This window comes from Zingiber officinale, chromosome 9B, assembly GCF_018446385.1.
Source record: "Zingiber officinale cultivar Zhangliang chromosome 9B, Zo_v1.1, whole genome shotgun sequence".
In the NCBI taxonomy this organism is placed as follows: domain Eukaryota; kingdom Viridiplantae; phylum Streptophyta; class Magnoliopsida; order Zingiberales; family Zingiberaceae; genus Zingiber; species Zingiber officinale.
In genome coordinates this window covers 113,538,361-113,682,539 of record NC_056003.1, presented here as the reverse complement: position 1 = coordinate 113,682,539, position 144,179 = coordinate 113,538,361, and the positions used below count along the sequence as shown (strand labels likewise).

The 144,179-nt window shown below is 38.6% G+C and overlaps 5 protein-coding genes across 5 annotated transcripts; 4 read left to right on the top strand and 1 right to left on the bottom strand.

The window, feature by feature from the left end:
• Positions 1 to 1,499: 1,499 nt before the first annotated feature.
• On the top strand, positions 1,500 to 4,417 carry LOC122023626 (GTP cyclohydrolase 1-like). Its single transcript, XM_042581850.1, has 2 exons — positions 1,500 to 2,011; positions 2,922 to 4,417. The coding sequence occupies exons 1-2, from the start codon at positions 1,747 to 1,749 to the stop codon at positions 4,166 to 4,168; spliced, it is 1,512 nt and encodes a 503-aa protein (XP_042437784.1). The 5' UTR covers positions 1,500 to 1,746; the 3' UTR covers positions 4,169 to 4,417.
• A 4,790-nt stretch (positions 4,418 to 9,207) lies between these two features.
• On the top strand, positions 9,208 to 10,959 carry LOC122023627 (UDP-glucuronate 4-epimerase 6-like). Its single transcript, XM_042581851.1, has one exon. The coding sequence runs from the start codon at positions 9,302 to 9,304 to the stop codon at positions 10,688 to 10,690; it is 1,389 nt and encodes a 462-aa protein (XP_042437785.1). The 5' UTR covers positions 9,208 to 9,301; the 3' UTR covers positions 10,691 to 10,959.
• A 12,493-nt stretch (positions 10,960 to 23,452) lies between these two features.
• On the top strand, positions 23,453 to 120,766 carry LOC122023300 (probable acyl-activating enzyme 16, chloroplastic). The gene is made up of 16 exons (XM_042581358.1): positions 23,453 to 23,869; positions 58,398 to 58,589; positions 68,717 to 68,831; positions 72,651 to 72,738; positions 72,979 to 73,190; positions 82,034 to 82,152; positions 82,469 to 82,618; positions 83,536 to 83,692; positions 85,582 to 85,774; positions 92,001 to 92,151; positions 94,836 to 94,973; positions 117,446 to 117,605; positions 117,760 to 117,839; positions 118,452 to 118,594; positions 120,261 to 120,318; positions 120,409 to 120,766. Exons 1-16 carry the CDS (start codon positions 23,708 to 23,710, stop codon positions 120,499 to 120,501), a joined length of 2,211 nt encoding a protein of 736 aa, XP_042437292.1. The 5' UTR covers positions 23,453 to 23,707; the 3' UTR covers positions 120,502 to 120,766.
• Positions 120,767 to 126,136: 5,370 nt separating this feature from the next.
• Positions 126,137 to 128,196, bottom strand: LOC122025714 (40S ribosomal protein S5-like). Its single transcript, XM_042584565.1, has 4 exons — positions 128,047 to 128,196; positions 127,116 to 127,387; positions 126,477 to 126,680; positions 126,137 to 126,391 (listed from the first exon to the last, which is right to left on the bottom strand). The coding sequence occupies exons 1-4, from the start codon at positions 128,104 to 128,106 to the stop codon at positions 126,337 to 126,339; spliced, it is 591 nt and encodes a 196-aa protein (XP_042440499.1). The 5' UTR covers positions 128,107 to 128,196; the 3' UTR covers positions 126,137 to 126,336.
• A 5,080-nt stretch (positions 128,197 to 133,276) lies between these two features.
• LOC122025337 lies at positions 133,277 to 134,212 on the top strand. The gene is made up of 4 exons (XM_042584134.1): positions 133,277 to 133,406; positions 133,505 to 133,660; positions 133,737 to 133,859; positions 133,960 to 134,212. The coding sequence occupies exons 1-4, from the start codon at positions 133,401 to 133,403 to the stop codon at positions 134,011 to 134,013; spliced, it is 339 nt and encodes a 112-aa protein (XP_042440068.1). The 5' UTR covers positions 133,277 to 133,400; the 3' UTR covers positions 134,014 to 134,212.
• Positions 134,213 to 144,179: the final 9,967 nt, after the last annotated feature.

The following is a 144,179-nucleotide window of genomic DNA, read 5'->3' as shown; positions in this document are numbered from 1 at the left end:
CTTGTGGCTCTAATACCACTTGATAGATTGTTTTCTAAACATGAATTTTAAACCGTATGAACTTAACAAAGAAAACATGTACAAGATCTAGTAACATAGAAATTACAACAATAACAACAACAACCAAACCTTTTCCCACTAGGTGGGGTCGGCATAAATTAAGACGATGCTCTAACATAGAAATTACAGCATAAATTAAATTGCATAAATTAAGACGATGAACCTAAATGCAACGAAATTGTCATTATCTTTGTCATCATTGAAATCCTGTGATCCTACGAAGAAGCAATAAGCGTGGATCTTCCTTAGAGATTTGGGCGATGGCACCGTACTCTCATCACCAATGGGTAGTAGAAAAATCTAGAATTACTCAATCCTATGGAAATCACGTTTTATATATAGCCATGGATTCGATTCTATTACCAATCTATCATTGATAATAGAACAGATTAACGGGTTCAATACATGTAAACTCACATACGATAACATAACCCCACAATTAACATTAATTAGATCATGTATAGGTTTGTTCTGTAATGATATAAATCTGATGTTATAAATAACTTGCAAACCCATCAAATAGTGAGATAAAATCCAACACATCACATTGATCCCCATCAGTAATTTTCATATGAAAACCCATGGAATGAAATGTAGAACCGGAAAAGGTAGTAGGGCTAGGGGTGACAATTTTTGACCCGATATGAAAACATGACCCGAATCAAACACGAAAAAATCAGGTTAGGGTTGGGTAGTTTCGGGTTCGGGTCGAAATTGGGTCGACCCAATTGACACAATTAATAAACAGATCGGGTTCGGGTCAACCTGAAATGACCCAATTATAACCCGCGAGCCCGTTTATAATTATAAATTTAAACTAAAACTACAAATTTAAAAAAGTTAAAAATCCTAAACATAGAAATGTGCTATTGATAGTAATGTTGCTATGATTTATCATTTATGATATGAATTTTCAATTTACGTAGATAAATGTTATTTTTAATTTTTTATTTAATATATAAAATTTTTTTATTGAATTTAGGTCATGTTCGGGTCAAACGGGTTAAACGGGTCAACGGGTTAAACGGGTCAAACGGGTTAAACGGGTCAAATGGGTCGGGTTCGGGTCAAGTGAAAATAAACATATCAGGTTCAGGTTGAATAGTTTGACCCGAATTCATAATCAGGTCGGGTTCAGATTATCATTTTCCAACCCGTTAATCTACCAACCTGAACCCGTCAATCCGAATCCAAATTGAATTATCACCCTTAAGTAGGGCTATGGAGGGAGCGCACAAAAGTTGTATGAGAGACTTTACTTTCTCACCACCCTTTTTCCTTACAAATAATATCAAAGAGAACCTTAAGGTTGGTTTTTGCTGATGACTAGTAGGAGATATCGTCACCTTGAATTCATCTTCTTATTTAATTTTTTTAAGTGAGAAAAAAAAAGTATTGTTTGTGATATTGTTTTATTATTGATAGTTGGATTCGACCCATGGAACCTAGACAAGGCGCACTCTACCGCCCATTAGACTTTGGATTTGGATCGAATCTAATGGCGACGCGATAAGGAGGAGGCGGCGCACCGCAGCAGCGGAGGCAGCGTGGGGGCGTCGATCGACACATCTCGAGGTGCAAGCTCTCCTCCCTCCGTTTCCTTGGCTCTCCTTTCTCTTACCCACTCCTCCCAAGGGCAAAGCTTTGCTCCTCCCTCCCGCTCAGCCACCGCTGGCGTCTCCATCCATGGGCGCACTCGATGCCGGATGCTTCGAGGACGGGCTTCAAAACAGGATCGGATTGGAGGAGGAGGTGGAGGATATGGCGACGGCGGAGGCGGCGAAAGTAGTGGGAGGGTCGGAGATGGATTCCGAGTCCGATGCCGAGTCTACGCGATCGATTGAGGATGCTGTGAGGGTGCTGCTGCAGGGCTTGGGAGAGGACCACGAAAGAGAGGGCCTTCGGAGGACGCCTCATCGCGTCGCGAAGGCGTTCCGCGATGGGACTCGAGGTTCGTGTTCGCCCTTGGTGTTATATCGATTCCTCGCGTTGATCTGCTGCCTAGCCGTTGGTTCTAGGTCCATTAGGATTGCAAAGACGGAACTTTTAGTTTCCGCTTCGTGCTTCTATCATCGTTTCTTAACTTGTTCTGCCTGATCGGCCATTTTTGCTTGTTTTAGTTCAAGAGACGTTGCGCCTTGCTTCAAATGTCTGGCGGCGCTTGAGTCTCGCGTTTTTATTACTTTAAGCGGCTTAAAGGGATTGATGTAAACATTTATGACTTTGGAGATGTTTATTGTTTGGTGGTTAGCAACCAACGTTGTCTATACAGGTTATACAACGTCGACTTCGTAAAATTTAAAGCTTAGCAGTTATTTCATTCTTTTTTTAGTTCTTCGATTTACTTACATTTTTGCTCACGTCATTAAGTTCAATACTCATCTAAACGTCTCATGTTTTGTTGAAATGGTATAGGTTAAGCTGGTTTATGATTTTCCTCTTTGAATTGTCTCTTCCATTGTGAATTATATACCTTTACAATATTAAACTTGCTGACATGAAATATACTTTGTTTGTGAATTGTTTGTATAACCAATCTTTCACTATGGTTCACATCTTGCCTATATTTGACTTTATGGTGCAAGGCTCTATCTTTCATACTTGATTATTAAGTCCTACGATTGTCTAGTTGAAGCTTCCTTTCCATTTGAATGCCATAAGAAACAGGCTCACCTACTCAACCCACTATTTCCAATAATGTTTATCGGCATTCTTGTCCTGCGCTCTTCTTGGTTACTTCAATTACAAATTAATGGCTTACTACGTAATAAGCTTTGGGAGGAATTAGTCATCAATGTATGCATATATGTTTGGAATAATCAGTCAAGTTCTTACTTTGATCTGATTTGTTCTTGTACTAGGCTACAAAGAAAAGGTAAAGGACATTGTGGAAGGTGCCTTATTTCCTGAAGCTGGTTTTGAGACTGGAATTGATCATGCAGATGGAGCCAGTGGACTAGTAGTTGTTCGTGACATCAACCTATTCTCCCACTGCGAGTCTTGCTTGCTTCCATTTAGCATCAAGTGCCATATAGGTTATGTACCATCTCAAGGGCGGATTGTGGGTCTAAGTAAGCTGTCACGAGTTGCAGATGTATTTGCAAAGAGGCTTCAGGATCCACAAAGACTTGCAAATGAAATTTGTGTGGCATTGCATGACAGTGTCAAACCAGCTGGTGTTTCTGTTGCTCTTCAATGTTGGCACATTCAATTTCCTGAAGAGCGTAAGTGTAATTTCAATACTAATTCACTCATATCAGACAAGCAAGGTTGGGTTAAAGTGTTAGTTTCCTCAAGCTCAGGCATTTTTAAGGAAGAGAAAAGCTCTTTCTTGGATGACTTCTTTTCACTTCTGAGGTTAAGAGGTGTAGTCATTGAAAAAGGAGATGCAACTCATTCTCATGTGTCTCATTGGTGCCCATCAAGGTCACTGGAGGTACATTTGTCCAATGGGCATTGTTTGCAAATTTCCGAAAATGATAAGGCTTCTTCTAAGACAACAGTTCCACAGACTTCTATGGTAGCAGCAGTAGCTTCAATTCTCTGCTGTGTTGGGGAAGATCCTTCGAGGAAAGAACTCTTGGGAACCCCATCCCGTTATGTGCAATGGCTCCTGAATTTTAAGAGTTCTAACTCAGATTTTCAATTGAAGGATCACAGTGTATGTAATATGAGTTCTTATGGTGTCACAAATGGAAATGTCACCAGTACAAACGGGATACAGTTGGCATTAAACCTCCCTTTCTGCTCACAATGTGAGCACCATCTCTTACCATTTCATGGTGTTGTACACATTGGATACATGAGCAAACAAGAAGGTATAGATGTTGAGCGATCAGCTTTGCTAACAATGGTTCATTTCTTTGCTTGCAAGCTTCAAGTGCAGGAGAGATTAACTAGACAGATTGCAGAAGCAGTTTATTCCATCTTCAGCAATGGAGTAATGGTTGTTGTAGAAGCTTACCACAACTGCATGATATCAAGAGGGATTGAGAAAGTAGGGAGCAACACAGCTACTATTGCTGTTTTGGGGCAATTTTCTAGTGATCCGAAAACCAAGAGTTTATTTTTCCAGGCAATTGCAAAAAATGCTACTTCTGGGACTTGATGATGATCATGGATTTCATTTCAATCAAATAATCATTATGCTGCAAATGTTAAATTTTTACACTGAAGATAAAACATAGCAGGAATAGTTCCTCCCTGGGGCTAAAGCTGAGTTGCCCAGAAAGCCTTTAATATTCTGAAAGCCAACAAAGTCTTATTTTCTAAAGAATAATGCACATCAAACTGGAGAAAAGTTGTGTACGAGAAAAGTTGTGAACAACAGATGAAGAACATAAAAAAATTTTAAACATTTTTTCCTGGTCTATTATGTATTCGTGATTTATCCAACAGTTTTGCTTGTGGAAGCCATTTTTTACAGGCATTGGCCAACAATTTTAGCCATACTCAATTTCTGTACCCAAAAATTGTGTTATTCTGTAAATTGGTTATTATTGTATTCCAGCTGGTTAGAACTGGTTCATTATAACCTTGATCTTCTTTTCTCTCATTATTAAGAGAGAATTTTAGTTGTGGCTGACTGATTAGTTATTAGTTCCTAGCAAATTGTTAGTATTATGAAACTGGTACATCTTTCATCTTTTTCCGTCAAGTTCTTGATGTTAGTACCACCCTTTGATATATAAACAGATGTGATAGTCTACTTTTTTCTTACAAATTTCTGTTAAAATTTTGTGTTTAAGCTTAGTTTGTTTATATGCCTGTTGATCTTTGGTATTTGCAGATTGTGGAGCTGAAAGCAGTGATCTACACGTTTGAGTTTCAACAGGCCAAAGATGCATACAGAAAGGAAGCATTGTCATTCCTTATCCCTTCTATTAAAAAAACATAACTGTAAGTCTCAATGGTCATTCAATCTTACAAAACTATAGTCACAATCGATAGTACTTACATCTATATAGAACATACCTAGATATCCTACATAGCATATAGCAATCTGTTTAGGTACTTAAGCTACATAGTCTGAACCCTTTGTGATTTATGTACATAGATGCAAGTACTCAACATCTATCCAATACAACATTTACCAACATACCTGATTTCAATGAACATACTTTTATTTACAGCTTGCCAACAGGGGAATTTTGTAGAATGAAGTTTCAATAATTACAGAAAATGATCTTACAGTTGCTTTATATAAACAATTACATGTGGGTGATATACACAAATGAATCTCACTTGCAGTGTCTCATTGAGTCCATCTTGTAACCTTTTGCTCCAAAAGCAAAACTGAAAAATTGTATGCTTCAATATGAAAATTTGGGCAGTGCCCTGTAGTCTTTTACAGTTTACTGGTTTATTGTACTATGATACGCCATTCAAAATGTATGAAATTTACAAAAGTAATGCAGTACTTTGAGTATTCTTAAGTATACAGGAATCTGCTAACAAAGTCAATTACTATGGGAACTGTATACAGTCTGATATCTCTGATAAACACTAAGCAAAGAAATATAAACTGGATTCCACATTTTGCTGGTTGTAAAAGGAGAAAAATAACAAGTTCAGAGAATGAAAATGGTTATTATAAATCTGAAAATTGAACGTAAAACATATAGAACAGGAGTGAGAGTGAGAATGAGATGTTGGGAAAAATTTGGTTTTGTTGAATTGAGGAACTGCAGAGTTTGACCAAAGGTTCAAGTGAGATTCATTATTGTTTATGAAAACATCTTTAGATGCAAATGATCTATGTGGCGTGCATACTTGCCTTAAAATTCTCAAAACTAATATTGGGAGAATAAAAGATTAATGCTCAAAGATAGCTTCTTGAGCGTTGATGATAGAGCACACAATAACACAAGCTGGTTCAGTTGGAGTCAAGATGCGCATGGATAAGAGCATGAGAATGAATGGTAAAGGTGACAATTGTGTTGGGTTGGGTTGAATTGTCTATGTTCCGAACCAACCTAATTCCTGTTAGGGTCGTGCCTTGTAAGACAATTGGGTTGATTTTGTGTGCAAACCACAACATAGTGTCAATTCAGTTGGATTCAAGATGGGCACATATGAGAGTTTCAGAATGAATGGTAGATATGTCAATCTGGTCAGGTTCAATTATGTGCGGCCCTGCTCAACCTGGCATAGTTTGGTTTGGATCATGTTTGGTACGACCAAACAGGGGTTAGGCCATGTTTTGTTAGACTTAGCTTGATGGGGTGTTAAGTGGCCGTCCTCGACTCATAGATCAAGCCGAGCTGAGCAGTGACTTAGCTTCTCTCATAGATAACTCCATATTATAGTTGATAATCCTGTTCCTCTTTCTTACTATAGTTTATTCTGACAACTCACCAATTTGCTCAAGCCCCTAACATCCTTATCCCACTTCCAACAGATTCATAATGAACTTTAAAGTAGTCATATCTTCCCTGCTCTCCTGCCAAACTCCATTTTTGTAGACACTAGGATCACTGCTGCATGTGTGTGGGCACAAAACCACAGCCTACCACCAGTCCAAGTGTGTTGTTGACCTTTTTAGTTTGGCATGCATGTGTGCATGTGGGTGGACTCGTGCAGTGACAAAATTAGGGTCTCCACTCACAAAGACACAAGGCAAAAGCCATAACTATGCCCCTTATTTTAAGCTTCATCTACTTCTCATGTGTTGTGTCCCATACCAACTCAGGGTAGTTTGGCCTCACTCGAGACCACTGCCGGTTCCTATAGTCTAGTGAGCCTACGGTTTCCAAGGCATAGTTACATTTGGCCCCTCCAGCCTTCAAGTTGAACATATTTCAGACTCGACGACTTTCTTTGTTTACTTATCCAGCTAAGTGCACTATCAACCCATCTTGGCATTTCATTGATCAAAGTGTCAAGATTGCGCGAAGGACACATGCATTGTCTATGTGCATAGCTTGAAACAATTTGGTTGGGTACAAGATTGTTTAACTTGAGGGGTGAATGCATAGTGCCCTTGGATTCAAATTTTCACATACAAATAAATATAATCATTAGAGGAATAGGTGTGCTTGTATGTACTCATCGTGTCAGAGTATATGTAGAACAATTTTTTTTCCTAAGGAATGAGTGAATTTTTACAAGTTTATCATTTTAGAGCACAAGGGGGAGGGGTTGGCCTACTAGTAGAGGACTTGGAAAGTAGAAAGAAAGAAATTTAGTAATCAACATTAAGAAAATTAAAGAAGTATGCAAATTCTCTCATTTCATTTGTTAATTTAGTCAATTGAAACTCAATCACTTGTCTCATTCTTGGACCTTTTTTTTCACAATTTGTTTATTTAGTGGACCATGTAAGAGTGTCAGTTCTGAAGGAAAGGGATGTTGTGGGAGTTTGGTGCTTTACAACTATGAGAAGAAGAACATCAAGTGCGCCATGTGCCTTTAGAATCTAGCTAGTGTCTTCTCGCCTTGAAAACTCACATGGTTTTTTTTTCTTCTCATCAATAAGATAATCAAATGATTTAGGATCACAATAAAAAAAAAGTTGTTAATTTCATAACAACCAGCCTCATGTTTCTCATGCATGGTTAGTGTGCCCAAGTCAAACCACCAGGGAAGATATCTAGACCTTTCTGGTTAGTCTCCACATTCTGAACTAGAGTAATCTAAAAAAAAGTCAAAACGAAGTTGAGCTGTCCAATGATATGTTTCAAATAAAGAATGTCATACTCATGGTGGATGTGGATCCTCCATCCTGCTAGTTCGGCAGGAAAACACACACCTTATGATAATCATAATCGACTCACTGTTAATGCACCATGTTAATCATCTTCCTCCTCCGTATGATCCTGAGATGGATTGACGGGTGCCAAGGATGAATATATTCATCTTTTACCATCATCATATTCATCATCTTGATATGCAACAATATGTTTTCACCAAGACATTAAGTTATTCATAAATCTAGTTATCAAATTTTATTGTATCCTATTTATGCTTTCCCTCTCAGGAAGTTTCCACAATGAAATGCATTCCTCTTCAGAGTATATCTTACAGTACTAGTAACTAGTGACTTAACGTTCAACATTTTAAATTTATCATCCCATTAGATAAAAACATTTTATAATTAGAAATTGAATCATGAATATTTAAGAGACTATATGAATATATCACTATTGTACTATAGTCCGAGACATGGTCATCTAACCCATAGACGAAATTCGCACTAATAAATGAATAATTGGTGGAAAAATCAATTTGATTTTGATGAACATTTTTTTAAGGGTAAATTTGCATGTACTCCCCATTGATAAACACAATTTTACATGCAGTCCCCATCCATGAAAAATTTTCTTTTCACTCCCCAGTCAAATATATTTGCCTAATTACCCATGATATTTTTAGGTATAAAAAGTCCAAAAATCAGTATAAATCCTCTTAAATTCAGTATATTAAATTAGAATCTAGTATATTTTCTATTAAATTGAGTACGATTCTTTTTTCACCTCAAAATATACTCGATTTTAGTTTAATGTGCTGAATTTAATAGAAAATATACTCGATTTTTAATATAAAGTACTGATTTTAAGAAGAATTATACTTATTTTCGGACTTTTTGTACTCAATTTTTGACTTTTTGTACCTAAAAAATATGGGTTAATTTCAAAAGAAAATACACTCGATCCTAGTATAGAGTACTGGATTATAGTGTAAAGTGCTGAATTTAACAGGAATTATACTTATTTTTAGACTTTTTATACCTAAAAAATAAGAGGGATAATTTTGATAGAAAATATACTCGATTTTTAATATAAAGTACTGACTTTAAGAAGAATTATACTCGTTTTCAGACTTTTTGTACTCAATTTTGAACTTTTTGTATCTAAAAAATCTGAGGGGCAATTTAGGTATCAATATTTGCATGAGGGAGTTGAAACAAGTAATACTTTGCATGTAGGGAGTGGAAACAAAGTTTTTTAAGCATGGGGATTACATGCAAAGTTATGATTACCATAGGGGATTTTTCTCTAATTTACCGTTTTTTTTAAATGCACTTTATATAAATAAAATGATATTTTAATAATTTTTTAATTCTTTCAAAAATATTTGCATTTTTTAATATTTTAAACTTTTGCTTCCTTTATATTCCCCTCCTCCCCTTCTTCCCCCTCCAGCTCGCATCTCAAGCACAAGAGTGAGAGAGAAAGAGCAAAAGTAGTGGATCAATTTTGCTGCGAAGGATCATCGTCGCCGGCATCCGAAGTGGAGTGACATGCACGCGATGGGCTCCCCGGCCGACACCAGCAAGAGTTCCAAGCCCGACCGGTACAACGCCTACCTCTTCCGGCGTCTCAGCAGCGCCAAGGTCTTCGCCACCTCCTCCCGCCTCCTTTTCCGCGTCACACTCTTCGCCGGCCTCCTCCTCATCTTCCTCTTCCTCCTCCACTATCCTCCCTTGCTCCTCCACTCCTCACAGTCCTCCTCCCACCGCTCCGCTCACCGCAGCCTCCTCTCTTCCTTCTCATCGTACGCCGGAGCAGCCTGGGAGCGCGACATCCGTCGCTCGGCCGCCCCCCGCCGCCCTGAAGGAATCTCCGTGCTCGTCACTGGCGCCGCCGGGTTCGTGGGCTTCCACTGCTCCCTCGCCCTGAAGCAACGCGGCGACGGCGTCCTCGGCCTCGATAACTTCAACGCCTACTACGACCCCACCCTCAAGCGCGACCGCGTCGCCCTACTCGCTGCCCGCGGCGTCGTCGTCCTCGACGCCGACATCAACGACGCCGCCCTTCTCGCGCGGCTCTTCGCCGCCGTCCCCTTCTCCCACGTCCTCCATCTCGCCGCGCAGGCCGGCGTCCGCTACGCCGCGCAAAACCCCCAATCTTACATCGCCTCCAACGTCGCCGGACTCGTCTCCGTCTTCGAGGCAGCCGCCAAGCGCGCCGATCCGCCTCCCGCCGTCGTCTGGGCCTCTTCGTCCTCCGTCTACGGCCTCAACACCGACGCCCCCTTCTCCGAGCTCCACCGCACCGACCGCCCTGCCTCGCTCTACGCCGCCACCAAGAAGGCCGGCGAGGCGATCGCCCACACCTACAACCACATCTACGGCCTCTCCATCACCGGCCTCCGTTTTTTCACCGTGTACGGACCCTGGGGCCGCCCCGATATGGCCTACTTCTCCTTCACCCGCAGAATCCTCGCCGGCAAGCCCATCACGCTCTTCCGCATGCCCGACGGCGCCGCCGTGCTCCGCGACTTCACCTACATCGACGACGTCGTCAGGGGCTGCCTCGGTGCGCTCGACACCGCCGAGAAGAGCACCGGAGCGGCAGGCGGCGGCGGCAAGAAGAAAGCCCCCGCGCAGCTGAGGGTCTACAACCTCGGCAACACCTCGCCGGTGCCGGTGGCGAAGATGGTTAGCCTGCTGGAGGATCTGTTGGGCAGGAAGGCCAAGAAGAACGTGGTGACGCTGCCGCAAAACGGCGACGTGCCCTTCACCCACGCCAACGTGAGCTTGGCGGAGCGGGACTTCGGCTACCGGCCGACCACCGACCTCGCCACCGGCCTGGGCAAGTTCGTCCAGTGGTACGTCAAGTACTACGGCGTGCAGAGTGCGGCGACGGCGACGGCGAGGACGGAGGAGGAAGTGACAGCCTCCGCGTAATTAGAATATGCGGTCATCGTGTTAGAGAAAATGGCAGTTAATTTTCAGCTAATAACTGATAATTGTGTGAAACAACAACGATGGAAAGCAACCGGAGAAGCCAAGGAAGAAAGTAAATCGAAGAACAGAGCATCCTTTCCTTTCTTTTCTTTTCTTGTTTTTTCTTTTTTTTTCTCTTTCTTTTTCTTTTTATTTTGATGCCAGAGAAGGATATTGGATACTGCTGTAGGATGTAAATCCGTACAGTTCTATTATATATTTTTTTCACATATTCTCCTTGTATTTTCCTCGTAAAAACTGCATCAATTCATTATCAGTGGCACTTAAAATTAGGAAATTCTTAAAATTCCATCTAACTTTTAGATTTTTTTTTTTTTAAACGATTTCAAAAATCAACATTATAATGGTACAGATTTTAGAATTTATTCAACATTAAAATAATGATGCTGATTTTTAAATTGCAGCATCATAATTATACTATTTTTTAAAATACAATTTCACAATGGTAATGTTCCTTAAATGCAACATGTGGTTGCGAGTGTGTCTTTTGATAAATTTAAAAGTTAGGTATGTTTTTTAAAAATTTCACAACTTTAAATACGTCCTTGATAAATTAAACAATCTTAATTATCATTCAATTTGGATTATAGATCAACTCATGCGGAAATTAAGTTGTTGTATTGCTTAAGGCCTTTGGAGTCATTCTATACCTTTATTTTCTAATTTTGACTATTTTGGAATCATGCAATAATTTGGACCAAAGTTTTTACATAGTTCTACACTAAACAAGTTTCCTGAAAGGGTAGTCATTTTTATGTTCTTAGTACTGTTATTTAAATGCTAAGAAACCATTAGTAGTTTTGACAAAAATTATTACACCTAAACTATCCCAATGATTTTTCAAGACAATTCCTTTGGGTCAAAACTCGGCGTGTCTAAATATATTTTTCTTATACCTTGGCCGCTATACTAATGGTTAGTAGTCATCTATGATTTATTTCCTTTATGTTAGTCTAAGGAAGAATTTATGGGGATATTGAGGAAGAACGAATCATCTTTTAACCCCACTAGAGCCTCTCGGATTATTCTATGCTCTCATTTTTGTTGTCTGAGTTCCAAAATTTTTTGTAGTAGCTTGGGCCAAAACAGCTATTCGAACTTACGGTGGTCGAATTCTCAAATGGACTCTCTTGTGTGCTTCTTGAAATGCTTGAGCTATGTCTTTTATTTTATTTTATTTTATTTTATTTTGTAACTGTTTAGGTCAAATAATAGTTTCTAACAAAACTACTACTATATAGAATTAAAGGGACTAAATTTTAAAAATGATCACATTATTATTAGTATGACCCATGTGAGTTAGAAGGGGGATGACTAGCTCTAATCGTTTCTCGTTTTGATTTTATGTTCGTCGTTTGAATGTGTAGTAGAAATTTGAATTCAAAATAGACGCCACATGCATAACTCGAGGATTTACTTGATATTTGACTTATGCAACTAATCCAATGTCTACTCCTAATGATCTTCTTCTATTATGAACTTCTCCATTACGGATACCTTTCGGAGACGGAGAACTCTCTTATAATAAGTTTATACAAAAACAAATACAAACACTACAAAATACAAATGAAAATAAAAGCGAAAATATTTTACAATTGAGAACTTTGCTTTAGATGTTTGCTTGTCACTTTGGAATATCTCTTGATGATTAGTATTATAGTAGCACTTCACCTCTAACCTCTCAAGAATCAGCCTTCTCCTCTAAACAAAGCCCTACTTATACAGTTGTTGTATGAGCTGATTTTCATCTACCAATCGATTGGCTTTGCTTATCAATTGATTGTTACGTCAAATTCGACCGTTTAAACCTAAAGAAAAACTATTTTTACCTGGTCAATCGATCACACCAATCAATTGCTAGCCACCAATCGATTCGCCAATCAATTTTGGAGTGTTCTGTCTACCCAAAATAAACTAACAATAGGCCCTCAAGCAGCAAATCCTCTTTTTCAGGATTTAGAGTTTACCAATCGATTGATTAACCTCACCAATCGATTGGTGATGCCCACCAATCAATTACTAACCAGTGCTTAATGGGTCTTCTCTAATTCCATGTTAGAAAATCATCTGTGTAATTTACGAAAATAGGTACATATGTATAAAAACTGATTTGAGAGATAAAAACTCTCAAACTGAATGTCAAAACATACATCATAGCTAGGAGTTTATCCTCCACAGTCAAGGTAAACCCCTTGATCATCACACAATTCACTTACATGCTCATGCACTCAATGCAACTAACACCATCACAAACATAAAACAAAGTTAAACCAACCACCAATCATACACTCACACAATATTACACAACACCATGACATGGATTACATATGGTGAACAAGTGGTGTGGCAATCAAACAATGACAACAAGAAAAACCAAAATGTGGAGCAAGTGATACTCGGTCATGGCAAAGCATGGACAGAAGCAATTTCACAAACAGTGGCTTCAAAACACGGACAACAACACATCCATCCATAGATTCAAGTAAAGGTCACCCTACACACCTTGGATTGGAAGAAACGGTGAACTCCAAACAGAAAGCATCCCTCCATAGATCGTTGTCCCATTTTTAGCAAGTGGTTAGCTATCAATGAATTTATCATGTCTTTACCGCGAGCCATTTGCTGCGGACTAGATAGATCTTTATGGTTGATCTATGAACCCTCTTGGGCTTTTAGGCAAAGTCTCAGCCATCAATGGATTTGTCGTTGTCCTTACCACGAGCCGTTTGCTGCGGATTAGATAGATCATTATAGTGGATCTATTCAATCTCTTGGGCCTTTTGGCAAAGCCCTAGCCATCAACGGATTTGACGCTGTCTTTATCGCGAACCATTTGTTGCGGACTAGATAGATCAATTAAGGTGGATCTATTCACCATTATCCTCTTCCATGCCTCACATGCAAAATCAAAAGATAAATACAAAGACATGTAACAAAAATATAGCAAATCAATCATCATGTATCATCTATGTAAAATCTGGTCAATTATCCTTTGTGCCACCGATTTAAACTTTGCTCCATCCATATCATAACTTGCATGTACACACAAGCCATGAAGCTTCAAAACCACATACAGTAGATGAGGCTCCTTCAAAAACACGGACATAAGAAATAGTGAACTCTAAATTTCGGACAACAAGCACAGTGAGCTCCAAAAAATAGCAACATCAGCATTGTGGTATCCTTTTCCTTCCATGAGCAGTCAGGCAGAGGACTTCAATCCACAAGTGATGATAACTGTAAAGGTTTCATGTTCACAAACTGATGGGCATGTATTTGGACCTTCCGGAATAACAAATTCACATCTGACACAATATATTGATACCGACATCTATTCCTAGCTTCCCACACATAATAGATTTAGCTAGAGATGCCTAGATACTGGGCCTTCATCTTCCTACTACCACCCTTGTAATGCCTACCAAAAATAAGATGCAACTCCTCAAAATATTTGAAATTGTGCTTGATTTCCAACCACCGCTTCACCTTGCACCAAAGTTCACAAGCCACCGGGCATTCGAAGAAGACATGTTGATTGGATTCCTCTTGTTGCCGACACATGACACAATCCTTGCTTGGTTCATATTCCATTCGATTCTTGGCCCTCAACCTCCCATGAGCTAGCATCCATAGTGTGATGCGATGCTTCGGCATGATTTCTGACTTCCACACCATAGATTTTCATGCAACCTCCGACCCTCTTGGCATGAAGAAATTATATGCATTTGTAACCCCTTTTCCATTTCCAATAAATCAATCCATCATCCTCATATTTGCCTCCCCCACGCCACCTGAAGCAACTAGTTTCTTGCTTCGGATCTCCAATAGTCTCTTAATTAAAGGTGAGTCTGAGTTCTTCTTTTGTCATACCAAAAAATTTGCACCTTTGATATAATGTTGGCGCACCCACTTAACCTAAAGTGAATCTGTATTTGCTTGAATGTTTCATAATAATTTGCACAATAATGCTTTATTCCATGCTAGGAGGTCCCTAAGGCCATAACAACCCCCATCATGTTTAGGCAAACAAATCTTCGACTAAGAAATGGGTGGATGCTTTGAGAACCACACAAACGTTAAGCATAAAACATTTATTTTGTCAATCACACCACTAGGAGTAGGGAGCATGGAAAGTCAAAAACATTCCATACCTTGAAGAATCATTCCCACTAGTTCCAAGCATTCGGCATAGGATAAAGTTTGCTTAGGCCATGAGTTGATCTTCCTTGCAATTGCTAAAAGAAGTGCCCCATAATATTCAATCCTTAACTTCTCCGCCACCAAAGGAATTCCCAAATATCTAAAAGGAAATTTTCCTTCTTGAAAATCCAAAAGTTGCAATAACTGGTTCTTCAAGCTTGTGTCCACACCCGCCATGTAAACTTGTGTCTTTTGTGGATTTGCTCTAAGGTCCGAGATCCCTCCAAATTGATTCAAGCAATCCACTAGGTGTTGGGTAGATGTCTCATCCGCTCTACAAAATAGCATTAAGTTATCGACATATATAAGATATGTAATACCAACCTCCTTACACATAGGATGTAAATGAAATGAAGACATCATGGAGGTTTCCTTTAGCTTCCTTAAGAGAACCTCTATGTACAAGCCAAATAGAAGGGGAGAGAGTGGATCTCCTTGCCTTAGTCCTCTTTTCCCACTGAAAAATCCACGTACTCCGCGCTTTAATGATATATAATATGATACAGTGAAGATGCATAACTTGATCCAATCGTAAAATCGTTGGGGAAACCCAAAACCAATGAGACCAGCCATGAGAAAGTCCCAATCAACCATATCAAAGGTCTTCTTCAAATCAACTTGACAATGCATCTAGGGAGATCCTTTTGCGAGCATACTTCCGAAGCAATTCTTGAGTTAAGTATATATTGTCCCCTATAGAACGCCCTTGAATAAACACCACTTGAGCTGGGTCCAATAAGAAGTTCAATACTTTTGATAACCACGTAGCAAGTACCTTTGATATTACCTTATAGAAGATATTACAACAAGATATCAGCCTATAGTCCGAAACGCCAATAGCATGATCTCCTTTTGGACTAGTGATATCAAAGAGTGGTTCCATTGTTTGAGGAGCTTGCTATGTTGAAAGAATTCCTGCATTGCTGTCACAAAATTCTTACCAACAATATCTCATAAAGAAGTGAAGAATTTTGAGCCATACCCATCCGGGCCCAGGGCCTTTCCACGTCCAATATCATGTAGGGCAACTTTAATCTCTTCTTCCTCAACCAACTTGCACAAATTCTCATATTGACCCCTTGTGAGTTTTCACCCCATGAGTGAGTTGTTGTCCCATTCGATAGACACCTCCTTTTGGCCAAGTAACCCATGAAAATAATCAATAAACTCCTCTGCAACTTCACCTAAGCTTGTGGTTTGTTCCACATCCCTTTTCTTGAGCATAATGATAGCATTTCTCTTGTTTCTCTTTACCACATCATGAAAGAACTTTGTGCACTTGTTCGAACTCCTCAAGTAAACGTTTTTTGCCCTTTGTTGATAAAATTGCCTTTCTGCCTCCATAAGTAGGGTAGTTTTCTTCCTCAAATGATTGTACTATAAGGGAATTGGACCACCATCAAGAATATCCTTTTGTATCTCCGCAAGCTCATCTTTTGCTCTCCAAGCTTTCTCCGAAATGTGACCAAAATGATTTTTGTTTAACTCCCTCAGGGAGTGCTTGGTTGGAGGGAATGGAAATGAGATTGAAAGTTAGTGTTTGGTTTGGGGTATTGATGGTGGGTCTCACGGATTCAAACCCCCAAGCATGGGATTGGGCTATTACCAAGTAAAATGGAGGGAATGGGAATGGTGGGTCCCACAGATTCAAAACTCTCCATTTTCATTCTTTACTTCAATGAATCTCATTCCTATTCTCATTCCCTCCCACAAACCAAGCGCCCCCTCAAACACTTCTTCAATCGAAACAACTTTGTCTTTAGGATGAATTATGCATTACCCATCACCGGGACTGCCCATGAATCCCCCACAACCTTCAAGAAATTCTTGTGCAATGTCCACATGTTGAGGAATTTGAATGGCCTATTTGGGGCCCGGTCCTTAGCTAGAGTATGAACAATAGTGCAAGAATGATCCGAAAGACATTCGGGGGCCGTAAATTCCACATACGCATTGAAATCTACCATTAGCCAAAAAGAGTTTACAAGAGCTATACCCAACTTACAAGAAACATTACCATTTGACCATGTAAGGCGACATCCAACAGACCGAAGATCCACCAAACCACAAGCTTGAGCAAAAATTTGCATGTCTCTCATTTCATGATTTGTAATCGGAACCATCTTGCTTTTCATGAATAGATAGGAATGAGTTGAAATCACCCATGATCATCCAAGCTTCAGAAATAGTATCCCCAAGATCAGTAAAAGCTTCCTACTGTAGCCTTCTTGTGACAATAGAGTAAAGTCCATAAATAAAGGTCACCAAGAATCCCCTGCTAGAGATACGACAACGAACGTGACAATGTATATATTGCTCGGTGGTCAAGATAATATCCACAGCTACCTTGTGCAAATCTCAAAGAAGAAGTATCCTACCATGGTTAGAGAAATCAAAATTATATGCATAACTCATACCTACAAACCTTCTTTGTAATATGAGATTTAAAGAATCTTCATTGAGCTTTATCTCCATTAAAGCCATAATTTGGATATCTTTCTGTTGGAGGAGGTGTTGCACTCCCCCATGCTTTAGGGGCTTGTGAAAGCCCCTAATATTCCATGCAACTACCTTCATTGGCCACCTTGGCGGGCTACTTGCTCCCGAAGTTGTCTCCCACAACTTGGTTCCGGCATCACCTCCTTTGCAACTCCTTTTGTGTCTTCATTTGGGGTTGAGGTAGTAGCTATAGGAATGGAGGAGAAAGAAGACTCATTGGATGTAGATGATAATGTTTCACTTGATGCCATGGAGGAAGAATCGAAGCTCCCCATGCTGGATTTAGATTGTATGACCGGGGGCTCTTAGTGACAGAGGTATCCCTTTAACCGGACTTTTCACATTATCTCTTCTACTTAATAGTATTGAATGTTAATAGAGTACACACTCCGGTGTGGCCATCGCAGGGTAGCACTGGAATTTAGTTAGACTCCCTATGAAACATAAACATAGAGGATAGGAATTAGCTACTCATAGTACATATAGCATTACAATGAAACCGAAGTCCTAAAATTACCTTCCCAAATCAACCTTTCTCACTCTCTTGCTCTTCCTCTAACTTTCTCTCTCTCTAGTTTACAAACCTTTCAACAACTAGACCATCTAGATAATTCATTTTACAAAATCATTAGTGCTTGATCAGTAGTCTCTAAGGATCGATATTTTTTATTACTTGACTTTTTATGCACTTGCGGATAGACAATACAATTGGAATTAATGAACAACAAACTATGATTAGGGTGGTTCAAAACCTAAACCACATACTACAACACGTTATGAATCACATGAACTATTAGGTTTGGTTTGTGCTATTGGAAAAGATGAGCTTTTTTGTTTTCTTATGTTGTGGCTCGATAAGAAATATCAGTAAGGAACAAACTCATTCTGGCAAAAGGAAAATGCATGGGATGCGCTACAAGTTGTTTCACTTATAAGACACAAAGGGGCAACCAATAACCGATGAATACGGGAAATATTGCATTGGAAAACTTACAAATGCCCTCTTTGATGATGACGAAGGAGTATCCCTATTGTGAAGATTATTCAAGGAGTGTTCAGGCTCTTCTTAGCTACCAAAAAACACTCCTTTTGAGTCACTTTCAATTGATTTTGGATTAAAATGAGATTTAAAATATGTTGAACTACTCTTCAAGAGGTGAAGATGAAGAATACAAGGAGAGGATTAAACTAGTGGAGAATAGGAGTAAGGAAGTGGTCCAAGGAGACTTGTCAATGAAAAAAAGACCTTAAGAGGAGAGGTATGGCCAATGACAAAGATCTCCTAGGAGGAGGGAGCTTTAAGGTGGGTTGGCAATAAAGAAGGTTTCAATTAAGGAGACGACTTTTACATGATAGCAACATGGAGATGAATGTGAGAAAGAGAAGCCATAAAGGAGAGAAAAAGGAGATGATATAGATCTAATATGGTTTGGAACTAATGGATCAAAACCTTCAAGCTCTTACTATAATAATGCATTTATAGACCACTTGGTTACTATAATAATGTTTTTTTCACACACACATATATATATGATCAATTTTGTATGTTTGACCATAATTTTCACTGTATATATAATTTTATTATTAAATAAATTATATCCCTTGATAAATTATTATTGAATATATGGCCATTATAAACTCAATAAGTTAGGTTTTGAATTAATAAAAAAATAGAATAAAATCAATGAGTACTAAAAGAGCTAGAAAACTCAAGGAAATAGATTGAAAAATTAGCTTCAATTCTAGTCTCGTATTGAAAAATTTAAAACCCAAAAGAGTTGGTTTATATTGAATCAGACAATTTAAAATATTATTAAATGAGATACTGTCTTTCTTTGATTAAAAATTTAAACTAGTTAAAAAATAGCTAATGGTTTAAATAAAATTACTACTTTTAGGCTAGAACCGTAACCTATCAATTGGGTTATGAGTTTGATCTCCAATACTACTTTTAGGTTAGAACCGAAATCTACTAGTCTCATAATTAACTAAGTAATATCGAATGTGAAATCATAGGTATGATCCTATAAAAATTTCCTATTAACCATAAGGATAAGTTCAGAAGCACTTATGATGACCGTCCAGAAGTCTAACATATTGTAATTGTATATTTCATTTGGATGAAATTTTTTTACAAATATACCATAATTGAGGAATGAACTATGAATATCTGAGTAATAATTTGATATCTTTCTTTTGTACTATAGCCTCGGAGCTATAATCTACTCATCTAGAAATTAAATATGAGAGTGAGAAATTTAAAAGTTAATTTGATTTTTTCTGAGATACGTTAAAGGTAAAGTGTATAAATGAAAAATGATAAATTTAGTTAGCCTCATTAACTGACCCTATGAATGATTGATCCGATCCCATGAAATTTTTTCACCAGCAACCAGGATAAATCGGGAAGTGCTCATAGCGGACGGCCAAGAAGCCTAATATCTTTTAGTTGTGTGCTCCATTGGAGGAAAAAATTTTGTCCCTGAGGCTATGGTGCAACGGTAAGACATTCAGATTGTCACCCAAGCACCCGTGGTTTGATTTCTAGCTATGACGAATTTGTAGAAATTTTTTCTCCAAATGGGATGTGCAATCAAAGGATGTTGCGCTTCTTGGCCGCTCGTCGTTAGCGTTTCCCAATTTATCGTGGTGACCGGTAGACAAATTTCGTGGAGCTGAACAAGTCACCTAGGCTTTACCCCTGAGACTATGATATCGTGGTATGACATCTAAGTTGATACTCATATATTCATATTTCGATCTCTAGTTATTACGAATTTATAATTTTTTTTTTCAAATGATACGTGTAACTAAAAAATCAAATGAGATGTGTAACTTAAAAAATGTTGAATTTTTTGACCGCATGTATGAGCACTTCTTAGCTTAATTGACCAATGACGCCGATAGAAAAATTTTATACAACCGGCCAATCACCCCAGACAATTGGATTTATCATTTCAAAAGTGTATGAGAAGTATGTTAAGAATAATTTTGATAACCAACGTGTCCTTCATTTTGAAGGAATAAAACAGTAAAAGAAAAAACACAAATGTTTTTGACAAAATAATAATTGATTGCATAAATATTCCCTAAGCTAAAAATCAAATGTTTTGAATAAAGCAATAATTGATTTCATTAATAGTCCCTAAGGCCTAAGCTACAAACCACTCAGACTTGAAGGTCCCTCCTTACATTTATTTCCTCAGCTTATCAATCAAAGTTCATTTTGTTCATTTTGTTCATATTCAAGTTCATTAATTAGATTTTAATTATTCACATGCACATTTATTTCACGTCATTATACAACTATTCAGTCCCGTGGATTGAACTAATAAATATTTTAAATTTGTAAATAAATTTATTTTGATAAAAAAAGTTAAGTTGACTTACTTGTTCTATCCATATTATTAAAAGGCATCATTTGTTAAAAATTCATTAAAATATTGTCTCAATTTTTATTTCATATTCAAAATTACCTTTTTTTTTTTTTAAAAAAAAAATCAACTCTTGCTCCTATGTGCAATACAATTTTAAATTGATGTTATTTTATAAATTGAGAGGGTGTTTGGCTGAGCTTATAAGCTCTTATAAGCTCTCTAAAAGAGCTTATAAGCTGTTTTGGAGCTTATAAGCTCTTCAAATTTGTTTGATACATTTTTTTTTTCAAACAGCTTATAAGCTGTTAAAATAAACTGTTTTGAAGCTTATAAGTTGTTTTTAAAAAAGTATGGAAGACCCTACTTTTTTAAAAAATATCTTATTTTAATAATTTTGTTCTCTAAAATATCCTTATATAATTTCATAAATCCTCATCTTATCTTCCATAACTTTTTATAAGTCTAATATCTTTTTATCTCCGCCGACTTCTCTTCCAGCGCTGTGTCATCTTCTCCGCAAACGCCTCTTTCCAATTTTCTCTCCCCCGGTATAAAAATTCTCTCAAAACCCTCTATTAATAGTATTATACCCTTTTTGATAATTTTATTAATAAAAAGATCTTATAATACCAAACACATCAATACCTTTAAGTTGATTATAATAAGTTTACCCAAACACTTTAACAACTTATTTTTAAAATAAGACCTAACAACTTATAAGCTCCTAAAACAACTTATAAATTATACGAGCTTATAAGCTGTTTTTAATAAGTTTAGCCAAACACCTTCCGAGTTGTAAATGAGTCAAGTTGAACTTAATTTTATAATGTTCAAACTTATTTAGTAAGGTAATTGAGTCGAGTCAAGTCGAGTTTTAAAATAAATTAAGTTATTAAAATAATTGTCTGAGTTTGATTTAAGTTTGACTTGAGTTTGATTTATTTAGATGTTATCTAACTCTCAATTCAACTTTGTCTAATTGTTTTAAACTTTTTTATTTTAAACTTGTTTGTTTGGTTTCAATTTGATAATATAAACTTATTTATTCATTTTGAAAATTTCTTTGTTTTATTTAGTATGTTATAAGAGTTTTATTAATGAACATGATTATAAACTTTGTTCAATAACATAATTTATAAACATTGTCTATGAATAATTCATAATTTCTATTCATGAAAATTAATGAGTTAAACATATATGTATTTAAACTTATTCGTTTAGTTTAATGAGTTGCTCAAATTTATTCATTTAATTGATATTGCATGTAATTGAACAAATTGATGCGTTATCGGCGTGAGAGGACCTAAGCTTCAATGAGTCAACTTTTAATTCGGGTATTAGAACGAGACAGTTTTTTTGAATCGTCGCTCGTTTCGAGATCTAGATTTTTTATCGAGTGGAACCTATAACTAGCCAAGTTTTAAATCCGAAAAATATCGTTTAAGACCTTTTCGGATGCTTCAAATATTTTTGTAATTTTTGTATGTGTGATATTTAGGTATTTTTGCTATTTTCATCTTTCAAATTAGGATTCTAGAGATATAATTACTAAAAATCCTCTTTAACTTGAGCTCGGATAATCACTTTTTTACTCGGTGCCACAGATATAAATAAATTCTTATCAAATTGAATACTAAATTTGTTCGTAAATATTTAACTTATTCGTAGATTAGTTTCGAAGATAATATATGGCAAAAGAGGATTCGTTCACCCCTAACGCCCCTGCCAACCTGTCCTAGGCCAACATGGAAGAGGTAAATCACTGGTGGCTAATAAAAAAAAAAATTGATAAACTTAGTTAGCTTTATTGACTAGCCCTAGGGGTGATCGATCTGGTCCCATAGAATTTTCTCACCTGCCACTAGGGTAAATCGGGAAGCACGCGCGGTGGGCAGCCCAAGAGCACAACATCTTTTTATTGCGCGCCCCATTTGGAGAAATTTTTTTTATAAATATGCCATATCTGGAAATTAAACCGCGGGTACCTATATGACAATTTAGATATCCTACTATGATAATATAACTTCGAGGATAAATCATAGATGACTACTAATTATTAGTATATATGATCAAGATATAGAAAAAAACATGCTCAGACACGTTGAGCTTCAACTCTTTATAAATTAGCTCCAAAGTACTTTTATTTTGTATAATTAAAGTAACTTTAGCATTGAATGCTATTTTTTTTAAATATTAAATTATGAATGAAATATATTTTTAAAAATAATTTTAAAGAAAGTCTTTTGAATTTCTGCTATTTATTTTACATATAAACCCGTATATGTCTTTTAAAGAATTATTTTTAATCTATTTTCTTTTATAAATATCTTAATATATGTGTCTCATCACTTAGATGACTTATTTGTTTGTTTGATATATAATTCTTCATGGAAAACAATACTTAAATGAAAAAATTTACTCATTTGCTTATACCGCCAATCTATCTCAAATTAACACGGACGATGGAGAAAGTCAATCACTATGATTGAAAAGACAACTGAATAGAAAGATAAATTAGCTCCGAAATTCAATCCCAAAATCTCATAGGACAAACATCTATCCATTTACCATCTCAGTCCGTGGGGCACTTATAATAATGAGCGTTTAACCTTTTCATTGCTGATTTAACGTTGCAATCGAAGCTATAAGTGTCTTGCATGGTGCCTCGAATCGTTTCCATTTACTAGGGCAATTTAATTCTCAGATCGATCCTCCTGCCTTGTTTCTCTCTTTTGTCGCTTCCCCTGGAGTTCTTCGATCCCGTCGCCGATCTCTAATGAATTTCTTGTGTTCTTCTTCCTCCGCGTCCTCTCCTCTCTGCTTCACTCAGCCTCGCGGTCGATCCCTCTGAGCTGCCTCCTTGAACAATTTCCGGCGGGTAATGATGGCATCGACGATCATCTCCTCCCCGTCGATGGTTCTCCTTTCTGATCGTTCGGAGTCGTTGGAGTTTTTCTGCGTGCGACGCGAGTTCAGGGATAGGTGGATGCTTCAGGGTGGATGCAGGCGCTTCCGGGGATGTCGCATTTTCTGTAATCTGGAGGTGAGGTGAATCTCTCGCTGACAGTTTTATTTAGTTTAAGGAAATCGAAAAAATGACTTCTTTTTTTCACCGGGAAAATTTTATCGGTTAGATGGTTTAGGTGGCGGGCGACGCCTATCCGCGTTTAACTTGACATTGGAGTATCTAGGACTAATACTGCAGATAGCGAACCAGACGCCAGTGGTGTAAAACATGTTCAAAAAGAAATTATATATAGAGGCATCACTGGCACATGAAGAGGAGAAATTCTGACTCTTATCGCCATCAAATGGTTCCCTTCCAACAATAGGCAGTTGCGTTCTTCATCTGAAGAGGAGAAATTCTGAATAATCCTCATCTCACATTCACATCAAATAAGAAATTTGCATTTTTAAACTGTTGGTTTTAAGAACCATAGCTCGATTTGCCTCTTATGTTTCTTTGTTTGCTTTGACAAACTGTTGGTCCCTTGAAGGAGCACGACATTAAGAGTCCAGGCATTGTTAGTTGCCAAGGAGAAGTTTAGATAAGCCACATTAAGATAACTCATTAGGCGGGCCATAATTCCCTAATGGGTGTTTCAGACTATAAATAATTGTGATTAGTGGAAGATATTGTTTTTGCAAAAAAAAATCTTTTGTGTGGATTGTGAAGTTTTCAGCAAATTAATTCAAACTCTGCAGTTTGTACACGAGTAAGGTTGAATCCTTTCTTAGTGAATAGGTAGTTGGAACCTATGGCCGTCCTGGTTGCAGACATAATAACTAGATGAGAGCAGGTGTGATCCAGAAAATGAGTATATGTAGTCTGAGACATCTGCTGGTGATGTCTTTAGTGCTACTAGTAACAGAGAGATGGATTGGACATAAGATGTTGTGAAAGGGCATCTGCCAATTTTCAGAAAGAGAAGAGTTATAAATCAAGGGTATAAAATTATCTAGATTGTGGATATGATTGCCACACCACATTTCACTCCAAAAAGCAGGTACTTTTCCATTCATTACTCTGTGTCAAAAAGTTGGAGATCAGTCGCAAGGAGCTGGCCATTTGACGCATCTGTAACTTAGATAAAGTTGATGAGAATTATAAGGATCAAGGCTCACTAGCAATAATGGCTTCAGAGAATCTATGCTATCATCATTGTCAATGAATCACACTTTGTTATATATATATATATATAATTTTCCTTTTGAAACACGATTACCTTGGTGTATAGTTATGCATCATTATTTCTAAAACATGTAACCTTGAGGATTGTAGCCCAAGTAGCGTTATGCTTGAGATGTATTCTGAGGCATGGGGATTGCTGGTACCTTTGTGAAATATTTAGTGTATGTCTCATTCAAAGAATTCTCTTCCAACTGATCTGAACCTAATGTTTCACTTAAACACATGCTCATCCTTATGGAAGTTGGAATGTGATGAGGGTAAAGTTACCTTAACCATTGGGTTAAGGATGAAGTTTGGCTTCCAATGGAAAACTCCTACCTCCCACTTTCTAATCATGCTTTAGTCACCATCATTAGGAGTTCTCTATTAGTAGAATGCGAGAAGACATTTTTGAGGTCTCAAATGTACCTCCTTTTTAAACCCTCCGATGCCGGTCCCAAGCTAGGATGAAAACGTTAGGTTGCCAGCTAGCATTGAAGTCTAGTAAATGTTTAATGAATGAATCAATCAAATGTACCGCTTTTTTCTAATGATTGATTTAGGTTTCGATAATGTAAAGGAAAATTAGAAATTTCCAATTCATTTAGTTTTTCTAAAAGTAAATGAAATTTGAATTTTTTATTGAACTGTAGATTATTTATTGCTCATGTAGGAGTTGCTTGCAACCAAGCAAATAATTAACATGACGATATGGCTAACTAGATTATTGCCTATAGGAAGGTTCCTTATTACAAACTTCTATTATATTGGATGATGTGGTGAAGTTATATAGATAGTTGGTGGATTAGAATACCACCTACTGCACATGCAAGGTTCTTGATGGAATCATATTATTTATGGGCACATTCAAGTGAAAACTCTTCTCGTTAATTTCCTTGCATGTTTGGCGAGGAAACAAACCTGTAACATTTCCAAATTCATCCTTTGGCACCTAAAGTTTTTCTCTAAATTTTAAATGCCAGGGCTGGGCCATTATGGCCTGCATGATTGAAACATCTCATCTAAATAGTCATCGAAAATCATCATAGATCTGCATAAGAAGAGGAGAGTGGCAGTAGAATGATAAAAAGATGATTCCTTATATCCTCATCTTGTTCTTTGACACACAATATTGTTTCTTACTCTTTGTGATGTGCTAGCAACAACACCCGAAGTTGCTTTTCCATCTTTGAAATATGGAACCACCTCTTCTTCCTTCTTTCTTCAGATATGGTAATGGTGGAAAGTCTGCTTCTTTTTTTTTCCCTTCCTCCTCCGTTGCTTCTTGTTATTCTTCCTGGTCACTCCTCTTGATTTGTGTCTACAGATACCACTTTGCATTATGTATCAATATGCCAATGACACATTGATACTTTGATACCATCTCGTTTCTAATAGTGACCAAAATGGCAACACAAGGCTTTGAACTTTGATTTTCCTTTCCAAAAATAACTTCTTTGTCTTTAGTAATTAAAATCACTTTCTGTTAATCACCTTTGGCCACTCTCATCCCTTAATCCTTAGTTTGCTCCTCTTCAACATCACTTGCTGTTAATCTTTTATTGCTCTCGATTAATTTGCATCCTAGTGGCCTAAATTTAAATGGTTTTGAAAATAATTTATTTATATTTCTTTCACAAATTTTAATTCTTTGCACTAGAATTTAATTGAAGATACATAATTGATACAGTGATAAGGGTGGACCCCCAAAGGGTAGGTCAAGGTCCAGGAGGCTGGTTGATGTGGAGGTCAAAGTCAAGAGATAGTCAACATTCTGAACTAGTGTATTAGAGTCAAGATTGAGAGCTAGCCTCACCAGAACTTATGCCCGACCAGACCTGTTTCGATCGGGCCTTGAGTCCTGAGCTCACTCGACCAGACTCGAATGTTTGTTGGCCTCCGAGTCCAAATCTCCTTGCGCATGGATGAAACCTGAAGCCAAGTATTGGCTATCCTAACCTGGACGCTTTGCCTGATCGGACGTATGGTCCGATTGGACATGCGGAGCCATTGCTCCCAATAAAGAGGACAAGCGAAAATTGAGTTGCCGACTATGCGCGCAGTAAGGCTGAGCATGCGATTCCCATAAGTGATGGTCGAGTGGACTATGTTGAGTACTCGATCGCTGGGCCCATTATGGGCCTCGTGGCCCAACAACCTCGTATTCCTTTTTGGTATTTTGTGTCGCGGAAGACAGAATATCACAAATCGTGCTTATGAAGCTTCTAGCCTATCAAATCACATAGATTTGCAGGTTCATCTTAGGAAAGTTGTTAGAGTCATTTGATGGCTTGTCTTTTCTTAGGAATGCTTTGGAATTTGTGCATAAACACAACAGTGACACTATTAAAAGGGGTTTCCATCTACATTCGAAGGTATGCGATGCTCTACAGTTTTACACACTCGTTGCTATAGTTTCTTCCATTATTTTCTCCTCACAAATCGTTCACACTTGAGTGTCATAGGGCCAATGCCAAGGACCCCTTCCCTGGCCCGTAGGGATGGCAATTTTCCCCCCGGGTTCGGGGTTCAGCGGGAAAAATCTGAAACGGGGATGGGGATCCCCGATTTTTTCGGGGATGGGGTGGGTTCAGGGCGGATATGGGAATACTATCCCCATCCTCGAACCCACCTCGAATATTATTATTATTAATATTAATAAAGAATAATAAGATTTTTTAAAATATTAATAATAGTGTTAGTATTAATATTAAATTTTTTGAAAATATAATAATAATAATATTATTAATATTGATATTAATATTTATATTATCATTAATAATAATAAAATAATAATAATAATTGATCCGGTAGTAAAAATCCGGAATCCCATAAGGAGTCAACGCTGAGGGTGGGTCAAAGGATCTAGTGGTTCGCCGGAAAAGGGCAAGCCGACCGGACTCAGAAGAAAGGGAAATCTGATAGTAAAAGGCACCCTGGTAGGGACCAGGGGATGACCGAGCGGAAGGAAGTGCCGCCCGGACGGCGCAAAGAATCAAGGCCGTCCGGACGGCGTTCATCGCCCGCCCGGCGGGCCGGGCACCAGTCAGGCGGTGGGTAAAAGACGGGGATATCTGGCAGCCGTCAAGTCGTATGGCTATGCCGTACCACAATCTGACAACGGGTGGTCTGTCGCGTGAAAAACATGCTCATTGTGGCGGCGTGGTGTCGATAAGCTCTCGATGCGTACCGTGGTATGGGTGGCGACGTCTGGCGCCTCGGTGAGCGTGCGTCAGTTCCTTCTCCATCCTATATAAAGAGGCTATTACTTCGCCAAAGGTAAATTTGGCAACCACTTTCTCCACCACTTACGACTTGGCGTCGGAGGTCGTCGGGGAACCCTTCCGGCTAGACTTTTGTCTTGAGATCGCGGAGCTTCGTTCGACTAGCGGAAGTTCACTCAACGATTGGGGCGTGCGCGTGCGTGTCCCTTGGTTCGATTCGGACGGGATCAATGGCGCCGTCTGTGGGCGCTCTGCGTCCGATCGAAAGCAATGGGCGAGGCGGGCGACAACGCGGTGGCGCTTTCAGGAAGAACTCGGCGCTACGGTGAGATAAGGGCCATGAAATTGTTGAACAAAAGCGAGCGGCGAGGCAACAACATCTGCGTCGGGTGGCGGCGGGCACCTCCGACCACCGTCGCGTTCCACGGCCTTATTCGCACCCTGGCCGGACCAGCTCGGAGATAGAGACTCTTCTTGAGGCGAAATGCAGGCGAGATGACGAAAGGAAAGCTCGGCGGATTCATCTCCGGCGGACGATCGCGATTCTGGAGGCTATTCTACGAGACCCTACCCAACCTACGTGCCTCCGGCGATAAGCGGTCTGATGGAACAACGGACCGGATGACCGTCAGGTAAGTTTGACAACACTGACCACGCTCCATGATACACGATGGGTGAAATCGCGTCTTTCTTACCACTCTCTGGGATCGGCTCGGCGGTGGTTCGGAGGTTCTTGGACGGATCCATCGAGCTTGAAATTCGAGCGGCCTTCCTCCACCGCCGCGGTGGTCGGTATCGAAAGACAAGTGTCGACTTGTTCGCCGTGAGCAAGAGAATCGGCGAGCTTCGTTCGATTGACCAAGTGGCGATGGACATCAGCCGCCGGAGGCGATGATGAACGCCTTCACGAGGCCTTGCGGATGGGGACTTCTTCGGTCGCTCGTCGAAAACCGCCCGAGATTATGATCGCATACTCGTCGAGCCAGCGAATATATAAATGTGGAAGAAGCGCGAGTCGCTCGGAAAAAGCTCGGTAGGCGGGCATCTACTCGGCGGAAGCGACACGCTCGGCCCCCAGAGGGAGGGGCCGATGCGATCCGATCCCCATGCGGATCTCACGTCTGAGGTGGGCTCCGAAGAAGAGGTGGACCCTATGTTCTGCTCCATCGAGACGCATAACACACGAGGATTGCTGAAGCCTTCCCTTTGTATCGATCCTGTTCCCGGAAAGCGAGCAGCGATCCTCCATGACGGGAGACATGGACCCGTGAAGCGGACGGACCCGCAGAGGCGACATCGGCGGACACGGCGATCTCAGGCGGAGAATCGCGGGCGTCGAGAGTCACGGCCGTCGCTCGGGAAGAGGAACAATACTTCCGGGCGAAATCGGCGTTATTGTCGGCGGACCGGGGAGGAGACTCAATCGAGCGGAAAGGCGGGCGTCAAGCAGTGCGGATCCGCGGTGGTAGCCAAGAGCGGGCAAGTGGACCGAAAATCACTTTCGGACCGAGGACTTGGAAGGAGTAGAAGTGCCCGACGACGACGCTCTGCTAATTATACCATTCACCGCATATTTGTTGACACGGGGCTCGGTCGACATCATATTCGAGGCGTTCGATCGGTGCAATTGATCGGTGATTGCGACCCGCTCTACGGGTTTCTTGTTGACGGTCGGACGATCCGGCTAGCCACCTCAGGGAGAGGAGCGCTCGGGAGGACTAGGACAATAAACTTCGTGGTGGTCGACTCTCCGTCATCCTACAACGTCGTTTTGGGACGGCCGGCGATTCCGAGCGGTTGTCTCGACCTTCCACCAGAAGATAAGTTCCCGTGGGAGACAAAGTAGGAGAAGTGAGTGGAGATCAGCGGCGGTGTTATATAGAGATGATCCGAGCGAAGCTCAGCTCGGAGGCGCCCGAATCGAGGTAAATGCCATAACAGAAACCCCTGCTTTAATTTATGATGAAAAGGAGGAAGTTCAGATCCATCCGACCCAACCGGCCACGACTTTTATCGCCTCGGATGCGGAGGAAGAAGCGAAGGAGAAGGCGATCCAATGCCTCGTGAAATCATGATGTCTTTGTGCAGTCGACACATGAGTTGCGAATTTCATGGCTTGTGTGTGAGTTGCATGTCCGGGCTCGGCGATGAAGCGAAAAAGGGACTTGATCGAACAAAATGCCATCATCCGGAGTAGAAAAACTCCGAAGGCCGGCCACATCGCGAGTGCGGTTCGGTGGCTGTCAACATAGTATTGGTCTCAGGCGGAGTGGAGGTGCATCGACTTCGAGACCTAAACAAGCATGCCCCAAGGACTTTTATCCTCTGCCCGGATAGATCGTGGTGGACTCTGTTAATTGCATGCTAGGCGCCTACCAAGGATATCATCAGTGCTGGGAGGATCGAAAAAGTAAGCCGACATATTGCTAGTGATGCCGTTCGGATTGAAGAATCTGGGGCCACCTATCAACGCTTGATGAACAAGGTGTTCAGGGGAATCTGGAAGTTTATGTGGGCGACATTCTTATCAAATCCGTCCGAGCGCCGATCTTTTCAAGGATATGGAAGAAACCTTCCGAACGCTGCGAAATATGGAGTCAAGCTAAATCCCCAGTCGGAGCTAAAGGAGGCGTTTCTTGGGGTATATAGTGACGGCGGGGAATCGAAGCAAATCGGCAAGGTGAAAGCAACTGAAGACATCGCCCCAATACAAGAGAAGTCTGAGGTTGACCGGGATAATTGCTTTATCCATTCATCTCGAACCGGCGAAGAACTGCCATTCTTGAAGATCTGCTGAGGCTACTAAGTTCGATGGGATGAAGAGTGTGACCAAGCATTTGAAGAGTTGAAGACATATCTAAATTCTCTTGCTGTCTTGTGCCCGATCGTGGGTGAGTCAATGGATATATGTATGTCGTCAGAGCGTCTTTGTAAGCTCGGCACTTGTGAGGCGGCGGCGGTGTATTTTCTAAGCCACATTTTAAAAGGCCTGAATCTCGTTACTTGGGCTCGAGAAGTGGCCTTAGCTTTGGTTCAGCCGCTCGGCGCCGACCGTGTTCTTGGCTCACACCATCATTGTCCGAACGAGCAGTCCACTCGGAGTGCTGTTGAATCCGAGCGTCCGGACGGCTTATCAAGTGGACGGCGAATTAAGTGAATTTGACATCAATATCAGCCCGCTCGGCGATTAAAGCCCAATCCTTGGCTGATTTTGTGGCCAAAGTCACGGGCGGGAGGCTATGTGGAGAATATGTGGATGGATCCTCCACGGCTCGGAAGTGGGATCGAATATTACTACTCTCACCTCGGGGAGGAAAGATGCACTTATCCATAGGCTGATTACAAAGCGACTATGAAGGCCGGTCGAGGCCCTTATAGCGGATTGCGGGCCGCTCGGCGTGTGGGGCGGTCGGGTGACACTTTATTCGGATTCACATTGGCAGCTCGTGACTCTCGGCACTTTGAAATCAAGCGTGTTCGGCTTAAGCTCTGGTGAGGCCTTTGAAAACTTCAAGCTACTTTCAGAGGTGCTTATTGAAGATTCCCGAGCGGAGAACGGCGGCCGATGAGTTAGCGAACTCATGAGCTCAATAACCCGTCGCCATTCGTGACGAATTGAAAAAGCAGCTGGTGGCGCGTATCGACGGATCGAGGCCTCGCATTTCAAGAGGCGGAGGACACCTATTATAGAATTTCGGTTCGGGCACCACGTCGATGAATATGGCTCCTCGGAAGAAAGGGTCGATTTACTCATCGAGATCACTTTACAAGCTTTCTCGTCCTGCTGAAATGTGGCTCGGAGGACTCGACATCCTCCGGAAGTACATCGAGGATCGTGCGGAGGTCGTGGGAGGGCCGTTAGCGAAAAGATCCTCTTAGCGGATACTTTTGGCGACTTTCTAAACAGATGCGCTCGGATAGTATCTATTGCCTTTCATGCAGTATCACTGACTTCTCTCACCGGCCGAGAGGAGATGAAGGCGTCAACCGTCTCATGTCCGTTCGATCGATGGGGAATGGATATTGTGGGTCCATTTCCGATGGCGACCGGAGGAAATTCTTACTAGTGGCGGTGGATTACTTCTCCAAGTGGGTGGAGGCCGAGCCAAGATCACTGAACAAATGGTTAAAAATTCATCTGGCAACATCATCTTTCGGTTCGGCATCCCTCGCCGACTAGTGTCAGACAACGGGAATTCACGGGGAAGATGTTAGAGGATTGGTGCGAAAGCTACGGCATTGAGCAACATTTCACATCCGTGGCTTATCCTCGAGCAACGGTCAAGCCGAAGTCGCCAATCTTTCTGCGCGCTCGGCTCGACCGTTTGGGAGGAGTTGGCGGATGAAGTCTATGGGCCATCCGAACGACGCCGAAAGAAGGAACAGGAGTTACACCGTTCCATTTGGTATATGGCGGTGAGGTGTCATTCGGTCGAGTTGGAGTTGAGTCAACCGGATCGAGCTACGATGATGACAAGCGAGCGAAGAAACATGGAGTGGACTTGGTAGAAGAGGAGAGGCGGCGTCCGTTCGGTGATGGCATCTGTCGTGGATGAAGCAAAACTACAACCGTGGCGTCGTTCCCGATCGTTCCGGTCGGCGATCTTGTGTGGAAGAAGATCGGCCGGTCGGTGGCGTCGGCAAGCTTGAAGCTCCGTGGGCGGTCCTTTTAAAATCATCGAAAGCTCGCTCGGTGCGTATTATCGGAGGATGAAGGCGGTCGGCGATTAGATGAGACCGTGGAGTGCGAACCACCTCCGACCTTAAAGGCGGGGTGAAAGGTGTATCAGTAAATCACCGTGTGTACGTTTTTGATTCTTGAAAATGCGAAATGAAAAGTCGAAAAGAGCGAAAATAAGGCATTATCATCAAAAGCGAAGGCCCCGCCGCTCGGTAGGAGGTATATGGGTCGAGCCAAGCGCAAATCGGGGCCCCGTACCGTTCGAGCGGAGGTAAATTATCCGAGCGAAATGCTCGTGAAATGAACCGTGAGCCGTTCGGTTGGGAATCGTTCTCATGTTGGGTGATAGGTCGCTAAATATAAATGTATATACTTTTTCGTCGCTTATATGCTTGCGATGCGAGGCAAAAGATAAAACACATTGAACATTCTCAGATGAGCGGTTCACCGTTCGGTAGTAAGGTTCATATCCGAGCCGGGAGCTTGAACTCGAAGACCCAGGCCGCTCGGTAGGGCTGCGTATAGAACATAAGCATCGTTCGAACTTGAAGACCCCGAGCTATTCGGCCTACTAGGGTGGCAGGAAGAAAACCAAAACCCTATGATCGGGGTGATAGCGGGAGGTTATTGCACGGAGCGAAGGCTGGCCGTTCGGCGGTTGTGTATCTCCTTTGGGGACGTCGGCGAGCCCGTCGTTAAAATCGAGGCCGCGCCGGCTATAAAAACCGCGCCGTCGAGCTCCGGCGATAAATATCGAGGCGGCGTTCATAATTAATCCGGCGGGCGTCGGCGAGCCCGTCGTTAAAATCGAAACCCGGGCTATAAAAACCGCGCCGTCGAGCTCAGACGATAAATATCGAGAGCACGAGGCTGCTTCCGGCGGGCCGTCGGCGAACCCGTCGTTAAAAATCGAGGCCGGCTATAAAAACCCGTCGAGCTCGGCGATAAATATCGAGGCAGCGGCGTCATAAATAATCCGGCGGACGTCGTGAGCCCGTCGTTAAAATCGAAACGCGGCCATTATAAATACCGTCGAGCTCAAGCGATAAAGATCGGAAGGCAGGCGGCGTCATAAATGTCCGGCGGGAAGCGGTGAAAATCCGGTAAAAACCCCTTTGGTAGCGGTAATAGAGCAGTTAATCGAATTAAAAAGCGAACAAGTGAGCAGCGCCGTGATGTGCAGCGGAAGAGTTTTAAGAAACACTTAAAAGTTGGGACGAGGAAAAATTTCTCGCTAAAATAGTGAGAACGAAGATTATCTAATATCTGAGCCGAAAAGGTCATTACGAGATAATCGGGGCGAGCAGTGGGAATTCAAAAGTTAAATAAACGCTCCTCGCATCAAAATCAAAAAGCGTCGGGATGTTGTCCATCACGCTCTTGAGTCCTCGTCGGGGATGGTCATTTCGTGACGAGATGACCTTTGGTCTTGAGATAGCCCACCGCCGCCTTAATGGCCTCCTCGAGCGTGAGGGATATCTTGTCGGTAAACTTCTCTCAAGTCTTCGGCGGAGGAACGCCTTCCTCACTCGTCCGAGCGGGCCGACTCCCCTCTTGATATTCTTTGAGCGCGGCGTGGGCAGCGTCGCTAGCGACTGGAGATCCTTGAGTCCCATTGAATCTTTAGAGATCGGTAGGCGGCTCTCTTTTCGGTGGCAGTGAGCGTCGAGGTCCTTGATCGTTGCTCCGGCCCGGATCTCCACCTTCATGTGGTCCATATCGTTGATGGCCTGTTGCTTCCGAGTGGTCACCGTCCGGATCTCCTTGTCTCGTTGTTTAATCATTGCTTCGAGCCGAACGACCTTGCTCGCCGGATCAGCAGCTCGTTTTCGTTCGGCTTCTAGCGATTTCTTGGCCTTCTCCAGAGCGGTCGTCGACCGCCGTTTTGTTTCTTGATTCCTCCTCCAGCTCGGCCACCCGATCGCTAATGGCGATCTGCTCCACCAGTCTAGCAAACACGAGCGGGTTAAAAACTTCAAATATGAGAGAAAGGAAGGGGAGGGGCCATACCCCAGTAGCTGATTGAAGGTTGCTGTCGCCGAGCTGCCCGGGAGTCAACTTGGCTATACGACTCCGAGCATCTATCCAAGCTTGCGCGAGAGGACCCGTCAGGGTGATCATCTGCTCAGGAAACACCGGCCGATCGGCGGAAGCCATGTATGCCTCTGAAGGGAGGCGCAGAACGGTTTTAAGTAGATTCTGGCCGCTCGGCCCGCTCTGAGATGGCCCGCCAGCAGAAGAGGTGGGTAGCTCGCCTAAGCGCAGAGGCGTCGTCAGTCGTGAAGGGCGGACGGCGGAACTTCAGGCGGCCTCGGAGAATCACGAGGGTAGGGGTACTCTCGGCGAGCTATTCGGACGGCACTGCATCTACACCACCTCGGGTTGCGGCTCGTCAAGTGTAGGCGGTGCAGATTCGGTCGCGGCGTTCCAGTCTTGGGCACATCATCGGCGAGCGGCCCTCTACCCAGCTTCACTCGCGGGTTACATTGCCGTGGCCTCGTCGGGAGGCGGGCGTCGGGGACCGTTGGCGTCCCTCACCTTCTTCGCCCGATCGGATCGGTAGGAGCAAGACTCCGTTCGGCGGCCTCCTTGCTCGTCACCGCCTCAATCCGGGCGGCCTTGATTTGAGCTTCTCGGTGGCTCGGCCTTCCACATGACCTCAGGTGCAGAGCGAGAATAAATCAGTTAGAACAAAATAAAGGGGAGATAGGAAGCTTACTCATGCTCTGAGGCGGATCGGTGGTGTGAAGACAAGCGAATATATGCATTACTCACGGAGAAGCATCTTGTCGATGTGATGCGGTAGGCTTAATTGCGTGGAGATAGTCTGCGTCACCTCTAAACTTGAGAGCTCGGTTGCGGCATAGCCGTCTGCCACTTAGTGCGGAAAGTGGGCCGCTCGGGAAAGCGTATGTAGAAAAATGTTCCTTCCGGTGTTTGTTGGAGCTCGGCGTATTATCGAAAAGGACCTATCCTAGATTGGAAAACAAAGGTGCCCCACTCGGCTTTGGGAGTAGAAGTAGTGGAAGATTTTTGGGGTTAAGGGAATGCTGTTCAGTTTGAACAAAACTACCACTCCGCTCAGCGATCTAATAGAATTGGGAACTACTTGGCCGGGCGGGATGCGGAAATAGTTGCAAACTTCTAAGAAGAATTTGTGAGGAGGAAAGCGTGGTCAGGCGGAATTGATCACGAAAGAAGACAACGGTCTTGGGACGGAGGATCGTTAGGCGATCGGGCGTGGCTAACCTTATTTCGTGGTGGATCGGTGGGTCGTATGCTCGAGTAAGTCGCGTGGCGTCTTCCTCGTCGAACCGACTTTCCGTGTTCGAGTACGACCGGAACACCGCGGTTGTTGCAGTCTTGGTCGTGATCGAAGGCGAATGCGGGATGAAGAAAATGGTTGGCGATGGGAAAACCGGTAGCGAGGATGATTAACGAAAGAGAATGCGTGCGGGCGAGAAAAGGATCTTCTGACGGGAGATGATCGGAAGTTGCGGCGATCGTCGGAAAATCTGACGAAGTCGCCGAAGGGAGGTGGCGGGAATCTGGAAGCGAAGAAGGCGAAATCGGTGAAGCGGAGTCAAGGGTCTTATATCGCCGCCGGAAGCGATCTCCACCGTCCGATCCAGTCATCGATATCGAGGTTGTCATCGGATCGTCCGTTTAACGGCGGTGTCCCATCGGTAATATGAACCGCCGTACTCGACAAATGCACGGTCGCGGCGTGTCGGTAGGTTACTAGCGCATAATGAGCTCCTCTTCACGTCGCGAGCACGTGATGGGTAGTGTGGGAGAACAGCGGACATCGATTCGAAAATACAAACGCAGACAAAGTATCGCGAGCAGACGGATATCGCCGCTCGGAGGGCATCCTTATCGTGGCGGCGGCTGGCAATGATCATTGTTCGACGGATCGGCGGTCGGTCGGTCGGACATTGCCTCCTTCGACTAGACTCGATAGGAAGCGGTGATCGTAGTAAAATCCGGAATCCATGGAGTCGGCGAGGGTGGGTCGAAGGATCTAGTGGTTCGTAGGAAAAGGGCCGGGACTCGGAAGAAAAATCGATAGTAAAGGCACCTGGTAGGGACGAGGTTCGGCCTTCAAATAAAGCGATGCGTAAGGACCGGCGGAAGGAAGTGTCGCTGGGCGGTATGAAGAATCAAGCTCGTCCGGACGGCGTTCATCGCCCGCTTCGTGAGGGCACCAGTCGAACGATGGGTAAAGGCGGGGATATCTGGCGGCAATCGAGTCGTATGGCTATGCCGTACTTACAATCGACAACGGTGGTCTGCCGTCACATCGAAAGAACATGCTCATTGTGGCGTGGTGTCGGGTAAGCTCTCGTGAGTGCGTACCATGGTATGGGGCTGGCGACGCGTCTGGCGCCTCGGTGAGCGTGCGTGAGTTCCTTCTCCATCCTATATAAAGAGGCTATTACTTCGCCGAAGGTACGCATAATACAAATTTGGCAGCCACTTTCTCCACCACTTACCTGACTTGAGCGTCGGAGGGTCGTCGCCGGGAACCCTTCCCGGCTAGACTTTTGTGCAGGATCGCCGGAGCTTCGTTCGACTAACCGGAAGTTCACTCCAACGATTGGGAGCGTGCCGCGTGCCCAGTGTCCCTTGGTTCAGCGATTCGGACAGGATCAATAATAATAATATAAATTAAATTTAGGGATGAGACGGGGATGGGGATTTGATCCTCGTGGGTTCGGGTTCGAGGAATCCTCGAACCCGAAAAAATGAAAACGGGGCGGGGATAACAAACCCGCCCCTGCCCCGTCTCATTGCCATCCTTAGGCCCAACACTAACGCTCTCTGTGTTGGATAGCGCGGAGTCTTCGTTTGGTCAACAACAGAGCCACATTCCCAGTCAATCACCTTCACTGTTTTTGGACAAAATCAATAATGATTGCAACAAATATACATTGATCAAATTAAAATTTTTTAGAAAAAAACTTTATCCAGTTTAATTTAGAGGTTTTGAAAATTTCAAATTTAAATTTTGTTTATTGAAAAAATGCATCTAAAATTTCAAATTTGATTTAGTTGAGTTTGAGTTATATTCATATTTTTCATATATTTTTGTAGATTTATAATTATAAAATTAAATAGAATTTAGTTACCAATAATATTTTACATCTCCAAAATTGAAAAAAGTTGGATTTCTCTATTGTTTGTCCACTCTAAAATTGTAATTATATGGAAGAAATAAAACCAAATTAAAATTAAGATTGAAATTTTGAATTCTTTCATTGCATTAAAGAGTTTTGTTTAAATTTATTAATCAAAGTACAAGAAACAAAGGGATATTTAATTTACAAATTTTAAGCACAGTTTCATAAACCTACAAAAATCTACACTCATTTTAAAAGCTAAACAATGACAATTAATTAAGATTAATTAGTAAATAAATTAAAGGTTAACATGTCCAAATCACAAACTGAATTATTTAAAAATAAAACATAATTCAGAATGAGAAATGAATTGTTATCTTGAAATTTTTGTTATTGAATTTTTAGATATGTAACAGATATAATCTACAACGTTCTGAAGCTTGATGTCTACAAAAATTGAAATGAACAAATTTTTGCAGAAATGTTAAAAATTATTATCTAACATTTTCAATAATGAAGGAGGTTCTTCAAATATCAAATATGGAATTGCTTCAATATTACAAAATTTGAAAGCAAAGTAATGAAAGATTCTCGGTTTCTCAATATCACTACAAAAGGTTCCATTTTTTCATTGCACATTCTAATCCTCCAGTTGCAAAAGTTGAGTAAATTAGAAGCATAAGTCATTAAGCCTGAAATGGTTTTGGTTCAATTTTGGTTTGGTATTTGTTTGCCTTGTTAAACTTATTAATCAAATAGTGCTCACCCTAGATAAAGGTGACAATGGCAAATGAAGGATGCATAGTATGATGTCATGAGCAAGTTTGTGTAAGATAGTGGAAGCGCCAGAGGGGAGGGGGCTGAATTCTTAAAAATCTTTTGAAGATGGAAAAAACCTTAGACTACAAAATATAAATAATTGATACGGCGAGGATATGAAGATTGAAAGCAAAAACTTTAAGGGTGCGTTTGGTTCAAGTCATCATCTATAACCTTGGTTATGTGATTACCAGGTAATCACATAACCAAGGTTATGGGGAATACAACATAACTTATTAGGTGTTTGGTTCAACTAAAATTATGCAATTACTTAGTTTTACATTTACTAATTTACCCTTTAACTTTTTGAATTAATTTAATTGAATGAAAACCTTTTTTATCTCTTCTCTCCCGTGACTTCTCTTCTTCCTTGCCGTTGTTTCCGAACTCCAATCACGAGTCTCTTCCACGAAGAACGAACAGGTACAGAGCTTGGAGGGGAGAGAAGGCATAGTTGATCCTGTCCGAATCGCTGAACCAAGGGACACTGGGCACGCGGCACGCTCCCAATCGTTGGAGTGAACTTCCGGCTAGTCGAACGAAGCTCCGGCGATCCTGCACAAAAGTCTAGCCGGGGGGTCCTCCGACGCTCAAGTCAGGTAAGTGGTGGAGAAAGTGGTGCCAAATTTGTATTATGCGTACCTTTGGTGATAATAGCCTCTTTATATAGGATGGAGAAAGGCGATGATCGCGTCAAAGAGGCGTCGTGCGGAGACCATGGTATGCACTTGTCGGAGCTTACGACACCGTCTTGCCAGATCGAGCATGTTCTTTGATGTGGCGAGGACCACCGTTGTCGGACTAAGTATGGCGTAGCCATCGACTTGTATTGTCGTGATATCCCGTCTTTTACCTTTATTGGGGTGCGGCCCGGGCGGGCGATGAGCGTCGTCCGGACGAGCTTGATTCTTCGCGCGTCGGCGACACTTCTCGCTCGGTCCTTACGCTTTGTTTATTTGGCGTCGGAACCTGGTCCCTACCGGTGCCTTTACTATCGATTTCCCTTTCTTACGAGTCCGGTCGGCTTGCCCTTTCCACTAGATCCTTTGACCCACCCTCGGCGTTGACTCCTTATGGGATTCCGGATTTTACTACGGATCACTTGCCTTCTATCAGTCTAGTCGAAGGAGGCGATGTCGATTGGACCGCCGTCCGTCGAACAATGATCGTTGCCTTAGGCCGCTCGGCCAGGCGTAAGATGCTCCTCCGTGCGGCGTTCGGCGATACTTTGTCCGTGCCTTGTATTTTCTTGGAATCGATGTCGTTGTTCTCCCACTACCATCACGTGCTCTGCGCGCGGTAAGAGGCTTCATTAAGTGCGGTAGTAGGGTGACACGTGGCGGCCGTCGTTGTCGAGTATGGCGGTTGTGTCACTTCCGATGGGACAGCCGCCGTTTGAAACGGACGATCCGATGACAACCTCGATATCGATGACCTGGATCGGACGGTGGAGATCGTTTCCGGGCGGCGATATAAGACCCTTGACTCCGTTTCCGCCGCATTTCGTCTTCTTCGTTTCCAGATTCCTGTCACTCCTCCCTTCGCCGGCGACTTCGTGCTCAGATTTTCCGACGATCGCTCGGCAACTTCCGATCATCTCCCGCGTTTGTAAGATCCTTTTTCTCGCTCCAGACGCATTCCTCTTTCTGTTAATCATCCTTGTCAGTCGGTTTTCTCCCATCGCTTGAACCATTTTCTTCTATCCTGCATTCTGGCCTTTCGATCATGACCAGTACCTCGCAGTCAACCGGCGGTGTTTGTTTACTGAATTGGTTCGGTTTGAAACACAGAGAATTTATGTATGACTCATATGTAGTACAGAGTTCAAATAAGACTGTATATAATAAATTTATTCTGGCTTTTCAAACCTTTGTTGTCTTCTTTTTCACACCTTTATATCCTCTAAGATTTGATGCTATTGTCCGCTTGCTTGTTCCTCCAAGATTTCTGAGCGGAGTGGTAGTTTTGTTCAAATGAGCGGCGTTCCCTTAACCCCGAAAATCTTCCACTACTTCTACTATCCAAAGCAAGCCGGGTGGGGCACCTTTGTTTTCGATCTAGGATAGGCCGTCCTTTTCGATAATATCCGAGCTCAACAAACCTTTGGAAGGGCATTTTTCTCATCGCTTTCGGCGGCCCTTTCCGCACAGTGGCGGGCGGCTATACTGCTGGGAGCTCGGCAGTTTAGAGGTGGCGAGACTATCTCCTTGCATGAGACAGCTAGTCGGTCGGTATTATCACGTTGACAAGATGCTTCTCCGGGGTAATGTCGTATATTGAACATCTTACACGGCCGATCGCCTTGTAGCATGAGTAAGCTTCCTATCTCCCCTTTATTTTGTTAACTGGTTTATTCTGCTGCGGTGAGGTCGTGTGGAAGGCGAGCCAGAAGCTGTGAGCCGCTCGGTTGAGGCGGTGGCGAGGAGGCATGAGCAGTCTTGCTCGGTGATCCGGCCGTGAAGAAGGTGAGGGCATGACGGTCCCGAAGCCCGGACGCCCCGCCCCTCGATGAGGCCGTGGGCATCTGAACTGCAGTGGGCTGAAGTAGAGGCCGTTCGGCCGATGATGTCTTGCTGCGCTTCGGAAGCCGGCGATCGGAATCCTTTGCCTCTACACTTGATGAGCATGACACGGCGGGTGTAGATCGCAGGTCTTTGTCGGGCAGATTTCGTCAGTACCCCTACCCTCGGGATTCTCAGGGCCGGCTTGGAAGTTTCGCGTCGGCCCTTGATGACTCGGCGACGTCTCGGCGTTTGGCGAGCTACCCACCTCTTCTGTTGGCGGGCCATCTCGGAGCGGGCCGGCGGCCAGAATCTACTTAAAACCGTTCTGCGCCTCCCTTGAGGCGTCATGGCTTCCGCCGATCGGTAGGTGTTTCTGACGGATGATCACTGCGGGTCCTCTCGCGCATGACTTGGATAGATGCTCGGTCGTATGCCAAGTTGACTCCGGGCGGCTCGGCGGCAATGACCTTGATCATTTCTTGGGGTATGGCCTCCCTTCCTTTCTCTCATATTGAAGTTTTAACTGCTCGTGTTTGCTAGCGAGGCGGGTGGAAGCGGATCGCCATTAGCGATCGGTTGGCCATTGGAGGAGGCTGAAGAAGCAGCGGGGGATGCGAGGCGGTCGGCGCTGGAAAGGCAATCGCTGAAGCGAGCAGCAGGTGGCGATCGGCGGCAAGGTCGTTCGGCTCGAAGCGATGATTAAACAACGAGACAAGGAGATCCGGACGGTGACCACTCGGAAGCAGCAGGCCGTCAACGATATGGACCGTGAAGGTGGAGATCAGGAAATGGGCAGCGCATCGAGGACCTCGATGCTCTGCGGCCACGAAAAGAGAGCGCTCGGTGATCTCAAGATTCGATGGGGACTTGAAGGATCTCCAAGCTGCGCCGCGCTCAAAGAATATCAAGAGAGTCGGCCGCTCGGACGAAGTGAGGAAGGCGTTCCTCCGCTCGGAAGACTTGAGAGAAGTTCTGACAAGATATCCCTCGCGTTCGAGGAGGCCATTAAGGCGGCGGTGGGTTATCGAAGACCAAAGGTCATCTGCCCGCCGAGCTGGACGACCTGGCGGCGTGATGGACAACGTCCCCGGCGCTCTTTTTGATTTTGATGTGTGAGGGCGTTTTGTTTAACTTCTTTTTGAATTCCCGCCGTTCGGCCCGATTATCGTGTAATGACCTTTTGACTGCGTATTAGACGATCTTGGTTCCTTACTATTTTAGCGAGAAATTTTTCCCTCGTCCCGACTTTTAAGTGTTTCTTAAAACTCTTCGCTCGGCACCATTGATGGCGCTCGTTCACTTGTTCGCCTTTTTAATTACGATTAACCGTCTTGGCGCTTCGAAAGGGTTTTCTTTTTATTTTTGCCCGCTCGGACATTTATAGGCGTCGGCTCGTCTTCGATCTTTATCGTCGGAGCTCGGCAGGTAGCGGTATTATGGCCGTCGTGCGGCTCTCGATTTTACAGCGGGGCTCGTCGTAGCGTCCTTCGGATTATTTATAGGCGTCGGCTCGTCTCTCGATATTTATCGTCGGGCTCGGCGTGGTTTTATAGCCGGTCGGTAGCGGCTCTCGATTTTGCAGCGGGGCTCGTCGGCGCGTCACTTCGGATTAATTATAGGCGGCTCGTCTCTCGATATTTATCGTCGGAGCTCGGCGGCGGGTTTTATAGCCGGTCGGCGCGGCTCTCGATTTTTAACAGCGGGGCTCGTCGGCGTCGCTTCGGATTAATTATAGGCGGCTCGTCTCGATATTTATCGTCGGAGCTCGGCAGTAGCGGTTTTATAGCGATCGGTAGCGGCTCTCGATTTTAACAGCGGGGCTCGTCGGCGTCCTTCGGATTAATTATAGGCCGGCTCGTCACTCGATATTTATCGTCGGAGCTCGGCAGCGATCTTGATCGGTGCGGCTCTCGATTTTTAACAGCCGGGGCTCGTCGGCGCGTCCGCTCGGATTAATTATACGCCGGCTCGTCTCGATATTTATCGTCGGAGCTCGGCGGCGCGGTTATAGCCGATCGGCGCGGCTCTCGATTTTGCAGCGGGGCTCGTCGGCGTCGATGAGACTACTGTGGCGAGCAGCTCGAGGCCTTCGTTCGAGCAATAACCTCCACACCTGATCACCACGGGGGTTTTAGTTTTTCTTTACGCCACCCTAGTATACGGCCGGTAGAATAGCTCGGGGTCTTGATTGACGATGCTTATATTACATCTGCGGCCCGTAGGCGGCACAGGGTCTTGATTGACTCCGGCTCGGATATGAACCTTCTGCGAGCGGTGAACCGTTCGTCGGAGAATCTTTCGATGTGTTTTATCTTTTGCTTCTGCGTCAGCGTATAAGCGAGAAAAAGTATATACATTTATATTTAGCGCATTTGTCACGACGTACTCCGTCCGAGCGGCTCAGGGTCTGCTTCGAGCATTTTGGCTCGGATAATTTACCTCGTTCGAGATGCAGGGCCCCGATTTTCGCTTGGCTCGACCCTCGGCCCGGCGGCGGGCGGCCGTTTTGATGATAATGCCTTAGCTCTTTTGACTTTTCATTTCTGCGTTTTCGATGTCGAAAAATGTACACGTGGTGATTCTGATGATACACCTTTCACGGTAATTGGTGATTCGGTTACTCCAGTCTATCTGAGCGTCTTCTTCCTCGGATAATGTCTGGCCGTGGACTTTCGATGATTTTAAAAGGACACCGTGGAGCTTGAGCTTTGCAAGCGTCGGCCAAGCGATCTTCTTCCAAGATCGGCCGACACGGAATGATCGGGGAATGGCCCGGTTGTAGTTTGCTTCGTCCGTGGTATGCCATCAGTAGAGAGCGCCCCCTCTCCTCTTACCAGGCTCATTGTTTCTTAGTTCGGCGTTGTCATCGTAGCTCTGGATCGGGTTGACTCGACTCGACCGGCCGGAATGCGACCTCACCGCCGTATACGAATGGGCGGTGCTCTGTTCCTTCTTTCGGCGTCGTTCGGATGGCCAGGGCCTTTCGGCCAGCGACTCCCTCCCAGATGGGAAGCGCGTGATCTGAAGAATTTCGGTTGGCGACTTGACGGCCGCTGTCGAGATAGGCCACGGATGTGAAATGTTGCTCAATCTGGTAGCTCTTTTGAATCTCTAACATCTTCCACTGTGAATTGCTTGGTTGTCGGACAGTCTAGGCGTGAGGATCTTAGAACAGCCGAAGATGATGTGTTGGATGAATTTTTAACCATTTGTTCGATAATCTGCTCGGCCTCCCTCGACTTGAGTAACCGCATAGTATAAAATTTCCTCTTGTCGCCGTGGAAATGGACCCTGATATCCATTCCCGTTGATCGAGCGGACGTGAGATGGTTGTATCGTCTCCTCTGGGTCGGTGAGAAGTTGTGATACTACAGCGTGAAAGCGAATAGATACTATCAAGCGGTCATTTGTAAAGTTGGCGAAAAGTATCGGCTAAGAGGATCTTTTTGGCTAACGCGTCCTCCGGATGACCTCCGTGATCCTTGATGTACTTCACGGAGGATGTGGTGAGTCCTCGAGCTTATTCAGAGAGGGAAAGCTTTCTTGAGCTTTCTTGTATGAGATGAGTGTCGTCGTGGCTCTTCTTACGAAGGCGGGCTGTCATCGGATGGTGTGTGCCCGGCGAGAAATTCTATAATAGGTGTCCTCAGTCTCTTGGAAATGTGAGGCCTTGCATCCGGTCGGCATGCGCACCAGCGTTTTTCAATTGGTTCTTTGAATGGCGGCCGGTGTTATGTTAGCTCATGAGTTTGGCTAACTCATTGACACTGGTTCTCGTTAGAATCTTAAATAAGCACCTCTCGGAAAGTAGCTTTGAGTTTTGAAAGGCCTCGGTGAAAGCTTAAGCCGAGATTGATTTGAAGGTCTTGGGAGAGTTCTTTGGGCAGTACGGTGAATCGAATAAAGTGTCACCGGCCGGCCCCCATCTGAGGCGGCTGCAATCGGCTATAAGGGCCTCGTGCTCGGCCGTTGTTGATCGCTGTAATCTAGCCGGGATGGATAAGTGCATCTTTTCCTCCGAGGTGAGTAGTAATATTCGATCCACTTGCGGGTGGAGGATCCATCCACATATATTCTCCACATCGGCTCTGGTCTGCCTTGGTCGGTCGAAAATCAGCCCGAGTTGAGCTTTAATGTCGCCGGCTGATATTGGATGTCTTCATAGATTCACAGTCGCCCCGATAAGCGATCCGGGGCTTAATGGATTGTGACACAGCATTAATGATGGTGTGAGCGAAATGGTCGAAGGCGGGCGGCTAGAGCAGCTAAGGCCGACTTCTCGAGCCCGGTGTACAGCATATTTTAAAATGTGGCTTAGAAAATACCCGGTTGCTCCTCGCCGCTCGCCCTCACAAGTCTTGAGCCTACGGCATGCTCAGTCACATATCGGTGACTCACCCACGATCGGCTTGGCCAGCAAAGAATTTAGATATGTCTTGACTCTTGAATGACCTCTTATTAAACAGTAGCCTTGCGAGGATCTTGAAGAATGGGAGGCTCGGTCGGTGATTCCGGAGATGAATCTGGATAAAGCAATTATCCGGCGGTCGACCTTTGCACTTCTCTTGTATTTCTTGGGGGCGGCGTGTCTTGCGGTGCTTTCACCTTCTGGGATTTGCTTGATTCCCGCTCGGTCACTATATACCAAGAAACGCCCTCCTTTAGCTCCGAACAGGCACTTACGGATTTAGCTTGACTCCGTATTTGCGCAGGTTCGGAAGGTTTCTTCCGTATCCTTGAAAAGATCGGCCGCTCGGACGGATTTGATAAGAATGTACTTCTAAATTTCGTCCGATTTGCTCCTTGAACACCTTGTTCATCAAGCGTTGATAGGTGGCCGGCATTCTTGATCGAGCGGCATCACTTTATGGTAGTTCTGACTTACTTTTCTTGATCCTCGGTGGCGGCATGATGATATCCTTGGTAGGCGTCGGCATTAATTGGTCATGACCGGCCGTAGAGTCCACCGGTGATCTAAGGCGGAGGATAAAAGTCCTTGGGCGTGCTTTGTTTGGGTCTCGAAGTCGATCAGGACCCTCCACTTGCCGGCTTGGAGACGATACTACGTTGGACGGCCGGGCTCGCACCTCGCGTATGTGGCGGCCTTGAGTTCTACCTTCGCTCGGATGATGGCATTTTGTTCGACCTTTGAAGTCCTTTTCTACGCTTGTGGCGTCGGTCGGACATCTGACTCATGTCGGGCTTGGCGAAATTCGCAACGTATCGACCGAACATCATGATTTGTTGGGCGTTGGATCAGCTTCTCATACTCTTCCTCCGGATCCGAGGCGATAAAGTCGTGGCCTTGGTTGGGTCGGATGGATCTGAACTTCCTTCTTTTCATCGTAAATTAAGCGGGAGGTTTCTCGGTTATGGCATTTACCTCGATTCGGGCGCCTTAGGCGAACTGCTCGGATCATCTCTATATAACACCGCTGCTAGCTGATCTCCACTCACTTCTCTACTTTGTCCTCCGGGGAACTTTATCTTACGGTGGAAGGTTGAGACAACCACTCGGAATTCGCCGAGCGCCCAAAATGACGTTGTAGGATGATGGAGAGTCGACCACCGTGAAGTTTATTGTCTGGTCCTCTGAGCGGCTCCTCGGTGGGTGGCTAGCGGATCTGTCAAGCGGTGAACCGTTGCCGAAAGTAGGCGGGGTCGTCGTGGCGGCGGCTTCATTTCGATCAATTCGGTGATCGAGCATACGGAATATGATGCTCACTGTGTCAACAAATGTCGATGAATGGTATAATTTGCTACTACCGCTTTAATGAGCAGCGCGTCGTCGTGGGGCACTTCTACTCCTTCCAAGTCCTTGGGTCCGAAAGTGATTTTCGGTCCACTTGCCCGCTCTTGGCTACAACCAGCGTGGATCTGCAGCTGTCGGACGCCCGCCTTCGGCTCGATTAGGTCTCCTCCGGTCGGTCCGCCGTGAATAACACGATTTCGCCGGGAAGTATTGTTCGGTTTCCTCTTCCGAGCGAATGATCGTGACCGTTCTCACGGGCCGGCGATTCTCCGCCTTGGAGATCGGTGCCGCTCGGGTGTCTGCGATGTCGTCTCTCGGTGCGGGTCGGTCCGTTTCATGGGTCTATGTCTCACAGCCGATGGGAGGGATCGTCGTTCGGCTTTCTTGGGAGCAGTTGGATCTGAAGGAAGGCTTGCAATCCCTCGTGTTGTGCGTGTCCGTCGATGGAGGTGCGAGCATAGGGGTCCCTCTTCGGCTTGGGCGGCGACCACCCTCTTGTCGTGAGATCCGTGGGATCGGATTGCGTCGCCTCGGTCCTCAGGGGTTCTTGGCGGTGTCTTGTTTCGCTCGGCGTGAGTAGATGCCCTGCTGGAGCTTCCTTTTCAGCGACTTGCGCTTCTTCCACATTTATATATTCGTTGGCTCGATGTAGCATGTGATCGTAATCTCGGGGCGGATGGCGACCGGAAGAAGTCCCCATCCGCAAGGCCTTGTGTGAAGGCGTTCATCATCGTCTCGAAGTGGCCGTTGGGATGTCCATCGCCACTGGTTGAATCGGAATGTAAGCTCGAGCGATTCTCTCGGCTCTGCTTGATGGCGAACAGTGACACTTGTCTTTTGATCCGGATTCTTGCGAGTGGTGGAGGAAGGCCGTTGAATTCCTTGAAGCTCGTGATGGATCCGTCCGTGACCTCCGGAACCACCGTTGAGCCGATCCAGGAGTGGTAAGAAAAGCGGCGTTTCACTCCATGATTGTATTGATGGGCGTGGGTGTTGTCAAACTTACGGATGGTCATCGGGTCCGTTGTTCCATTGTACTACTTTATCGTGAGGCGTGGTGCTTGGGTAGAGGTCTCGTAGAATAGCCTCAGAATTGGCGATTGGTCCGCTCGGAGATGAATCCGGTGAGCTTTCCCTTTTCTGTCGTCTCGCCTTGGCATTTCGAAGAAGAGTCTCTATCTCTCCGAGCTGGTCCGGCTTGCCCGGTGGAATGCGACGGTGGCTGGAGGTGCTTCCGCTCGGCCACCCGACGCAGATGTTGCTTGTTGCTCCTGCGCTTCTCCCGCGACTGTGACCCTGCAACGGCATGGCCTCGATCTGCTCCGTCGAGTTCTTCCTAAGCGTCCGGTGTCGACTCTGACCAGACGATGGACGTCACAGCGGCGCTCCAGATTTGATCTGTCCGAATCGCTGAACCAAGGGACACTGGGCACGCGGCACGCTCCCAATCGTTGGAGTGAACTTCCGGCTGGTCGAGCGAAGCTCCGGCGATCCTGCACAAAGTCTCCGGGAAGGGTTCCGGCGGCGACCTCCGACGCTCAAGTCGTAAGTGGTGGAGAAAGTGGTTGCCAATTTGTATTATGCGTACCTTTGGTGAAGTAATAGCCTCTTTATATAGGATGGAAAGGCGTGCGTCTAGAGCGCGTCGTGTCGGCCCCGTACCGTGGTATGCACTTGTCGAGCTTACGACACCGTCCGCCACGATCGAGCATGTTCTTTGATGTGACGGCGGGACCACCCGTTGTCGGACTAAGTATGGCGTAGCCATACGACTTAATTGTCGTGAGATATCCCGTCTTTACCTTGTCGTGGGGTGCGGCCGCGGCGAGGCGATGAACGTCGTCCGGACGAGCTTGATTCTTCATTGGCCCGTCAGCGGCACTTCCTTCGCTCGGTCCTTACGCCTTTGCTTTATTTGGCGGAACCTGGTCCCTACCAGGGTGCCTTTTACTATCAGATTTCCCTTTCTTCTGAGTCCGGTCGGCTTGCCCTTTTCCGGCGAACCACTAGATCCTTTGACCCACCCTCAGCGTTGACTCCTTATGGGATTCCGGATTTTTACTACCGGATCAATAGTGATGCCGCGATCGACATCCCTGCTCATCTCCTCTCCAATCAGACTCGATCGCAATCCATCAGCTTTCAATTTAATGAACAATTTTCTATCATCCTTTACCTTGCTTTGCTTGCAAAACCCACCAATCGGACAAGTTATATGTCACGATGTTTGGCAGAATCCCCTTCTGAGACATTTCGTCGAACGGTTGGAATGCAGAGCAGAACTCTTGTTCCCTGCAGCACTCCGATATCAAAACGTTGCAAGTGTAGAGATTGGGACAGACTCCACTCTGCTTCATCTCGTTGTACATCTCAAAACCAAGAGTAGGGAATCCGTTGCTGAAGTCGCCGTTGATCATGACGGTGAGTGAATTCGTTGGGGGACACGCCCCGACCTTTCTTCTGGTCGAACAATCGCTTTGCGGCATCAAAGCTGCCTCTTTTACGGCACCCGTCGATCAAGCTGGTATAGATGACCACACTGGAAGCCTCGCAGCTGGCCTCGAACTCGTCAAGCAAAATGGAAGCTTAGTTGAAGAGTTCGGCGTCGCAGAGGCTAAACTGTGTTCATCGTGAGGCATCTGGGTCCTAGCTTTGCGGAAGAGTGAGGAGGCGGTGTGGAGGAGGTCAGCATCAAGGAGGAGGCACGCGGAGGAGGCGGTTGAAGGTGGCGGGATGAGGGGTGAGGCCGTGGCGGAGCATGTGGTGGAGGTAGAGGGCTGCCGGGCGAGGATCGTGGGATGAGTCTTTGGTAGTCGACGAGGTGACGGAGGACGAGGGCGGAGGTGGAAGGGTCGAAGATCGGATAGGTTTTGATCAGCTGTTGGAGAAGAACGAAGGGCTTACGGGTCGTAGCCATTATTTCCCACTACGAAGATGAGGAGGAGGCGCGAAGGTGCGGTTGGTGTCGGAGCTGGTTGCAAGCAAAGGCGGTGACTGCCATGCCGACCAGCGACCAAGGAGAGGATCTGAGGGTAATTTTGGAAGAAAAAGATTGATAATCCCGGAATCGTGAAAAACCTAAGCTTTCCAAGGTTTTCTGATTCCGGGTTATATTCCCTGATTGCTGACGTGGCGGGAATGTTGTATTACCGGGAATCACTGATTACTTAAACCAAACAAGGTTGTTGTTGATAACCTACCAAGGTTATCATTGATAACCCCCAACCAAACACACCCTAAGTTTATAAACAAAAACGAGAATCACAACTAGAATAACAAAAACTACAAAAACAATAACAAACTGCAACGAAGAGTTGAGAATCACAAACGTTGTTGTAGATAAAGCACTTGTTGTTACTTCTTGATGTTGTTTTCGAGTTGCCTTGGCTTGATATTTATAGAGTGAAGTTGATAATGGCCAGTCGACTTGATCCACTATTTTCAAAACTCAATCGTTGCCCAACTGTTATTACCTCTACTCGATTCATTCTCTATCAAACCAATTGATTGTTTCAACTTTAGTCAACTCAACTACTTATTAGTAGACTAAACTCGACATGGCTAAGTGACTCACACTTTGGATCACAATCTATTCTTATGCTAGTTGTGTCATTAGTTCGTTGACTATTTTGCTCCACTAGTTGACTAAAGCAAATAGATTTGTGATTGATTCCCTTGGATCACAATCGGTTCTTTTTTTGACTATCATTAGTCGACTAATCTAGATTCAAATCTATCCTTAATTCAATCTTCTGATGATCACTCCACCAATTGACCAGTCTACCATCATGAGTTGACTCTAGGTGAATTCTTCAAATAATCTTGTTTAAGGATTACAATAATTTGAATTTAAATCATTAGTTAACTGGATTAATTCAACTTGGAATAGAAACCATTCTATTGTAAGTTTTGATCAACTAGATAAATCAACTAGCTGGTTGACTTTTGTCAAGTCTTTGCTAAGAGAACTACCTTGCCTAAAATATAGGTCGCTCTCTCATAGCTCTGTTGTCAAGACATTATCTCATGGACTTCTTCCATACTAGGCATGATTTAAAATCTCGAGCCGTATCGATACGGTTTCAATATCGTATCGTGCCATCTCGATATGGTTTCAGTATTTTTTAAATATAAAATGTATTAATTAAAAATAAAAAATTAATCTAAATATTTTTTTAAAAAAATAAATTTTTTTTTTAAAAAAAGAAAAAAAACTGGATCAAAGCACTCCTATCCTATTTAGATTATCCCTACTATAACTAGGAGTTAATTTAAATTATTAATATAAGTTTAATTATTAAACCTTATAGTTTAAATTTAAGTTTAATCTCGCACTCGGGGGGTCGGGGAGACCGCGGCCACTGAAAAGGCAAATTTTGCCTATTTCGTACAAAATTTTAAACCATGATACTAGGTATCTGTTTGTCCTTGACCTTCTGAGTTCTTTGTTTGCTAAGAGGCCTCATCTTTAGATCTTCCATATTTGCTAGATAGTTGGCCTGCCTTGATCTATCAGAACTTTCTTTGCTAAGTGTCTAGTCGACTTGACCCACTTAGATTTCTGCTAATAATCATTGTACTTTTCATATCTAGTAGCAAGACTTTCTTTAGTCGAATTCAATCTGCTTAGACTGCAATGTAAGTGTCAAGAAAACCTACACATACAAGCACACAATTTGAGACAACAATATAAACCTAACTTTAAACCTTTGCCAACCATATTAAGACAATATGGTCGGACTTGACCACATGGTGCATGATTACACCAACAATTTGTTGTGGTGAAATCACAAGAGAGGAGGGGCAAAGGAATTCTTTCTTTTGGGGTAAGAAAGAGAAGAGGATATCTAAAGAGGGTTACACACGAGTAGTGGTGTTTGTGAGTGGAAAGGAGGAAACAGTGTAGGCTATTGCAGTGAAGAAAAATATGGGGAAGGTTTTTCAATAAACCCCAAGATCAACATATCCAACTAGGCCAACTCACGATGATTTAGCATCACTTCAGCCAACATTTCTTAGAATTGAGTCAATTTGAGCCAAAATTTAAACCCAAAGCAAACCCAATCAATCTCCACTCAATATTACCTTCAATGGGTCAATCTAACCCCATCTTAAATCTAAATTGGATATAAATACCAAAAAATAAACCTAAATACTTCTAGTTCAACTATATATTTCTTTTTACCTTCAATTATCTCTCTAATCTCCTAATATCCCATTATTGAACTTTAGTATATAATATCAATCTTTAGCATCTTGAATGTGAGACTTGTTAATTAATGAAGCATGATTAATCCTCATTTCCTCTCATTATTCATAAAAAAGATACTTTTCTATATTTTTCTTAATATACTCTAATTTGTGGTAAATGTTGTGTCTGCCTAAAGATTTAAGTTTGGTTTCAACTTTTTTTTTACTACAAGAGTTTGAACCTTTTCCATTTTCTCTTCTTAAATGTGAATAGTTTGAATATCTATTAAAGCTTTGTGAATTGATAATGCCATGGAATATTTTTCTAATACTTTTTTATTCTTCCTCTTTAGCTAGGTATTTTTTATCATTCTTCATGCCTTTATTAATTTCAGTTGACTAGAATGATACTTGAGGGAAAAAAATAACATATAGTTGGTGCTATTACTTCATGTGGGAATTCCTTTTAAGTTTTGGAATGCTGCTATTCTCATTGTATGTTCTTTTATGAATCATATAGTTTTTATCATTCTTTATGGTTAAATACCCTTCATGTTTCTTTTCCAGCTAATCACGGCTTCTGCCTCTTGTGTTTGGGAGTTCTTGTTTTGTTCCTCTATAATATTCAAGTGGATTTAATTTCTCACTTAGTTTTCTCTTAGCTATTCTTGCAATAGAAGGGTAAAGTTGTTACTCTCTTGAAGTGCAATGAGGCTTTACTTTTGCACTGCCTCGCTACTGCTCCATTTTCTTCTCAATCTATTGTTGTGATTCTTTTTATTCCTATACTAATTCTTCCTACTCTTACTTCATTATTTGTCTCTTTTACCATTCTTTATAACAATGATAACAACACAAGATCTATAATAGAATGCCAAATGTTGAGCTAGTCACAAGCATTCCTTGAGACTATTTGCTCTTCAGCACCATCTACTATCCAGGATCCCACCTCTAATTTTTCTCTCCCTATTTTCCGAAGTAGGGGTACTCATAGGTAAACTTCAAAATCTTTACCCACATTAGAGTTTTTTATCTTTAATTGAAACAATACTATTTTAGTATCGTGCCGATGTTTTGAGATATGGTGTCGGTAGCAAATTAGATGTGGAAGGAGGAAGAAGATGAAAAAGAAGATAAGATATCTATATATTTCAATCAATTAATTTTGACATTATATAAATAGGTTGTTTGATGCACAAAGCTCTCGAGGATCATATTGGGTGTATTGTACGTAGCCTTACTTTGTATTGCAAGAGGTCTGCGATTCGAATCCATGATTACAAGGTCACACGACAATAATTTAACTGTTGCACCAAAGTTTAATTTTGATATTATATATAAAGAAAAGGGCAGTCCGGTGAAGCTCCCACCAATACGGATCCTGGTGAAGGGTTGGACTATATTGGGTCTAGTGTACACAACCTTATCCTGCATTGTAAGAGACTACTTCTATGACTTGAACCCATAACCATAAGGTCACATGACAACAATTTTACCATTGCGCCAAGACTCCTCTTCAATTTTGGCATTATATAAGGTACAAAAATAAAATAATAATATTATCTCAATTTAAGTTGTGTAGCATGCAAGGGGTGAAGGGGTGCTCAGTGTTAGTATACTCATTGACATGATTAACACGCTGACATAAGAGACATTGCTAGTGTTGAGCAAGGTTCAAAATTTCGACCTGCCGAGGTTTCGATCCTAGACCGGAACAATACGGTTTCGGTACCGTATCATGCCGTGCCAATATAGTTTCAATATTTTTTAAATATAAAATATATTAATTAAAAAAATAAAATATTTAACATAAATATTTAAAAATAAACAAAATAAACAATATAAAAAATAATTTTTTAAAAAAGGAAAAGATATGAAAATAGATAAATAAATAAATAAAAATTTTATTATAATTTTTAAATTAAAATAAATGTAATATAAAATTAATTAGATAATTTTATTAGGGTTTAATAAAGCCTCTTTAGATTATCTCGATCGAGTTAATTAAAATAATTAACCTAAGTTTAATTAAAAAAATTCGAAATTCGACACCACTCGCGTGTTGGCTCGACTTTGGCACTGCCGTGGGGTTGTGCGACCTCTCAGCCATGGCCGTGAGGATCGCGTGACTCCTCCGGTGCGATCGCGGTGGTCGTGTGACCCCTATGCAGCGGCCGCAGGGTCGCGCAACGCCTCCACAACGACAACAGAAGGGTTATGCGACCTCTCCGTTGCTGTTGCGTGGCCGAGCAACCCCTTTGCTACGACCACGGGGTCACACAACATGTCGCAGCTGTTGTGGGTCCGATGCTGAGTCGTGCCGGTGTCGGTCGCCGGGCGGAACGAGATGTTTCGCCGGTTTCGACCGTCTCGGCTCGACACTTTAAACCATGGTGTTAAGTGTATTGAGTTTCGGTAATTTATGAAAACAATACATTTTAACCGTATCGTATGATACCGTATAACATTCCAAACCATATATCCCTTATTTCAGTATATTTGTTATGCTTCTTGATCTTCCTCTTCTATTATTATCTCTACTTTGGATTCTACTATGATACCTTGGACTATATAAAAGCAAGCTCTATCTTATGTAAGGTGGCAATATACTATGGTTGATAAGATTATAATCTTATATTCTAATGGAACTTACTCAATAAGATGATAATCTTATATTCTAATGGAACTTACTCGTTCCTTTTCCTCCCAACAAAGTTGAAGTTGGTTGTGAGTATTTATTGGCAGGAGCTCTTTTAAAGAAATTGAATCAACTTAAGATTCGATTGGTGACTAAAGAATACATTCAAATTTATAGTGTTAAATACCTTGAGATATTCTCCTATATCAAATCAACATATGATTACGTCTATTTACCTTTTTTTCCATCAAGAATTATATCTTTATGACCTCTATACTAATAAGACATCAAAAATGTTTTCCCTGATAATTTAGACGAGGAGCTGAGGAGGTACATATAGAACAATCTCTTAGGATTATTATTCAAAGAAAATTTGATTTTGTGTGTAAATTAAAGAAATCTCTATATTGGTTGAAGTAATTCCTAGGGATTACTTAGGTTAACTTAGATTAGTTGGGGATGATCAAAAACATATCAGACCACTTACTATTTTATTATATTCCTCATTTTGGGAATTGTTGTTATCGGTTATGTGGATCTTATATCATCACTAATGATTATAGGAATCAGAAAGCTTCACTAGGATTTTTTGATTGAGGATCTTGGCTACTTAAAGTGTGTGTGTATATACATTGCATAAAGGTTGCTTAGTGAGGAGGCAAGGTGTATATCTTTCGACCAAATTATGTGTTTGACATGCTAAAAGCAGTGCAAAACTACTTGATACTCCTGTGGATCATAATATCATACTAATATTAGGGCATGAATTGTTATTGAATACAAGGTACTTAAGGAGACATGTCATCACACTCAGAAAAGAGTATCGAAACCTATGTTGGGTTCGAGTCTCAGACACTTGATTTTCCCAAAATAAGGACATTAGAACTAGTTGATGTTGGGTCCAAATTTAGGATATATATATGAGGACATGACTAATTTTAAAATATAAAATATCCAATATAGCTAACATTAATCTACTATCTTAATAATATTACTTAACAATAAGTTAGACAACTCATAATAACTAATATCATAGCTTATTAACTAATATGAAGCTTAACTGTACCTTATATAAATTATAAAAGAATATATAATAATAGAAGTTATAAGACTTATAGTAAACTACTATAATCTCTAATCCTAATCTTTGACCTATTTGCCCCCTTTCTCTCAATGACAAGACAATCTCCATCTCCTACTTGAAACTGAGAGATATAATTGAACTTCAAGTGAAACCTTCCTCTCTTTTCCCAGAATTGTGAGCAGTCTGATCCTCGTGTTGCTGAATCCCATCACCAACAAAACCAATATAGGTAAGCTACCTCTGTTTCTTCTTCTTATTCTTGTGTCCTAGAAGACGAGTCTGATTGAACTCATTTTTCACATCTGTACACTTGTCTTGACATGTTGACATGGTTATGTGTGGGATAAATGTGTTGTTGGAGTAACAAAGGATGAGATTAGTTGGAAACTCGAACAATCTTGTAGTTCCCTAGCCTGATATAGCATTTGCTATAAGTATGATTAGTCAATTCCTTAAGGCTCTAGACATGACTATCATAAAGTAGTTAAGCTAAAGGATTCTATTTTCTCAAGAATGCTCCACAAAAGATTCTTTTATTGGTCCTCTATAGTTTGAAAAGTATACAAATGCAGATTCGATGAACTCTCCCACAAATCCACTGATGGTAGATCCTCAATAGAATATTATGCTCTTCTTGGAGACTACTTGATATCATAGAAGCTAAGAAGAAATTGTCGCATCTAGTACGTCAATAAAGACAAAGCACGAAGCTATGACTCTTGCTTTATGTGAGCTTATCTAGCTTAAATAGTTAATGATTAACTAAGTAGCATTTTGAGAGAATAAAAATATATTGTGACGATTAAATTGCCTTGCACATTGTTTTCAGTTACGTCTTTTATGCAAGGATGAAACTTATTGAGATTTAGCCACTTCGTTTGAGAAAAAAATGTAGTTCATGGAGATCTTCACTTGTTTTTTAGTTTCAATGATCAACATAGATTTTCTGACTAACTCTGAGAGTGGTTAAAATAGAGTATATTTGTAACAAGCTAGGGGAGTATTAGGAATCAAATAATATAGAAAATAAGATTCAATTCTAAATATGCTAACTTTGGGGGTGAAAATGTAAAATAAAAATATTGGTAGTTTATATGAAGATTTCTTGGGACTACCTAGGGAAATACCCCTAATAATTTTCCCATTTCATCAATATAAATTCTTTGTAAATGTCATTTCCTAGTCGACCAATATTTTGATCATAATGTATAATAAATCATAGTACAAGTTTCATCTAGCCTTAGCGCAATATCCAAAATTATTATCATTTTCTGGAAATGTCAGTGGATTTAGGAGTATTAGCTAATTTACATTCTAGAAGTATAGTTTCTAGAAGTAGATCGGTAGCATACTAGCCAAATTCTAAGAAAATAGATTAGTGCATATTTGATTATTTCTAGATGGAAAGGGGACTTGTTGATGCTTATCAAGGAAACAATCACTTGGGTTTTATTGATAGAACGTCCTCTCTATGTGTGTGTAATGCTTATCAAATAAATGAACTCTTGGATTTTGTATTTGGTAGTATGGTAAGCGTGATGCACCAAACTACATGAACATTGAAATTTTCTAATATACTAACAGTGTTATCTACTTAGGTAGACTATTTTTCATAGAACTTGTCTGTTTGGAACTGATACGTATCAAGCATCTGAAGTTTACATGAGCTGTTTTGATGGTTTAATCTCTTTAACAATGCAAAATATAGATTGAAAGCTTTGCAAAAAGGAAGTGCTCTGCATTATCATTTTCAGGAAATATCAGTGGATTTCTAGGAGTATTAGCTAGTATACAATCTAGAAGTAGAATGGTAGTAGCATACTTTGTTCATGGCACGATAAAACCTCTTTCTTTATTTGCTAACCAAATTCTAAGAAAGTAGATTAGTGAATGATTGATTAAGTAGTACATGGAATGGGACATGTTGATGCTTATCAAGCAAATAATCACTTGGGTTTTCTTAGTAGAATTTGCTCTATGTGTGCACTTGATGCTTTTCAAGCAAATAATTTCTTGCGTGTTATATATAGTAGTATGAAGGGGAGGTGCAATGGTAAAGTTTGTTGCTGTGTGATCTAGAGGTCACGTGTTTGAGTCTCGGAAATACCTCTTGCAACCGGAACCTAGCATTGGCGGGAGTTTCATGCACCGGGCTGACCTTAATATATAATAGTATGATAAGCATGATGCACCCCACTACATGAACATCTAAGCTTTTTAGTATACTAACTAGTAAATGTATAAAACACTTAAGTCTAACAGTGCATCTACTTAGGTAGATTATATTTCATAAGATTTTTTTGTCTGGAATTGTTACATATCAAATAGCTGAAGTTTACATGAGCTGTATGAATGATTTAATCAATTTAATAATGTAAAATATAGCTCAGGAGCTTGGCAAAAAGGAAGTGCTCCCCTTATCTGGAAAGTGGACTTCTTTCTAGCACGAATCACCCATCCTTGCATGAGTGGAGAGCAGTTCCAGATATTTGGAGGTCATCTGCAGAAAAATATGGGGATCATGTTGCTCTCGTGGATCCTTACCACTCTCCACCTACAGAGTTAACATACAAAGAGGTAAAAACTTTATATTGCTTATACTTAAAAGCCTTTGCAATTTCTTGTACCTTGCCATATTATTACTTTTTAGCATACAAAGGGGTAAAGACTTTATATTGCTTATACTAAAAACCTTTGCAATTTCTTGTACCTTGCCATATTATTGCTTTTTAGCTGAAAGATTATTCTTGTATGAATATCTATTTAAGTATAATTAGGTACTCAGTAGTTAAAAATTCTTAGTTTGTTATCATAGTGATTCTTATTCGGTTGTTGTGCAATTAGGTACTTGATAATTTAATTTTCAGTACACTAATATCATTAGTCTTGTTTATTTTGAAAGCTTCCTTTTGCTTTTCTCTTTCATATTTGTGTTTGAATTTGTTGAGGATCAAATTATGGCTCACTTATAAACATGATTTGAAATCTCGTATTGTGTCGGGTGAAATGGTCGAAACATATCATTCCGGTAAATCATTGAAGCTCGATACCACTTGGCATCAAAGTTCAAAATCTCAAGTTCTGTAGTTTTGGTTCAGTATATGCTTGGCATGCTCCAATGCATGGTGTCAATGATAGATTAGAGGCAAACAAGGAAGAAGATAAAACAAAGGAAGTATTGAGTTTTGATACTTTAGAGGAATGATATGTGTCGACCTTTTCTCCTAACATGGTACAAGATTTAAAATCATTCTCGGTATAGGCAATGTCTTCTTCCTGTGTTTCATGTCTTTCCTTCTTTAACTCCAATCCATTATTAGCATGCATCAAAATATCGGCATGATACTGTAACAATATTGTTCTTGTCAAGGATCGAATCTTTAGCATGGTTCGAGATTTTTGAACCTTGCTTATAAATATACCAACCTGAGGTGTGTAGATGTAAATGAACAATAACAGTAGTCTGTATAAAGGGAAATCCAAATAATTTTCCCCAGTAACATGGTATCTGAGCTGGTTCACTGATTTCTCTGATTCTGATTCTTTCTTGCTATTGCTCTATAGTGTTCTTCTTCCTTTTCTTCCCTACATTACGGTTTCTTTTGACCCAACCCTCTTATTCTTCCTGCGTTATTCTTCCAGCACATCAGCCTTTGTTTCTGGTGGAACAGAAAAGAAATGACCACAGCAGATGAATTGGGTTCTTTTCTCATTGAAGCTTTCATCCAGCCAGACCTGTGGCTAGTGCATCTGTTCAGGTCCCAAGCAGTATCTGTTCTTGCAAGTTCTTGGTTTTCTTCATCTGATTTTTCAGATTTCTGAATCTTGTCTCTGATGCCGCAACAACCGGAGGTCCTGCTTCTGTCTTCTTCCCAGGATTGCCATCCCAGAGTGAATTTGGAGTTCCATTTATTTATTGACCTATGATTTGCAACTATTTTCAGGATGATTTGTTGTTTTCAAATTTGCATTCCACTTCCAACATTCTTTCAATCTGCAATTTCCAAGGACTTTTTCCTGCTTAAGCCTTCTACTGCTGGATCTACTATCATGTATCAATCAAGGAATATCTACGTCTCCTCTAGTGGCAAGCTACACAATCTAGGTTCACATCCCTAGTCCATTAAGATGCTTTCATTGCTTGTATGACAATTGTTTGTGGGTAAAGAATGTAGATTCTAGATTTTGGTAGTTCTGAGCGTATATTTGACAATGTCCTTCTCTTTGATATTAGATCAACATCTCATCCTATGGTGAAATAATTTAGATAAGATAAATGAATCATTAACTTGTGAACAGTTTGAATACTTGATACCCAAATTAATAAGTGGTCTGAAAACTTAAAACTCAAATTAATTAGTTAATCGTAGCTCACTTATTTAAGCATGTAAAAATCCACTACCACACCATATGAAACTAAACTGGGAGTAACACTGTCGATTTATGGCTTAATGTCCTGTCAAAATACAAAGTGCAACTCGTAGCCTAGAATTATCCCTAGTAACATGTGAGACCCAATGATGGCTACACCTTTATGCAACCCTTTTCAACACCACTATACCTATGATTAGGTCTTGTTACTAATGAAAACAAGCCACTTAGATGAGAAAACTAATTTACTCTCAACAATAATAGCTTTGAGTTCTTTATGCTAGGTCAAAATTAGCTATTTATGCCACCATCAGCAATAAATAACATTGCATGTAGAAATCTTTATCTTTGATGCCCACATTGAATCTTGTATAACAAGAATAAGAACCCTAAGAAGCGAAAAAGAAAGATTGACATACTTGCTATGTGTGGGCATTGTACACTCAATATTAAGAATATTAGAAAACACTTACATTGATAAAAATGACTAATATAGTTACAAAATAAAGTATATTTATGGGTACATTGACTTCATTCTTAGCTTATAAAATAGTACTAGCCAATTATATAACACAAAATACATTTAATCTCACACATATTTTACATATTTTTGTTGATAATATGTAGGCTATTTAAATCTTGTTTATCATATAACACAAAATACATTTAATCTCACACACATTTTACATAATTTTGTTGATAATATGTAGGCTATTTAAATCTTATTTATTTATGTAAAATTAAGTATACTATTCTTTGTCTTCCCCAATCAGTCACAAAATTCTATTTGATTCAATTGTCTTGAGATACACTTTATAGGTATACTTATCTCTCCTAATAACCTAATAGATCCATCTCAATGCTCATCAACTAGACAAATTTTTGTATTATTTTAATTTCTTATAACCATCTAATTTAATTAACGATCTTAATTTCTTGGGTTAATATATAAATCTCACACACGTTGCGTGTTTCTCCTACCTTATGTTATCTACAATAATCTTAGAGCAAAAAGAGAAGATAAACTAAAATGCATACATTGGAAGGAATAACACCAAACTCCATGCGACGACCCAATGATTAACCTCGAGGCCAAAAAAGTTCAGCGAGTGAGCACAAATTGCAAAGTGAGTAATGTAGAAAGACAGACATGGATTTATTAAATTAAGAACTCAGCAATAACAACCAAAATTCACATTAAAGTATTACTATTGCCCTTAAGCTTTCAGTAAACATATTATACACATTATTACTCTTTAGCAAGGTTTAAGATTTTGAGTCAGTTTCGGTACTGTTTCGTGTCGATATGATTTTAGTACTGTATCATGCCGCTACAGTTTCGGTACTGTATACGGTTTCAATACTTTTAGAAATATAAAATATATTAATTAAAAATATTTTATTAATATTTGATAATTATAGATGCTTATTATTAAGTTATATTTGAGATGTTTGAAGAAGACCAGGGAGATTGAAGGAAAAAAAATTATGAAGAAGAGGAATTATTATTATTTTTCAATTAGATATTACATCAATAAATAGAAGATACAAAATACTGAAATAGGAACAAATGAAAGAAAGGAAACATAAGAAATAGAAATTACTAAAATCAGAGATTATTTCCTGATTTTATGCAATTAGGATCTCCTAATTTTCCAACACTCCCTCTCAAGTTAGTGCATCAATATCCATCATGCCCAACTTGCTTATTAACTATTCAAAGTTGACTCTTGTAAGGTCCTTCATCAGGATGTCAACTATTTGTTGATTAGAAGGTACAGATGGTAAGCAAGTGGTTTCCGCTTCAATTTTTTCCTTCATAAAATGTTGATCAATCTCAATGTGTTTCGTTCTATTATGTTGAATAGGATTATGAGCAATGCTTATTGCAACCTTATTATCATAGTATAACTTCAATGGAAGTTCTATGGGTTTCTTGAACTCTTTAAGTATTCTGTATATCCACAATACCTCACAAACTCCTTGAGTCATTGCTCTAAACTCAGTTTCTGCACTACGTCTAGCTACAACACTTTGTTTCTTACTTCTCTATGTTACTAAGTTTCCCCATACAAAGGTACACTATCTTGAAGTAGATCTCCTGTCGTTAACTAATCCTGTCCAATCTGCATTAGTAAATACATCAGCACTTCTTTGATTAGTCTTTCTGAAAATTAGACCTTTTCCGGCGTAGTCTTCAAATATCTCAAAATTCTATAAACAATGTCAAGGTGTTCTTCAAATGACGCATGCATGAACTGACTCACAAAATTTGTCAATGTTTGGTTGACTGTGAGATAGGTAAATTACTTTCCCAACCAACCTTTGGTATCTACTAGTATCAACAAGAACACTTCCTTTTTCCCAGAGTTTTATATTAGGATCCATGAGAGTCTCTGCGGGTCTGCAGTCATTCATTCCTGTTTCCTCCAAGAGATCAAGGATATTCTTCCGTTGAGAGACAACGATATCTTCTCTAGAGCGAGCGACTTCCATACCAAGGAAATACCTTAATGTTCAATTGCTAGGCTTTTCTTCAGTCTTTCCACTTCGATCACATCATTACATGTGAGAATAATATCATTGACATACAGGACAACAATCTTTCATTCGATGGAAAATTTTAAGAACAATGTATGATCTGTTTATCCTTGAGTGTATCCTTGCTTCTTGACTAATTGAGTAAAATTCTCAAACCAAGCTCTCGGAGACTCCTTGCGATGTACAAAGACTTTCTTAATTTACACCTTTGAGTCGAATTTCTCCTCAAAGCTCGATGGACTATCCATGTACACCTCTTCTAAATCACCATCGAGGAAGACATTTTTTATGTCTAATTGTAGTAAAGACCCATCTAGATTAGCAACAATAGATAAAAGTACTCTTACCGTATTTAGTTTTACAATGGGAGCAAATGTCTTAAGTGATCAACACCATAGGTTTGAGTGAACCCTTTGGCCACCAATCTAGCCTTATATCTCTGCACTGATCCATCTAAGTTGTAGTTCACAGGAAAACCCACTTACATCCCACAGTGTTTTTCCCTATCGGTAGTGTAACAATCTTCCAAGTATTATTCTTCTCAAGTGCTCTCATCTCCTCAAGCACAACTTCCTTTCACTTTGGAACTGTAGGACCTCCTGTACATTTTAGGAATATCTACACAGGATAATTGAGAACAAAAAGGGACAAGAGATGAAGACAAATTTGAATATGACACAAACTTTGATATAGGATGTTTGGTACAAGATTGACCTTTTCGAAGAGCTATCGGTATGTCAGACTTAGATTGACTATCAGACTCGGGAAGGGAATTATCAGTACTTAGATGAAGACTCTCCCTTCGCTTGGAATCACGACTATGCTATAGAGATGATTTATCTTTCCCTTTCTGATGATTCTTTCTTAACTAGACGATTTCCTTCCAAGTTTGTTCTCTTAAATTTATTACCTATCATATCATGTGGCATTGTATTAGGTTTTTCATAATTTTGTTTTTCAGATTTTTGATTGCATGGATTTAGTAGAAACATCACTCATTATGAGAGGAGTTTCAAAGAACGATCTTTGGCCATTTGTTATTTGTGTAGAAGTAGTAGGCATAAACTCAAACAAATCATTTGACAAAAATATATCATTAAAATTAGTAAATGAATCTTTCCTTGAACTCTCCCTCTAAAGATGAATGCTCTTAAAAAAAGGTTGTGCTTCAAAAAATATGACATCCATTGTCACAATTTTTGTTGATATCGGATCATAACACTTATCACCTTTTTGTATAGGGGAGTAACCTACAAAGACATATTTTCTTGCCCTTGGCTCAAGTTTTCCGGTTATTCTATGTTTGTGAACAAAAGTTGTGCAATCAAATATTTTTAATGGTAAATTAGCTGAAAGATGAACAGTAGGAAAACATATTGTAAATGTATTGAATGAAGTCTTAAATTGTAGAACTTTTGATGTCATTCTGCTAATTAAATATGCAACAATTAAAATAGCTTCACCCCACAAATATTTTGGTACTTTGGTTGAAAACAGTAATGCTTGGACTACCTCCAGGAGGTGTTTATTTTTTTCTTTTAGCAATACCATTTTGTTGATGTGTAGATATACACGAACTGTGATGAACTATCCCCTTTTCAAGGAAAAAATTTCCTAGGATCATGTTAAAATACTCTTTCCCATTGTCACTTCTAAAAATCTGTATATTAGTTTGATATTGAATTTTTTTTAAAGACTTGTTCAATTTCTGTTTTTTTCCTTTAATAAATACACTCAGCAAAGTTGAGTATGATTATAAGTAAATGTGATAAACCATTTCTTATTAGAGGGTGTGTTTATTTTATTAGGACCCTGAATTATGGTAAACGGTTTTGATAGTTGTATGACTGTGAAGGGAAGAATGAGCGGTGGTGTTTTGCAATCTCACATATTTCACAATGAAACAACGATGGATCTTTATTGTGAAACAATTTTGGAAACAAGTGTTTTAAATATCGAAAACTATGATGTCCTAATCTAAAATGTCACAACATAATATTATTGTTCACAGAAATAGATTCAAAGTAGGAACCTCTTGGTTGAAATTATTTTCTTGATTCAAATCTATTTTCAAGGAAGTAGAGTTCTCCACTCTGTTTAGTACGGCCAATTATCCTCCCTGAGGTCAAATCTTGGAATACATAGTGAGACGAAAAGAAATTAACTTGAAAATTTTGATGACATACCAATTTATTGATAGATAAAAGGTTACAAAACTTTGGAACATGAAGAACATCATTTAGTGTGAGTATAGGTAATACTACAACAGAACCTTTTCTTAGGTTGAAAGAGAGCCATCTGCAATCTTATTTTCTTGGTTACCTGTACAAGGTCCATATGAAGAGAAAAGGTTTGACATTCCTGTCATATGATCAGTTGCACCTGAGTCAATGATCTCAGCATAATTAGAATTGACACTAAGGAAGGTTGGTGTTATGCAATTACCTTTTTGAGTTATTGAACAAGAATGATTTTTTTGAGACTCAAGAAGTTTGTACAGTTGGTCTATTTATTCCTTGGTAAAAGGAAGTACGCTAGGAATAGATTGCCCCTATTGATCTGAGATAATAGTTTGAAGTGCACAACCTTCACCATCAGTTATTTTCTTCTAATTTTTTTTGGCTTCCCATGGATTTTCCAGCATGTTTTTCGCATTTTCTTCGCTTCCTCTTGAAAACTTTTAGTAACAAGGGCATAACTTTCCAAACTTAAGTTAGTAGAGATAGGTAGATTTGTTAAGTATAACAGTTTGTTGATCTTCTTCTCTCCGGACTTCTGATAATACTTCATGGATAGTTGGTAGAGGTTCCTTTCCCAAGATTCGCATCTAGATCCTTTTTTAGTGCCACCAAGAAAATAAACACTTAATCATTCTCTTATTGTTTTATAAAACGGACACTATCATCAACACAATTCCAAATATTATCATAGCATTGATCTAGTTCTTGCCACAATGTCATCAACTCATTGTAGTAGGAAGTCACATCACGTTCCCCATGCTTCGCTTGCCATAGCTTTGATTTTAGGCTAAAAATTTGCAAAGAGTTCTCCAAATCTGAATAAGTGTCTCTAGCTGCCTCCCACACCTCTTTGGCTATAGGTAGGAACATAAATGACTTTCCGATAGGGGGCTCCATGGAATTAACTAACCATGCAATAAACAGTGAATTTTCAGATTTCCAGGCTTTAAATATGGAGTCTCCATTAGCTGGTTTTATCACTTCTCCGGTAACATATCCAAGTTTACCTTTCCCTTCTAATACTAGGCGCATAGTTTGTGACCATTTTGTGTAGTTCTTTCCATTAAGACGTTGAATATTAACTTGTAGTGAATTAGAGGATACCTCCGTCGAACCATTGAAAGATACTGGTGGGTTTAAATTTGAGTGACAATCGTTTCTTCTCCAGACACCATCCAAGCTCTACTTGTGATGCTGGTTAAGGCAGTCTTCCATGAATGTTGATTTGTCATGGAAAAAAAACCTAGATCGAATCTAGGGCTTTGATACCATGAAGAAAACCATGAAAATCGAAGGGAAAAAAAGGGAAGAAGAGGAATTGTTATTATTTTCCAACTAGACATTACATCAATAAATAAAAGATACAAAATATTGAAATAGGAGCAAATAAAAGAAAAGATAATAAGAAATGAAAATTACTAAAATAAAAGATTATTCTAGATTTCTCCGGATTCTTTCTTGATTTTATAAAATCTGTATCTCAAAGATTATGTTTTGATTTTCAAAGATTATTTCCTGATTTTATGCAATAAAGATCGCCTAATTTTTCAACAATGTTGAATGTTGGTTTAAGTTTTGATATTATCAAATATTTAATTCTTATTGAGTAAAAGTTGATTTAGGTTAATTACAGTCCATTAAGAAGGTTTAAGTTATATTTAATTTAGATATATTTTGATTAGTTTAAAATTAAATCTAGTTTATATATAAAATAATTAGTTTATTAGTAGTAATATATTTTATAAAGTTAGAAATTCTATTATATTTAATTTTTTTTATTAAAAAAGCAAAAAGATAATATTTAAAGAGGTTAAGACATTTTGTTTTTCCTCTATTCACCTTAAAGAGGTTTCTTTTTCTCATTGTTTATTTTAATGGAGAAAAAAATAACGAATGAATGAGAAAAAAATTAATAGGAAAGAAAAAAATTAATGGATGAAAGAAATTAACAAGGAAAATTTTAATAGGAAAAAATAAATAGTTATTTAAAAATAAAAATTTAACTTTTAAAAATAGAAAAAATAGAAAAAAATTATAAAAAATAAAAAATTGAAAAAAATTGCAGCTATTGCTGTGAGTGACGCAATCCCTAGAGATTGCCACAGGGTCGTGACACCATCCATGCCCTGTCGAAGGCTGTCGTGGGGAGCGAAGGGTGCCGCCGGTCAGCGATACCATCCACAACCTTGTGAGGCTGCCGTGTGGTCGTGACGGCCTTGCGGTGGTAGTGCCGATATTGTGCTAGTGTCAGTCGACAAGTGGAAAGATAAATTCTGCCCGTGTTGACTGACACATCGACATGGCATGAGATTTAAATCCTTGCTCTTTAGGACAAAAAAGAGTGTCTATATTTATTTATAGTCACTTGATTAATCATCACACAAATATTCATTTCCACATTTAATCATTGCACACTTGTTTTCTGCAAGTAAATCTGTTATGAAGTGAAACATTGGTGTCAAATTTTCAAAGCGGGAGTAGTGTCATCCAACACAGGTTGAAGTTCACATTGGCGATAAATAAATACTATCGTACGCATCTCATGCTATCACGTCCTTGTGGTCAGCCTAAAGCTTTGATAATATTAGTGGCTTAAAGTGTTTGCATTTTAGTATTTATTTCAGTTTTTATAGTAGTCACCTATCCATTTTATGGTATTGTATTATTTCATTTTTGAGTTACAATTATATAACAATTTACAATTCAATGAATAGCTAGTTTTAGAAGGGAAGCCTTGCCGTAGCGGTAAAGTTACTGCCGTGTGACGTGGAGGTCATGAATTTGAGTATCTGAAATAATCACTTGCAAAGCAGATAAGACTGTATACAATAAATCATTTCCCATACCATTGGCGGGAGCTTCGTGCACCAGGCTATCCTAATGAATAGCTGGTTTTAAGGGACTGAGATAGGTTTGCTCTTGAATTAATAATAGTATATTAGTAAATAAATTCATATTGAAATTATTTTACTTGCAAAGCATGTATCAAGAAGTATGAAATTAAATTTCAACAAGGTAAAGCATGTTAAAATAATAAGTAACAGCAAGGAGATTAAATGGAGCATAATTTTTTCAAAAAATAAAACTATCCACCCAAATGTTATCCCTCCAATGTAAGCTAATCTAGGTGAAGGAAGCTAACTATTATTGAAGGAAAAAAAGAAAGAATTTTTTTTTTATTGTTCAAGCCATAGCACCTCCTCTAAAATAGGAACTAAGAAGGAAGAAAACCGGTCACCAATAAATCTAAGATCAAAAAGGAAAACAATGAGATGATTATCTGAGGAGGGAGACCATTGCTTCGGTGGCTTCGTGTCCTTGCCCAGTGAGTAACGTGACATAGAGAAGAGGGGCATTAGGGAAAAAGACATGTGTAGGGGAAAAAAAGACTGGGTGAAGGAGATGACTCTATCTAGTAGGATAAGGGTTGGTTATTGTTGTTGTATAGTTATCTTAGTGCTTCTTAAAAGTTCAAAATATGACATGTTTGGATAAACAGAGCAAGACTTATGCCTCTGTGTGAACTAACTGATTTTTAAAATTTAATGGCAGCTTGAGAAAGAAATACTGAATTTTTCTGAAGGTTTAAGGGTTGTTGGAGTTGTACCAGATGAAAAGTTAGCACTTTTTGCAGATAACTCTTGCAGATGGTTAATTGCAGATCAAGGTAACATGTTTCATCTTGGGCTTCAGTTATATGTTTGATTGCAACTCTTCATCCTATTCTTTTGAGCTAGTTTTTGGCATTCTTTCTATAAGGTGGTGATTAGTGAGGTGCTGGACTTATAGCTTTGACACTCTTTTATACTACATGTATTTGTAGTTTTTGTGCTTTAGCTGGTTTAATTGGTTTTTGATGAATAAAATTCTAATTTTGCTAGTAGATTAAGTGCCATCGAGATGAAAAGCGGTATTGACTTGTGTATAAACATTATAATGAAAAATTAAAAATTGACTGGCCATAAAGCACTGAGAATGCAGTAAATAAATGTTCGTGACAAATACTGACAAGTCTAAGTACTTTTTGAAAATATGATGAGATCAAATTTCTAGACCAACAGTGATGTTAAGCAATTAATCGGTGATCATAATAAGAGAACATTGCTACAAATCCATGCCCTTCCTTGCCTCTGAGTCTGTTGAACTCTTACTTCCTAGTGTTGCGTCTATACTACTAATCAACATCGAGCTGTACTTTATCATCAGATTTGTTCTTCCATATCCGTTTCTCCTCTACACGAGGAAGTTCTTGCATTGACCTTGGAAGACCCAATGTTAACTATGTCTAATTCCATCTAATCTATGACTCCTAAATGCTGCTTCTACCTATCAGGTCTTGTTTCATCCAATTAACAACAATCCAAAGTCACAGATCTATAACTTCAAATCAGATGCCCCTAACAAGGGGTGGATGGTGTGGACATGTGCCTAAATTGGAATAGTAAGGATGCTAAAAATTTGGGAGCTGCAAGCAAAACTTGTAATATCTTGTTTGGTGTATCTATGGGTGAAGACATGACTTTATTTATCTAGTTCATTAATCTACATGTTAACCGGTTTACTTAGAACATGCCCTTGATTTAGGTCATGTCAATGTAATTATATTTATTTTTGTCATCTTGCATTCTCTTTGTGATCTTATCACATTTATGCTGTGGTATCCTTGTGTTAGTCTTGTTAATGATTGCTCTTGGACAAGCTATTACAAACATCTGGTTGCTCAGGATGAACTGGTTGTTTATTTAAGGTGAGAATGAATGAATTATCAATGAATGGCTGAAAGCTGTTCCAATTTGACACAGATGCTCTTGATGTGGTTAGTTCAGTGTTGGAACTCCATGTGACATCCATGACAGAGTTCTGAACTAAAACTAACCCTTTTAAGCTGCTGAACCTTGGCCAGATGAGCTATTACAAACATCTGGTGGCCCAGAATGAGCGGGTTCTTAATGTAAGGTGAGGTTGAGTGAAATAGTGAATTATCAATAAATGGATGGAAGTTATTCCAATTTAACATGGATGCTCTTTTGATGGGCTTAGCTTGGTGTTGGAATTCCGCATGACATTGAGGTTCATGGCAGAGTTCTGGATTAAAACTTGGCCAAAATCATCAGCCCCAGCCCCCTCCCTCCCATTGATGAAGTAATAGACAACATTGCTTATTTGTGTCGCTTTTCACTTTTTTTCTTGCTTAAGAGTTGCCTTTAATCCAAAAGAATGTTAAATTCTTCAACTACTGAACCACTCATATTCTACAACCTCTTTATTTCTCTGACCTAATGATTTATCGTAAGGAAACTAATGCAAAATAACAATGTCACTTTGGGTTGCTGTCATGGTCTAGTTTATGGGACACAATTAATTAGAGCTAAAAGGTACTGATGTTCTTGAATAAAAAAAAACATAGGAAAATGTTGATGCTCAGTTATTCACCTCTGGTAGCTATTTTTACTCATTCTATGAACCATGGTCACAAACAAGTGGTTACTACATTAGTGACATCTTCCATACATATGAGGCAATCAAGAATCACTTCAAGCTTTTAAGTCTATCAAAGATTAAGCATCGGTAGGTTTCAAGTATGCATTATCAAACTCAGATATTGGTCAAAGTCAACTAGATACTACAGTTGTTATGTTGAGAGGAATCATTCCAACTTTAAACCCTAGACAACCCCCTCTACCAATATATATATATATTTTAGGATAAGGAACATTACAAATTACAAATAGACTCCCACATCTAATATATTTACAGATAAGCCCAATTAGCCCATAATACTACCACTTAAGTTTAGCTAAATATATTGTAAAAAATATACTTGTTGCACATATATTCCACTCTAAGACTTTTAATAATAGTTGGCGAATTTGCTAATTGAGTGTTAGAACTAGTAAAAGAAAATAGTCTAATTAGATTACACTTTCTCTGTAATGAAGTGACAATCAACTTCTATATATTTTATTTTCCCATGAAATATGAGATTCAAGACTATATATTGCAACTTGATTATCGCAGTAAAGGTTCATTAGCCCTGGATGCTTATCCTAAGCTTGCACGTTGATAGAGCCATCACCCTATATTCTGCTTTTGCACTCAATATTATTGCTATTTGCCTCTTGCTCTTTCAGGTTACTGCCTTGGACAACACAATAACCGTATTTATTTAGATTGATCATCTATAGGGGAACACACTCGACCTGCATCAGAGTATCAGATAACTTCGATTAGTAAATAAGACACTTTTACTTAAAGCACTTTTTAAGTAACATGGGATTCTTGTAGCTTCTACCTAATGATCGTAACATTGATTTTCCATAAAGTGGCCGATTACACTAACAACAAATGAGATGTGATATTGTAAGTGTAACATAGTCCAATTCTCCTTTTGGTCTTTTGTATTTCTAGGTGTCAATTAGTGGTTCCCTGCCTTAGTATCAATATAATATTAGTATATTACGATCTGTAAGAGTATCTATTTGATTTATTCTCTAGCATGCTAGCTTCTTCAAGCATATTAAGTATATACTTGTGTTGTGATATCTCCCTTTGAGCAATTCACTTCTATGCTAAGTATTTGAGATCACCCAACTCTCTAGTATGGTAGTGTCCATGAAGATAATTATAATCTTTCAGCTAGGCAATTTTGATGAATGATAATTATAAGAAGAATCTTCCTAACTTATAGATGAAGTGGAAGACTAAGCAGTCTCAACCATTCATGGTCACACCTTACTGAAGAAGCATTGAGCTTAACTTCCCAAGCCGCACTTCAGGTGGTGAGATCTTTGAAGGTTGAGGGAGATTCACAACTATAGCAGGGAAGGATAGTGATGCAGTTGAAAATTATGTAGATGAAAAGAAAGGAGTTGACTTGAAGGTCACATCAATAAAGATAACGATACAATGAAACTTCGGAGAGTAACAACCATAGCCTTTTTAGAGATGTGGATAACCAAGAAGTATGCACTTGGGGTCCGTTGTGATAATTTATCATGACCATGGGAGGACACAATATTAACACAGTAAGTGCATATAAAGGTCTATGGTGGAAGAGAATAGATAGTCACTTTGAAAAAGAGATTAGTGAATGAGTTCTAGCCATGAAGAATGGAAGATATATATAATTGAGAAAGTATCAAGCAGTGAGAAGAGCATCACAAAATGAGAGGAACACATGCATATGTAAGAGTAGAGTCCTAACATTTTTAAAGGTGCCAATTCTCTTATTTAGTCACTTTTACTGAGGCATGTGAATTCATATAGTCTGTGCTTCTAACAAGACACTAGAAAGGGCTTAACATATAATTGGCCCTGGCATTCCTTAGTACTTGTACACTAGCGTACTAGTGCCTACGCCAACATATCAAGAAATTGGTTGCTACTTATTTCATTTGTTATAAATTAGTTTGATATAGCTTTTCTCTTCATATAATTTGTTTTCTCTCTGTTGTTAGTGTTCTTGCTTATATTGTTCTTGATGCAGGGATAATGGCTACTGGTGCAATAAATGTAGTTAGGGGTACTAGATCTTCGAGTGAAGAATTATTGAACATATATAACCATTCTGAAAGGTTAGAACTTATGCATTGTTCTTGGCCAAGAAAAACTTTCTAAATTAGGTTTCACTTGAAAAGATGCACCAGCTATTGTGCCATGTCAATTGGGTAAACTGACATCATCAAAAATCTTTTCTGAACTGCAGTTATTCCCAAATTTAACTTTGGCCTTTTAAATCTAGAATAATAACATTCTCAAGTTTCTTAAGCTGTATGAGATGTAATGACACTAAATCTTTTGAGCTGTTGTCACAGCAATGCACTTGTTGTCGACAGTCCACAATTTTTCAACAGGCTTGCAGAGTCTTTGATACCAAAGGCTGATGTTAGATTTATTGTTCTTCTTTGGGGTGATAAATTATCCCTAAATAAAGAACTTGTAAAAGGCATCCCTCTATATGATTACAATGATATCATAGAACTGGGCAGCAAAAGTCGCCACACATTGCTTCATTCTTCTAAACCAGGTATATTCCTTTTTATTCCTTCAGCTATTTCAGTACAGAGTTTAACCTTCATGAAAAATAGATTCTCGGTGATATGATTATGCTTCTTTGAATTGTGTTTAGTACAATGTCATGCTAAATGGGTGCCTTTGACTATTGTCTTAACATGGCTGCATGACCATCACACGGCAATCTCTTTAGCATTTGCTAAATAGGAATCATAACTAGTATGACGTTGCACATTTGGTTTGAAAATTTTTGTTGTGCTGAGTTGGCGAGCAAAGCATATCTTTCTGGAAAAGTTGTCAAAAACATTAGAATGAGGAATCTCTCTTGTGCTGATAAAGGTGATGAGTCTCATACCATGTGCTTATCGCTATAATTTCATACTATATTGACACTCAACAAGATATGATATGCTTTAACATGTGTCAAAATGAATTCCAATAATGTTTGATAGTTTTCTAACTTGTTTCTCCAAAATTACAATTGAATTGATTGTCTAAATATCATAATATTGCTTTTAAAAGTAAACAAATTAAGTGGAAGAATATAGGAGAAAAGCTTTATTTAAGTATCATATTCTTTTTTTGTGATCGAGGTCGCATTTAGGTGATTGGCTATTCTAATGCACATTTACCAACTCCTACAAATAGACAATCTACATCGACTTATTATATTCTCTTAGAATAGGATGTAATCTTATTTTCAGAAAAAGTAAGAATTTAAACCGTGGTGGCAAGTTCAGCAAGGTATAGTAAAATGACCTTAGCCATATATGTGCTTATTTGAGTTAAGCATTTAACGATCAAGCTAAGATACACCCTTGCTAATTTTTTAAAATTTTACTATCACAATCAAATGATAATGCATATAACCTCAAGTCTAGTATTTCATTAGAGAACATAGCATATAGAGATTTGATTGTCATCTCTGATACCAGAAAGGTTTTAATCTATCGTGCAGGGTGGGGAAAAGGGTGTTGAATCAAGACACAAGTTAGAAATAACTGAGATAAGAACTTACTTGATGTTGCAAACTCAGCTTACTTCAAACTCAAAGATTTATTCCTCGAAGAGAAGCGTTTACAAACTATTGCCAAAGTGGGGCTCAAGTATTGCTTGATGCTCTGCAATGGCTTACATATCCTTCTTATATAGGATTAGAAAGAGGAACCTCGGGTGCTCCTTGGGCCCAATCGACAGGTTCTACTTTTTATCCTGATAAGAGGGAATCTTATGTGCTGTACAACACGACACACAAAAGTTATTCGGTGCTCTTATTATTGCAACTTTACGGCTAGAGCATTATTGGATGCTCATATTATTGCACCGCCTTTACAGCTGGTCGTTAGGTATTGCTACTACTAGGGGTTGTAGTGGTAAGGGTCCACCACGTTCATACCTTGAAGTTGTCCATCCTTCTGACAGCATCATTAAGCAAGTTTGCTACTAACACAAGTTGGTGGTCCACTTGCGAAGTGGTTGGGGTCCAGTCAGACCATCAATTATCCTTGGTGCTTAGACTTTTGCGTTCCCGTAATTTTAGTGAATGGATGATCCGTAACTATTGAAGGGTATTTGTGGTTTAAACAGCTCCTTGTCTTTGTAGTTGATGGAGTTGTTCCCTGATGGCTTGATCATCCTTGAGGGTGATTGGGTATTGTCTCTGTAGGAGCCTCTGGTATTGTTCAGCCAGGTAGAGAGGTTGTCAAGTATCTTGATCATCTCCTGCTGGGCTTTTGCTGAACTTCCTCCAATGCTTGGGGTATTAGCTCCAGTCCTCCGAGAATCTAGGCTGGCCATTCTGAAATTAAGAGACAATTTATTAGTCTTGAAAGTGAATCTGCTAATTGATTGTCTCGGCCTTCTATGTGTTCAAACTGGATGGAAATGCCAGTTCAATAATATAGTCTATGAAGGCGAGCCACCGAACCGTAGAGGGTTTATTTGTAGCAGTCTTCCCAAAAAAACTTATGATCGCCTGTTAGTCAGTTCTAATAATCATCTCCTTCTTATCTAAATAATATGGAAATGTCAATTCCAGTAATATAGTCTGTGAAGGCAAGCCACCGAACCTGAGAGGGTTTATTTGTAGCAGTCTTCCCGAAAAAACTTATGATCGCCTAGCAGTCAGTTCTAATAATCATCTCCTTATCTAAATAATATATTTTGAGAGCTTCGAGGGAGTTCATGACGGCATATATCTCTGTATCAATGGTAGATTTAATAGGAGAGTATTTTGCCACTCACGTATGCACACACCTTCTCTGAGGTTTTAGGGTCATATTTACGCCTTTTCCATTTGCATACTCCCCATCCTTCAAGGCATCCGTCTACTTCAAGTATTATAAAACAATCTTCAGGAGGCACTTCTAAATCTGGCAGTTGTTTGACGGTCTCTTTAATTTTCTTTACTAAAGCCAATCCTGAAAATTCATCCTTTTGTCACCGGTAGGGCTAGTTTTTGCATAGAGAGGACTTAATAATTTTCCAAGGTTAGGGATGTAGTTTCGAGCATAATTAAAAATACCCAACCAGGAACGCATCCCTTGCTTTGTCATTAAATCTTCTTCCTTGAAATCTGTGATTTTTGTAATAATGTGAGGTTGTAGCATAATCTTTCAATTTCCTAGGACTGCACCTAGGAATTCTATTTCGGGAACAACAATTTTCATCTTAGTTGGGCTTAAAATAAGCCCGTGCTGTTGGCATATGTTGAGCATAATTCTGAGATGCTTTGAGTGCTCTTCTTCATTCCTAGAGAAGACCAAGATATCATCAATATAAACAGCAATAAAATCACTTGTCCCCTTGAAACAATTATCCATTTTCCTTTGGAATATTGCGGGTGCATTTTTCATCCCGAATGACATAACAAGCCACTCATATAATCCATTAGGTACCCAGAAGGCGGTCCACTCAATGGATTTTGGGTGCATTGCCACTTGGTGAAACCCACTTTTTAGGTCAAATTTAGAGTAAATGGAACTACGGCTTACCTTTTGAAGTATAGTATTTATACCTGGTAAGCTGTATTGATCTTTGTTTATAAGATCATTTAGCCTCTTATAATTGAATATCATTCGTTCTTTTCCTTTTGTTTCCTTTCCTATCTCAGGATCTACTGTTGTTCCTGAATTGACTATGATAGCAGCGGTCCGATGTCTGCTTGTACTTGGCCGGATTACTCCAAGCTTTAATAGTGACTGTATGTGCTTTGAAAATCTTCCTTCTGCTTGGGTGTAAGATGCTTTATTGGCCTATCTTCAATGATAAAGTCTGGATTCTTGATATCCAGATAACATAGGATTTTATTCTTGGACCAGTGCTGAAGGGGGTTTTCCCCGATGAAACCTTGGTCCTTTAATTCTTTGAGTAATGACCCCAAATTGTTCTGTACAATTTTGAGAGGAGTTTCCAATCGAATAAGAAATAATTTCTTTGATTTGAATATATTCATCTTCATCAAGGTCAAGTTCTTCAATTGCTGCTGCAGTATTAGCCGTGGGGAGTGTATTTATAACAGTTAAATTTTTATAAAAGGTAACTACATTACCTTCTATACGAACTCCACCATTCATGGCTCGTATGAAATTACAGCCTATAATCATCTGGATCTTGTTTCCTAATGTCATTGGAAAATTGTATGTATAGGGGATCTTGAAATTATTATCCCCTATCGTTATTCATCCTTGTTTCATCTTGAATTTTGTCGTTTGTTGGGAATTTATACCACTAAAATGGACTATAAATGTATTTTCTTCGGGAGCCTTTTTAGGTACTGACCTCTGATCCATGCAGCAGGTCGTTGCTCCTGTGTCCAATATGGCCCGTAATAGAAATTTTGGAATTCTTGGGATATCTATTTCTACTTGGAGATTATAAAGCATGTTTTTAACAAGGTGTGAGCCTTGTCCTTTGCTGTTGATATTTTTTCAGTTCTCTCTGTGTATAGCATATTTGCTGCTTCTTGTGCATCTTTAGAGCTTCTTTCTTTGTTCAGGGTAATAAAGTCTTTTTTCAAGCTCCTTCTCCATTAGAATCCCTTTATAGAATGTGACCTCGTCTTGAAGTCTTTTGATTTCTGCCTCACACCAGAGAATATACTTTTGTTGTTCCTATAGTAAACGGTTAGGAAAGAATGGAGTTGAAGAAGCTGGTGCTATAGGTACCTTTTTGTTAAAATAATATGGTCCGCATAAGTTACACGAGGTAACAAGGCATTTGGGGCAATGAATTCTCGCCCGCTTAATAGTTTCCCTCATGCACCCTGTGCATTTTGTTGGCTGTGGCAGGAAGATATCTTCATTAGACTGCCAGTCATGTTGGCATTGGAATTGCTCGTTTGTAACTTTTATCCTTTACCGGTAGCTACCGTCAACCTGTCCTAACATATAGATATTTTCATTTATAGTTAGGGTTTGGACAGACCTGATGAGATCACTATTATCTTCTTCTCCTTCAGAGATGCTACATATGACATCACTTTGCTCTTCTCCTTCTTGGACGGACAAGAGTCATCAGGGATTTCAAGTTGCTCAAACATGGCTACTCTTTTTGAACTTCTTTTGTCGTTGGGGCATTCCCTGGCAACCCCTCTTGGCCGCATAAATAACATTTGCATTTCTTATTTTTCAGAAGGTGCTTCCTCTTTTCTATGCGAGCATGTGTATCATGGGACTTACCTTTGTAGGTACGACTTCTTCGTACACTATGTTTCTTATACCCTTGTCCCTTGTAGTGCCCAGGGATGGGTATTTGACTGCAGAAAGATAAGTCCTTTAGTAACCTTTTGAATGCATCATCTCTGCATTCTTGCTCCAGAAATTTGTAAGCAAATAAGACTCTGGGGATTACTCCTATAGTAAGCCCTGCATACTTTTCATCAAAGGCGGCCTTAATTCTTTTTCCCAGGTCACCTGACATCTTAAACTAAAATTTTTCTGATAATTCTGGTCCTGTGTATAATCTTCCAGATTTTGATGCTAGCCTCATATAGTCATTCATATACTGAATAATATTCTTCATGTTGTCACAAGATAATTTTTCGAGGCTTTTATAAGCATCATCTTGTATTGCGGTGGATCCTTGTGTTGGGTCTTCTAAAGAAAATACCCAACGCATTTGTGAAATTATGTTCTGAGTACCTCTCCCTCCTTCTCCTGCTTGTATTAGTGCAGCATATTCTTCAGGATACATCATGCGCCATTGGATCTAGACTAATTTTTCAATCTCGCCTAAGAGATTTTCTATATATTCTATTTTGTCACTAGAGTCAGTGAACCCTTGGGTTGCCACATGATTTAGGGTTATTGACTCCCATCTTGAGAAAACATCATGGAAGAGGTCGAGCTGATCAGGAATCACAAAGATAGCTCCCCCTTGTTGTTGGGCAGAGGGAAGCATCCATAGTTCATTATTTACCCCTCCTCCTCGTAGCCTAGTATTAGTTTCTCTATGAAAGGTGGGATGTATTGGCTGAGAAGTCCCTGGATCTTGGGCTGCTGGTGGGTATCCAGGGGCCCATGGCTGTGTCTTGCGGTCGTCTATACGGAGATACCACAGTACTTATAGAGTATATTTATTGTTGTTCAGGGAGTATTGCTGTTGCTAATTCCCTTAGAATTGGGTACTCGAGTTCTTGACCTACCGCTAGTAATTGGGTTTTATCCCCACCACCTTCTGCGAATGGATTTAGCCACTCATCATCATCTGGATACTCGTCCTAGACGGTTGAAGTGATTGGTTGTGATGAAAGCTCTGCAAGATACTGGATGTAAGATAAATCATCATTTTCATCTATAGGATTTTATAGGGCAAGGTCTATGGACCGGAGTACAGTGCCCCTGGCCTTGTATCTCTTGCATAGTCTAACCCCAGATCTTCCTGTAGATGCCAGATGAGAGTTTCTTCTTCTGCAAAGGCAGAGATTATTTGTTTTTCTTTTGGCAGAAAAATATCCCAATTTGGTTTGTGTCTGGTGGTGTGCGGTTGCTTTTGGGATGGCGATGCTTCATCCGTTGAGCCGAATCCTTGATTGCCTCTTGTTGTATCAAAAAGGGAGGGAGCGATATAAATATCAGGGTATATAATTTTTTCAAAAATAATTTGTGCAATAAACATCTCCTGAAAGACAACAACTTGTTTGCTAGAGTGATTAAATACTAAGATTTTTATTTCACCTCTATAATCAGAATTAATCACTCCTGCTCCCACATCAAGGCCAAGTTTCCATGCGGCACTTGATCTTGTTGCTATTCGGCCATATGTTCCCCAGGGAATTTCCAGGTTTAGTCCTGTAGATATCAGGGCTCGCCCTCTGGGCTCTATGACACAATCTGCGTCGGCCGATAAATCAAATCCTGCAGCACCTGAGGACTTTGTCTCGGGTTTTGTAGCTGTATTAGAAAGTAAGTGTACCAAGATGAATGGAAATTCTTCTTGGCATGCAGATATTTCATAAGCATTATATTCATAATCCAGAGGTACATTGATACCTGGATGCTTTTCTGTTAATATAGCTATTAATTCCTCCCTTGTCATGTCTTCCTCATCAAGATCATTGAAGTTAGGTTCAGGATTTGTTCTTGCTGCAGTATAATTAGTAAAACTTAAAGAAATTCTTCCATCAATTAAATTGCGGCTATTTACCTCTTGTGGTTGTAAAGGTATATTTACTTGGATGGGTCTTATTACCCAATCAAGTCCTTGGAGTGCATTGGTAGAATACCTTCGTCCAGGAAGAGCTCTTACTCCATGACTTATTAGATAATCAACAACTCCATTAATGGAGTACTCAAAGCCAACGTTGGGGGTATTAGATAAGCGTCCAACCATACCCCTTGTTATTAATAAATTGGTTTCACCGTTTCGCCATTGATCATACCCTCTGGTAAGAATGGTGATTTGGATGTTTCTGAAGAAGTCTCCGATGGTCATCATCATATCAGGGATGCCAATATGTTATATTGCATTTGCCTCCTTTGGAGTTGATTAAAGCTTTCCTCTTGTATAAACGATCTGTCTAGTTGGTTAGAATTTATGACAAGTATAGGTTCTGACCTGTGCATATACACTCTATGGTGTATGTTGTCTCGTCTCGAATGGTAAAGGACTTCTGCTCGAACAATTGATGCTCTTTCTTGCATAGAAGTTTGAAGTTGTACTTGAGGGTCAAGCTGCTGCTCAAGCGTATATACTGGGGTGCTTCCTCCCGTTAATCTTCTGCTTATCCTTCGGACTGCCCTTTGTGCATTATGCAAACGCCTTTGATTTTGTCTGTATTCTCTAATTTGGTCTTCAAATAAAGTGGTCGAGTTTGGGGTTTGCATGGTTTGACTTCTTGTAGTCATTTGAGCTTATCCTGTTCTTGCTTGAGAATCTGGTAGGGATCTTTAAAGACTAGAAGTTTTCCTAGCTTTTCTTTGGGTTTTTCGGTTGGTCGTAGGGAGAGATTTTGGAGCTTTTCAATAAGATCTTCAGGTAAAGGTGCAGGACTCTTATTTGTAAGGAGTTTTCTATGGTCAGTATGGATGTTTTCAAGAGTTTCTTGTATCTGGGTGAGGATCTGAAGCTGGGTGTTATTTTGTTTGATAATACAAGCAAGGGAACTTGAGGAACTTTGGTAATCACTTGGTTTAGCGAAACCTACTGCTGGTGGTTCAATTGGTTATGTGGCTTGTATGGAATCCCTAAAGGTTTGAGTGTTCTTGGTTATAATGAAAGAGTTCATATAATGATTTGTTACCAGGTTTTACTCACACAAGTGTTTGCTTGGGCTTACAGAGGCCTCTCGCCTATTTGCCAAGGTAAGACTTGTTCTTTTGTTAAAGCTAGTAAACCTCGCTCATGCAAGGTGGGGAAAAGGGTGTTGGATCAAGATATTTTATATGAAGCTCTTGCCAAATGAGGGGTCCCAGGGAAGGGTCAAGATTACATTGGGTCTATTATACGCAACCTAATCTTACATTGCAAGTAGTTGTTTATGCAACTTAAACCCATGACCACAAGGTCACACGACAACAACTTTACCGTTGCGCCAAGGCTCTACCTTGTGAATGAATAGCAGAAAAAATTTGACCATCTTTCAAGAGGGATTTTGTTTTTCCCATGGATAGATAGAGGGAAAAAATTAATCATTGTTAAAGAGGTAAAGAGATTTTTTCCCTCTTTGTTTACCCTTGTAGATGGATGGAGGAAAAAAATTAACGGGTTAAGGAGAAAAAATTTCAAAAAATAAGAAAACAAATTTAAATGAATAGTTAGAAATAAAAATAATAAATAAATATATTTTAAAAAAAACTAGAAATCTAAAATAAATAAATATATTAAAAAATAGAGGCAGCCGAGACCTTGCTGGTTGCAGCTACCTTCACAATGCCGCAAGGTCACAACTTAGTGCCAATCCATAGACTGAATGAAACATTTTGCTCGTGCTATATGCCACAGTATTTGAATCCATGATTGATAGATTTACTAATCAAATTATTTAGAGGGTTTAGGGATGACAATATTTTTTTAAGTTAGGTTTGTATAATATACTCAAACCAGCTTGAGCGGAACCAACTTAAGTGGAGTCTTGGGACCCATTTGCAATTATGTAACTTCGATGTGTTTGTTGCCTTTTCTATATCAATAATATCTATATAAGTAAGTGTCAGGCTACCTAGGGTTAATGAGATTGGAAAAATTCTCCCTAAGAATATTAATATTAATCATTATTAATTTAATATGCTTCTTTTTTCTTATTTTAATATTTTTTTAATGTAGACCTCGTAGGCCCTTAGTGCTTAGGCACTAGGTAGTTGCTTAGAACCACCTTTTGAATATCTTGCTCATTAATCATCAACTGAACTTTTACAGGCCAAAAGGATGTTTATGAAGCCATCAATCCTGAAGACGTTGCTGCAATAATGTATACAAGTGGAACAAGTGGCTCCCCAAAGGGTGTAATGCTCACCCATAAAAATTTATTGCATCAGGTATGAGAATCCTTTATCTGATCAACTAATATGCTGTCCAATCTAACCATACATATTTTCCAGTACCCTTGTTGATTTAATACCAACATATTTGTACCAGAATATGACTGTCCTAACAGATGCCACTCCCAATCCCAACTCTCCAATGTAATATTTATAATTTCCAAAATCTTTTGTTTGAGTTTGTTTCCTGACTATCAGAACTATTATAAATACAGAAACCTTCTTTTGTGCTTGTGGGTGTCTACTGTCTATCATAATTCTTTTCTTTCTCATATATGAGCCTCAATTCTGATTTCTGCAAGTTTTTCTGCAGATACACAACTTGTGGGAGATAGTACCTACTGTAACTGGAGACTGTTTCTTAAGCATGTTGCCAAGCTGGCATGCTTATGAACGAGCTTGTGAGTATTTCATATTGACCCATGGGGTCGAGCAGGTTTACACAAATGTCCAACGGTTGAGGGTAAAGTTTGCATCCTTGTTTCTGAGAATTAGTGTGTAAGAATCAGTGATTTGTAGCAATTCATATAGAATTTTCTATGGGATTTTGTTTGGCAATCATGATTCTAATAGTAGTGACTGGTGTAGCATTGTCCCCACCTGGTGAATGCTATAAAAATGATAAGAAAAATTAAGAAAATGAAAATAGAGCAATTCTTTGTTAGATAATAATCCACTTCATTGGTTGGAGTTAAGTGGATACTAGAGCATGGGAAGTATGACAAAAAGAGGAAGGATGGTCATAACCATCTATTGTCTTCATCCCACCTGGTAAAAGCTATAAAAATGATAAGAAAAATTGAGCAAGAAAATAAAAATAGAGGAATTCTATGTTAGATAATAACCCACTTCATTGGTTGGAGTTCCGTGGAGACTAGAGCATGGGAGGTGTGACAAAAAGGAGGAAGGATTGTCATAACCTTCTATTGTCTACATTTCTCATTGTCGGCACTGCTACTCTTTATCAGGAATATAATGATTTATTCAATGTTAATTTATTCCATCACTGATGTGCTAATTATGCTACAATGTTCTTTAATCATATACATTAGGGAGTGTGAAGCTGGTCTATTTGAGTTAGTGTTGCACTGGTTGGTCCTTCTACAGCTTTCTGATTGTACTAGTAAAGTTCAGACAGATCCGAGCAGAACTTGGGACCAAATTTTGAGTAGCTTTTGAATATTCTAATTTTCCAGCTAACCTGTATAAAACTAGCTAATGATTTACATTTGATGTAGTTACATTGAAATAGATCTTTTCGTATGTAAAACAGTGTGTTCTTTGAGGTTTGTTTCTTTTGCACGTTGTTAAAATCAATCATATCGTTTTCGTGCCTGAAGTTTTATGTTCTTCTGTTTGTTCTTTGTTTCCTTATGACAGGATGATTTGAAGCGATATCAACCTCAGTACCTTATTTCTGTTCCCTTGGTGTATGAAACGCTTTACAGGTCAGTTCCCTTAACTCAAGCAAAGTTGTTGCCATCTATTACTATCCTGTTTATTTACTCAGTACTAAATGATGATTCAAATAATCACTAGAAATTATCTTAATTAGACTCAGTTTTTTCTTGTTGTATAAGTATGACTTGACCATCTTTCTTTTATCAATAACTTGTGGAGATTGGTTTCCTCCACAGTCCCTACACTAGGAATAAATTTCTTGATAAATGGAAAGGTTGGGCTTACCTGATTCATTGTTCTAAAATACGGCCACCGTAGTCTGGACAAGGACCACTTCACCTATCCAATATAGGGTTCTCTTTAGACATGGCTATAAAAAAAAAGCAGCCTAGCTGTCCATCTAAGCAGTCCAGGCAGGGGCAGGGTAGCAAACAGTTTGGGTGGGTTTAATTTAAAACAAAAGGGGTTCATTTGACAAAATTGGTCATTTGAATAAGAAAAAATTGAGACTCTTTTCTAGAGCTCCTTTCACTCAATGCCGATAAATGCTAATCGTATTTTCCTCTTACTTTTTATCTCCTTTCAGAGCTATCTTCCACATTTTCTTTTGCCTAGTTCTTCTCTAGTCATGGTTGACTTTTGTTCATTTAATCTTAGCTTTATGTGTTTTGTTCTCCAAAAACATGCAACGTGAAATATATTTTGTTATGTGATTACTTAATAGTTGTTGTCTATTCTGATTAAGTAATATATTTTGTTAATATACTTGCTAGTCATTCTTAATATGAATATCAATGTATTTTATTTTAAAAATATTTTAGTGTTGACTCTGAGTGAGACACCTTCCTACAGTTGGGAATGACCCCTCTGTTGATGAGAAGGTTCAATCGGATATAACCCTGGCACCAGTCACACTTAGTATTGCATGCTAAGTAGAGCAATTATGTGCAAGTAAAACACCATTATTTGGCATAGAAGTCATTTAGAAAGGAGTTGAATGATGTATAACGTTTTATAGTGGCAGAAATAACATATGTTTAAGCATTAAAAATGTTGGAAACTAGGAGTTAATAGTATCATGGGAACCGAAGAGTCTTTGTTGGAAACTAGGAGTTAATAGTATTTACTAGTATCATAGAAACCGAAGAGTCTCTTTCTTGTAAAATGTGTATCATCTCTTGTATAAATTAGGTACCTGCTAAGTAATAAGTTCTAAGTTTTGGATTTTAGTTAAAAATATGTATACGGCTTTATCTCGTTGTGCTCTAATCTCACCGAATCCTCTCTCGCCACGTCTTCATCACCGGAGGCTCCAGCGGGATCGGCCTCGCCCTAGCCCGCCAGGCCTCTCTCAAGGGCACCCGCGTCTCCTTCCTCGCCCGTTCCGCACTGCGCCCCTCCCTTTTTCTTCTTCTCTGGTTGGTTGCTAGGAGATCTCTTCCAGCATAAGCAAGCTCCTTCATCTAGTTCAAGCAGTTCGGTTCATAGCTCTATTCATGGCTACATCCGGCGCTCCAAAGCAGATACCTCAATCTTTACCAACCATATTACCGCACCTCTCTTCCGAGCAGTTGGATGGTAAAATTATATCTCTGGGCATCTCACATCAACTTTGGCTTGTTGGACGGTATGAGACACATCTCACTCAAACTGAAGAAGATGTTCAAGACGCCGATCGTCCTCTGTGGAAGAAGGTTGACGCTCAGTTGTGTTGTATTATCCGAGCCACCATCCATTCATCTCTTAGGAATGTCTTCCGTACTCACAAAACCTCAAAGTTGTTTGGACACAAGCTCAACAACTCTTTACAAACACTTCTCGGCGACTCTATCAAGTTTGTGAAGATCTCACGACTATCCTCAGTGACGCATCGGATTAAGGATTCAATGTCAACTTATCCGGGTTCGGTCTCTAGCTTTCTTTGTGACTTCAATGAACTGCTATCACCTGCGGCCAACCTTGTTGAAGAGTTTGAAAATCAGAAGAAATTTTTGATGTCTTTAGCTTTATATGGTGTGCTCACAGATTATTCTTATGTTCGTGATCAGATCCTGGGTAGCCCTACAGAAGCTACCATGGACAATACTTGGGCGACTCTCCTCCGTGTCCAGGCTAAAGTCTCGACGATGCCTCCTTCCGTTCCTGTTGACTCGTCAGCTTTAGTTTCTCGACACAACAATAGACTCCCACCTCGCAAGGGTGGCAAAGGACGCCCTTGGTATATTCATTGTCACCGACCAGGACACATGATTGATAAGTGTTGGAGTTTATATGGTCGATCTCCTCGCGCTGCTCAGTTCATTCGGAGTTTCATTGCTCCTTCAGCCTCCACTTCACAGTTAACACCGATTCGACTTCAACACCTTCTTATAATGACTTTCTGAAATGGTTTGAGGATCGATAGGCTTCTGATTCCACTCCTTCTTTGGCATATCATTCTTGAGTCCTTGGGTTCTTGATTCGGGGCCACCGATCATATCACGGTAATAAATCCTTTTTCCTCTCTCACTGCCATTGTTACAATGGTCACCGTGGCGATGGTTCCCAAACTCAATCGGTATTGGTATTGTTCATCTTCTTCATCTCTTTCAATTCATAATGTTCTTTATGTTCCGGCGCTCCTTTTAATCTATCGATAAGTCAACTTACTCGATCTCTTGATTATGTCATTTCTTTTACTACCACGTCCTTTCCTTACGGGACGATGCAGAGGAGGATGATTAATGATGATCTAATCTGGCCTATATCGACTTAACAACCCTCTTTGTTGGTTCTTGGCGTCTCCACTTTTATCCATACTCGGTTGGGACATCGTGTCTTAATAAGTTGACAGATCCGAGTCTTTCACTTAGAGTCTTTATCTTTTGTGCGTCGTGTCAATTAGAAACATGTTCGTAGTTCTTTTCTCCTCGTATTGTAAGGTCGGGCTATGTCTCCTTTTGCTTTGGTTCATTCGATGTTTGGGGTCCGAGTCGTGTTTCCTCTACAATGGGGCAAGGTATTTTGTTACTTTTATAGGCGATTTTTTCCGTTGTACGTGGTTATATCTAATGAAGGATCGTTCGAATTGTTTTCTATTTTCAATCCTTTTCTTTGAAATAAAACTCAATTGTACTTCCCTCGAACTTTCAAAGTGATAATGCAGCAGTATTTGTACTTTCGGTTCATACCTTCTTGACATCTCATGGTGTGCTGCATCGTACGTCTTGCCCTCATACCCCTCAACAGAATGGGGTTGCAGAACGCAAGAATCGTCATCTCCTTGAAACCACTCGGACTCTTCTTCTCCATTGCAGGTTTATCAGCGTCGTCCTCGTTCTGCTTTGCCGCCGACCAACACTGACACTGCTATGGGCACATCTTTGGAGCCAAGTCCTTCGTCGTTTCCTCCGGTCCCATCTCCTGACTCTGATGTTCCTATTGCACTTCGAAAGGGTATGCGTTCCACTCGTAATCCTTCTCCTCACTATGTTTCTTTAAGCTATCATCGTCTTTCCCCATCCTATTATTATTGTCTGTCTTCCCTGTCGTCTGTTTCTCTTCCAAAGACTGCAGGTGATGCCTTTGCTCATCCAGGATGGAAACAGGCTATGCTTGATGAAATGAGTGCCTTACAGAGCAGTGGGACTTGGGATCTCGTTCCTCTACCTCCTGGGAAGTCAGTGGTTGGTTGTCGATGGGTGTTTACGGTAAAAATTGGTGTAGACGGCACGGTTGATCGGCTTAAGGCTCGTCTTGTCGCTAAAGGCTATACTCAGGTATTTGGATTGGATTATGGAGACACCTTTTCTCCTGTTGCCAAGATGTCTTCTGTGCGTCTTTTTCTGTCTATTGCTGCCATTCGCCATTGGCCTCTTCATCATTCGACATCAAGAATGCATTCTTACATGGTGACTGCTGAGGAAGTACATGGAGCAACCTCCGTGTTTTGTTGCTCGGAGTCTTCGGTCTATGTCGCTTGGAAATCTTTATATGGTCTCAGCGATACCCCGGGCGTGGTTCAGATGATTTAGTCCGTAATTCAGCGGTTTGGACTCGAGCGAGGCGATCATTCTGCTTTTATCGCCACTCGTCTCTGGTTCGTCATGTAGTGGTTTATGTTGATGATATTGTCATCACAGGTAATGATCATCTTGGGATTTCACAAGTAAAACAACATCTTTTCAAACATTTCCAGACAAAGGATCTTGGCAAACTCAAATATTTTCTAGGGATAAAAGTGGCACGGTCTAAAGATGGGATCATTATATCCCAAAGGAATTATGCAATGGATATTCTGGAAGAAACAGGAATGTTAAACTCAAAGACAGTCGACAATCCCATGGATCATAATGTCAAGCTCCTACCAAATCAGGGGGAGCTTCTTTCAGATCCTGAACGGTATAGGCGATTGGTAGGGAAACTAAGCTACCTTACTGTCACTCGTCCGGATATCTCATTTGCAGTAAGTGTAGTAAGTCAGTTTATTAGCTCTCCATGCAAAGAACATTGGGATGCAGTAACTCGCATTGTTCGATATATCAGAGGTGCACCAGGAAAGGGTCTTTTATATGAAGACAAAGGACATACTCAAGTCGTAGGGTATTCTGATACAGATTGGGCAGGATCTCCCTCTGATAGAAGGTCCACTTCTGGACTTTGTATATTTGTCGAAGGTAACATTATTTCTTGGAAAAGCAAAAAACAAAATGTTGTGGCAAATCCAGTGCAGAGGCAGAATATCGAGCTATGGCTATTGCTAGTCGAGAACTTATATGGTTAAAACAGTTGATTCAGGAACTAAGGTTTGGAGAGGTTACACAAATGACACTCATATGTGACAACCAAGCCGCTATGCATATTGCCTCAAATCCAATCTTCCATGAGAGAACAAAGCATATTGAAGTTGACTGTCACTTTGTCAGAGAGAAAGTCATATCTGGAGAAATATCTACTAGCTTTGTCAACTCAAATGATCAGCTAGCAGATATATTCACTAAATCACTTGGAGGTCCTCGGATTGACTACATATGTAACAAGCTTGGCGTATATGATCTATATTCTCAAGCTTGAGGGGGAGTGTTAGAATAAGTATAGGGGTAGTTTGGTCTTTTGGTTCATTTCTTCTTTTCTATATAAAGGCCTAACTCGTGGTTCCTAAATACACGAGATTTTAGGTTTTACTTTGTACAGCCATTAACCAATTAGTGAAGCCTATTGGCTATCATGATATTGGTAGATCATGTGGGTGGTGTGAGAATAGAGAGGATGATGCATTACTAACGGTATGATCAGAAGCATTGGGATGAAGCATTGACGGGAGCCTTGACACAAAATGCCTCAAGTACTCCTTTGGTAGAACAACAATCGTTGAACTAGACTGAACTCACTAAGTAGAAGTAGAATCTAACATTTTCCTTCCCCCCCTTTTTTTGTAAAATTTAGCACTATGCAATTGTAGGTTGAAATCTATTCTTAGTGAACCAAGAATGCTCTTGGAATTGAACCCCCAAAAATTGCCAACCTAAGCTGGAACTTGAATAAAAGAACTTAGTCTAAAACTAGGTTTTGCTGTTTCGAGGAAATAGTTTATGCCAAAGATTAGGGCACGTGAAGTGCTTAAAATGGCAAACATCTTCTGGTCAAGAAGAGACCAATTATCAATCAAACGCACTTGACACTTTCCTCTTATCATGACACCGACTACGTGATTAGTCCTTTGAAGCCAATTGTGGATGGCACAAAGGTAGAAGAGCACAAGACTGATCGAGGCAAAGGTTGTCAATGTGCAATACATGTCATGTAGATGCAAAGGATGAAATGGTGCCTCTATCGCATAGAGGAGATGTCGTGTCCAATAGAGCTCTAGGACAATTTAAGAAGAGTTGGATTGTGATGATGAATAATGTTGCAAAAATGAGAAATGCACAGAATGACACACATAAGACCTTGTTGCTGCAACAAGAAACTGGTAGCTTTAGCACCATGTTGAGTGGAAAATTATTCCTCATTGCAAACCCTAAGCTGTCTCTATCCTTATAATTGTGTTATGATGAATAGGCAATATTATGTCTTTTACCCCCTTACATATTTACTCATTGGTCATTTCCCCATAAAAGGTTCCATCTTTCGTTTTTGGCACTAGGGTTCAAGAAAATTTATCTATCATGGCTAATAGACCAAGGTTTGGCATATACCCTTATCACTGCCTCTACTATGATGTCTTTTGAGTTCTTAGACATCTTGCCTCACCAATAATCAAATTTACATGTTGTTGCCTACTAAGATGTTAGGTTCCAATTGCATTTTTTTTAATAGTAAACTTCATAGAAGAAATTTTCTCTATGTTAAAGGAATAGCAAGCAACATCAAATGTGGCAACCAAGGGTTAAACTTTAAAGTCGTGTCAAAGTTTTGGTTTCGGTATCGTATTATGCCATGTCGAACGGTTTTGGTACTTTTTAAAATTTTAAATATAAGTGTATATTAATTAAAAATTAATTTTATTAATATTTGATTGATATATATGCTCACTATTGAGCTTATATTGAATGTGTTGAGGTGTTAAGTTCATATTTGATATTTTCTCATAAGATGTCAAATGCCTACTAAATTTTTGCAACAACTATAGAAAGTTCTAAATTAAAAAATATTTTTAATTATTAAAATATATAATTATTTATTAAAAATATTTGGAAGATATAAAAGTAATTCTTAAAATAATTAATTTTAAAAAATAAGTAATTCTTAAAATTCGAAACTAAATCTAAAATTATAAACTTATTTGAAAGACTCAGGGATAACTATAAAATTATTTTTTGAATGTATAAATTTTTAATTTTTAAAATTTATTTGAAATGTTTAAGAGATATTTTAGAAAAATTTTAGATTATTTTAAATTCACATTCAATTTTCAACATATATTAAATTTTAAATTCACATTCAATTTATTAAGTGAAGTTAGCTATATGGATCCTTATATGTCATTGGGCTCTATCCCTTACTATATCATCATTTATATATAAAAAAGGCAATTTGGTGCATGAAGCTCCCGCTAGTGCAGAGTCCCGAGGAAGGGTCAACCACATTGGGTCATTGTACACCGCCTTACCTTATTGGTAGTATATCATCTATATTTGAATAAATTTTATCTTGTTTTATTTTTACTAACAAGTCTTTTTATTTTCCTCTTCCTCGCTTGATGTGCATATTTATCATAGTTTTATATCACCTAACTATAACATTTATTGGTTATCTAAGTACATATTTCGTACCATCTTAAATGTGATTCCAGGAGTTTTCCTTTAGCCTCAACTTCTCTTTAATGTTTTTATTTCTTATCTATCCATCCTCATATGTCTGCACATCTACCTTAATATTCTCATCTTTACAACTCTCATCTTCTACTTTATATGCGTGAGTCATAATCTAACATTCAACTCCATATAACATAGTATGACATAGTAGGTCTAAGTGCCGTTTTATAGAAATTCCCTTTAAGTTTTAGAGATACTTTACAATCACAAAGAACATTCGATGCTCTCCTCCATTTCAACCATTATGCTTGTATTCTATGTAAGACATGTCTCTCAATCCTTTCATTTTTTTGCAAATATGATACTAAATACTTAAAACTTTCAGACAACTCATCATCTCTTATTTTAATAATTGTCTCATTATATCTAATATTACTAAGCTTAAATTTTATAATCCTTACCCTACTAAGCTTAAAACTATTCACTTCAACAATTTCCGCTAAGATTCTAGTTTAACATTTGCTTCTTCACGTGTTTCATCTACCAAAACAATATCATCTACAAACAATGCACACCTGGGTACCGTGTCTTTGCTGTGTTTAGTGAGTTCATCCATAATTAATATAAATAGTAGAGACTTAGAGCTCATCCTTTATGTAACCCTATCTTTTTTTTGTTATTACATCTTTATACATATCCTTAATTAATTTTTCAAGCATGAATCCAAATTAATTTTCGATCACTGTAGTCTCTTAGTCTTTTTTGTTATTACTGTTTTTCAAAATTTTATGTTATGACTTAGTAGTTTAATACTCTATAGTTTGCACAATTTTGTTCGTCTCCTTTGTTCTTATATAAGGGAATGAGAGTACTCTCCACTGATTTGATATATTTTTTTTAATATCAGGTTAAATAACTTTGTAAGTCATTTAATACCTTATTTTTCTAGACACTTCTATACCTCTATCGGAATATCATCTTGTCCAATTATTTTTTTATTTTGCATTCCATTTAAAGTTTGTTTTACTTTTAGAGTTTAAATTCTATAATAAAAATTTAAAATTTATACTACTTTGACCTACTTAAATTACCTAAATTAAGTTAGTAATCTAATCCTTCATTAAAAAATTGATGAAAATATATATTACATGACTTGTTTATTTCCTCATTATTCAATATTTACCATCTTTGTCCCCTCGAAACGGACAGTTGGCTGCCGCATAGTGGTGTTGCTATCATGAGATCTGGGATTGCTAGTAGCTGGGTGCTTGCTCTCCCCCATGTGTTATTCAATTGCCAAAGGTTAGTAGCCACCCGTGATTTAGCTCTTCCGTGTTGGCCTGAGGACGGGCTGACGGAGGCACTAGGGTGAGCGAATATCCTTTTTGCTACCTATTGCATTCATCTTTAATGCATTTTATTTGGATAAAATCTCTTGTCTTTCTTTCTCTCACTTTGGCTATTCTATAAATGTTCATTTTCCTTTCTTTTGTATCTAGTTGTCGATATAAGCGTTAAAAAATTTCATTCTTAGATTCATTCAATGCTTTGTTGTCATCTTATTTTGCTACTGTATACTTTTTAAAAAAATTTCTCGTTCTTGCAAGCGTATAATACCTTATAGGCTATTCATTTTTGTTCACTTTCTTCTGTACTTTCTCATTCCACCAACAAAATTATTTACTTGATGGTGCACATCCCTTTGACTCACCGAATACAAGAGACTACAATTTTCAATTTTAATGTCATCTTATCTCATGTCATATTTGAGTTATCATGTATTTCTCCTAATAATTGTACTCATACCCTCTTCTTAAATATGTTTTACTTGCTATTTTTTAATTTCATCACTTAATTCTAGGAGTTGTGTATATTTTTTCTATTGATTCTATATTTAAGATGTATGTCCAACACTATTAACTTATGTTGAGTAGTTAAGTTTTCTCCATGGATAACTTTACCGTCTTTACAAAATTTTCTATCATTCTTCCTAACCATAAGAAAGTCAATATATGAATTATTATTCACAGTTTTGAACGTGATCAAGTGTTATTTTCTTTTCTTGAAAAACGTATTTAGCTAGTATAAATTCATATGCTATGACAAAATTCAATATAGTTTTTTCTTTCTTTATTTCGTGTTCCAAACCCGTAATTTTTATGCACCTTATCATATTCCTCATTTTTCACTCCACATGATCATTTAGATTTTTCTATTAAAATCATTTTATTTGGCGGAATGTTTTGTAATACCTCATCTAGGTTGTCTGAAAATCTAGATTTGGTCTCTTCATCTAATCCCACTTAGGTGTATATATGTTAATTACATTAATAATTTCTTTCGTCACTACTATCTTAAGAGCTATGATCGTATCCCCTTTCTAAGTACTGTTATTACTTCATCATTTAGTAAACTATCTACAAGAATATTTACTCTATTTTTTATTTTACTCCTTGTGTACTATAACTTAAAACTCGAGTTCTTTATTATCTTTGCCTTCTCTCCTATCATTTTGTCTATTATACACAAAATATTAATTTTTCTCCTATTTGTCATATCTACTATCTTTATTGCTTTACTAGTGAGTGTTCCTATGCTTCATTTTAAAATCTTAGACCATGAGTTTTCTTATAAAGTTTATTCTTATTTAACCTATGGTGTGAGAACTCTTGCATATTAATACTACACCTAAGTTTTCATGGAGATGTAGCGGTCTTTGTCAAGACATTAGAGTCGGACCTACAACATGTTCCTTCCGAGAAATAATCAAATATTAAAATAATAATTTAATTGATCCATTCATTAAACATTTGCAATTTAATGTTGGTCGGCAACCTAATGCAACTCTCATCCTTTTTTATCTGGATTTGGGACTAGCAACGACAAGTTTAATTAACAACTATATATACTATTATTTATGCTATAACAGTTTATATATGTTATAACAACTATATATAATTAACTTAAGCTATGTATATCAAAATTTTAAGAAGGAAAAAATTTAATAGAGAAAAAGAAATGCTTGTTTAAAAAATAAGAAATTCAGACTCTAAAAAAAATATGGTTGTTGCCGCAAGTGTCACGCCCCCACATAAGACGCCACCAAGGTCGTGACACCCTCTACGCCTCCATGGTGTACGACATCTTCACAATCACGGTGCAATCGGTAGGTGGAACAGCAAATTCATCCGTGCTGACCCGCATTGCACAAAATTTAAATCCATGGTGGTAACTATGGGGATGCCATCTATGCTACAAATCCTTATCATTCTCTCTCCTATGATGTCTTTTGAGTTCGTAGACATCTTGCCTCAACACTCATCAAATTTACATGTTGCCTACTGAGATACTAGGTTCCAATTGTATCCTTTTGTAGTAAATTTCATACAGGAGTTTTTCTCTTTGTCACAGAAATAGAAAATGACGTCAAATGTGGTATCTGTAGTGATTGCATCTATGCTACAAACCATTTCTTATTTTGTGCATTTTGTTTTCTTCTGTTAGAATGGTCTAATACCAAAGCCAAACTAGAATCGTTTAATACCAATGCCAAACTACCAAAATAGTTCCACTCTTGAACAAGCCGTTTTCTTACGGTGTTCAACAGGTAAATGATAAGATGAGAAAAAGGTTCATGGGGGTCTGATCGTTTGATGAATTATGTTGTATTTCATGAGGCAAACTCCAAGGATTTTCCCTGGATAAGTTGCAGTTGCAAATAAGTCTCACTATCATGGGCTGTTAAATCACTGTTTCGGTTATGGATACAAAATCTTTCTTATTAAGTTATTGCTTTGATGTATGGTGTTTATTTTTATCTCCATTTTCCCCAATGGTTCTACTATCTCTTCTATAACCTTCTCACCTGCCAACTTCTAGTGTCTCTTTACTTTCTATAGTTTACTTGCATTTTTCAGCTAAAGAAATAGCTTCTTTTTTTTTGTCTATTACATTTTTGTTAATAATTGTTTCTGATGTTTCCATCATTAAATTTCAAATTCATTTAAGTTTTTTTTTTCTGTATTTTCTTTTAAACTCTTTAAGGTTCTTGGCACAATTGGCCACCCACTTCAGTACACAGAAATGAAGATTGTGGATGCAGAAACTGGTGAGGTTCTTCCAGATGGTTCAAAAGGCGTTGTGAAAGTCAAAGGGCCACAAGTCATGGCAGGTTACTACAAGGTAATTTTTATCTGTATCTGAATTAATCAGTATAACAGTGAATTTTTTTCTTAATTTAAAACATTTCTGGATTTGCATTATATTTTCAAACATCCAATAAATACTGATAGAAACAGAACGTAGTCTTGCGCCTATGTTTTAGATAGCATTAGCCATGTTTAGGATTTTTTATATCATGTTTATAAATATATGCAATTCTTCTTTATGAAAAAAAGGTAAAACAATCTCTATCTTTAAACTATACATGATATTAGAACCATCTATCTAGGGATAAAGTTTTATGAACGAGGTATTCTCCTTGTGCAAGGTCGTTGGCTTCTGTTTCTCAATTGTCTCATCTCCTCTCTGTCTCATGCGCACACATGCTTTCCAAGTCGGAATCAGATACACCATGTGTGCAAATCACTAACATCAGGCACGATCTGTATGGCAGAGGCAGAGCACCAAGGAGTTCCTCTCCAAGTGATCTCTTCCAGTGTCACGCGTGAGCTCTTACCTATCTCTAGATCTGCTTGCTCCCAGTTCAAGGATGGTTCCATCTAGCATCTTATTCCCCAACAGTCGGAGTCCTTTGCTCCATCTCCTCAGCAGAGGATCCTTCTCCCTCAAGCACAAGCTTGCCAAATGACTGCAGTGCCTTCCTCAATTGACAATGGAATTACTCCACTTGGGTGTCAGAACAACAAAGATCTAACTTTCTTTAGTTTGCCAGACATCAAGTTCTATAATGTTTTGCTCTTGTGTTTGTCTTTGGCAGCATTAGGTTCAGCATCAGCCACTGTCAACATCTCTGCCACTCTCGACAATACATGCACGAGATTCCTTCACCATCAATTCTAGTGAAGCTTCTGCTGAAACTTCACCTGCATGTGACTGTGGCCTTCCAAACTGGCAATAAGTCCCTCTCTTATCCCTCATATGATCAACCTTTTCCTTAAAAGCGTAATCAGAGTTGTCATCAACCTATTAGCTTTGCTTTTTTGCTTATCCTCATCATTAGCAGGATCAGATTCACTTTCCGATGAATCCTTGATTCCTTCTATCTTTTTCCTTACTAGAAATAGAAAGCACATGCTTCTTTATGCTGTGTGAATCTTGTGTGTTTCAAAAAGATCTTTATCTGAATTATTGGTTGTTTTGGATGTTCAAGATATGTCATCAAGGGGAGTCTATATCAAGGTTCAAAATCTCGAGTTTTGTGATGAAGTTTTGATATTTGACCGGAATGGTATTGTTTTGTTATTATGTTGATGTTTTAATATATGATGTCGGTAATGAATTGGAGTTGAACAAGGAGAAGAAGCATAGGAAGGATTTTGTGTCAAACATAGTTTTAAAACTTGTATCATGTAAAGCGAAATAATTAAAATATATTATTTCAATAAATTACTGAAATTTAATACCACTTAGCACAAACAATGTCTCCTTTGCTTAATCTCCTTTCTCCTTCAACCTCCAATCTATCACCAACACTATGCATTAGAGCGTTGGCACGATACTGAAATAATATTTTCTGTCGAAGATCGAAAGTATGACACAATTCGAGATTTTGAACCTTGATATTAAGTGGTATTGAGTTTTAGTAATTTACCGGAACCATACATTTTGACCGTTTTGCCTTGCACAGTATGAGATTTCAAACCATGGTCTATGCAATCTCCTTAAATCTCAATCAATCCTTTTTTCCTTCTTTAATGCTCTATTTACTCAAAGGCGTGTATTGAGGAAGGAAAGAAATTAAAGAAGAAGAAAAAACTCTATGAGGAGGGAATAGAAAATAAAAAGAAGAGAAGGGAAGAGAAAAGAATCTCTCGGGAAGGAAGAGGGAACGAAAGTGAAACAGAAGGAAGGAAGTGTTGGATCGAAAGCGCTAGAGGGGGGGGGGGGGGGGGGGGGGGAATAGCGCTCGTGACTTTCACTCGTTTCGAAATCGCAAAACTCAAGTAATAATGCAACGGAAATAAAATAAACAACACACACGAACACAAGTGATTTACATGGTTCGGAGCCTTGAGCGACTCTTACTCCAAGGCCCGCGATCGTTGATCGCTTTCGGTGGGCAACAACTATAATATCGAAAATGAATTACAAGTTAAGTACAAGGAAAACAGTAAACTTATACCAACGACAGAAGGAGAATAATAATATTAAGTCTCCGGGTCGTCGGCGTCAAGTCTCAGCTTCGTCGGATCGTCTCGTTAGCAATTTATCGCAAGAAGATAGCTCGTGAGTTGTTGTTATAAGCTGCTGCTCGAACCCCTCTTTTATACAGTGCTGGAGGCGCCTCCAAGCCTGTTCGAGGCGCCTCCAGGCTGCTGAGTCGCACGCATGGATCAGCACAGAACTGGTGGCACTTATCTGTTTTAAGGCGCCTCCAAGCCTCTTCAAGGCGCCTTCAAGCCTTGGTCCAAGGCGCCTCTAGCTGCTACGTCCGAGGCGCCTCCAGCTCCTCTGGACAGCTGGCTTCGGCTTGCACCCGAGGCGCCTCCAAGCTCCATGGAGGCGCCTCGGACACTGTTCATCCGAGGCTTAACTTTGGTTTTTTGTACCTGCAAGATGTGTTAGCTCCAAAACAATAACCTACCCTGCAAGACAAATATTAGCACACATAAAATATAGTAAAGATAGTAAATGACAGTCTCCGAACTGTCCGGGTCTGACTTCAGATTTCCGACCGGAAACCCTAGATCGACCCGACGCCTACTATTCCTTCTACGGGGAATGCGTCCTCACCTACTTCACTTAGGAGAGTTACCTGATGCCAGTCCGGTCCTCTAGACCGACTGATTTTTCTGCCTAGGGTTACCGCCCCCTAGGGTTTTTCTTCACCTAGGGTTACCACCCCCTAGGACCTAAGGTTACCTCCCTTAGGGTTTTCCTCCACCTAGGGTTATCACCCCCTAGGACCTAAGGCTACCGCCCCTTAGGATTTTCCTTCACCTAGGGTTACCACCCCCTAGGATTTTTCACTTGTCTAACCGTAGTTAGGACTTTCCTGCAATCTCATTTGAGCACATCAGATAACAATTAACCTTAACTTTGAATCCCTTTGTCATTATCAAAACTAAGGTTCGATCGTTGGATGCTTCCCGCACCAACAGGAAGGAGGAAGGAAAAAATTCGACGAAGTCATCGGTGGTCGTGCAGGGAAGCAGCTCGCTACTTGTGACGGGCACAAGGCGGTTGTGCTTGCGGTGTGCAGGGACGCCTGCTGATTGCAATGGGCGTAAGGCGGTCGTGCAGGGTCGCCCGCTGATCGCGGTGAGTGCGAGGCGGCCCTACAGGTCTGCTTGTGGCAGGGGTGAGGTCGTCGTGCAGGGCCGCCTGCTACTGTCGGCGAGCTCGAGGCAGACATGCAGGTCACCCGCTACTCATAATGGGCGCAAGACAGTCGTGCAAGGCTGCTCACTGCTTGTGGCAAGTGCGAGGCGGTCATGCAGGTCGCCGCTGCTCGTGGTGATAGCGATGCGGCCTTGCACTTCCACCCTCAAGGGGTCATGCAGGGGGGGTGGCGGTGCAGTGCTGCCCGAGCGAAGTCGGAGGTTGCACAGTGCAGCCTGCGACTCACGTGGTTGAAGGTAGCGTCGTGAAGAAAGTTGTTCCGTCCGATTTTGGGTGGATAAAAACTTGTTCAAAAATTAATCAACAGACGAATTCATAAATCCATCCCTCTATTATTTTATGATAAGTAAACGACGAAAAGGATAAATAAATAATCCATGCTTTTTCATGAAATAAATAGTGAAAAAAATTTTGTGTAGAAAATTTTTCTCAGTCTTTGAATCCATCCTTCCAAGTAAAAAGGGCACAAACATATTTTATATCCTTCTCTTATGTCCATGTGTGCTGGTGCACCACATTGGTCCTAGGGTCATTTTCGAATGCTTTTCTTCTTTTTCAATCTTTGTGGTTGTTAATCCCCCAGAGACTGACTTAAGTACTGTTGCCTAGGGTTCCATCATATTTTATTTTATTTATTTTTCTGTTGCATATACCATGCCTAAAGCTAGTGGACACCTTTTCTTAGGTATGTTATGTGTTACTAATGCACTAGATGGAGATGCCAAGTTGGCATTTGTCACCAAAGGTTTTATTTTATTTTATCCCATCACATATGCATTGTCTAAAAGTTAGTGGAAATTCAAATAGAGAAAATATTAGATCTAGCTATAGCTATCGCTTACCTATCTACTTGTTTATCTATTTGCCTAACTATCTACCTATCTATTTACCAACCTATCTATCCCTATCTACCTACCTACCCATCTAGCCTACAAGCTGTCTAACTACCTGCACACCTACTCACCCATCTACTGACCTTGGTGTAAGTGACCCCCTAGTTAAGGATAGCGGTTGTCTGAAGAAGAGAGGATAGTAGGATTCTGAGAGTGGTGCACTGACGGATCATAGGTTGTGGAATAGGAATCAGAAATTCTAAACCATTTAAAGGTTGGTTTGTGATTGTGTTTGTATTTTGTTTATGTATTTGTACAAATATAAGGAATTATATATTTATAAGAACGAGAAAAACTTAAAAAAGATATACAATAGCCAAGAAAGAGGCTAAGAAAGTAGTGAATGAAGCAAAGAATGAAATTTTTGAACGATTATATCAAAAATTGAATACAGATATTTATAGAATAGCTAAAGTGAGAGAAAGGAAGACAAGAGATCTTATTCAAATAAAATGTATTAAAGATGAATATAATAGAGTACTAGTAAACGATAGAGAAATAAAAGAGCGGTGGAAGTAGTATTTTCATCAACTTTTTAATCAAGATTTAGGCGACCAACTTAATTTAGGTAATTTAAGTAAGTCAAATGAGTATAGAAATTTAAATTTTTATCGTATAATTCAAACTTCAGAAGTAGAATAAGCTTTAGATAGGATGTACAATAAAAAAGCCATTGGACCAGATGATATTCCGATAGTGGTATGGAAGTGCATAGGGAAACAAGGTATTGAATGACTTATAAAATTATTTAACATGACATTGAAAACGAAAAAATTGCCTAATCAATGGAAGGTAAGTACTATAGTTCCTTTATATAAGAAAAGGTAAACATACAAAATTGCACAAACTATAGGGGTATTAAACTAATGAGTCATACCATGAAATTTTGAGAAAAAGTAATAGAAGAAAGTGTTGGTGCAGTTAGCACTAACGGTCTAACTCAAGTTTTGATGAATGACAAAGTAGATTAAGTTAGGTTCATTGTGATCTAACACTTTGACCAAGTGTGAAGGAGAAGCCCAGACAGGTCAACGGGCAGACCGGATGTCTGGCACGAAGCTCAGCTAGGTCGACGGGCTGACCGGATGTCTGGCACGAAGCTCAGCTAGGTCGACGGGCTGACTGGATAGCTGACACGAAGTCCAGACAGGTCGAAGGGCTGACCGGACGTCTGGCACGAAGTCTAGACGGGTCGAAGGGCTGACGAGACGTCTGACAGGTAAGTTAAGGTAAGTCACTGGAGGGGAGTGACTGTGAGAACGCGTTTCCGGAAAGAGAACTTAGGCGCCGATCCAACTTAGAACCATTTCGGAACTCTAAGTTGAGATCTTGATTAGATTCCGGTCTCGGTGAGACAAAATCTAATTAATACTCTGTTTGTTTATTATAACTGTGCTAACATCTTGTTTTGTAGGGTAATATTATTTGCATTTTGCCTCGGTCTAACTCTTTCTTGCAGGAGAAGGACTTTCTAGAGAAGAGTGGTACGGGCGCTCGGAGTGCAAATATTATCTACTCGTCGCTTCGCTACGTGGAGCTTCATGGTTGGCTAGGCTACATCACACTCCAGGCGCCCGGAAGGGATCCGGGCGCCCGGAGCCTCCTATACAAGGAGGGTGAGCCCTGGAGCAAAGAACAACTCACAACAAGACCTTCCAACGCTTACTCTACCGTGCTATGCTCCTGCGACGCTGAAGCTTCTCCGACAACGCACTCTTTCTTTTATTTTTATTATTGTCGGTACTTTATCTCTTTTAGCATTTCCTGTACTTTCAATTTGTAAAAACTTATTCGAATTGCTAGTGGATTGCCCAACGAAAGCACTCGACGAGTGCGGGCCTTGGAGTAGGAGTCGGCCAAGGCTCTGAACCAAGTAAATTGGTTCTTGTTAGCATTGTTCTATTTTTGTTTTTCCGCTGCGTACTCGCTTGAACGTTTTTCGATCGATATTCAACCCCCCCCTCTATCGACTTTCACGATCCAACAGAAAGATTAAGGAAGGAGACCACGGTGGCCAAAAATCAATTTGGGTTCATGCTTGGAAGGTCGACAATAGAAGCTATACATCTTCGACAACTAATTGAAAAATATCGGAGGCAAAAACAAGATCTACACATGATATTCATTTACTTAGAAAAAGCTTATGATAAAGTCCCAAGAGAAATTATATAGAGAATTTTTTTTAAAAAAAGGTGTTAGCGTAACATATATTGAACTAATTAAGGATATGTACAAGATGTAATGACCAAAATAAAGACTTCAGGCAGAGTAACTAAAGTATTTCCAATAAAGATATGGTTACATCAAGAATCAACTCTAAGTCCTTATCTTTTTACACTAATTATGGACGAACTCATTGAACACATTCAAAACACAGTACCATGGTGCATGTTGTTTGCAGATGATATTATTTTGGTAGATGAAATACGTAAATGAGTAAATGCTAAAAATAAAATCTTGACAGGAAACACTAGAAGGGAAAAGTTTTAGTCTTAGTAGAATAAAAAAGAATATATGGAATTTATGTTTAGCAATATTAGACGTAATGAGATAATAGTCAAAATAGGAGATAACGAGTTGTTCGAAACTGAGAGGTTAAAATATTTAGGATCATTTTTGTAAAACGATGGAGGGATTAAGAGAGATGTCTTACATAGAATATAAGCAAGATGGTTGAAATGGAGGAGAACATAGGGTGTTCTATGTGATCGTGAAGTACCTCTAAAATTTAAAGGAAAGTTCTACAAAATCGTAGTTAGACCTGTTATGTTATATGGAGCTGAATGTTGGGCTATGACTCGAGCACATGAACAGAAGATGAGAATTGCAAAGATGATGATGTTAAGGTGGTTGTGTGGGAATACGAGGATGGACAGAATAAGAAATGATAGCATTAGAGAGAAAGTCGGAGTTTCATCTATTGAGCAAAAACTCCGAGAGATACGTTTAAAATGGTATGGGGATGTACTTAGACGACCGATAAATGCTCCAGTTAGGCAATGTGAAATAATGTTAAATATGCATATCAAACGAGGAAGAAGAAGACCAAAAAAGACTTGATAGCAACAATAAAATAAGATAAAATTTATTTAAGTATGGACGATGATATAGTAGGAGATAGAGCTCAATGGTATAAAATGATCCATATAGCCGACCCCACCTCACCTAGTGGGATAAGGCTTAGTTATTGTTGTATTTGTACATTTCTGTTGTGTATTAATTTGATTGTAGGCAAATGCAAAATTGAGCAAAATGCAACAAGAATCTATTCACCCCTCTCTAGCTGCATCATTTGATCCAACATGTGTTTCCTTTTCCTATTTATCTTTTCCTTAAGGGAGAAGGTCATTCAAAATATTAGTTTTTGAGGTGTCTCTTTATCCTTTCTTTTTCCTCTCTCATTTGTTGCTCTTAGGAAGAAAAGATTATCTTTTCATGTTGTATCAACTATTTTATGAGGTTTGTTGATATGATCTTGACTTGATTCTCGGTTGTGTACTTTGATAGCTATTGTTTCACCTGCATGCAGGGAATGTGTTTACCTTTTATTATTTTCCTATCGAGTCTATGTTTTTTTTATTTCATGTTACAAGCTGGACATGGATAGTATACTCTAGATTGAGAGGAAATGTTTGATGAAAATTTTATATATAACGTAGTCTAAGACATACTTGCACTTGTTCCTATGTTTAGACTTTAGAAAAAATTAGTAGTCTCCATGCTTGGTCTATAAGTGCATATAATTATCTTTTATGATATACAATATCATGTTTTCTCTATCACCAAATAGAGATAAATATTATATATGGTAGCTGTTAGAATAATTATAGGGGTATTTTTGTCTTTTGGTGTATATCTTCTTTCTTATATAAAGGCCTAATTCGTGGTTACAATACACGAGAATTTAAGGTTTTACTTTGAACATGGTATCAGAGCCAAGTTAAAACCCTAATTTCTTTCCTCCTTGTGCCGCCGTAGTTTTGCCTCTTCCCCATCCGTTCCCCTTGTGCCGCTGCTCCCTCTGTCTCCACCTCTCGAGCGTCTTCCCAGTCCCCGATCCCACCCACAGAAAGGATCCTCGTGCCAGTGCCCAGCGACGCGGTCTTGGGTGCGGCAGCCAGTGACGCGGTGATCGTTCTCCGCCGGGTTGGCAGCCAGCGACGCGGTCTCTCCGATCGAAACTTCACCATCGACTTCGTCTGGGCCCTCTTCGAATCCAACCTTACGGATCTTCTCCGCATCCTTCGCCGCCGCATTCTCATTCCTCTATGGCGCGTCTCTCACCTCGCTCAAGCCATGGTGTTGCTTTCGTCTCCAGGCTAGGCTTCTCACCCTAGCCGTCTTCTGCCCTAGCTTCGGTTCGAAGCCAACAAGCCCTGTCACCAGCAGCCTCTCACCACCAGTTGTGTTGCCAGAGCAGATCCACTCCGCCAATAGAGAACCCTAGTACGAGGTCCCTAGCCTCAGGTAATTTGCCAATGGTCACTATGGCCAATGGTTCCCAAACTCAATCCCAGGGTATTGGCATTGTTCATCCTTCTTCTCTGTCCATTCATAATGTTCTTTATGTTCCCGGCGCTCCCTTTAATTTATTATCGATAAGTCAACTTACTCGATCTCTTGATTGTATCATTTCTTTTACTAATACATCTGTTTCTTTACAGGACCGGAGTATGGGGAGGATGATTGGCTTCGGATGTGAATCTCATGGCCTATATCGACTTCAACAACTCTCTTTTGTTGGTTCGGCGGCGACATCTCCACTACTTATTCATGCTCAGTTGGGACATCCAGGTCTTAATAAGTTAAAACAGTTACATCCTAGTTTTTCTCACTTAGAGTCTTTATCTTGTGAGTCGTATCAATTAGGTAAGCATGTTCGTAGTTCTTTTTCTCCTCGTATTGAGAGTCGGGCTATGTCTCCTTTTGCTTTGGTTCATTCTGATGTTTGGGTTCCGAGTCGTGTTTCTTCTACAATGGGGTCAAGGTATTTTGTTACTTTTATAGACGATTTTTCCCGTTGTACATGGTTATATCTAATGAAGGATCGTTCAAAATTGTTTTCTATTTTTGAATCCTTTTTTCTTGAAATAAAAACTCAATTTGGTACTTCCCTTCAAACTTTGCAAAGTGATAATGCACGCGAGTATTTATCTACTCAATTTCGTACCTTCTTGACATCTCATGGTGTGTTGCATCGCACGTCTTGCCCTCAAGCCCCTCAACAGAATGGGGTTGCAGAATGCAAGAATCGTCATCTCCTTGAAACCACTCGGACTCTTCTTCTCCATTCTAATGTCCCTCATCAGTTTTGGGGTTATCTCATCAATTGCATGCCTTCATCCACTCTCCAGGGTAAAATACGCCATCAGGTACTTTATCCGCATCAGCCTCTTCATCCTCTACCACCTCGAGTCTTTGGTTCTATATGTTTTGCTCATGCTCTTAATCCCAGCATTGACAAACTTTCTCCCTGGTCTCATAAGTGTGTCTTCCTTGGGTACCCACGGTCTCAGAAAGGGTACAAGTGTTATTCCCCTACTCTTCGTCGGTACTTCATCTCTGCTGATGTTACATTCTTTGAGTCGGTTTCTTTTTTTGGTCCTTCCGTTTCACAGGCCGAGGTTTCTCCCTCTCCACCTACACCAGACTATCTTTTATCCTCCGAAGGCGCCTCTATCATCTCCGGCCTCGTCTCCTCCTTTGCAGGTTTATCAACGTCGTCCTCGTTCTGCTTCGCCAACGACCAACACTGACACTGCTGTGGGCACATCTTTGGAGCCAAGTCCTTCACCGTTTCCTCCGGTCCCATCTTCTGCCTCTAATGTTCATATTGCACTTCGAAAGGGTATGTGTTCCACTCGTAATCCTTCTCCTCACTATGTTTCTTTGAGCTATCATCGTCTTTCCCCATTCTATTATTATTGTCTGTCTTCCTTGTCGTCTGTTTCTCTTCCAAAGACTGCAGGTGATGCCTTTGTCCATCCAGGATGGAAACAGGCTATGCTTGATGAAATGAGTGCCTTACAGAGCAGTGGGACTTGGGACCTAGTTCCTTTACCTCCTGGGAAGTCAGTGGTTGGTTGTCGATGGGTGTTTACAGTGAAAGTTGATGTAGACGGCACGGTTGATCGGCTTAAGGCTCATCTTGTCGCTAAAGGCTATACTCAGGTATTTGGATTGGATTATGGAGACATCTTTTCTCCTATTGCCAAGATGTCTTCTGTGCGTCTTTTCCTGTCTATTGCTGCAATTTGCCATTGGCCCCTTCATCAATTGGACATCAAAAATGCATTCTTACATGGTGACTTGCTCGAGGAAGTCTACATGGAGCAACCTCTGTGTTTTGTTGCTTAGGGGGAGTCTTCTAGTCTTGTATGTTGCTTGTGGAAATCTTTATATGGTCTCAAGCAGTCACCCAGAGCATGGTTCAGTAGATTTAGTACCGTAATTCAACAGTTTGGTATGACTCGAAGCGAGGCTGATCATTCTGTCTTTTATCGCCACTCGTCTACTGGTTGCATCTATGTAGTGGTTTATGTTGATGATATTGTCATCACAGGTAATGATCATCTTGGGATTTCACAAGTAAAACATCTTTTCAAACATTTCCAGACAAAGGATCTCGACAAACTCAAATATTTTCTAGGGATAGAAGTGTCATAGTCTAAAGATGAGATCATTATATCCCAAAGGAAGTATGCAATGGATATTTTGGAAGAAATATGAATGTTAAACTCAAAGACAGTCGACAATCCCATGGATCCTAATGTCAAGCTCCTGCCAAATCAGGGGAAACCTCTTTCAGATCCTGAACGGTACAGGCGATTGATAGGGAAACTAAGCTACCTTACTGTCACTCGTCCGGATATCTCATTTGCAGTAAGTGTAGTAAGTCAGTTTCTTAGCTCTCCATGCAAAGAACATTGGGATGCCGTAACTCGCATTATTCGATATATCAGGGGTGCACCAGGAAAGAGTCTTCTATATGAAGACAAAGGGCATACTCAAGTCGTGGGGTATTCTGATGCAGATTGGGCAGGATCTCCCTCTGATTGAAGATCCACTTTTGGATTTTGTATATTTGTCGGAGGTAACCTTGTTTCTTGGAAAAGCAAAAAGCAGAATGTTGTGGCAAGATCCAGTGCAGAGGCAGAATATCGAGCTATGACTATTGCTAGTCAAGAACTTATATGGTTAAAACAGTTGCTTCAGGAACTAAGGTTTGGAGAGGTTATACAAATGTCACTCATATGTGACAACCAGGCCGCTATGCATATTGCCTCAAATCCAGTCTTCCATGAGAGGACAAAGCATATTGAAGTTGACTGTCACTTTGTCAGAGAGAAAGTCATATCTGGAGAAATATCTACTAGTTTTGTCAACTCAAATGATCAGCTAGCAGATATATTTACTAAGTCACTTAGAGGTCCTCGAATTGACTACATATGTAACAAGCTTGGTGTATATGATCAATATTCTCAAGCTTGAGAGGGAGTGTTAGAATAATTATAAGGGTATTTTTGTCTTTTGGTGTATATCTTCTTTCCTATATAAAGGCCTAACTCATGGTTCCAATACACGAGAATTTAGGGTTTTACTTTGAACAGTAGCAATTAGAAATTCTTTGGCCTTAAATTAGAGTATTCAAGATGAACAAATTGTTCCTACTCATCCTTTCAAGAGTTCTAATAATTGCAATAGGAATAATTTTATTTTAGAAGTACTTTTCCCTTCCAATATTTTTCTATTGGAGCTTCTCTTATTTTTATTATCATAATATGCGAATTGGGTTTTAATTTCTAATATGCAACGCTAACCATTTTGCTTTCTCTTAGAATTGGACATGCACCTCAAATGACTTTAGATTTAGGGGTTTCTACTATAACCAAATTGAATAAAATCTTTTGGTTCGTGTGATCGTTTTAAAATCTTTTCTTTCTTTCTCAAACTTAGAAAAAAAGCACAGTGGAAAAGTAAATCAAAGCAACGACCAAGTTTTTTTTACTTGGTTCACAGCTGCTAGTTCAAAGTCTGCGTTCGTTGATCGCTTTTGATTGGACAATTGAATCTCTTTTCAAACAACTATTCAAAGCTAGAGATTTGCCTCTTACAAAAAGATAGGAATTGGTAACAAGTTTACCGTTCGTAGATTTGAAAAAGCACGAAGAAAGACAATTACTTAAAGAATATACCAACAAGGTATGGATCGTAGTGGAGCTTTGCTGTCGGAGTAGCACAACGTCATTGCATCGAAGTATCGGAGCGAGATGAAAGTGAGAGGACTTATGGTAGTTGATGCTGAAGCCTCTAGTCTAGACTTCTTTTATAGGCTATTATCGATTTACTGATCTGCCCGATCTGTCTATCGATCGGCTTGATAACTGGATTGGTAAATTGGTCTACAGGATCAGTCTACTGATCTTCCATCTTGCTAGTGGTTTTCTGCCACCTCACCACCTTAATGTTGATCCACGACCATGTCAGTCTCGCAAGACTTATCCTTGGTTGTCAACGCGCTAAAACTTATCCTCTGCCACATTAGCCATCTGAGACTTATCCTTGTCCAATTCGAATGCCACATCAACAATTTTTTACACGAGCTGCTGGGTCACAAACTGTGACACCTCAGCGTTAGGTTGACCGAACCGTATCATTCAGTAGCTCAAACTGTTTGGTCGATTGGTTAGCCCTTTCAATATATCGAATCTTGCAAAATATAGTTAGTGCAGAATATGACAATTAGGTAAAATATAGTTAGACCAATCTCGACTTTTGAATTCAAGTGGAACTCTTAGTCGGATCGTTGCCTAAGGCTGCCCCCATAATGAGGACTCATCCTTATCCGTTCTTCTTTTCCTTAGAACCTCTTTACTCCAGTTGCTTATTTTAACTTATCATTTGCCAAACATTGGGTTCTCCATACCTATTTGGGCGTGCTTTGCTTAACATCCGATCAACCAGAGTTTTCTTTGATTCAATGTATGGACCCTTGCTAAACCCATCAATCCATCTTGCTAGATGTCCGATCCTTTGACCCATTTGGACTTCCGTGCCTAGTGTCCTTGATTTGTTAAGACTTTCATCGTCTAGTATTTGGTCCATCTTACTTACTAGGGCTTGCACTTGCCTAGTATCTAGTCAGCGACCTACTACGGTTTTTCTAGATGAGTGACCTATAACACTCAATCGAGCTATTAGATCACAACAAAACTTAACTTTGAATTTTTGCCGACACTCAAGTTTGATTATTTGGTGCAAAATCCCCCTTTTTTATGTCTTGCAATCTGATTTAAAGGTAAGGATATTATGTTCGATCAAAAAGATCAATTTATAGTTTAGTTCAAAGTCTTTTAGTGCGTGCAAAATTCATATAGTTGAGCTACACATTTCTCCATTTCTATATACTTGCTTGATAGTGCAACACAGTATTGTTTTCTCCTGCACCACTAGAATTTGACCTAACAGTTGTCACTTGTACTCTTTTTGTCTAATTTGCAACTAGCATAGTTTGAGTTAGAGTATCCTATTAAGTCAAAGTTATTGGTCCTAGGGTAACAAATTCTTACGTTAAGTGTTCCTTTAATGCATCTAATGTTTTTTTTTTACAATTGTTAAGTGATTATTTGGCACAAGATATATATCTTGTGCACATACCAACTGTAAAATAGACTTCCTATGATACTTCTATAGTATTTTAGGTCTATTTTGGGTCATTATCAATTTTTTACATTTATTGTCATAGGTGTATTAGTTTATTTAGCATTTTCAATACCAAATTTTGTAATTAATTTCTTGGCATATTTATTTTGAAATACATAATTTCTATCTTTTGTTTGTTTTATTTGTAATCCAAGAAGGTTAATTCTCCTACTATGCTCATTTTAAATTTGTTTTCCACTAGAGTTATAAATTCTTTTAAGAATTTTGTGTTGATTGGATAAAATTATTATGTCATTTACATAGATTTGGGCTATAAATATGTCTTTATCAAGGGTTTTCAGAAATAGGGTTGAGTCGATTTGTCATTGTTTATACCCTTTTGACACTAATTAGGTCGACAACCTATGATTCTAAGTCCTAGGTATTTGTTTTAGACTATATAAAGCTTTCTTTTGTCTAAAAACATGGTTTAGTTGGTCTAGGTCTTCAAATCTTGGTGGTTGGCTTAGCTTACATAGACCTCTTTTCTTTTTATGAATCTATTAAGAAATGCAGATTTGACATTCATTTGATATAACTTGAATCCTTTATGTGCTGTATAGGCTAGCAATATTCTAATATCCAAATTTTGATGTAAAATTTCCTAAGTAGTCTTTTGTGTTTAAAATGTATATTTTGCATCAAATACTCTTAAATAATTTAAGATGGGTATTTTATTATAGTAAATTTCATAAGAGGTTTTATTCATAAATTTATTAATTAGGATTCTATTTTGAATGTAGCATGCAGTGTTTATTGATTCAACCCAGAAGTGTTTAGGTATTTATACTCATTTAATATGGTTCTAGCTGTTTCTTATAATGTTATATTTTTTTTCTACTAAACAATTTTGTTGGAGAGTTTTGAGACATAAAAATTCATTATGATATCTATTATCTAGACTTAATTTAGTGAATCTATGATTTTCAAATTCATCTCCATGGCTATTTCTAATTTTTTTTATTTTTATGTCTTTTTCATTTTCTATTAATTTATAGAAATTGTTGAATTGTTCAAAGATTTCATCTTTATGTTTTAAAATTTTATCCAAGTAAACCTTGAATAGGTTTAAGTGTAGAAGATCAAGTGTGGAATCGATTTGATTTAGGTTAGTTAATTTGTTTGATGACTTAGTTTGTTTTCCTTGTTGGAAAACATTACAAATTTTGTTTTCTAAGTTCCTTAATTTTGGTAAGCCTTTAACTAATCTGTTTTGACTTATTTTTGAAATGAGTCTTAGGTGAATGTGACCCAGTCTCCTGTGCCACAACCATATTTCCTTTTGCTATGTCAAAAGATATTTAAGTGAGGAGCTAGGTAAATTAATTGAATAAATTTTGTTCTCCTAATTTCTTTAAGTGTTATATTAGGGCATTCAATATTTTTAATCAAATATTCAGATGATGAAAATGTTACTATATAACTAACTAATGTTAAGTAAATTAAATTCAAAATTTTCTACTAACAGAACTTTACGAATAATGAAATTTGATTTTAACTCAACATTACATGTTCCGATTACTTTACCATCTTTGGTTATTGAGTTTCAACTTCGTGCCCCCAGGGCGTAACACAAACAGTGGACGCATGACATATTTGGTATAATAGTCAGAGTCAATTTTCATGAACTGACGATTTGGGATTTATCCCACCATGCATCTATGGCTTGTGTACCTGCATTTACTTCCCTTCATATCCGTGGGGCTGACATTAGGGGGCCACTAAGTTAGAGGATATATCTTTGAGTTTTAATTTCGTAAATTTCAATCTGTCTCCAGTCATATGTCTGGAGCACACACTATCCAACATCTATTGGTCTAAACCTTTGTGTTCCTATTCCATTCGTATTTGGAATTTAAAGGGTTGATTGGTTTTTTACTTTATTTTCCATCTCATCCGTCTAGATTATCAAACAAGTTAGTTCTATGGGTTCTGTGAGATGATTTTCAATTTTAATTGATTAATTTTGAATTTTGAATATTGTTTGACCTTGGTTAGATTCATGTTTAGTCTTTAGTCAATTAAGTGGGCATTTCTAAAGTTGGCTTCTAGGTAATGGTGAGGCACAGGAGCCTTCTTAATCGGATCAACGACCACTTCCTAAAACAAAGCCAACTCCAGAAATTGTACACTTAGTCAACTTAATGAAAAACCTTGGCTAATTAGTTTAGGATGTGGTGAAGTAGTTTCAGTCAATTCTTCGTAGCTGAGTGTACTAAGCATGATATTCCTTATCCAACTCAGACACAATTAGACTAAATCTCCCTAATGTAGTATCATCTAACCGTGTCTTAATACTATGTTGTCAAGAATCAAAGTAATCATTTTTCCTATCTAACCATTCTATGTGGCAAAAAAGACGATTCGCTCACCCCAGCACCCCCGTCGACCCGTCGACCCGTCCCTAAGCCAACATAGAGGAGGTAAATCACGGGTAGCTACTAGCCATTAGTACAAGTGGCAAGGCATGGGGGAGACATGCTTGGACACATCGAGTTTTGATCCTAAGACCTTATGTGGCACCTATCTAACTATTCTAGAATAAGTAGGAAATTAAACTAACATGCATAGAACAGAAAATTAAGTCAATTAATTATGCAAGTTATCTAACAGAGTTTTTCTATTGGCTCCCTAGATCACGACTTTGATAAGGTTTATCCAAGTAGTGCATTTGATTCTTGCGGATCTAATATTTAATGTGGTGCTACTTGATTAATTAGAATCGATTTTGGCACTAATCTTGGACTCGTTTTCTAGCATTCTAATTAACTAAAGACATATACGACTTGTATCAAGTCTTAGCTTTGAAACGAAGTTCGAATCTGTTATATACGACTCCTTCAGTTCTAAGTATCATGTTTTGGTACTTGGAGCTCAATGTGAACCATTTCAACGATTCCTTAAGTTCACTTTTCAGAAGGGAATTTTCTCCTCAAATTTTCGAACTTGAGTTGAGGTTCCATCCAGAACTTGGTCGGTTGAAAGACTAGGGTTAGTTTTCTTCTCAAGTGATTTTATCTCCTTAAGGAGTGACTTGATCCGGACATTAAACTTAGCTAACTTTCTAGTTAAACATGAAATCATGGAATAAAGTTTTTCTACTAAGGGAGAGTTCACCTCATGGTTTGGTTCGTCTGAATCAGATACAGATTCATGGCTTGACTTGGACTTGGCCTCGGGCTCTGGCTCGGGCTCAGATTCGGCCACTTGTTCTTTTGCCATTAGCGTCAAGAAGCTTACCTAAGTTTCTTCTGATGAAGACTCATCCCATGTCGCCTTTAGTGCCTTCATGTTAAACATGAAATCATGGAATAAAGTTTTTCTACTAAGGGAGAGTTCAGATACGGATTCGTGGCTTGACTCGGGCTCAGGTTCAACCACTTGTTCTTTTGCTATTAGTGCCAAGAAGTTCGCCTAAGTTTGTTCCTCCTTGTTTGATTCTTCCGATGAAGACTTGTCCCATGTCACCTTTAGTGTCTTCTTCTCTTTTTTATTTTTAACTTCTTTTGAGTTCGAACACTCGGCCTTGTAGTGACCTTTCTGATTGCAGTCATAGCGGACTCACTGTTTGCCCTTCAGAACTAGTTTGACTATTTCAGAGGTTAGTTCTTCGTCATCTTCGTCTGAAACCAATTTGTCTTCAGATTTGGGTTTGGGTTGGGACTTGGGCTTAGACTCTTTGTTCTTGATTTGACTTGTAGGCAAAGTCACACCTTTCTCAACTTAACTCAAGTTAGTCTGTTCATATAATTTGAATTTAAAAAATAACTCATCTAACTTTATTTTTGAAAGGTCCCACCATATATGCTCACAAAGTGTTCTTAGGGAATATTTTCAGTGCGTATGTTATGATGTCGCAGTTCTCCACTTGTTGTTCGATTAAGTGCAGCCCGTTGAGGATGTCTTGCATCTGGGCGTGTAGCTGACTCACTGATTCGCCATATTGTATTTTGATATTAAACAATTTATTGAAATGTAGATCCTTTTACATACCTTGGTGTAAGTTGTTCTTTTGTAGAGCTCGACTAGCTTATGCAAGAGGTCCTTTGCATTGATGAAAGGACTGACTCGGTTGAGATCTTTTTTAGACAAGATGCATTGGAGGGTTTGAGTCGCCTTCGCATCAACTTCAATCTTTTGTTTGATGTCGGTTGTCCACTTCTTGCATCCCAATGGTACTCCTTTTACATTAGTGGGTAATGTGAATCTTGTTTGGATTATGATCCACATTTCCCTCTGGTCTTCAGATGATACTTCATTCGATCATTCTAGTAGCCGAAATGTTGTCAAAGAAGAGAGGTCGCACCGTATTGAAGGAATTTTGCAAAAACGAGAAGGGAAGACCATTCCAAGATTTGATCTTGGGTAAGTAGTGCGGAAAAAATTATGACAACGAAAATAAGAAAAAAAATGAAAACCCAAGACGAATTGCTCGATTGGTGGTTGCATTAATTTAAAGCGCCCCTACTCTAACACCAATTGTAAGATTGAAAAAAATGCTAGAGGGGGGAGGGGGTGAATAGCGCGAATCATTTTAAAATCTTTTCTTTCTTTTTAAAACTCAGAGTAAAAGCACAGTGGAAAAGTACATTACAACAAAGACTCGATTTCTTTTTTACTTGGTTGCTAGTTCAAAGCCTGCAATCGTTGATCGTTTTCAATTGGACAATTCACTAACAATCTCTTTCTGAACAAAAAGATCGGAAGTGGTAACAAGTTTATCGCTCCGTAGATTTAAAAAAGGATGAAGAAAGACAATAACTTAAAGAATATACCGACAAGGTATGGATCGTAGTGGACCTTCATTATCGGAGTCGCACAGCGACGTTGCGTCGGAGTATCGGAGCGAGAGGACTTATGACAGTTGGTGCTAAAGCCTCTGGTCGAGACTTCTTTTATAGGCTAGTATCGGTCTACCAATCGCCTCGATAATCGAATCCATATCCAATTTATCAATCAATCAATCTACCAATAGATCTACCATCCTCCATCCCGCTAGTGGCACTGTGACGTCGATCCACGACCTCATCAGCCTCACAAGACTTATCCTTGAATGTTCCTCGTGCCACGTCAGCATGCTTATCATTATCCTCGGCCATGTCAGCACGCTATGACTTATCCTTTGCCACGTTGGTCATTCGAGACTTATCCTCATCCAACTTGGATACAACATCATCACTTTTGGACACCTAGATCGACCGAACCTTACCATTCAGTAGTCCAAACCGTTCGGTTTATCGGTTAGTCCATTTGGTCTACCAAATCTTACAAAATAGAGTTAGTGCAGAATATGACAATTAGGTAAAATACAATTACACCGATCTCAACTTTGGAATCCGGGTGGAACTCTTTGTCAGATCGTCGCCTAAGGTTGTCCTCATAACGAGGATTTGCCCTTACCCATTTTTCTTTTTAGAAGAACCTCTCCACTATAGGACCTTATCTTAACTTATTATTTGCCAAACATCCGGTCCTCCAGACTTGTTTGGGGGCTTCCTCTACTCAGTATCCAATTACTTGATTTGCTAGGGCTTTCTTTGATTCGATGTTCGGTCCTTGCTGACCTACCGAATCCATCTTGTAGATATCTGATCCTTGCTAACCCATCAAATCCATCTTGCTAGATGTTTGGTCCCTTGTGCTTGGTGTCCTTGATTTGCTAAGACTTTCATCGCCTAGTATCCAATCCACCTGATCCACTAGGGCTTTCACTTGCCTAGTAGCTAGTCAACTTGACCTACTAGGGTTTTCTGGTCGAGCTATCTGTACACTCAATTTAGCCATAACAACAAAACTTATCTTTGAACCTTTGCCAACGTCAAAACTCAGGTTCGATTATATGGTGCTTCCTACACCAACAAAAGCATGTTGAAATTTAAATTACTTTAAACTCATTATGCTTTTTTGAAGGGGAGCCTTGGCGCAACGGTAAAGTTGTTGTCATGTGATCAAAAGGTCACGGGTTCGAATCTTGGAAACAGCCTCTTACAAAAAGTAAGGTAAGGCTGCGTACAATGTATCATTCCCCGGGACCCCACATGGTGGGAGCTTCGTGCACCGGGCTGCCTTTTTTTTTTTTAAACTCATTATGCTTTTTTATTAAGATTTTCTACCTTTAATAGGATTACATCACTTAGTAATTGAATTGAAAATGATTTTATTAATTTTTTTACTTTAATGTTTGTTGAGATGTTTTTTATTTTACAATTTTTCTACTTAATGTATTTACTTATAAAAATAAAACTATAAGGATTAAATAATTAGTTGAATTAGTATGTTGGAGAAACAAGCTACAAAAGAATAACAAATGAATTCATCTTTGCATATGTTGTAGTATCCTAAACCATGTCTAGTGTTGGTACAGTACAATACTCCTTGGCACAATCAATACAAGAGGCACAACAGAGATTACACATGCTAATCAGTATCAATGTTTAGCAATTTTACTGGAATGGTGTAGTCTTTCCATTGAATTTTATCTATAAGGCTATATTTCTAGTATTGAGAGTATTCTTTAGTCTCTCTCTCTATTTTCTGTCTACCCATTACTTCTTCAGTTCGTATTGATACAAATAGTTTGATAGCATAATTTATTGATTTTTTTTTGGCATGTTTGTTTCTTTATTTGATTATAAAAGGGCAACCTAGTGCACTAAACTTTTACGAGTGTGAGATCCCACAGACTATATTGAGTCTATTGTATACAGTCTTATCTTGCAATGCAGCCAAAGACTGTTTTTTTACTCAAACCAATAACAATAACATCGCACGGTAACAACTTTACCGTTGCGCCAAGTCATGTGATCATATGCAAATATATTTAATTCTCTATATAGTAATATTTTTATTATTTTTTAGAATGCATTGTGGAAATTCCACTATTCTACCTATAAATTGATGGTATATCCACCATGTTCATTTTGAATTTCAAAGGGTAAATGGAATGCATATGAGCATATAATAAGGTTCTGAGTAAACCTAGAAAGAATTCTGCAAGTGCCAATGTTAGAATACTATGTTAATTGTTCTATATGATTGGTTAATGATGTTAAATTTGATTGGAGTGAGTGCTAGTTCCATGAAATACAGACTTATCATATTGGTGATTCATATATATTGAATGAAAAAGAGCAGATGGATAGATAATAAGATTCCAAGTAAACCTAGAAAGAATTCTGCATGTGCTAATTTCAAAAGCGTTATGTTAATTTTTCTATTTGATTGGTTAATTATTTTAAATTTGATCGAATGATTACTTAGTGCCTTCTTGGATGAAATACTAAACTTATAATTTTGTTGATTCATATATATTGAATGAAAAAGATATCATTTTTAACTGTTCATCTAAGGCAATAACAATGATAGTTTTTCCATCTTGTCTTCATTGGATTTGTGCTCCCTGGAAGCGGATGTATGTTATGATTTTGGTCATGCAAAGAGAGTGTTGACATAAGCAACAGGGAGGGATGGAGAAGAATGACCATGGTTTAGAGTTTTGATGCTTGAGCAATATAGTTGAATATGTTGTCTAGCTCAGTCATGCAAGGCTCTCAATCCTGTGGTCACAAGTTCAAGCTTCATGGTGTGCAAAATAAATATGTTGGAAATAATTTGTCAAGTAGGTCAAGACTAGACACTTAGCACCGGAGAAATCCAACTAGTGTTGGCAATGAAAGTACTAGCAGGTTATAGACGATTGAATATTAGTCACGTGAGGAAGTCTTGCCACGTCAAGGAGGACTAGATGTTAGGCATGCGAGGAAAAGTCTTGATAGGTCGAGGAGGACTAGATGTTAAGCAAGTGATAAAAGTCAGGAGGTTAAAGTTGATCCGAGGCTTGGTAAGTGAATGTCTTAGTGAGTCGAGGGTAGCTGACACTAGACAATCAACTAAGAGGCGAGGAGTTTCTAAGCATTAGAAGTTCTGGTAAGTTGAGATCAACTAAGTACTAGGTAACGATGAATCCTTAGTAAGTCAAGATTGACTCATACTAGATAGAGGAGTGAATCTAGAAAACAGCAAATGATTATAAAAGAAGAAAGATTTGAAGATTTCAACAAATTCATGATTTTTTCTAGGGAGAGTGCTACTGTATTTCACGGCCATTGTGAGCAATCCACACTAACAAACAACAAGCAAAGTAAAATTTCTTTTGTGTAATCTTTATTTCTTATACTATTTTGTTATTTGCTTTGATTCTTGTATTCCTTGTATTTGTTGTAAGAAGAGAACTGTAAGATGTTTCTATGTCTTTGGAAGGTATCCAAAGAAGTGAAATGATAGCAATTTTCTAGGAGTAATCGACCGACAGATCATAAACCATGGAGAAGGAACTGATGGTTCCGAATCGACATATCGTAGGCTTTAGAATGATCCCCCATGTAAAGACTGGTTTTTTGTGCTTGTGTCTTTTATTTGTTTCCACTGTATACTAACAAATTGTAGAGACAAACATGAATGAAAACACGAAGACTACGATCATCTATTATATCAAGTATGTTTCTCTCATTTGTTTATTTTGTTCATTGGCAACAGAATCCTTCAGCGACAAATACAGCTGTGGATGAGGAGGGCTGGTTTAACAGTGGTGATATTGGTTGGATTGCTCCACACCATTCCAGGGGGAGGAGTCGTAGATGTAGTGGAATGGTTGTTATTGAAGGGCGTGCAAAGGATACAATAGTTCTCAGCACAGGTGCATCAGATAGTATTTGCATATCTAACTACTCTTTAATATAACTAATCTTGGTTACTTTGTAGGTACTTTGGTTTAGTGCGTCCAATGTTTCATAAGGACAGCTTAGAATGCTGTGGGCTCTGATTTTTTATTGCTTGTTCAAAATTCGCAGGTGAAAATGTTGAGCCATCAGAGCTTGAAGCTGCTGCTATGCAAAGTAGTTTGATACAACAGATAGTGGTCATTGGTCAGGTAAGTATTTTAACTTTATGATTTATATTCGGTACATAAGGAACAAATTAAGGATGGTAGATTGTAATTATGTGTTTTCTCTCAGTGATTTATATGAGGCTTATGAGTGTATATATAGTAATGCCACACTATCAAGAGGAATTTGTCATGGTGATGAAACATTTAGGCCTAGAAAAAAATTGCTGACAGTCATCTACTGCTTTGTTTCTAATAACCTGACCTCGAGAAGCATCATATAATGGGAGAACAACAAAGAAGGCTCTAAATGTGATTAAAAGAGAGTTTGATGGTCAGAGTATTCCAGGTGATATAGCTATACATGAATTCAATTGTGAGATGACACTTTTGTAGCTAAACCAACTTGTGGGTGCATGCACCTTGTTGAGTCTAGGCAAGATAAAATGTTTTGCTCAAACACAGTTATTATTTATATTTTCATTGTTCATTGACCTGGGAACTAATACTATCCATCATAATATTTTTCAGTGTTGGAATTTTCGCTCTTGTAATGACATAACTACTGTATGATCATTTTGTGACTACCTTGTCATACGTATCTCTTTTGCTAGCATGTATTTTTATCTTAGGTTATTCATAAAAATCTGTGTTTAGGATCGGCGCAGACTTGGAGCTCTCATTGTACCCAACAAGGATGAAGTTCAAGAGTTAGCACGAAGGCAGTCAATTGTCACTAATGGTTCTGAACTCCAAGAAGATGAACTTCAGAGCCTATTATACAAAGAAGTTAAAGCTTGGTAATAGATATTTTTTCTAAAAAGATAATTATCTACATTTGTTAGATGCTTTATTTTTCTCAGTGCCATGGCTTTTTTTTTCACTTCTGCCAAAACACCTTTTTCTTTTATACATTTTCATTGGTGACTAAAAGTTCTTCACAACTTTTATTAAAATCTATTTTTATTTTGCAGTCTATTAACATTTTCATATAACTTGTTATATTATATTAGATCATGAATGGCATTGATGACTCTGAGGTTCAAACAATTTATGCTTATTAAATCTATTTTTATTCTGCAGTCTATTAACATTTTCATGTAACTTGTTATATTGGATCATGAATGACATTAACCTCTGAGTTCAGTCAGTATATGCTAAATAGATTATTATAAAGCTTCATAATAGTTTATTATTTTTTTTCTCCATGCCTTTGTTTGACACTTTCACATACTATAATTGCTAGAGAACTTATGCAATGCCTTTTTCCTACTACTGCTAAATTCCTTTTTGTTCATTCCTATGCTTCAAATGTATCTCTAAAATCTTTATTGAATCTACTATGATTCTTTACTATGTTCTTTTTATCATTTTCTTATGGCTTACTATACTAGATCTTGAATGGCAGTGATGACTAGTGATGCCATTGAATATAAGCTAAATGCCCTATTATTTTGAAGTTAAATCTTGGTAATAATTATTCTTTATCTCCATACCTTTGTTTGATGCCTTAGCACATGATGTCAAAAAGAACTTTATTGTTCAAACTGAAGTGGCTTTTGTTCTACTTCTGCTATTACCAATTTGTATGTCCATAAATCACTGTAAAAGATGATTGAGGAATGAAAGACCTGATAATGATTTTTGACTCATCGGAGACAAACACGATTACTTGCTGTATAGTAACTCAAGTGATTACCTTCTATATGTACCCTATTATAGTTAACCTAACATTGTGCTGCTTAACTTTTCCAATGCTAACTGAAGCATCTTATTTTTCCATCTTCACTGCTCAATTTAATTACACACGAACTAAATGGGTTCTCCAGGAGCTAAACCTCAAAACCGTGCTTGCATGGTTATATTCTCTTATCCATTCAATATTAAAGTCTCCAGCTATAAGGGAGGGGGATGGGCAGGGGTTTAAGTTCTTAGTCAGAAGAGATTGTCATTATTGAAGTATTACTACCTCTACATGAGTGTATCTGGCAGAGTATAATTCTTCTATTTTCCCTCAGAAATCTTGAATCTTGAATTTGTATATCAAGTGGAGACTACTTTTTTTCCTTGAAATCTTGAAATTGTATATTAATTCGAGTATATCAGGAAGAGACATTCTCTCTTTGTTTCTTTTCTCTGAAGGAATCTTGAATCTTGGCCTCTTGCAATCCATGCACCATCTGAGAAATAGATTGTAGAGTCAGCTGCTGAACGACGCCTACTTTATATATATATATTTTTAGATTGTTGGAGGCCTTTTTTGCTTTTGGAGAAGTGGTATATCACTTATCCTATATTTTCCTTGTCTAATCATGAAATCTGTTATTCTCACTGGGAACTAAGACATGAGGGAAGTTGTGACACTGACGAGCTGGCACAAACGTCTTGAAATATAGAATTCTGTGTATAAAATTCCCCTGACAGACTTGACTATTGACATTTGAAGCACGCTTTTGTATATTGCAGGACGGCTTATTTCACTTTCCAGATTGGATCCATCCTTGTAATAGATGAGCCTTTCACCGTAACTTTCCTCCAACATTTCAGTTTTCAGTATGATCTTAAATCTCTAAATTTACCTCATCAAAATCTCTTTTTTTCTTTTTTTGTCTAGATTGATAATGGATTACTGACTCCAACCATGAAAATAAGAAGGGACAAAGTGGTTGAGCGATACAGGGAGCAGATTGAGAAGCTGTACAATTAGAGTAAGTTTACAAAACTCTCTGAATGCTGAAGGACTGAAAGCACTTGAAATTTAAGCTTATGAATGAGGTTTATCCATGCCGCTGAATTTTTAAGTCTGAAGTAACCAATAATGACGGCTCACTCGTATCGACCGTGTATAATGTTATAACTTTGCACTCCTGCAAGTACAATTGCACATGCTCATGAGCTTGCAAATAATGTATGTATGAATGATCTTACATGTGCCAATAAAGTGATTGTTTATCCAGAAAATTTCAAGTAAAAGGCAAATCTGCAAAGTTCACAATATCAAAATTTAGGCAAGCAGAAAGCTGCTATTTTAAAATTGTTTTTAGTATGTCTGTTACTAATCCTGTCTCGTTGGTTAAAAAGCTATAATTCTGAAGTGTTCTCTGTAGAACTTGATGGGTGTTCAATAGGATTTTTTTAAAGCTTTGTATAAAATTAAAAATAAATATTGGAACCTTATTCAAAAATCTGTGGACTCTGTCATCCGAGTAGTAAAAGTTGTTTCATAGCATGAACACGTCTAAATTTTCTCGTGAGCTGCTAACTGAGAAGTTTATGTAAATTGCTGAACTTCTATGATTGGTGAAATATTATGAAACACTTTTGTAGCAAAGTGTTGCCCCAGTTTGTGTTCGATTTATAATCTAGGAAGATAAGTTAAATGTTTCTTTGATTTCTCAATTATTTTGTGTTCGATATTATCGAACTCTGAGACCCTCTGTGACTTATCAATTCCTTTTATTGTTTTTTTTTAAACATAAATTTAGACTTCACCAAATCTTGAATTGTTTTCAGAGTTAAGGTTCGGCAATTGCACATTTTGGCACTCATATATTAAGCCTAATTTAAACCTGTTATCAATCCTTTGTTAGCTACATATAAATCATCAATAGTTTAGATACGACTATATCAATAATGTCTCCCTTAAGCTAAGTTTCTTAGAAATTAATTGCACTAATTCCTTCTCTGCTATCATCTCGTAGGGTTTTGCTAATGCTTGGCAAAAACCAAATGTGGAGTGCTGTACTATTTTAACGGCCCCTAGTACCGGTCCCATGTATATGATTCATTACAAATAAAATTTTATAAATTCTAATTTTAATCTTATGAATTATCTGTATGACGTCCTTCAAAAGTAGCAAGGTTTTCACATCTTCCAAATATGATAAGTTGTGTAAGTGAGCAATCGTTTTTGTTATATTCCATCGTGATTTCCTTCGGGCTGGTTTTCTTGTGCATTTATTTTCTTTAAATGGGGTGTGTAATCAAAAGATGTTAGATTCTGGGTTGTCCGTCGCAAACACTTCCTGATTTACCCTGATGACTGATGAAAAAATTTCGTAAGACCGAATTAATCGTTCCTAGGATTAATCAATGAGACTAACTGAATTTATCATTTATTATTTTTATTCTTGAGAATCACAAGTGAAGAACAAGTATGCATGATTTTCCATATGACATCCACATAAATCATACTGATCGTCTAACTCCAAGTAGTGAATTCGATCCTTTCTCAAGTCTCAACAATCACCCCCTTAGCACCCAACTAACATTTCCAAATTGACTTGTATAGTATTCGAATTGGACCTTTTTGACGAAGAAATTCATGTCATGTTGTGCCCAAGAAGAGACTCACAGCTTCAGCCCTTTCTATGTGTATATTAATGCATGTTTCTTAAGAGTCCATTTATTTTTTTAATTTAATATTTTTATAAAAAAAATTAATGAGAGATGTATTTTATAATAGATTTTTTAAATAAAAAATTTAATTAGAATTTAGATGTCAATATTTAACTATATTATTAAATTATAATTGAGTCTTTATAAAATTATAATAATTAAACGAGAAAAAGTATAATATAAGTATTTTTTATATTTAACTATTTTTATTTTAGCAAAAAAATTAACTTTTATTTGGTTACACCATATTGTTTTATTTTTTTAAGTAAATAATACTTTATGATTTGATAACTTCACATTCAGTATTATCAATGATCACGCACGTCATCATTGAGAAGCGGCCTAAGGTTCTATCGTTCAGGTTAAACTTTTCAATGGATAACTAAGAAATATAAGATTTGAATGTCAGCTTTGGCTACAACTATAAACAAGTTGAGTCGAGCTCGAGCTAGCCTAGGCTCAAGTTCAGTTTGATTCGATTTATACTAGCTCGACTTAAGCTCGGGCTTGCTCGAGTATGTAGAGTTGAGTTTGAGCTTGATATTTAATTATGGGCTCAAGCTCGAGCTGAATTTTTTCTTTTTTATTTATTTTATTATTTTTAATAAATAAATTATATACTATAAAAATATATATTATTAGTGGTTCGTTTGACTCGACGAGTCACCGAGCCAATAATAATTAGGCTCGAACATGACTCAATTTCTAATCAAATCAGCTTGAGCTCGGCTCAAGCTAGACCAACTTCTAGCTTGAGTAGAGTTTTGACTGAGCTGCTCATGAGCAGCTCGGCTCATTACCCCTAGTTGTGGTGCACTGTAAGAGATTTTCCTCCCTAATAAGAAGCAGACCTAAGAATGTTGGCAATCTGGATGAGTCTCCGTGAGCGCTTCCCAATTTATTTTGCCGGGCCAACTCAAGCCTAGTTGAGGCCCTAAGCGGAAAAAAATTAAGGTTTTGATATTGTGTTTTAAAAAAAATCTCTCACCCTTTTTCATTCGGACTTGAGATGGACAATAATGATTTTTTAGTAAACATATTTATATACAAATAATAATAATAATAATAATAATAATAATAAAATACGTCCCTACTAATTTATCAAAATAAAAGTGTTTAAAATTAAAGAAATAAAAATTTAATTTATATCTTACAATTTCAATATAACGATACTTCAAAATTTGACTCTTATCTATACAAATATAATAAACATATTTGTAGATGCATATTTTTAAACAAGAGAAAAAAATAACAATGATTTAATCAGTATACAGTCATTTTATAATAAAGAACCTCTCAATATATTTCAATGTTAAATATATTTTTAAATAATAATAATTATTATCACTTTTCCTCCCTTCTTTTCTAAATCACCATCTTGTTCAATTTTTTTTGGAGTAATCTTGTTAAAAGGAAATCTTATCACTAAATCTTTACATTCTTTGATTTCTTTATCCAACAATAATTAACGAACGACTCCTTTCTAGCAAAAAGAGTGCAATATGTTGATTGAGTCGTCAATTTAATAAAAAAAAAATGGCTTTTTACCAAAAGGGGCTACCACATTTCTTTATTTACCCAAAAGAGCACCCTAATTTTAAAACTACCAAAAGCAGCACCAAAAATAATGTTATTCCCTTCCTACCCCTCTCGCCAACCTTCTAAATCCCCTCTCTCTCGTCATTTTCCAATGCATCCTCTCTCTCCAGGATTAAAAAGGGTCTAATATATTCCAATATCAGGCCCAACGGTGGGCCTGATATGATCCCATATTAGGCCCACGATGTGTCTGATATTTTTCCATATCAAGCCTTCTCTAGGCTTGATATGGTCCAATATCAGCCCAGCGTGGGCCTGATATTTTCCATAATTAAACTCACACTGGACCTAATATTTTCCCATATCATGCGTGTTGAGCCTGATATGGAAAATATCAGGCCCACGCTGGACCCGATGTGGCCCAATATCAAGCCCAGCGTAGGCATGATATTTTCTCATATCAGACCCATGCATTGAAAATAGCATGAGATTTAGGAGGTTGGTGAGAGGGGTAGGAAGGAAATAATGCTATTTTTGGTGTTCTTTTTGGTAGTTTTAAAACTAGGGTATTTCTTTTGATAAATAAGGAAATGTGGTCGCTCCTTTTGTTAAAAAACCGTAAAAAAAATTCTCATTACATAATACCAAATTTAATCGAAAAATAATGAGTTGTTGTACTTAAGCTTTAAGGTAATGAAATAAAACAACAACTTTAGTAAAAATAATTATTATGCATCACAGTATCACCTCCTTGTCACTTCTTCAAATTGACTTCAAGTTGGAAAAGGGTCAAAAGGGAATTGACTTCAAGTTGAAAAAGGGTCAAAAGGGAAGAGAGGAAAGTAACAAGAGAAATTCGATGAAAAGGTAAGATTTCTATAGATAAGAGGGATAAAAAGAAAAGTAGGATTTTGATAAATCCATTGGAACGTAACAAAATAGATGGTAAATCCAATAATATCATACAACATACAAATCTAAAGATATCTTTGTGAAATCCAATGAGATCATGTTGTAAATCTTTTAATATCTTTTTCTATTCCCTCTCTCTATATATATATAAAATGGACCTCAATAAAATTGGGGACCTAGGCATAGATCTTAGTAGCTTATGCATAAAGCCGACCTTATACTCTGATAATTTATGAAAAATTTATGTGCAACCGAATTAATCATCTTTAGGATTAATCGATTTAAAGAGCTGAATACTTAAATTATAAAAAAAAAAATTGATCACACATCTCATTAATTTACCTTAGAAATTGGTAAAAACAAATTATATAAAACTAAATCCATCACTTAAAAATTAATCAATATAAATTGAATACATAATGTCAACTAATAATATATCACGCACGTCAGTCTAATGTGAAACTCAATTTGTAATAAATTTTCAATATGAATAATATGATCATATTAAAGTAATTTATCATTTTATAAATCAAATAATTTTAACATTCACATGTGGTAATAAGTTATCATCTTAGCCCTCTCTCCAAATAGCCCCACATATTCTAAAAAGTTGTAAATCATATGGGCTTATTCAATTTTAACGGAGTAACCTTCTTAGACAAAGGCAACAAGATAATCCGAAATAGTAATAATTTTAACATTCAGGCATGGGAAATGGAGTATTCAAAACTAAATTATTATACATTATTAGGTGTTTAATTAAATAAAAAAATCAATAAAACCAATTGAACTTAAAAAATTCAATTTGATTATTTTAAATTTTACTTTTTTTCTTAAGAAAATCAGTTATATCAATTAATTCAATTTAATTTTGATTTTAAAATCCATTATTAATTTAAACTAAATAAACCAAAATAAAAAAAATAATCAGTAAATTTTTAAATAATTAAATTTATAAATCCGTAACTAATTAATAAATTTCTTGTAAATTCGATGAATTCAGGTAAAAATTAAATTAATTAATATTTTTCATAAATTATATGACCTTATGAATTGTTACTATTAAAGAGTAAATGTTCACAGCCAACAAATATATAATATTTTGGAGAAAGAGATATGAGAAAACACACGAAGATCTCAAAATACAAAAAAAAAACATAAAATAAAAGTTATATATATGTATAATTTAAGAATTTTATCAAAAACAAAAAAATCATTATCTAAACAATCTCCCTAGTGCCTACCATAAACGCATGATTTTACGAGAACACAACTATATTATCAAAAGCTAGGCCTATATTTACTTCATATCAAATATTTTCTGAAAAAATATTTGTTTTAAAACCATAATCTATAAAAATAATCCATTATTAATAAAAAAAGATTAACTTTTTCAAAAAAAAAGAACACAACTTTTATCATTTATTCTTAATGACTAAAGGTCATTTGGTGCTTGCTTTCTTTTCACCTACTCCAAAAAAAAAAAAAACATATTCAAGAATGAAAAATTTTGCCTGTTCTGAGACAGTGCACAAGAATGAAAACACTATCGGATCCAGAATCTAGTCGAGCATCCAAAACACTAGAGTTTAGCTAAACAGAACTGAGTTTAAATCCCCATATAGCTTAAAAGACACCCAAGTCTACAAGAAAATTTCCATAACCAATGTGAATTTGTAAGTCGAAGAACATCTCAACGGTTTGCCTTGGCAACCCGCTCAATCTCATCCTTCTTCTTGATCGCGTAGCTGTTAAATGCACACATAATATGATGAGTTTAATAGGGAAGAAAGTGGAAGTCCAACGTATCGGAAAAGTTTTTGAGGAATTCACCTGTTGGAGGAACCCTTTGCTGCATTGATTAACTCATCAGCCAAGCACTCAGCAATGGTCTTGATGTTTCGGAAAGCACTTTCCCGTGCACCAGTAGTGAGGAGGTAAATTGCCTGGTTAACCCGCCTCAGCGGGGAGATATCAACTGCCTGACGCCTGACAACACCAGCCGACCCAATTCGAGTAGCATCTTCTCTTGGACCACTGGCATGCAAAGGAGCATAAGACACATTAGCATCTTCAACATGTGACAAGCATCTAATTTTCTAACTTCAAACCTCCCACACATTCAGTAACATAATGTGAGTGAATCAAAATAATACAGAACAAGTTTCAAGCAGGTTGAAGTGGATTTGACATGTAATGCTTAAATCAAATTAATTGTAGATGGGACTGCATTCTCATTAGATTCCAGTAAACACTCTTCCTTCCACACCCATGCAATGTAAGACTAGGAACTTTAAAGGATCACACAGGCGCTAGGCAAGAGCATTGCTACTTATTATTTATTTAGTCCGTTCCTTTAAGTTAGTGTTCAACTTATAAGGTACAAAATATTCTTAAAAAAGGGGTTGAAGTAATTGTAGTTTGCCTTGTTGAATGTCCTTACAATGATCCTAAAGTTTAGAGTCCAATTACCTGTTAATGATCGCATCAACCATGACTTGGATAGGGTTTGCATCGGTGAGCAAATGAATAATCTCCATAGTATGTTTAATTATGCAGACAGCCATAAGCTTCTTTCCATTGTTCCGGCCATGCATCATCAAAGAATTGGTGAGTCTTTCAATAATTGGGCACTGTGCCTTGCGGAACCTCTTAGCAGAGTACCTTCCTGCAGTGTGTGGGAGATATGTTGCATGTTTTGGAGGAGTCACAGCAATGTAATCAGCAAGCGAGATGTCACTAATCTGCACTTGACAGAGAAAGGATTAATCACATCACGATGAAATAAACAACAGGGGATCATCTCAACGCTGGTGTTATCATAAAGCTAGAATTGCATATAAATTTAAACAAACATAACTCGTCCAGTAATTGTTCTCTATGGACGTATTGCAATTACGTAAACAGTACGATGATATATCAAAGTTCACTATTTGCACTCAATCATCGAGCCATGGTTGCTCCAGTATTTGGGATCGACTACTAGAATTCTATATAAATGCCTACCCAAAGCTGACTATATCATTGCCTATACAATCAACAAGAATCCGAGTAGCAGATAATGAAGGTTGTATTTTCATTTGCGCAGACTGAAAATCCTAGATCACTCGAAACACTAAAATTCCAAGTGTCATTAACGCACCAAGCAAAGATTACACTAAAAAAAAGGGTGAAATATAAAACCTAAAGCATCAATAATCAACCTTTCCAACAATCTACAGGACGAAAAAACGGTGGGATGGTGTTGCCATCTGAAACAAAATGGATAAATCAATTGCTTCTTTTCCATAAGTACTTAAAAGAAGATCATAAGGGTAAAGAACATTGTCAACCGAAACCAAGACCCCGATTCATACGATCGATGGAAATGCTCCGAGCTAATAGGCTGGTGAAGAGAACTAACCTCGACATCATCGAAGGACCAGCGATTGAAGAGCTTAACCTCCTGTTGCTGGATCGCCATTGGCTCAGACGAAGGATAGCGGAGATGCGTGGGCAGGCGGACCAGCGGCGGAGAAACCCTAATGTATCGGGTGAAGAACGCGCAGGGAATCAAATATATAGTGACCGCTCGATCAAGACTGTCTTAACACATTTGATCTAAGACGGACGGTCTACCAACGGACGCGTGGCTATTTCATTTAATGAATCATAGGGTTGCAAAATAACATTATATATATATATATATAAGACGGACGGTCTACCAACGGACGCGTGGCTATTTCATTTAATGAATCATAGGGTTTGCAAAATAACATTATATATATATATATATCAAATTCCTTGTTAAATTAATAAATTTCGACCCATAATACTTATGAATTAATCCTGGAGATTATAAACAAAAGCCAATTACCAGTCCATCTTAGAAATATATATTGAATAAAAATTAAAGAGAAAAAAATTAAAAGAGATCCTTCTTTATAAAATCTCTATTTGAAGTATTTAAAATATTTTTTTATTATTTGATTACTCGTCTGTGTAAAAGTTAGCATAAAATTTCTGTAAGTGTAAAAGTTGATTGTTAGTTTTTACACGGTATAAAAATTATATACTAATTTCTAGTTGTTAGTTTTTAAAATAGTGATTTTATATCATTTTGATTTTACCTTTTTTAATAATAATCTAATTAAAATAATATTTTAATGAGAAAAATAACTGATGGATACTCAATGACACTCATTACATTTTAAATGAATATTATCTAATTATGATAAACTATTTAGAAGTTAGCATGTAACTTTTACACGTTATAGAAATTAGCACGTAGCTTCTAATCTACAATAGTGACTTTATATCATTTTGATTTTACTTTTTTGAGTAATAACCTGATTAAAATAACATTTCAACCAACAAAATAACTGATGAAAACTCTATGACATTCATTACATTTTTAAATAAACATTATCTAATTAAGATCGGTCATATGAAAACTTAGAAGTCTAAGTTGAGACTAAAATTAAATCTTAGTCTTGGTAAAACAGGATCTAATTAATAATTTTAATTTATATTATGTTTATTGTGCTAACTCTATGGTGTTAGAAATCGAAGCTGCAAGTTGGTTGGAAAAAGGACTTCCAAGCACCTTAGAAAGGTCCAGGCATCCGATGGTCCTGGCATCTCGAGTAGGTCCAGACGCTTGGATTAATTGGGTCGAACCTAGCCACACATGTAGTTGAGTTGGCTCACTCTGATTGATCAGCACATGTAAGAATTCAGGCGCTCAGGGGTGGTCCAGGTGCTCGAGAAGTGATAAAGGCAACTCATATAAGGCTTCACTGAGGTGTAGCCACGTCAGCATTCATGCGCTCAAAGTTGGATAACTTAACATTGAAGCAGGATCGGATAAGCTTCAGCGGAGGCGCTTGGGGGTGGTCCAAGCACTTGGAAAGGCCTATAAAAGAAGCTTTGACCAATAGCATCAGGACATCATTCGCTACAACTTTCATATTCACATGTTGCTTCGAAAATTGCTCTACGACCGCGAAACATTCCTCCGACGACTACGCTCGAGCTTCAAAATAAAGTCGTCGGTATACTTGTATTTAAATTACTTGCACTTAAACTTTCTATATCCTTGTATCTATTCGATTGATATTAGTGGATTATCTGTTAGAAATGTCCAAAGAACTTGGGACTTGGAGTAGGAGTTGTCGAAAACTCCGAACCAAATAAAGTACTTATGTTCCACTTTCTCATGTTCTCTTTCTCATTTAGTTTATTTTTCCACTGCACACTCACTTTCAAAAGAAAAAGAAATATTTTAAATTACACGTGATTCACCCCCTCTCTCCTCTTTCATGTGCACACGATCCTACACAAAATGCGAGTTAATGTGGTAGGACAAAATACCCTCCCATGATTTACCTACTTGTATCTTGTCGTGGGACTGATGATACTGGGTCACTTGGGATGAACGATATCATCTTTTGCTCCAATGATCCATATAAACTTGATTATGATTACGTAAAAAAAAATATATATCATAGTTAATTTCTTGCCTTTAACAATATCCATTAAGCATTATCATTCATGTTAGTTTTTTCTTGAAGATCTAATTTCACCTAATGGGTTTAGCCTCTTTGGATGGTCAACAAGGTCCATACTTTATTGGCATATGAAACTAAAGGAACTTCATGACCTAAGTTATTTCTCGAATTTGGTATCACATATTGCTTCCTCGTAGGTTGCAAGTGTTGGGAAAACAATGTTTTCTTATGGTTGGGTTCAATCATATTGTTTTGATATGTTGACAATATGGTTTAAGTTGGGTTTTGTCATGTATGTATTAAGTGTGTAAAAGCTTAAAATAGTAGCTCATGGAGTTTTGTTGTCTTGAGTGATTCAAGTTGGGTTTTGCTTAGTGCTCAATAGCTTAGAATGAGTGGAGGATCTTTAGAGAAGCTCAGAGGACTCTAGGACATGAAATATTAAGAGCATTTACATCAATTATCTTATCCAAAAATTTTATCCTAAATTTTGAATAGGGTAATTAAAAAATCTTTGCATCAGCTACCTTATCAATTTCCTAAATTTAACATTTATGAATAGTGCTTCTTTAAATTTAGGGAATGAATTTCATTTCATAAACATTAGAGAAAAGAGAAAAAAAATAGAAAATGTGATATATGATGTAATGAAAAATGAATATTCAAATTTAATAAAGTAGTTTTTTTATCTTAAATTATACATTTTGGATGCTCTAAGTGGTTGTTGTTGGAATTGTGGAGATTGTGTTCTCAATGGACCAACGACCTATAATGAGTAGTGGAGCTTTAGAGGAGTGTGAAGAACTTTAGGACATGAAGCATTAAATGGTGGACTCACTAACAATGACGATCAAATAGCATGGAGCTCGCTCGAGGATCTTGGTGCATTTAAATGCTCCATAACTTGGAACAAGGTAGACTCGACGGCATGAAACATTAGTCAGATGATGTGTTTAATCGCTTGATGACCAAGATCAAGGAAGTTGAAGATTTATAAGCATGAGAGCTATAAAAGGTTATGAGAGTAAAAGTAATCTTGTGAAATTTGTATTGTTATTAACATTGTAAATTATGTGTCATAGCTAAGTAGGTATCTTAGTTATGAAGTATTAAGTATTTGATCAACGGACTTTGTCCTAAGTCATATTTTAACGATTTTATTAGTCCTGAATCGTTGCATAGGCTTATAATGGTCATAAGCCAACTAGAGGTGAGACCAAGTATGCCAATCAACTGGAGAGTCAATTGAATGCAAGTTCTAGGTGAACATAATTTTATTTTAGCCATAGTTGAGTGGATGCGATTTCAATTGATTAGATGTTAGAGTAGACAACTTGAAGCAAGGGCAAAGCCAGGTGTTAGTTTACTTGGGCTTGCTTTAGCCCCGCGGCGGGGGTAGATTTTATCCAATTGATTGAGTTCATTAGACATTATAGGTTGCATGAAATTATTCTCCAAACTTATGTGAACGAGTGCTTAAAGTGTTCAGTATGGTTTGAAAGCTTTAACTTAAACTCTTCTTAATCTCATTTTCATTTAGCTTAACATGTCATTATCCTTGAGAGAGGGGAGCTCATTGTAAACAACCCTTGGTTGGGTGTGTAGAGGCTTGCCTCATTGCCTCTTGTAAAGGAGTAATTATAGTGGATTGACACATTGAATATGTCGGAGGTCATGGAGTAAGAATGAGTCTCTAAACTACATTATATCATTGTGTCATAATTCTATTACTTTGTCTTTATTTTCTTTATTTCCATTAAGAGATACATGGCATGGTTAACTTACCACACACAAGCATACTCACACTACTAACTATTCATTTTGTATTTGTTTGTGTGAGAATTTGAATTCCAATGCATGATCTATTCACCTCTCCCTCTCTCTATAACAAGTTCCGATCCTCATCCTCTAAGAGAAGCACATCAACAAGTGGGAAGCCTTGAGATTCATATCTCTTAGCAAAGCCTACGGATCATGGAGTTGTCACACCACTTTGTGCTAATTTCTCAGCTAGTCCCTAAAACACGAGCTTCCCTTTGGAGTTAGTCTTGAACTTCTTCTAGCTCAACTTAATACGAGCACAGAGCACTAGGCTTGGCACACATCCAATCGACCATGACTCATAGTGTGCATCACTAAGACAAGGCTTAGGACTTTCATGAATGTTCAACTGCCCACTAAGCTACAACACTAACCTAGGCAAAGGTCTGAATCTCGCCTTAAGGTAGGGACTACTCACTTCACTTTGAATGCCACTTTTTCTTTCAGTCTTCTTCTTCCAATATATTCTTTTACTGTCATTAATTGTTACAACACCATGCAAAGAATACTGCTAGCTTCTCTATTTTTTCCTTTGAACTAGCTAGAAGCTCTTTCTTCTACAGAATTAAGTATTAAATACTGATCATGCATATCTCTACCATCACTGTTTATAGTTGAAATTAATGGAACTTGAAGGCAAATCAATCTACTTAAGCAGTGGGGGAGACTTTTGACAAAGAGAATCGAGGTACTGGTCCCTGTGTGGCAAACTGTACATGGCCCATGTATGCATGCGCATGCTGTAGAGCTCGTTGCCATGCTCATGCTTTAAAGCTTTGAAGGGTGAAGCGCGTGCATGATGAGGAACAAATTGAACATCGAGGAGTTAATGAAGGGAGAGTTAATCAAACTCTGTTCTTGAAAGAAATAAGATAAACTACTTGAGAAAATTATTCATACTACATCATGACACATCCTATCTCGCAGAAGAAATTGTCCTCTTCCTTCATTTCTATATAACAGTGACTCTGAATCAGTTCTGCTCTCCTATGTATTCCTTCTCTTGGATGGCTGTTTGTGATAGATCCCTCTTATTTCTTTAGAGAAGAGTCAAAGTGGTCATGATCCCTCTTTGGATCTTCTTTCTTCTAAGAATTAATCTCCAACGCCTGTGACTACGTACATGTACATATTGAGAAGGCAAGCTGTAGAATTCTCATATTAATCTCCCACGCTTTTCCATTTGCATTCATGACCTTTCTCGGGCCTCGGAGTATGCCCACAAGCTGCCATGGCCGATGCTCCTTTTTATTTCCTGCGGCCCACCGTAATAAGACACCAGCATACCTCCAACTTCATTTGTCTCCATCCATCATTTTCATGCGACTGCACTCCCCCGTCTATACTCTCTGCAACTCATGCCTTCTGTTCCTGTTAGCTAACTCTGTTTTTCCTTCCTCTATTTAACCTGCTCCAGCTCCTCTGTTTTTCTCACTCCCTGCATCAAATGGAGGTAACCAACTCCTGTGGCTGATTTATCTATTTTGATCATGGTTGTTGTTGTTGTGGTGGTGGTGGTGGTGTGGGTTCAGTTTAGTATTTTTCATGTAGGAAATGGTGAAGAGGTGCCAGGTTCCTGCATTTGGTCACTGGAACTGGAGCTTCTATGATGAAGACATCCCAATTTCTCAGTACTTTGAGTCCCGTCTCTTTGGAGGAGATCATGGTGGGGATCTGTTTAAGGTGCTGTCACCATGCAAAGATCAGGTTGGATATGCCTCGACATGCATCAACTGTTTGAGATTTTTCCTTTTTGTCATGCATTTTTTTTCTTGGGGGGAAGAAAAAGCAAGAAGGGAAGATGATGAAGTCTGTGAAGGAGAAGAAGATTGGGAGGAAGGATGATGCTGTTGATGAAGATCTCTACAAGATACCTCCAGAGATCCTTTATCAAATGCCAAAGAAGGTAATAATTATAGCATTAGTATATTCTATTTCTTGTTTTCTTCTTCTGATTTTCAGTTTTGTTGTTGTTCTTCTTTTCTTTTCTTTTCTTTTTTTTGCAGAAAAAGAGATGGAATTTTTGCTCAGTTCTCCTCTGCCTCAGTTGCATTGCATGACTGGGATCAGAGATTAAGGAAATGGCTTCCTGATCAGAGTTCTGGAGTTTATGTTTTTTGTTTTCTACTGTTATTTCTCCATGCCAACTGAATTCCAAGAAATGTATAACTTAAACTCTGAAGAAAAGGCTATGAACTATCTTGAATTGGAGAATTTTAGTTCAAGAGAGGTTGGCATGAAAAAAGTGGCAGAAGAAACAAGATTCAAAAATCAAAGTGCCCTTTTCCTTTGAATCTTTAATTCTTTTTTTGTTTTTTACCTTTATAAATCGTTCTCTCCAGTCATATGCTGTTGGTCCAGTTTGGATATCTTCTTTCCCTCTCCACTTTATCACTTTATATCCTTGTGAAAACCTACAATGATGAGAAAAAAAATAAACAGTGAAATTAGTTGCAATCTTGTTTGAAAGATGTTTTAGCATTCAACTTTTCCTCAAAGGTAGGAAAATTGATAGTTGATAACAGGCCTGCAATTGTGAGTCTGTAGCAAGTGAAGAAAAACTGCAAGAACCTGAGTGGTCGTGTCAATAAGGTGCCTTGGAATTCTAGGAAGCCATGAATAAAGTTGGAAGCTTTGTGTTGGCCTAACAACTAAAGCAGCTTTAGGGTTTGCTTATCACTGCATCTTGGAAAATATTCCAAATCTGTGAGCACTTGTCACTGCAACTCAGAAGCTTCAGATGCACAAGAGTTAGTAATAATGCTGTCTCTACTTTCAACACGAATGCTGCAGTCAGTTGACATGTTTCCTTTTATATGTAAAATGGAAACAAAGCTTAAACTTGCAAATCTTTTGGTGGTACTCGTGTAGATCACTAGGACTTTTTCCCACTTTTTTTTGTCTTTATCTTTTTGTTGTTTTTCTGATTTTTTTTTTTATCATTGTTCTTTGCCACTTTGAACTTTAAGAAGCCTTATTAAAGCTAAAGCATGATTAATGTTGTTAACCTAGTAGTATGAGCTTCCAAGAAAGTGGTGCTACTGATACAACACAAATCATTAGCTGCTTATATTTCAAAATATCAGTCCATTTGTCCTTAACATCTCTAAACCCTTAAAGAGCAAGTCAAATCATAATTGAGTCCTAATTTTCTCGAGGAACAAGATTAGTTAGCCGATGAATACATGTTCGTCAAAATCCGTAAGTGCACAATTGTCGTCAAATAATAAAAATATTGATCCCACGGAAATTGTTGATTAAGCACTAGTTGATTTCACATGGTGAATTATCTAGACAATTGGAAGGTGGTTTGTCACGAACGCTTGAGAAGAAATTGAGAGAAGAGAGGGAGAGAGAGTAGAGAGAGTGAGTGTGAGTTAAGGTGAAGTTGGATTTGAAGATGAATTTAGGATTTTGGTTTCATTATGATACTAGTTAATGTCCCTATGTATTATTCATTTATCTAACTCCATGCTTACATTCTTATAAAGCTTCTAACTAAAGTCTAACACAACCCCGTGAAGATCGCACTCGAGAGTTTACCTAAGTTCTAACATCATTAAGTAAATAAGTAATTCTAGAAAATTCAGTTAAAGGGATATTCTCTGTTACAGAGCCCCTCACCCCGGTCATATAGTAGAAGAAGTAATCTAGAAAGTCTGGTTAAAGGGATACCCTCTGTCACAGGCCCCTTATCATACAATTGCTAGATTACGCAAGACACTTTCTAACATTAATTTAAGGAAAACTCTTCAAATTATAATTAGATTCCCATGTAAATAATTGATTCTTTCTTCAAGGGAACACATTAAAAAGTAAGGATACCCTCTGTCACACGGTCGTGCCAAGGAGGCACGGTTGGGGCATGAGTCGCTAAGGATTGGGGAGGCACAACCCTTCCCTGGTTTGGCTTTGGACAGATGACACTGTCGTGTTCTTCCCTAGAAATAGGGGGCACGGTCGTGCCAATAGGCACGACCAGGCCCTAGTTGCATTCTGGAGGGGGCACGACCGGAGCCTTGCTGCTCTATAGTGAGCACATGGTCATGAGCACATTTTAGTTCTAATTTGTGTCTTGCCAATCAAAATAAGTAAAGAACAGATCTCTGAATAAATAAAATGGAAGTATGATATAATAATGGAATAGGGTGCAATAAACATAGATTTTACTCATGAAGTGCAAGTAGATGTATGCCAAACAATGCCTAAAAACATATATAACTTACTCACATCACACCGCGGACTTAAACATTTACTTGCCCTCAAGTAAAAACCCATAATCTAGACTCCTATGGTTAAATAGTGCATCGTAATCTCTAGCGAATCAATTTAATCCTATCAAATGATTTCACTAGTGAGCAAGATACAAAAGCTATTTGAGTGCGACCTAAGTAATTATTCTCCGTGCTCAGTGAAATAGTGACCTAAATTTTTTAAGTTTCAATCCCTATGCCTAGTGAAGTCGTCATAAGATTGTGATCCTTATGTTCCCAGCTATAGGCATTCACCTGCCACTCACACAGTTCATCCTTCTTAATCTACCTAGAGTCTCAAAAGTGTGCTCGATATCAATAGAAGCATAGTAGTTATTTCCCTAGTAACCTAACTCAATCGCAAAGGGGTAACTCATTAGTTTTCACTCATGACAACTACTTTTTTTATATCCCTTATTTATTTTTTTTCATTTTTTTCTCTAAGTAATTGCAAGGTGTAACACTTGAACACAAATGCACACGATGTAAATGTAGGGATATTTTGATTTTTCTAAATGAGCTGACATGATTCGAGCCTCATCCAGTAACCAAAATGTAGTTTGAGAAATCACCACGGAAATACTAGTACTCATTAAGTTCTATTAATCATGACTATTTTTGTAGTTATCTACTATCAAAACTAGACAAAGTGTGGGGAGATCCTAAAATAAGGTCAATACTTAAACTCTTACAATAAAAATATTGCTCATTTCATGCTAACATGGATAGAAAAAGATAAATCAATAAACATACTAGCACCATAAGTCACAAAAAGAACCACATGAAATATAGAACAAGTGTGCTAGTATTTTTGCATTAAGAAGCAAACAATCATAACATGATGTATGATACAACTAGAAAAAAAAATTATTATGCACAAAGAACTATGACAAAAATTAACCTAAGTTCAATACATTCCCCAGAATTAAATCTCTTATTGTCCCAATGAAAACTAGAAATCTAATATAGAGGATGATTTGAAATTAGAGAAGTTACCAAGTGATTAGTTTTAACTGATTGAGATATCTAACCAGAATATACTTCTCTATCTGGGATTTACATTCCTCTACAACTTTAAATCCTACAAAAAGAAAATAGACAAAAAAAATTAAGTAGAGGGATTAGGGAAAGGAAAAACTTAGATGAAAAATAAGAAAAAGAACTTGGATTGCCTCCCAAGAAGTGTTTGTTTTAAGTCATTAGCTCAACCTCTTATTTGGCAAATTTAAATCGCGCTCTTGGAGGCATCAGATATTTCAAAACCCTTCTATTAAGGGTTCTTAGCTTCTTAAAGATTATGCTTTCCTTCACAGGCTCATTCCAAGGTTGCTCATTCCTTAATTGCTGTGCAAAATATGTCCTGCCATCAACATGCTCAAAAAAATATTAGTTATTAGCTTTAGATATATCAAATACAATCTTATCATCGTCAATCACCGAAAAGAGTGTATCGTCGAATATACATTCACATGTGGGTAGGGGAGGCTCTTCTAAGCTCTTGAGATTTGGAGATATTTGAATTAGAGTAGTGTACTCCACTATCAAGGCCTCACTTTTATGTTCCTCAAGCTCATATTCATTATCTTCACTTCTTTAATACTCCTCCCAAGTTGAGAGTCAAGTTGACATTCTAGTGCAGAGTGAGTCTATGTTATTCTACTTAACATTCATACTCTGGAATTCCTCATGCATTAAAGCTTGTGAGGTTAAGATGTCCTTCGCCATTTTCTCTATTCTTTCCCACTAAGATGGTGGTCCATAGTTGTTCTCTTCTTGATTGTTTCTGAAAAATTCCGAGGGTTCTCCAACTAGGGTTATATGTGTGTGAATGTGATGAGGTTATTTCATCGAACTTTCTGTTGAGCTCATCTATTAATGTTTCCAAGTTACGTATCTTGATGTAATTTTCGATTATATGACCTATTACACTACGAATCTCACAATATACATTAGGAAATTTCACAACAGTCATTTGTTTGGTCCTTTAAATTGAAGCATCTAATATTGCGTTCAAGGAAAATATGTCCATCTAAATGATAATAATCAGAATAGGATAGACGTGTAGAAGTAAACAAAAATAAAAAAGTAGAATTAAAAAAGAGAGAGAGAAAGAAAAATACAAAAGAAAAATGTCTAGAGTAACTCAAATGTTAATCAACTAATATTAATCAGAAACAATTCTTGACAACGACACCAAAAACTTATTCGTCAAAATTCGTAAGTACACGATTGTCATCAAGTAATAAAAATATTGATCCCACAGGAACTGTTGATTAAGCACTAGTTGATTTTGCACGGTAAATTATCTAGATAATCGAAAGGTATTTTGTCATGAATGCTTGAGAAAAAATTGAGAGAATAGAGGGAGAGAGAGAGAGAGAGAGTGTGTGTGTGTGTGTGTGTGTGTGTGTGTAAGTGAGTTAAGGTGAAGTTGGATTTGGGGATAAATCTAGGATTTTGGTTTCATTATGATACTAGTTAATATCCCTATAGATTGCTCATTTACCTAATTCCATGCTTACATTCTTGTAGGGCTTCTAACTAAAGTCCAGCACAATCCCGCAAAAAAAAATACTAGAGAGTTTATCCAAGTTTTAATATCATTAAGTAAAGAAACAACTCTAGAAAGTTCGTCATATAATCGCTAGAATTATCTGATTTACTTTATAATTGTATATTAATACAATTAAGTAGAAGAGATGACCTAGAAAGTCTGGTTAAAGGAATAGCATCTGTCACAGGGCCCCTCCCTCGATTGTACAATTGTTAGATTACGCAAGTCACTTCCTAACATTAATTTGGAGAAAGCTCCTCAAACTCTAATTAGCTTCCCTTGTAGAGAATTGATTTCTATTTCAAGGGAATGCCTTAGAAAGTAAAGATACCTTCTGTCACATGGCTCCCTGGTCATACAATCCAAAGCACCTCCTCTCACGATGACCAAAACTCTACATCTAAATGTATTGACCTTACATTTCGTCAAACACATAAGAACAAGTCCATAAAATATATCATTGAACAAGAAAATGACTAAATACATAGTTTATACATTAATATTACATCACAACTACTCCTTATTAGATCGGAAAAAGGCTAGAAGGGGGGGGGGGGGGATAGCGATTGTTGTTTTTTTAAAATCGAGAGTATGCAACGAAAAAGAAACACAAAAATTCAAATGCTAACACAAGTAATTTTTTACTTTGTTCAGAGCCTTTGACGACTCCTACTCCAAGGTCCGCACGTGAGAGTGCTTTCGATAGGTAATCACTATCAGTTCAAAAATAATTTATAAAGATTTAGTACAAGAACTGAAACATAAAAGTTATTGACAAACAGAAAGGAATTTTGAATTTCGGAGCATCCATTCGGTGTCGTTGAAGCCTTTTTTTAGCAGTGTGCAGGAATGAAAGTAATAGTAGATGATTATTTAAAGTTGCTGGTCGAAGGCCTTTATGTAGGCCCATTTTGGGCGCTTCTCCGGGCACCTGGATTGTTGCTAACATGGCTATCTCTCGTCAAAACTTGATCCGCCAAGTTTTTCCATCTCCGGGCGCCTGGACCGTTAACGTGGGTTAGGCCAATCGTTGCGCTCCAACTCAACTTCTAGATGACTTTTCTAGTCCGGGCGCCTCGACCAACCACGGACGTCCAGATCGCCCGGGTGCCTGGCCAGGTCGCCGGGTGAAGCTGGTCTGAGCGCCCGAACCAACTCTGGGTGCCCGGAGTTTAGGCGCCCTGACCCCTTTCGGGCCCCCGGATCCCTTTTGGGCACCCAGACATCATTTTTTAGCAATTTCTTCCCTGCAAAAAAGAGTTAGTCTAGGCATAAAAATTACCCTATAAAACAGAGTTAGCTCAACATAATAAAGATAATTGTAATTATATCATATCTCCTCAAGACCAAGATCTAGTTAAGGTCTCAGCCTAGGTTTTCCAAATAAACCTAAACTTGACCGATGCCTATAGTTCCCTCAACCAGGAATGCGTTCTCACTGGGTCTCTCCTCCAATCGCTTACTTTTTACTTATTAACTGTAGTTACTTGACTTGTCTTTGACCCAACAGGTCTTCCTACTAGTTGTCAAGTTCGCAGACCTAACTAGATTTCGGCCAATTGTCAGGTCCTGCTGGCTCAACCAAACTTTCAGCTAGATAACAGTCTCGTGGACATATCTAGACTTCACACCAAATATCGGGTCCCGTAAACAGCTGGATTTCAGTATACTGTCAGATTCTTCGGACCCTTTAATTCCTACACACTTGATATAGCAATTAGATTACAAACACTCTAACTTCAAACCACTTGTCATTCATCAAAATCTGAGTTAGATCATTAATGCAAATTATACCAACAATCTCTCTCTTGTTGATGCAATACCAATTTGGGTCAAAGTTAGAAAAAAATAATATTGAAAGATAATACGCAAAAAGGAAACAAAAAATATAAGTTAGTTTTGCATTTTATTTACTTGATCATGTTTGTTTGTTATTTTTTTACATTAACCTTTACCCTCCCTTTTGGCATTTATAAAAAAGAACTAAGATAAAAAAAAAATATAAGCATAAGTAATGCCTAGATATTACTGCAAAATATGACTGAAAGTAAACACTTTGTATTTATCGGACTTAGAGAATGGTTTGAACAAAAATTTGTAAATATTTTTAAGAGCATTTTCTAAGTAAAGCTTTGTAAAAAAATATTCAAGTAAACTTCTTTAAAATTTACTGAGAAATATTTTTTAAAAATTTTTAAGTAAACTTTTTAAAATTTTCTAGGTAATCTTTTTCAAAAATTTCTAAGTAACTTTTCAAAAATTTCTAATAAATATTTTCATATTAAATAAAGGTTTTCAAAATAATGAAAAAAAAATTCTATCAGAGTATTATTAAAAAAAATTAAACAAGAGGCTTTCAAAAAAAATTTAAATAAACATTTCCCAAAAAAATTTAGTAAATATTTTAAAAAATTCCACATAAGAAATATTTTCCAAATTTTACACTAGATCTGATTTTTTAAAAAAACTTTCAAAATTTTGTATTTTTTACGGTCAAAAATTTTCTAAGATGTTTCCTAAGTAAAGTTTTTTTTAAAAAAAAAAAAGATCTCAAGTAAGTAATTTAGAATTTTTGACACATGATATCAGTGAGTGGTTAGGGGAGATAATGGGAAGGAGAGGTTATTGGTTAGTTCTAGGAAAATGTACCGGTTTCACTATACAAAAATTTTGTACAAGTGTCGAACCTTTCCTTAAATAACCTATTGCGTTCTTTAGAAGTAAAATTAGGAATCGCAGACGGAACTTAACATCATTGATTCCAAATTTAACTTATCTGTTCTTAATGGTTTATATTTGAATCGCAAGCGGAACTTAACACTATTGATTCAAATCCACCTATGTTATTAATTCCATTAAATATTAATTTTCAAAATTTGCTTCCAGGACTGCATGGCGAGGCACATGACCTTCTTGGATATGGGAGCAACCATTACCGCCTAGAAAAAGCCTTTTAAGGAAAGCTAATATTTAATTTACTTAAATAACTCTAGGTTAACCAAAAAGAACAATCGAATCACAAATTCGAAAACAAAGAAAACACAAACTCGAACAACTAATTCGAAATACTAGATCTAATGCCTCTTGTGTTTGGAATTCATATAAAGAAAAATAACTATCATTATGCGGAAAACAATTGCTAATTATACCTTCTCTTTATATGCTAATGACCTCGAGATCTTCTGTCGTATTCCTTGCCTCGCCTTGGACGTCATGTGGGCGACGATCCTCCAAGATGAACACCACCCAAAAGCTTTCTTCCTCTTCCTCTAAAATCCGGCCACCACCACCACCAAGGAGAAGAGAGCAAAGGGAAAGAGAGAAGAGAGAGGGCTGGCCACCAAGAGATCCTCCAAGCAAGAGAATAAGAGTTGTGTCTCATGAGGCCTCCTCACCCCTTCTTTTATATTAGTTGCCCAAGGCAAATAAGGGAAGAATTTTTACAAAAATTAAAATCTTCCTCTAATTTTCCTTTTCCCTTTTAATTTTTCCTTTTCTTTCCTCTTGATTGAATCAATCACCAAAAATTAATTGATGATTTTATTTTTTTTAATATGGTCGGCCACCTTGCTTGGGCACCAAGCAAGGGTGGTCGACCCTCATAAGAGGAAAGGAATATTATTTTTTATAAAATTTTACAAGAAGAAAAACTCTTATAAAATTTTACAAGCTCTCTTTCCTAAAGTAGGAGTTAAAAAAAAAGAAAGTTCTAAAAATTAAAACCATGTTTTAAATTTTAAAACTTCTCTTATAAAATTTTCTTTTTTTAACATGGTGATAGAAATTTTAAATTTTAAAACTTATCTTCCTTTTTTTCTTAAACCATGAGGATGGTTAAAAAAGAAAAGTTTTAAAACTTTTAAAACTTTCTATTAAAACATGTGGCCTAATTCAAATAAGGAAAGTTTTTTTAAAAAAAAAATAAAATCTCTCTTTTAAAACTTATAGTTTTCTACAAAGAGAAGATTTTAAAAATTCAAAACAACCCTCCTTGTTTGAATTATTGTGGTCGGCCCCTACTAGCTTGGTCACCAAGCAATAGGGTCAGCCCCTATAGAAGAGGATGTAGCCGGCCCTTACTTGGTCACCAAACATTGGACCGACCCCCTTCTTGGACACCAAGATGAGCTTATATTTGGATGAACTTAGGCTATAATGAGGCTACGTCAGGGACCTAGAGGAGAAATTGGTTTTGGCCTTCCGATGAGCTTGAGTATCCCGTGTTCGCCCCGAACACACAACTCAAGTTCATCGATAATAACTCATTCCACTAGAGAGTTATTATCGCACTACCGCATCAATCTCAAATTACATTATGGGCTCCTTCTTATCATGAGTGTGTTAGTCTCCCTGTGTTTAAGATAATGAATTGAATGTCCACTAATTAAGTAAGTTACTGACAACTCACTTAATTAATATCTAGCTCCAAGAGTAGTACCACTCAACTTTATTGTCATGTCGGACTAAGTCCACCTGCAGGGTTTAACATGGTAATCCTTATGAGATTCTCTTAGGGACATTCTCAACCTAGATAACTAGGACACAAATTCCTTCTATGATCAACAACACACACTATAAGTAATATCATTTCCCAACTTATCGGGCATATTGATTTATCGAACTAAACCTCACCCTTTGATAAGTCAAAGAAATAAGTATTAAATATATGTGTTTGTTATTATATTAGGATTAAGAGCACACACTTCCATAATAACTAAGGTCTAGTTCTTTTATTAAGTCAGTACAAAAAGAACTTATCTAAAATGGTCCTACTCAATACACTTAGAGTATACCAGTGTAATTTATTAATCAAGATAAACTAATACTTAATTACACTGCGACTATTCCGATGGTTTGTTCCTTTTCATCTTAGTCGTGAGCAACTGTTTATAATTTATAAAGAACCGTCAACATGATCTTCTGTGTGTGACACCACACACCATGTTGTCTACTATATAAATTAATTGAACAATTACATTTAACAAATAAATGTAGATATTGACCAATGTGATTCTTTTATTTCAAAAATAAATGTTTACAAAAACTAGTCTTTTAGTATACACTCCAACAATCTCCCACTTATACTAAAAAACTAAGCTGCATATCTGTTACCATTGTTAGGACCAAAAGTAGCTAAGGGGGGGGAGGGGGTGAATAGCTCGTCGCGTGCCCGGTGTTTGTCGTTGCTTGTTTCTTCGAAGATGTGCAGCGGAAAATACAGAAACAAATCACACAACGCTAACACGGTTGGTTTACTTGGTATCCACCTCACAAGAGGTGACTAGTCCAAGGATCCACACCAACACACACACCCTCCACTAAATAAAACTCTCCTTTATGGTAACTACCAAGGGCGGAGAAGCCTACAAGACTCAATACAAGAAGAAGAAAGGGTAGTAAAGAAATACAAGCTTACAAG

What these genes read in the sequence shown, in the direction of transcription:
- LOC122023626 (XM_042581850.1), top strand. Translation starts at nt 1,747, where the DNA reads ATGGGCGCACTCGATGCCGGATGCTTCGAGGACGGGCTTCAAAACAGG. An exon ending in GTTCCGCGATGGGACTCGAG is followed by an intron (nt 2,012 to 2,921) that starts GTTCGTGTTCGC and finishes TTCTTGTACTAG; the next exon opens with GCTACAAAGAAAAGGTAAAG.
- LOC122023627 (XM_042581851.1), top strand. Translation starts at nt 9,302, where the DNA reads ATGCACGCGATGGGCTCCCCGGCCGACACCAGCAAGAGTTCCAAGCCC.
- LOC122023300 (XM_042581358.1), top strand. Translation starts at nt 23,708, where the DNA reads ATGATGGCATCGACGATCATCTCCTCCCCGTCGATGGTTCTCCTTTCT. An exon ending in GCTTCATTCTTCTAAACCAG is followed by an intron (nt 73,191 to 82,033) that starts GTATATTCCTTT and finishes GAACTTTTACAG; the next exon opens with GCCAAAAGGATGTTTATGAA. An exon ending in TACAATAGTTCTCAGCACAG is followed by an intron (nt 117,606 to 117,759) that starts GTGCATCAGATA and finishes CAAAATTCGCAG; the next exon opens with GTGAAAATGTTGAGCCATCA.
- LOC122025714 (XM_042584565.1), bottom strand. Translation starts at nt 128,106, where the DNA reads ATGGCGATCCAGCAACAGGAGGTTAAGCTCTTCAATCGCTGGTCCTTC. An exon ending in GGTCCTTCGATGATGTCGAG is followed by an intron (nt 127,388 to 128,046) that starts GTTAGTTCTCTT and finishes TGTCAAGTGCAG; the next exon opens with ATTAGTGACATCTCGCTTGC. An exon ending in GTTGATGCGATCATTAACAG is followed by an intron (nt 126,681 to 127,115) that starts GTAATTGGACTC and finishes TTTGCATGCCAG; the next exon opens with TGGTCCAAGAGAAGATGCTA.
- LOC122025337 (XM_042584134.1), top strand. An exon ending in TGTCACCATGCAAAGATCAG is followed by an intron (nt 133,661 to 133,736) that starts GTTGGATATGCC and finishes CTTGGGGGGAAG; the next exon opens with AAAAAGCAAGAAGGGAAGAT. An exon ending in TTTATCAAATGCCAAAGAAG is followed by an intron (nt 133,860 to 133,959) that starts GTAATAATTATA and finishes TTTTTTTTGCAG; the next exon opens with AAAAAGAGATGGAATTTTTG.